The sequence below is a fragment of the Clarias gariepinus genome, chromosome 14 (genome assembly GCF_024256425.1).
Source record: "Clarias gariepinus isolate MV-2021 ecotype Netherlands chromosome 14, CGAR_prim_01v2, whole genome shotgun sequence".
NCBI classification, from domain to species: domain Eukaryota; kingdom Metazoa; phylum Chordata; class Actinopteri; order Siluriformes; family Clariidae; genus Clarias; species Clarias gariepinus.
The window spans coordinates 11464678-11592965 of NC_071113.1; the positions used below are offsets into that span (position 1 = coordinate 11464678).

At 38.4% G+C, this 128288-nt stretch overlaps 1 protein-coding gene across 2 annotated transcripts; it reads left to right on the forward strand.

The window, feature by feature from the left end:
* Positions 1 to 10425: 10425 nt before the first annotated feature.
* Positions 10426 to 113740, forward strand: dnah9 (dynein, axonemal, heavy chain 9). Of its 2 annotated transcripts, none has more exons than XM_053511471.1 (69): positions 10426 to 10776; positions 12275 to 12471; positions 13056 to 13214; positions 13293 to 13423; positions 13538 to 13749; positions 15253 to 15486; positions 15676 to 15843; positions 15925 to 16041; positions 16585 to 16735; positions 17418 to 17532; positions 17674 to 17742; positions 19482 to 19608; positions 21199 to 21454; positions 22168 to 22409; positions 22491 to 22626; positions 22744 to 22943; positions 23918 to 24342; positions 24497 to 24719; positions 24960 to 25126; positions 25287 to 26157; positions 26584 to 26714; positions 26901 to 27027; positions 27269 to 27421; positions 28599 to 28724; positions 28981 to 29220; positions 29800 to 29960; positions 33627 to 33783; positions 34816 to 34920; positions 39101 to 39258; positions 39500 to 39638; positions 45366 to 45653; positions 48195 to 48405; positions 48508 to 48635; positions 48813 to 48921; positions 49276 to 49423; positions 51289 to 51463; positions 51688 to 51861; positions 53270 to 53477; positions 54021 to 54186; positions 54713 to 54815; positions 59327 to 59566; positions 64532 to 64693; positions 65337 to 65533; positions 65785 to 65947; positions 66202 to 66325; positions 66690 to 66832; positions 67902 to 68063; positions 68467 to 68700; positions 73008 to 73268; positions 76822 to 77247; positions 77638 to 77757; positions 78145 to 78333; positions 78539 to 78774; positions 78868 to 78990; positions 80049 to 80253; positions 84403 to 84567; positions 84743 to 84883; positions 85508 to 85678; positions 85817 to 85939; positions 90016 to 90209; positions 91843 to 91991; positions 92447 to 92574; positions 94854 to 95081; positions 99200 to 99391; positions 101777 to 101968; positions 108142 to 108312; positions 109022 to 109204; positions 109775 to 110164; positions 113513 to 113740. In XM_053511471.1, the coding sequence occupies exons 1-69, from the start codon at positions 10426 to 10428 to the stop codon at positions 113738 to 113740; spliced, it is 13398 nt and encodes a 4465-aa protein (XP_053367446.1). The 2 variants fall into 2 exon arrangements, with proteins under 2 accessions (XP_053367446.1, XP_053367447.1); XM_053511472.1 differs by having other exon boundaries at positions 22747 to 22943.
* The last annotated feature ends 14548 nt before the right edge of the window (positions 113741 to 128288 follow it).

The following is a 128288-nucleotide window of genomic DNA, read 5'->3' on the forward strand; positions in this document are numbered from 1 at the left end:
AAGCAAGAATACACACAGCATATACTGTACATACGCAGTCGATTATACATTATATTGGAAATTCTTAACTTCCCATGAAAAGTTTTTTACCCGAGTCTAAAAATAACAAAAAATATAGACTTATATATACTTATCTATAGATTTCCTAGTATTAACTTATAACATTTCCTATTATATTGAACTTTCAACCTCATAGCACACAGATAACAGGGACTAATTTATGGTCATATTAAGATATATCATCCAAATGAGGATAGATAGATAGATAGATAGATAGATAGATAGATAGATAGATAGGTAGATAGATAGATAGATAGATAGATAGATAGATAGATAGATAGATAGATAGATAGATAGGTAGATAGATAGGTATTTAGATAGATAGATAGATAGATAGATAGATAGTTACACATAGTATATACTTTTTTCTCCTAATTTATTTACATATTTTTTATTGCATAAAGCACGCTGTGTGACATTGACCATTGTTAAAAGTTCTATGAATTGAACTGAATATACACACACAGTACATAATATATTATACTTAATACACTTACTGATATACAGTCCACAATATATTTAAGTCACCAATATACTTCAAATATAATAGCTATGAGGAACATATGTTGAGTGAACTTTGTCAGCCGTTGCCAGTAAAGTGAAGTACAGTCAGAAAATCCTTTGATTTCCGATTACTTTGTACACCAATTATTGCACAATGCATTGTGGGACATGAAACACTAAAAGTGCTTGCTGGAAATTGTTTGAAAATGCAATGCAAACTGAGATATGCCTAGGTATAAATACATTTAAATCAGATACTGAGTTTTTTCCTAGTACAAGCTGAGATTGCTGTTATAGATTCAGTATTCATTTAGGAAACCTTAAACTGTGATAGTTCCAAGAACATTTTCTGTGCTGACCTCATGAGCGAATTCCTCTCTTTAATTGAGCTCTAATTGAGTCTGATTACATGGCAGTAAGGAAGAGGTCAGGAAGTAAAAACATTAGGCTCACTGTTTCAAGTCCACTTGATGGGTTAGGTAATACCGACATCAGCTTCTCTCATCTATCACAGGTAAGGTGTCATGGCGAGTCGAAACCCAGCGGGACTGAAACTGGAGTCAGCATAAAGGTCTTTCATAAGTGAAATTCGGCGTTCTCATACTCCTTGACAAAATTGGGAGTTTTCTCACTTTGATATTTTTCAGGACCCTTCAGGGATTGTTTTTAGTGCTATTTATTTATGCATTTCCATTTCAAGGTTATTTTTCACTTCAAAGGAGTGACTGTTTTTCATTGTGTAAAATATCTTTTCATTATATTTGATGTCCTGAATGTGGGATTATGTTAAAATGTTTAACATAAAAGTGTTTATACGGTGCACTAATCATGAACTCTTGCTGGTTGTCCGTATAGACGCCACAGACGCTTTGCTGGCCTCTGGCTTATCAAAAATAATAAAAAAGGAATTGATTAAAATGTTAGACTGTTCATGAACTGTGAGTGCCAACATCTTGTAAAGCATTTCCTTACTGCCAGTTGGCACACACTGGCCATTCTTTCATACAGGACTGGTGCTCGTTTAGAATCGAATAAAGTTGCTACACTGCTTTCTGCATTGACATAACGCTAAGGGAATTTGAAACATGGCTCTATGCACTGGTTCACAGACATTTTTATAAGTCAATTTGTGAAATTGAAGTATCTCTGAATTTAACCTCTATGCAATAACATTAATGTCTCTTGCTCCCCATTTCAATCTGGTCTGTCTGTGTGTCTTTATCTCTTACTGTAACTTAATGTCTTGGATTTCAGACATGACTAGCCCAAATGGAGCACTGACCTCACCCTTTTAAGCTATAATTTTTAAAAAATATATATTTATTAATTTTATGCCTTCTGGTAAAAACTTATTCTGCGCTTTTATATCAAGTAACCGGATACAGGATATTTCCTCGAGTATTTTTCTAAATAGTATATGACAGCTTCTAAAAATAATAAAAAATAAATAAAAATAAAAACTTTGGTTCCTACAACGTAGTATTTACTTAAAGGTATACAGTGAATCAAGGAATTTGAGAATTAAGGGAATTATAATTAACAAAATGTTTTCAGTATGAGTTAAATCTGCAAAGCCTACCATTGGCTGAGCAAATGTGTAAAGCAAATCTGTTATTCATGTCATATTGAGGGTCCCAAGACAGCCATTACTAACCCAATATCCTGTTTGAGAGTGAGCCCCCGCTCTAGCTTGTTGGTCTTGGCCATTCACCAAAGCGTGAAAGTATGAAAATTGTCCAGTCATGGCCTGGAGCGCTCCGAAACCCACAATGTTCTGTGGCCTTGCACATGTGTTTCAAAGAAGCCTGTTAAGATAGCACGCCACAACACTCACAAATATTTGCCATGCTACATATTTCGACGGGCCGAACAGCCATGCCAGGGTGCAGATAAACAGCACTGACTTCCTCCAGGCATTTTATCAGGCATTTCTTTTTCTTTTGCGTATATATACATATATATATGTTTTTTTTTTTTTTTTTGCTCCAATATGTCGAGTCCCTGTGGGGAACGGCGAGGCCCAAAATAGCCCTGACATGTTGCAGTGCGGACGTGAAAACAAAAGCCATGACGGCAGTTCTCACTCAGCAGGGGCCTGTGAGGGGTCCAAGTTGTGTCTCCGCCACACATTTTGACATCACACCGAATACTTCAACGCGAAAAAAATGGCCAGTTCCAATGTTTCAGAAATGAAACACAGTGGGTTTGCAATCAAACAGTACTAATATGTTTGTTCTAGCAATTTTTATATGAAATACAAAACCATAATATTTAATATTAAAGCATTTTGTTATAAAATAATATACACTGCTTAAAAGTAGGTAAAGGAGATTTAAGAGTGAGAGTTTGCTGTTTCTTTAATAATAATAATAATAATAATAATCATAATAATAATAATAATAATAAATATTATAATATAATATAATATAATGATATAATATAATAATATAATAATATATTATATAATATAATATAATAATTATTTTAGCATGAACTGTAACATGAACATACCCTGTTCAATGTGTGTGTGTGTGTGTGTGTGTGTTGTCAGGAGCCAGGATAAAAATTAACAATAACATTTAAACTGGCCACTAAATTATGAAACAATCACCCAATGTTTTTCCCCCAGTATATAATAACTCCTACTTTTCCGCACCATGTGCACATATATTTGTATTTGCAACCTAAAAAAAACAATATTCATTTATTTAAAATAGATTTAATTTGGGTTGAGATGGAATTTAAGGTCCCTAACATTAGCAATCATACTCGAACAGGTTCCTGTGTAAACTGTGTAAAAGATGAAATTCTTTAGAATGCTATATAGAATGCTATATAAATGTGACATGTATGTAGATCAAATCCTCCCAAACGTCTCAATAACCTTAGGAATATATACAGAGCAGACTGTTATTATTTGAATATTTAATTACACAGGTGTTGCTTTAGCCCCCTCCTTTGGTTATAAATGGTAAATGTTTCTATTTCTGTAAAAAGAAAATAATAAAAAAATCCTTATTCCTTAAAGCTTTTCCAGACAAACTAGAAATGCCTGAACAGTACTGAGATTCCTATCATTGCTAATGTGCAGTTTGCATATCTATCCATTCTTGAAGCAAAAAATATCTTGAAGGATACACATGGCACCTTAGGGAATACTGAAACTACTTTACAACCCCTACATAGACACAACAAATCTGGATTGAATTACAGCAGCAAATGAATATGTGAGAAGGGTGTTCAAGTCAAACCAGGACTTTTGAATATACAGAATAACAGAACACAGATGAGTGTTAAAACTGCTATTATTAGTGATGCCTGCGAAGCGAAGCACTAGTATTGTTATCTCTCAGGCTTATTATTCTTTTTTCTGTTTATTCTTCTTCTTTTGTACAAAAGTTTGGCTCGTAACTAGTCCCGTATGGTCTGTCATAGATCCATGATTGAGGTGTCAAATCATGCGGCTTATTCGGGAACGGGGTGTTAGGACCCTTCTTAAGGGCGGGCAGTAAATTGCCCCCACAGGGGGCAATTAACCACCCCAAAAGTCCAATAGATTTAACATTGAGACCAACTTTGACGGGTTGTAGCGCAGAGCAAGAATTTTGTAAAAAGAAAAAATTCCCCACATTTGTATAGGTTTGCAAGCTGTGTCATAACATACTTCACTAACATACTAAGTTGTACCACTGGGGCACAAGAGGCGCCCAAATTTGCCCCATTGACATATAATGGGGAAAAAATCCCATAGACTTAACATCGAGACCAACAAGAAGTTTGTAGAAGTCTTAAATTTACCACATGTAAAGAGGTTTGCAAACTGTGTCAGGACATACCCCCGCATAGGGGTACAGGTTTTACCCCCAGAGCACAAAAGTTGCCCAAATTCCCTTATTGACATATTGGGGATTTTGGTGCATAACTACTCTCGTACTGTTTGTCATAGACCCAAGAAAGAGGTGGCAAATTGTGCGACTCATTCGGGAATGGGGTGGTATGACTTTTGTAAAGAGATACAGTAGGGGGTAAATTGCCCTCGAGGGGGGTAATTGTATCACCCTAAAAATCCCATAGATTTAATAATATTATTAAATTCTGGATTGGGTTACTAAGACAATTTTAAGGAGTAGGCGGTAAATTCCGCCTACAGGGGGCAATTAACCTCTTCAATAAATCCCATGGACTTAACATTGATACTAACTTTGATGGATTTTAGTGCACTTCTTCTACCGCAATTTGTCGTATGAGGTATCAAATCATGCGGCTTATTCGATTATGGGGTGCTATGACTTTTCTAAGGGGTGTGCAGTAATTTGCCTCAACAGGGGGCAATTAACCACCTCAAAAAAATCCCATAGACTTAACATGGAGACCAACTTTGACATTGGAGCAGAGCAATAATTTTGTAGAACTATAAAATTTAACACACTTGGATCCCATTGTCATAGAGATATGGAGGGACCCTGAGTTTTGCCACGGCAAGCATCACTCACATTTTCTTTACATTTTCTTTAGAATATGTACGTCTTTAGTTTCTCTATATAATACCCTGCTACTCTAATGCACTTATCCTCAAGAAATTTTGGGGTTTTTCAGGCAGCATTACATCGACTACAGCTGAATCAAAACTCTGCTGCTCGACTATTAATGTATACACGTAAAAGAGAACATATCTAGTTCCACGGACGATGCAATCTCTCATCTCCTCCATACATCTCTCACTCACCTGGACACTCGGAGGGGGAATTATGTGAAAATGCTCTTCATCGACTACAGTTCTGCATTTAATACCATAATTCCCTCCACACTTACCACCAAGCTGGAGCACCTGGGACTCAGCTCATCAATGTGTCAGTGGATCTCCAATTTTCTGACTGGCAGACCACAGGCAGTAAGGATGGGCGGACATGTCTCAGCCTCCCTCACTCTCAGCACTGGAGCCCCCCAGGGTTGTGTTCTGAGCCCCCTGCTGTACTCTCTGTACACCCACGACTGCGTGGCCACTACCAGCTCCACCACCATCATCAAGTTCGCTGACGACACTGTTGTGGTGGGCCTGATCACGAACAACGATGAGACGGCCTACCTGGAGGAGGTTGGAAATCTGGAGAACTGGTGCCAGAGAAACAATCTCCTCCTGAACATCAGTAAGACAAAGGAGCTGATAGTGGACTTTAGTACAAAGCAGGTGAGGAACTACCAGACCCCCGTCATCAACAGGAGCCCAGTGGAGAGAGTGGACAGCTTCAGATACCTCGGTGTTCACATCACGCAGGACCTGGCATGGTCCTGTCACATCAACACCGTGGTAAAAAAGGCCCGGCAGCGTCTCTACCACCTCAGACGCTTGAGAGACTTTAGACTGCCCTCCAAGGTGCTCAGAAATTTCTACTCCTGCACCATAGAGAGCATCCTGACGGGAAATATCACGACCTGGTTCGGGAACAGCACCATGCAGGACAGACGAGCTCTACAGAGGGTGGTGCGATCAGCTGAGCGCATCATCCGCATCGAGCTCCCTGACCTGCACTCAATCTACAGCAAGCGGTGCTTGACCAAGGCCAGGAAGATGGTGAAGGACCTCAGCCACCCCAATAACGGACTGTTTACTCTGTTGCGGTCTGGGAAGCGATTCCGCTCCTTGAAGGCCAACACAGAGAGACTGAGGAGGAGCTTCTTCCCGCAGGCGATAAGGTCTCTCAACCACAACCACACCACTATGCAGAACTAACAATCTTTTCATCTTTTTCAATCTTTACTTTGTTCTATGCATATTTGCACACACAGCACAGTATATTTCAATTTGTACAGTAGATTTCTATTTTTGCACATCATATTTCTATTTTTATTTTTAGTTCTATTTTTTCCTAGCACATTTCTATTTTTATTTTTAGTTCTATTTTTCCTAGTTTATTTTAATTTTTTATTTAATTTCTATTGTATTTCTTTTATTCATATTTATTTCTTATTTGTAAACTTTAATTCTCTTCTAGGGTCAATGGCAGTCGTATAATGCATTTCACTAAATTTCGTACTATGTATGTTTGTGTATGTGACAAATAAAATTTGAATTTATTTATTTATAATTTATTTATATCTCTCCAGTTCTGGTTTCTCTTCATTGGCTCCTGGTACAGTACCGAAATTAATTTTAAAATCCTCTTGGTCACGTTTAAATGTTTACATGGCCTTGCCCTGCCCTACCTCTAGGATCTGCTTAAGCCCTATGCTCCATTCCGATCTCTCATATCATCAGATAAACTTTTGCTGATGGTACCCAAGACCAAATTCAAGCTCAGGGGTGATTGGGTGTTCTCTGTGGCGGCACCCAAATTGTCGAATGACCTACCATTGACCATTACTGAGGTCACAGGGTGTTTAAGTCCAATCTTAAAACTCACATGTTTTCTCTGGCGTTTAAACCAACATGAGATGTTGATTTTACATATTGTTTTGATTAAATATGTGTGATGTGATTTTAATTATGTTCCTTTTTTATATTATTTTATACAATGTTATTTATTTTTATTATAATTATTTTGTTTTTATTTTATTAGATTACTATATTATTTTATTATTTATGTGGGCATTCTTGTTGTTAAAGTGCTACAAATAAAGATGAGGTAAGAGAGTTATTCCAGCATTTCTCAGTATGCATGTTTCACTTCTTAAACGCTGGCCTCCAAGGAACCTCTTTAATGGCCCATACAGTACATGTGGAAATGGCTTGAAGTGAGTTCAGGACTACAGTATATAACGGATATGTCAATAACTCCAAGGCGAGTTCCTGTAATATTCAAATGATTGCTCTTACAGTTCCAACAGACACATGCACCTCTTCTGCATGTTAGTGACAAGTTATCTCTTGATACTCAAGGATCAGGCGTTCCACAGAAATGACCACAGTGGGCTTGCTTTAAGAGTAGACAAAATGTATCCTAAAGCCTTAAAAATACAAATAGAAATAATTTGGCAATGTGTGACCACTGAATACGTTTAACAAAAACAGAATAAAATCCTTGGCAAGGAGATTATTTGAGAGCATCAGACACCTTGGCTTTACGCTTTCACGGATTTAAATGCTAATGCACTATTGTTCCTAGTCATTTCCATTGTAGGTATGGTGTTTAGCAATACAATAGAACAGAGGAGCAGATGTGTTGAGTCAGAGCTATGGTTTAAGGCTTCAGCTTCCTTTAAAAACATGCAAATTGAAGTTTAAGAGAGGGTAGACTGATGTTTTCATAGCTGTGTGCCCAGAGGCATAATCTGCTAATTAAATGTTGTCATAGGAAATTCATATACTCTTTTACGTGTGAGTTGCTCTCTATATGTTTATACGAAGAGGAAAAAAACTGAATATCTTTGACCCTGCAGACTGAAATGCAGGCAGTAACAGCACCTAAGCCAATGCTTCTGCTACAGTACTATATGTCATGTTAATCTTCAAAGTCTTCTCTGTTCCTGGTTTTGTTTTTTTATTTCAGCTTTCTAGGAAGGAATCACGGTGCTTTCTAAGCTAGAAACAAAAAAAAAAGACATTTCACATTAGGCTACTGATAATATGATTTCTAGGCCAGTTTTAATGTATAAACATCATTCCTGCCGAGTGTGTAATAAACGTTAAATGTGTTTTACCTCAGCTTGATGGAATTCTGAAAACCTGCAACACAGACTGCAAATACCAGGTGAGGCAAAATCAAGATGCGCATTTAAGCAGATTTACATATTGTGTTACTTCATGAAAGCGCTTCAAAAAATGCTCTGTGCACTTCTAGTGCCATCCTCTGCTAAAACATAGTTACTACATATAACATTTGCACTGATCAGGATCCAGATTTACCATGACCCTGCCCAGGATAAAGTGGTTAAATAAAGGTACAGTAGTTGATTCATTTTATTCCTTTAATTGTAATTAAGCTGTACGTTTAGAATTTGATTGGGGGAAAACAATACGTAAAGCTGTATCCTTAAAGAGTCTTTGAGAAATGTCCCAAATAATGCAACCACTGAATGTTGTGCTGGTCCAAGCCCAATTAGGAAGACTTGTGGTAGGGGCATCTGGTGTAAAACCTGCACCAGATTGAGTGGTCTGATGTGGTGCGCCCTAGGATTAAAGGGACAAAGCTAAAAAAAAAAAAAAAAGACAGTAAAAGAGTATAATAAATAAAATCTATTTAAAAGCAAACAGCTGTCAAACGATTAAACTTTTTCAGGAAGGGAATCTTCAATGTTTTTATTGCATCTGGACATCATTAAATGCTTAAATAAGTTAATTTTGTTATAATACTAGCAGATTACTTTCTCACTTTCTGCTCTGTATGTGAAGGGTGCAGATACTTCTTACTTGCACCAGCTGTAGGTTTGTTTATTCATCATGCATATCACAAAATTTATACTAATAATGGCTGAAGACTGACGGAGTCACTAAACGGAATGTCTTAAATACAGTTTGTCTAGGATTATATAGCTTTTCAGTACAGAATAATATTTAAGCACAAGGTTCCAGAGTTGGAACAAGAACAACAAAACGTAAAAACGTAAAAAAAAAAAAGTAAATTACAGTTCATGTAAAATGTGAATGAAAGGAGACACATGAGGAAAATGGAGAAATAGCTGCACAGTGGAGCAATCATAATAGCAAAGTGCAGGACTTAACATTTTTTTTACTCTGAGAAATTGTATTAAAAAGCGTGCCTTTATACTCATATTTAATGTGATTTGTACTGTTAACACCTTAACATACGGTATACCATTTGCCTCTTGTTATAAAGACATACCAATTGCAAAACCTAGCACACTTACTTGATAAAATAAAATTTTTTATGATATATATATATATATATATATATATATATATATATATATATATATATATATATATATCAGTGATATTTTAGTAAAGAAAATGTGATAGGAACCAATTTAGCATTGCTGATTTATCTTGGGACATTAAATCTGAAGAAAGTGTGAACGAAGAAAACAACAACAAATACAGATCTGCTCATGAATCAAATCCCTCACAGTGCCTAGCGAGTCCACAGTCTCAGTTTTCCCAGGATTGTTCCATTATTTCTCAGGACACATAACTTTCCTTTCCTTTGGCCTTTTCAAAGTCACTCAAATCCTTATGTTTGCACATGTTAGCTATGTTTTTCAGCTTCCAGCACATCAACTTCAGGAAAAAAGTTCACTTGTAGCCTAATATACCCCCCACTTCCAGCCACTATTGTAACGAGATATTGATGTAGCCACTGTAAGAAGGGCCAAATTGTAATGGCCAGACAACTGGGTTATAACAACTCCAAAACTGCAGCTCTTGTGGGATGTTCCCAGGCTGCAGTGGTCAGGATATACGAAAAGTGATCCAAAGTAAGAAAACCAGTGAACTGGCGACAGGGTCATTGTGGTGCACATGGAGGTGATGGCTGGCCCCGTGTAGTGCGATCCGAAAGAAACGCTTTTAAAAAGTTAATGCTAATTCTGGTAAAGTTGTCAGAAACCACAGGTCATTACTGTTTTATGTCTTTAAAAGATTGTCTTTTTTTTTGTTGTTGTTGCTCAGAACATTGTCAACTTTTTTTATTTATTTATTTTTATGGCAAGCCAGACAGTTCTCGAGTTTAAGGGCTGATCTGAGTTAAAAATGTGTCAAGAATGCCAAAAGTGAGCCCGGAGATCAACACAGAGAGTAACTAAGTGATGTGTGCATCCACCTGTGAGAAGAATGAGCAGAAAGACCAGAGTGTCCCTGAGCAACCGGCTCATTAATGCAAACACTGGGTTACTATGGAGCCAAAGGGGGCACAATGAGTTGGTATGGACCTTACACTATAGTCACTGATCAACGCCTCAGCAAACATGGACGAGTCGCCAGCTACTGAGAAAAGATTTGAGTTTATAGAAGATTATGTGCTCAAAACCCTGCGACTGAAAAAGGAGCGCTGGCGACAATGCGTGTGTGTGGAGGAGCAGAAACAGATCATCCAGGACTTTCTGGATAAACCCGACCACACAGCGCTGGTGGTGTATCTCAATGCCGCCGGACAACTTGTACCTTCTGATGGATTTGTGTTGACTTCAAAGAATAAAGCTGTTTATTTCATTAAACAAAGCCGAACTGCCTTGTCCTTTGACACCATGAAGGCGGACCTGATGTACGGAGACATGTCCTACTCGCCCCTGGAGCAGTTCTCAGCCTTCGTACAAGAGGTGAGAAAAGTTTTCAAGTGCGTACAGAGCGTCACTTAGTGCTCACGCGCCGCACGCTTTTTCCGCAGAGTACGTAAAGTGACCCATCAACGACGCTTTGGGTTGGCTGAATTACAAATTGCTCCGTGAGGTTAGGTGTACTTCAAAGGGTATAAAATGACGATTTCACGCGCTGTTTAGTGCACTTTGTATCCAGATGTGTGGAATTTGCGACGCAGCCATGTGTAGTAGTAAGGCTGTGGATGATGGAAGCCATTTAAAGATTTAAGGTCTCTCACTTGTGCGTTTTACAGACTCCGAGAGAGTTCATTAACATTTATGTCAGTTTTTCATTGCCGCCTGAGTCATTTAGGTTGTTAACTAAAGTAACTTTGCTTGTTTCCTGTTTGTAATGTGCTATTTGATTACAGTAGACCAATATGCCTAATAATTAGTTATTCATTCCGTGGAAAAATTCATTAATATGCATATGGGTCTTATGCCACGTGATCAGATTTTTCGACCTCACCAGTCCACTTACATTACATGTACATTTTATATTATATATATAGTATGTATCAAGGCATATTTTTTTATATTTCTTACACATAAAGTTGCTATTTATGTGTATGGATTTATTTGGCATTTCCTTTGACTAAAACCAAACCCTGACTCTGGAGGTTTTATATATATATATATATATATATATATATATATATATATGATCTATAATCTATCTAATATTATTTGTATTGAACTTTTAGAGAATTAATATTTATTAATTTATTTATTATTTATTTTATAGTATTTATTTTCTATTTATTAAGTGCTTTGTCTATAAAATGTGCAAACATTTGTCTATAAAAATAGTATTGTATTATATATATATATATATACATATATATTGGTTTTAGTCAAAGTAATGTCAAATAAATCCATACACATAAATAGCAACTTTATGTGTAAGAAATATTTTTAAAAAATATGCCTTGATACATACTTGATTGTCACAAGTGGGTGGGGCTTAGTCCTTCAAATTTGCTAGGTGTATGACAATTCATTGGTTATGAGTGAAAGAAATCATAACATTGAAATTTTTATGCTGGGTTTTGATATTTTTATTACTACATATTATAGGAGGACATGTAACATGCATACATGTCCTCCTAGTTTATCCAAATATTAAAAGAAGAAAAAAAAATGATCAAAAAAGAAATCTCCATGAGGTATCCTGCCTTATCATATTTTGAAGATTACTGGTAGGTGTACACACGGAATGTCACTACGAGCGTCCTTGGAGATTATGAAGTTTATACTAAAGTATAAATATCTAATGGTGCATGGATTAAAATATAAATATCTTATTTCTGTGAGTGAAGTATGTCTACAAACTCTATTCATTGTACATTGGTGCATGCAAATGGAATACCAAGTACTCAAGCAATTTTGTTTACTACTGTATGTGTTAGTCCCACTATTCATATTTTAGTGTTCATTTTTTAACTATTTACCCCTTAAGGTTGTGGTTCCTGTGTTGCTCAACACCGACAACCACTGCCACTGGCCACACGTCATGTCTCAGGACCTAATGCGACACGTTCATGCCCTGAAATCCAGCGTGTTCGTGATGTCTGGGCAAGTCAAAGGCAAAACCCTACTTCCTCTTCCTGCAGGATCAGAAAGAATTGAACAAGCAGCTTTTGAAAGAGAAATAAGGTGCATTTTTTAATATATATTATTTTACATTCATAATATTCATCAATTGAGACTGTCAGTTTTGGAATTGTTTTGACCTAACTGCTCAGTAGAGTTTTATTTTGAACTTTTTAATTAGTTTCCTCGGGGTTGTTCCTGCAGTGCATTGTTAATGGTTCACCTGTGGCCACTGACATTTCTTTATACACACCTCAGTGCAACATGACAGCAAGAAGCATCAACTATGACAGATCTTAGCTCAGCGAGAGACTCCCTTGAGGGCTAGCTGTGTACAATCATCACGAAACAATCTTTCGTTTTGTTTTGCTCTGTGACTTCAATATGGCTTGTTTTGTTTGTATGGAAACTTTAACAGTGTATACTCAATTGAAGCTGTCATATCAACAGCTATGAAAAGTGAAATATATGACTGCATTAAAAAGTTATCTGTCTTGAAGGCCTTTTCAGTTGAGCTACATTCTTTACCTGACTGAAGACATAAAAGTGGATTTCAATATGTCATACAGTAATGCTTGTATCCTGTGCGGAAAGATCTTTGGTCATGAGGCAAACACAAACAGTCCAGTTTTTTCTTAATGCCTTAGGGGAGATCTGGTGGATAAAAGTATCATCCACTCCATTGAATCCATGGTGATTGAGTGGAGTCATCAGATTCACGAGGTTCTCAAGAGAGACTCGTCTGAGCCTCTGCTGGAGGGCAAAAACCCCACGCCACACAAAGAGCTGAACTTTTGGAAGAATAGGTCAGTAATGTTATTTCTTAAACCAATCTAACTTTTAATCATCACATCATCTTATATTTTCTTTGAATTTATTACCAGATATGCCGACCTTGAGTGTATACACAACCAATTTAAGTCACCTAAAGTGACCAAAATGGCACAGCTCCTGGATGCAATGGAGAGTAGTTACTATCCTGCCTTTATAAACATGCTACAGCTAGCAAACGGAGGTAAAAGCTAAATCCTATTATATTGCTAATTTCCAAAATTGCTAAATTTACTTAATTTGTTTCTAAACAAAACAAAACGTATTGATGATTGTGCATTGTGTTCCTGTTTTAAAGCTTTAGAAGAAGCAAGGGACATTAACATCTTCCTGAAGCCTCTAGAGCGACTTACAGAAGATATAGAGAACACAGATTTCAGCGAAGTGAAAGGACGACTTGCTCCCTTTATGCACACAGTGTGTCTGGTGTGGGCCAACTCCAAGTACTACAACACTCCAACCAGAGTGATTGTGCTCCTACAAGAGGTCTGCAACCTGCTCATCCAACAGGTGTGTTTTTCAATTGCTGGGTCACTTTAATTAAAAATAATAAGTGCAGGATGTGATTTTTAAAGGTTTATGCTGGCTGTTGATTTTTGTTCCATTACTTAATTTTAGCACTTGCAATCTCTTATCTCTTTTATATCTAAAGGCCGTTTATTATTCAAAATAACATGTATTTTACATATACAGTATTTCCAGTTTATTATATATATATATATATATATATATATATATATATATATATATATATATATATATATATATATATCTTGGACTACACATACAGGTACCAGGTGGCCAATATTGCTGTATACTCCCAGGGGTTAGGTTTACCCACCTCTGACTAGCATTTATGCACATAAACAGCATTTACACCCCTCCTACTGTAAATTTCTGAAATATAATTCATCCACCTCTGACATGTATCCACATCATTTACTTGCCTCTGACTAGCATATGCTCACCACTGACTATGATTTACTTACCTCTGACTAGCATTTACTTACCTTTGGTCTGCCTTACCTTGATCACATCATTCATAGTTTATCAACCTCTTTCTTTTTTTCTTTTTTCTTTTTTTTTTACCACTACAGCCCCACAGTATCATAGCAAAGCGGGAAACAAGCATGGCTACTAAGCAACTAGTAATTCACATTAAACCATTAGCCTTTGCTAATGTAGTTATGATAGATTGGAAACAGTTCAAAAAGGACCAGATGTTAAAAATAAAACAAAATAAAAAGATGTAACTAATGTTGTCCTATAAACGTAGGCTGCTGCAATATAAGGAACAAATATTGTATGATTTTAACCTCCATTCATTTGCAATTTTATCAGGTACAACTGCCATATTGATGCACTTTGTCTCTTTACAATTGCTGAATATTGTTCAATTTGTCAGGTCTTTTCAACTGTCAATTTAATGCAAATTGACTCTGGTGCATAGGATAGAAGGGAACTAGGAGATAAGCTGAGGACAGCTTAAAAAGACAGTAATTGTACATGTCATAAACTCTCCCTCTCAGAGCAAGCCAGGCTCCCAGAGCAGTGAGCATAACATGCTACTAACTGTTCCTGGTTCTCAGTGCCTTTTTTTTTTTTTTTTTTGAGTTGTTTTGACATATGCCTATGTTCTCGGTCTGGGCTGGTTTCTGTCACTGTCCTGTCATTAGATGATTACTACCCTTCATGATGGTAAGTTCTATGTTGAGCCCCTAATTAATTTCTGTCAATGTGAATTATCCCTTGAGTCACTCCTACTAAAATGCATCACAATAATTCCTGGATTTCCCAATCTAACTACCACCTTTAACCCACACACTTGTGCCTAGGTTATGCCGTACAGCACACCTACAAAGTAACTTATTATATGGAAAGGGTACTTGATAAAATGACCAAAGAGTATAAGGGAAGAGGTACTGCAAATGGCAGCTCAGTTTAATTTAGATGTTGTGTGCAGACTTTATAAAGACGAATCCTCTTTTACACTTCTCGGTACCTTGTGTGAAGGCTCGGAGCCATCTCAATCCAGAGGACATCCTGAAAAGTGATGTGGTGGAGAGTCTTTCACGTGTGGAAAGTACTCTGGATGTGCTTACACACTTCAAAGGGATCTTCCATGACAAACGAAACAGCTTGAATCAGTACCAGAAAAACGGGATGGAAGTAAAGCCCTGGGATTTCTCGCCTTCCATGGTGTTTGCACGACTGGATCGGTTTATAGACCGGCTAAAGTTGATTGAGGTGAGTGTAGAGATAGTTATGCCATTAAAAGCCATAGAGTAAAACCTTGGTTTTTTTTTTGTTTTTTTTTTACTGTTTAGCATCAATGCTATATATAAAAAACAACAACACACAATTTCTCTTATTAATATAAACTATTATTTTTTCTCTTTTCCCCAATACATGCCAATTTTGGAAAATCTCCTCCAGACTTTACTGCTTAATGTGGTTGATATGATGAAACTGGAGAAAGTCGAGTTCGGAGGCATTCGTGGACGAGCTCTGAGTCAGGAGGTTGTCTGGCTGTACGAGGAGTTCCTGGAGACGTACAAAATGTTCACAGAGAAGTCTTATGACTGCCTTGATATTTGCAGTATGGTGTGTAGATCAAATATATTAAACCTATACAGAAAAAATATTTGCCCAGAGTATACTTTACTAAATGAAGGTGTTTTTCAGGAGTTTGAGACAGATATAGCTGAGTTTGATTGGAAGGTGAAAGACACAGATCGACGCCTTGGAGCAATTTTTTGTCAGGCATTTGATGATGCTTCAGGGCTCGAGCATGCCTTTAAGGTGAGTGATGGGTAAATGATGGCATTTTTTTAAATCTTGGATTATACATTAAGTTAGTATGTTTACTGTAGATTCACTGGCTCTTATTGGTTCTCTATGAATTTTGGATATCTGTTTCATGAAACTGTTAGAAATGCAACCTGAAATTTATGACTTAAGTGCAGATTCTTAACAGAGTGCGAAATCTTTCATGAAACTTATTGTTTAACCGTTAAGTGAAAGGAAAGTGATGGAGATCATCTGTAAACAGCAATTTTCAAGTCTTGCCACATATTCTCAATTGGATTTGGGTCTGGACTTTGACTGGGCCATTCTAACACTTACAGTACATATGCTTTGATCTACAGTAAACCATCCCATTGTAGCTCTGGCTGTATGTTTAGGGTTAATGTCTTGCTGGAAGGTAAACATCCGTCTTTCCATCAACTCTGACCAGCTTTTTATGCTGAAGACAAGCTGCCACCACCATGCATATTCATACATCACATTTTATTTTGGTTTCATTGCATTGTCATACATGTATTTGGTGTCTCTGCTTTGCAGATTTTGGACATGTTCGGCAGTCTGCTTGAACGTCCTCTGATAGCAGCTGATGCTCAAAAGAGATACCCTGTGCTCGTCAAAATGTTTGACAAGGAGCTTGACTGTTGCGAGGCACTTTTTAAAAAACACACGCAGACCGAGGAGCAACTGGGTGAGATATGAAGAAAACATAAAAGCGTTTTGTTTTTTTTGGCTAAAATATTAGCAAAAAGCCACATTAATATGTTGCATATTAAAATGTTGGGAACAGCTCCTATGAATCCTATAGGTATAAAATGCATTTCTTTATATTTTATATCATTTAAATTAAAGTAATTCTTTTTTAAAAAATGCGAGCAGTGCAGATGTGTGTTATCCCGGGAATAAACTATGACAAGGTGGGCTCTAACAGGAAAATGATTAACAGTGGGATGGTGTGATGTGTAGCGGTGGCTTTTACCACCCCAGAGTTTTTATTTTCCTATTATTGTGACGTTATTTACCAACTAAAGGTTAGGTACACACATGCACACAAACTATAAAACATTTTTAAAATTTGTATAAGCCTTGGATTCTGGCCATAAATGTATACATATTACTATGAATTTGCATGATAATATAATTCTGTGTTTTGCTTGGCAGCCATCATTATAAGACAAAGTGATTGAGTATAGTCTGACCAATCACATTTGAGAATCAGTACTATGGTGTAAAAAATAGTGCCTATGCTGTTTAAAAGGTTGTTCTTGTAATTAAATCTTCCTAGGAGCAATCAAATGCAGTGTTTGGAGTTGTGTGTTAAGGTGATGCATATATTACAGTTCTTGAAATGTTACGTACATTGTGCATACTAGGCTACACCCCGGTCAATAGGAACATGCCAGTGGTAGCAGGTGGATTAAAATGGGCCCAGCAGTTACAAGAGCGCCTCCTGATCCCATACAACAACTTCCAGGCCATCAGCCACCCGTGAGTGTTTGTGGATTTTTATTTTAATGTTTTTAGATGTTGAGATTATTCAGCTTGGTTTGATGTGTTGCATTGTATGCTTACTATTGATGACATCATAGTTGTGCCTTATCAGCTGACTTATTTTTTTAATATAAATAGATGTATGGAATCAGCAGATGGAGAAAAAGTCATGCAGAAATATGAGGAAATTATGATGCTGCTTAAACGGTGAGTCACCAACGTCCTTTCCTTTAAAATGAAAGGTAATTATAATGCCAGCTGCAGCTTGCCTCCTCCAGCTTATGTTCTATGTTTTTCCCATTATTGCTTGCATTACCATTACTCACTAGACCCCCCACCCCCCAAATTTGCCTTGCTGTTTAGTCTGTTAATGTTTTGTTTTGTCTACAAGCAATGTATTGAGTAGTACATTCTTCATACCTATTTTTATTTTTTATCATTTGCCTGCCTGTATGCAGTGGAGACTTCATCTTAGCATGGAGGCCTTTATAATAGATACTGAACTCCATTTTATTGCAAGGTAGACATATGTTTTTTTGTACAGCCTGTAGCATACGTGCAACAATAAAAATACAGAAAAAACAAACAAACATAGAGTTCCAGAACCTAGCATGATTTATTTGCTCATTTAGAAGGCAAGTAGTTATAGGTTATTACACAGCGGTCTCATTTTCTCAAGCTCCCGCTATTCTCTCAGTTGTGCCGAAAGAACAATAGTTCTGTCAAGAAGTTCTAACAAATATGTCTGGGTAGCACATGGCTGGAGTTGTAGTCCACATTTCTATGAACATGTGTGCACTTTAGTACATACATTTGTTTTCATGCAGTGTGTGTATGTGTGTACATGTCGTTGCATGGATTAAAACCATATGATGAATTACCCTGTGGCACAGACCTGATGGTAATCACTACAATTACGCAAGCAATCTAGTTAGAGCTATTATGGGCATCTCTAGTTATTACTTCTTGACACAGCAGCTTATGATTTATGTGTAGCATAGAGCTATTTGATTTCTCAGGACTCTGTGCTGCAACCGCAATAAGACAATTAAGCCACCATGCACTGTGTAGAATTCCAATGAAGACCAGTGTGCAAAGGCTCTCACAATAAGCTCGTAAAAGAGATTACTTTAGAAGTAGGGACCAAATACATCTTCCTGGTCCTGTTCTGTAATAAATGGATCTTGTTTTATGATGCCTTTTTGGATTTCAACCAACGGAATCATTACTTAAACGTTTGTCACATATAGTACTGAGCTTCTCGCTGGGGAAGAAAATTCTCCGAGAGGATCTCTGGTGGATCTAATAAGTGCACCATGTCGAAATTTCACTGAGGGAATAGTGGTGCAATTTTTTGACTCCTTAGTAAACCAGTAACTCTCTGTATGAATTACAGATGTAGTGCACATACTGTATGTACAATATGTATTGCTGTGTGATATCATATTACGAACATGTTCATTATAGATCATTTTAGTTCATTATAATATAAAAAGAACATAGAGACGGAAAATTATTTTTCTTTTCCAGTTCTCATGCTGCTGTTGGAACTGATTTTAAAACCTTACCCATCAGCGATAACAATGTCCATCTGCCACGTTTTTCTTTAAAAACTACAAACTTTTTACACTTTAAAAATAGAGGAAAATACATAGCTAGAACAATATATATATATATATATATATATATATTAATTTTTATATATTTTATAATATTGTTCCATTATTTTTGCAGGATTAAATAAAATTCATTCTCTGTTTTTTTGACTCCCCATTTGTTTGATGGTATAAGCCTGATGTCAGTCTTGCATAATGACTGGTGCCATTTTCAATATAAAGTATTAAGTTTATAAAATTATTCCTGACGAAATGCACCTAATAGCATCTCATTTACGTCTCATTTATTTTTAACGAGATGGTTTATCCATGTACTGTATCCACTTCTAGGTATTCCTCTAAGCTTTATAACAGATGGACCGAATCAGTGGGTGAAAAATCCCAGTATAATCTCAACCAGCCCCTGATATCCAGAGACCCAGTGTCTAAACTTATGAGTGTCAACTTCAACCCACAGGTAATGACTTCTTACTGTCATGTTTACATGCAGATATCTGTACCGTCAGCGCACCCCAAAACAAATCAAAATTAGTTATAAAACTATTTGTTTTAGATTTTCTTTTGCTTGTTTAAGGGTATTTATTATTTTGCACCTAATTTTAATTTGCTACTGTATATGGCTATAGTATAGGCATCTGTAACACTTACTGTATATGAGCCAGCACTATTCTCTACCTTTGTGTTTTCTTTTATTGCTTTGTATAATCACAATTTCAGCTATTTTTCTTTGCAACACAAAGAATTACTCTGAGTTAGTGGCCTTTCCCACAGATTTGAACTATCCATAAGATTATGGATATGGACAGTTTTGCTATTCGATTATGATCGCTTAACAACACCGGCCATATTGGTTTTATGATTAGTTTGTAGCTGTTGATATCAAGTTGGTGCAGTGGCAATTCTTGAGTAATTGTTGAAGGAGCATTCAAAATAAGTTGGAAAATGATGAAATTTCTCATGAATAAAGACGTAAAAAGGACAGATATTTCCAGAAGACTTCAAGCACAGTGCGGCGATGAGACTCTTAGGCACAGTAAAACATTTGAATGATGCAAATGTTTTAAAAATGGTCGTATGTCAGTGAATGACGATTGCTGCTGAAGTAGTTCTGAGCCCACCACAGTCATTCCAGTAAACACTCAGCAAGTGGATTAAAAAACACCAGTAATTTTAATTGATCCACAAAGTGCCTATGATGACTACTAAAATTCAAAGCCATTATTTCTGTCTGAATATCAGTTCAGTTGTAGAGGTGTAATACAGTGTCACTGTTTGTAACTGCATCTGTTCAGTGCTCTTAATAATAATGTACTGTATGTATTTGGTTTAGTGATTGTGTATTTAGGCATTTCCTAATGCATTTATTTGGTTTTATTTCCCCTAAGTTTAGGCATAAACATTTGGAAGCCCTAATTAAATTCACTAAAACATTGTAAATGCACTATTTATGCTTACTTTTATTAATGTACTGTTTTGTTGTCCCATGAGCTTTATATCTGACTGTTTCTTCACTCCTGCAAGCTTCAAATTCGAATGCTTGCTTACGCCCACAAACTTCATATCTGTCCGCTTGCTTACACCCACATAAAAGAGAAAAAACTCACACTTGCTTGACTTTTCTGTTGCTTCCCATAGGATTCTGTTACTGATGCACACCTCTAGCCTCAACTCGATGGCTTGTGAACCTTTCTGTCAAAAAAAAACCTCCTTCCTAATTGTAACTGTATAGAACACATCCAGGAACCTTTTGAAAATCTTGGCCTACATTCCACTATCAATGTATAACTTATCACACCCTCATGTTACAAGTCCTTACAGTCATTCTTTATTCTTTTTTTACTTATATTTATCTGTAATTTGTATTAACATTTTTTTTTACTGAAATGTCACTTTTTGACAAAATTGGCCTTGTGCCTTCAAATAGACATTATAAAAACCTCCTATAAAAAGTGAAGATGTATGGAACCACATTGTTTTATAATAGACTGAATAATTTTTTCCAGCATTTGTTTATATAGAAATGGTACTTTTTGATTTTATCCTTCAGTTGGTGTCTGTGCTACGAGAGGTAAAGTACCTGGAAGCAAGGCAAGACGAAGATATTCCAGAACTCGCTGCCAATATTTACTCCAACAAGGAGCAGCTCCGGCAGTATATAGCTAACCTGGAGCTCATGACTGGCTGGTACAATAAAGTGATGGGGACGGTTTTGGAGGTGGAGTTCCCTCTGATCCAGAACCAGCTGAAAAACATTGACATCAAACTGATGGATGCTGAAAACACCATCAACTGGACAACCAAAGGTATAGTATTTTAACGCAAAGAATACTGAGCAAATACAATGATAAACAAGACAAATCAGTTATAGCTTATTCCGCTGTAACATTAACACTGTTTATCAACTATATACCAGCAAAGCGGTAACGGGATCATTGGTACCCAAGGCTCACTTTTGCTTGTAGGCACCAAATGGCAGATTGTCAAAAGCCAATACAACACATCTGACAGAAAAAAGTCACTGCTGGCAATCATAGAATCCCAACAGAACACCCACTGCACCAGTACTGTGGTAGTATTAGGGGAGTTTGGATGTTCAGTCGACAACCTTGGGGTTTTAGCCTGCTGTTGACCGAACGTCCAAACTCCCCAGAGCAAAGTTCAACTGAGCACCCATGGAATGTGCCGGACAAATGAGTCTGACTTATGGAGTCTGCACCCTGAGACCCACAGCACGCAAAGGATCTGCTTCCAACATCTTGGTTCTAGAAACCACAGCACACCCTGAGAGGTGTTGAGCAGTCAAACTGCTGAACAAGTGGCACAAGCTGATCGGTGTATACTACTTGAAAAGCTTAAAAGACTTGATTATAAAAACGTGCAGTTTTCTTTAAAGCTTTTTAATTTTGCATACCCTCAGTGACAATTTACAGCAACCATAAAAGTCATTTAAAACCTGGTAACATAATCTGTTATATTAATAACTTTAGTCATGACCATAGCTCATGTGTCACGCTAGGAATCTGGGAGTACATCCAAGATGTGCGTGATGCAGTGCACGATCTTGAAAAACGACTTCAGAGGACAAAAGACAATGTGGAAGAGATCCACAGCATCATGAAGAATTGGATTCATCCCATATTTGAGAGGAAGGATGGAAAGAAAGACACTCTTCTTAATTTGGAGGACAAGCAGGAGTGCTTGGAGAAAATCTATGGCCAGATTCGTACTTCTGGGGCCAAGATTCATTACTTACTAAAGGTGAGTGGTGGAGAAATAAAAAAAATAATAAAATCATAAATGTATTAAATTTATAATAAAACTTTTCTGGGGGCATTTTAGGAAAACTTGACGCTGTTCCAAGCAGATCCTTCATCAGCTGATTGGAGGTCCTATCTGGAGTACATTGATGAGATGGTTATAGATGGCTTCTTCAACAGCATAGAAAGCTCTCTTAAATTCTTTTTGGACAATACTGGTATGCTTTGTTTTCCTCACTAAAATGTATAAATGACTCTAGTAAGTCTGTGATTGTTCTTGTGTTTTGCTCATACGGAGACTAATACTTTCAATTAATTATTTTAATGGCATAAAGCAGATGAGACACCTGGCTTGGCTCCACTATTTGAAGTTCATTTAAATCTAGAAATTCCTGAAATAGTCTTCCATCCCTCGCTTGAGTTTGGGGTGGCTGATGGCTTCTATGATCTAGTAGAGGGTCTCATCAATGACATCTACAGGATCTCCTCTCTAGTACCACGGCTGGCTGAGTTTAACAGCTTTACACATTACCAGGTAATGCATTGTCCATAATAAATTACTTCATGTGTTCTGTAGCACATTTTCTGGTGAATAGTTGACAGAAGGCGTGACACCAGTATATACATCAAAACTATTACTTGAAAAAGTATTTTAGCAGACCAGATAGCAGAGCAAACTTTTTAATAGACCAATGACTTGTACATTCCATATAACAAGGTTTTACCATAGTATATGTACCTATCATGGTATTTGCAAAAAATATGGTGGTATACACTATAGTACTACCACAGTACCTGGAGTGCCATTATGAAGTTCTATGGTCTGAAGTACCACAGGTACTGTAAGGTATGTATAATATGTTTTGCTATATTATGGTATTTACTATAGTTTATCATAGTAAAATTTCTAATGGGATTGTTTTGATGAAGGCAGAGAATCCTTTACTCATTGAAATGATGCCATGGTTTAACAATGAATGTGTAAAGACGACTTAAGATAAGATAAAGATAAGATAAGATAAGATAAGATAAACCTTTATTAGTCCCACAAGTGGGAAATTTGTTTTGCCATGGCAGCAAGTGGACAATACAAAGTTAAAAATTAAGAAACAACAGAATAAAGTAAAATAAGATAAAAATAGGGGAAATCAAATAAAATAACAAATACTAACTGTATAAATGTATACTTACAGAGGAGGATAGCATTTAAAATGTTAAAATGGTGGTCAGAACTGTTTATAATGCTGGTCATATGATTTGGTAACATGCTAATAAGGGGTAAAAGGGCAGTAAAAAAATGTAACCACTATAAAAGGATGTGTAAAATTTACTGCAATCAATTAAGTACTAATGGTTAAAAATTAAAAGGTAACTGTCATGTTATCTTTCATTATCCGAAACGTATTATGAAAGAATTTGGTCTAATGTTTGTTGAAAACCCCAGCTAGAGTTCTAATTCAGGTTCTAAGTAGAGCTTATTTCTGAAACATGGGCAATCGATGTCTGCAGGCTGATATGGAGGACATGGCAGATCTTGCAGACATGCGTCAGCTTCTAATGGACCGGGTACAGAGGGTCATGGTAAAATGTTGCGAGTACAGTAATGCTTTTGAGCGTTACGGCTACCTTTACATCGATGATCGGAAGGAGTTTATGCAGCAGTTCTTGCTTTACGGCCACGCACTGACGAGTGAGGAGATTGAGGCACATGCGGAGGACGGCGTCCCTGAGAACCCCCCGACCCTGGAGCGCTTCCGTGAGCAGGTGGATTCTTACGAGAGTGTGTATGAAGAAGTGCAGAAGCTAGAGGCTGTGTGTGTGTTTGAAGGCTGGATGAGAGTTGATGCACGGGCCTTCAAAAGTGCTCTGCTCAATATCATCAAAAAGTGGAGCCTCATGTTCAAACAGCACCTAATCGACCATGTGACACACAGGTACAGTAGCTTACTGTTTCTGATGTGAAAAATGTAATAATACTGTAAGCTGATATAGGAGTAGACATGGCTCAGTAGACTGCAAAGAAAAAATTATGCGATGATTTAATAACTTTCATTTCTCTCCGATGCTTTTTTTTCTTTCTCTTTCCAGTTTGTCAGATCTTGAAGGGTTTATTAAGGTAACTGAGACAGGCCTTAGCAAGAAGGTGGAAGAAGGAGACTATGCTGGTCTGGTGGAGATTATGGGCCACTTAATGGCAGTGAAGGAGAGACAGAGTGCCACAGATGAAATGTTTGAGCCTCTGCAGCAAACCATTGATCTGCTGAAGACGTATGAGCAGGAACTTCCTGAAGTGGTGTATAAACAGCTAGAGGTAATTGCGTTCATAAAAAGGCTAAACCATCAATACGACCAAATGGCCATAAAGCTGTTACGGCACTGGTATTTCACTTTATAAATATTGAGACAGTACACTCCCAAACCCCATATAAGCATGCACTTGATTAAATACTTCATCAAAGGTGGTCTATTTAAAGCAACATGCAGCTACACACAATAAAATACAACACACTCAGTCTACTGAAATCCAATCCAACTCTCTTTAATTTCACAGGAACTGCCGGAGAAGTGGACTAATATGAAGAAACAAGCTCTAGCGATGAAGCAACATGTGGCTCCACTGCAGGCCAATGAGGTGGCTAACCTGCGCCGAAAGTGCGCTGCATTCGATGTACAGCAACACACTTTCAGGGAGCAGTTCCGCACCAAAGGACCTTTTTGGTAAACCTTACTGATCTTAAATATTATCCTCTTATAATAGCCATCAATTGGTGTTGCATTGACAAAGTCAGTGAAGGTTAGCCTGTTTATGTTGACGATGTTTACTTAGTTTTGAATGAACATGGACAGGCATGACCATCCCGTTTTTATTTACATTTAGGTTTGATAGCACAAACCCCTACCACATGCTAAACTTCGCGCACAAACAGATTCAAGAGAAGGAATCAGTCATGGCCGGACTCATCGAGTCAGCCAGCCTGTTTGAAGTTAACATCCCTGACTACAAACAACTCAAGCAGTGTCGCAAAGAGGTGTCCATCCTAAAAGAGCTATGGGACATGATAATGGCCATGAGGTTCAGTCTTGAGTCTTGGCGGACTACACCATGGAGAGACATCAATGTGGAGGACATGGAAATGGAGTGCAAGCGCGTCTCCAAGGATATGCGGACTCTGGACAAAGAGGCACGAGCATGGGATGCTTTTACTGGTCTGGAGGGCGTTGTAAGAAACACACTGACATCTCTGCGTGCTGTAGCCGAGCTACAGAACCCAGCCATCCGACCCAGACACTGGCAACAGCTAATGATGGCCACGGGGGTCCGATTCACCATGGACCGAGACACCACTCTGGCTGATCTTCTAAACCTGAATTTGCACTGCTTTGAGGATGAGGTGAGAGCCATCGTGGACCGGGCTGTAAAGGAAATGGGCATGGAGAAGGTCCTGAATGAGCTGGATGCCACATGGACGGCAATGGAGTTTGGTTATGAGTCCCACCCTCGCACCAATGTCCCTCTGCTGAAAGCAGATGAGGAACTTGTTGAGACCCTGGAGGACAACCAGGTCCAGCTTCAAAATCTTATGTCCTCCAAGTACATTGCCTTCTTTTTGGATGAGGTGTCATCTTGGCAACGCCGGCTCTCCGCAGCTGACTCTGTGATCTCGATTTGGTTTGAAGTTCAGAGGACTTGGTCACACCTGGAGAGCATTTTCATTGGCTCGGAGGACATCCGCTCACAGTTACCTGAGGTTTGGGATACATTTTGATTTATATTTGTTTCCCGATTTTGTATTCTCGCGTGCGTTGTTTTGGTCACGTACACATCATTAATGCATGAATAATCACACCACAAATAAACACCATCAGTCCAAAAAGGCAATGTAAATGCACCACAGAATGAATCTGTTATCAATGAGTGCACCAGATGCCTGTAATGAGGACTTGGCCTAGCTTAATGAGGTCATTACTGACTGGAGAACCATCTTGTCCTACCCACTGGCAGTGCATTCATTGATTTCAGTTTGAGATGGAAATGTTTGTCTTTTTAAAACCATGCTTTTGGCTGAATACGTCGAGATAATTATCATGGTATTCTAATAACCAGGAACACAGATGTTTGCTAGTAATGTTGGTTATAATTTTACCGCTGCAATTCTCTCATGAATCTCTCATAGGATTCCATGCGCTTTGAAGGCATTGACACAGATTTCAAAGAGTTGGCTTATGATGCTCATAAAACGCCCAATGTTGTGGAGGCCACCAATAAACCTGGGCTTTATAACAGACTGGAGGATATTCAGAGCAGGTTCATCGCTTGTTTTATGTCTTTCTTTTTATCGTTTCTGTTTTTTCACAGTTTCACAGCAGTGCAATATGCGAATGAATGTAGTGTGGCCATTCATATCATGTATAACCCCCAGGCAGTATTTCAGTCATCTATAAAAGTACAAGCTACAAACACATCTTATCGGTACTGTGCTTCTTCCTACAGGCTGGCACTCTGTGAAAAGGCTCTGGCTGAATATCTTGATACCAAGCGGCTGGCTTTCCCCAGGTTCTACTTCATCTCGTCTGCTGATCTGCTTGACATTCTGTCCAACGGCACAAACCCTCAGCAGGTAACACACACACATCCTGCTTTATATAAAGGCGTTTCATGTTCACTGATTTCAGCATGGGTATTTAAACTAGACTTTGCATGCAGCACTTGGCATCACACTCTAGATGGCAGTGTTGATCACTGCTCGTATCATTGGTGCACTCGAAGACATATTCGGTACCATTGTGATATATGATGATATAAATGTTGCTATGCAAACATCATGCTTTTTAGTTGAGCTTTTTGTTCTCCGCCCTCAGGTTCAAAGGCATCTGTCCAAGTTGTTTGATAACATGGCAAAGATGAAGTTTGAAAATGATGGAGAAGGCAACCCCAGTAAATCAGGGCTGGGCATGTATAGCAAGGAGGATGAGTACGTTCCTTTCAATGAGCCCTGCGACTGCACTGGCCAGGTATATTCAGATAATGGAAAACATCATTTCTAATTATTTAAGGTGTTCTGTGCCCCAGGAGCAATGGCTGTTACTTTATATGAAATATTGTTGTAGAATTATGCTACATTTCTTCAAAAATTATGTTCCAGGAGAAACGTCCCTCATAGTATAGTACTCTCTACAGTCTCACACAAATATATATATAAAAAAAAAACAGAATTTTAAATTGTGCATGTCTGTTTATGTTTTCCTGGTTTTCGATTGGGCCACTGCAGCTCTTGGGCTCTTTGTAGCCACCACTGCAAAGCTCACTGCGTCTTTTCCACGAAGACGGCCCTGTCCTTGGCTGATGCAAACAGCTGTTCTCTGAGGACTTGTGACTTCAGTCGCTCAATACTTCAGGACTAGAGTTTCCTACAGTCTACCTGATCCTCCAGGAACAATCTGGACATTTTAACTTTAACAGATGGGTTCCCTGTTGAGTCTGGTTCCTCTTAAGGTTTCTTCCTTTTACCATCTCAGGGAGTGTTTCCTGGCCACTGTCGCCGTCATCCTCGGCTTGCTCATCGGGGACAATTTAATCATTTTGATTCACCCTTTACATTTCATACAAATGTAAATAATTCTTTTGACGGTGTAAAGCTGCTTTGCAACAATGTCAATTGTTAAAAGCGCTATACAAATAAAATTGAATTTAATTAAGCTGGTTTGGTTAAAACCATGGCATTAGATAGATTGACTCGAATGGGTGTGTGAATGTGTCTGATAGACTGGCATCCAATCCAGGGTGTGTTCTATTACATGCCCAGTGTTCCTTACCAGAAACAAGAGACTTACTCCTGACCAGAGCATGCACTTAAGATAATACCTCATTCAATAATACCTTATATTATAAGATATCACTTACTCAGACGGCACGGTACATGAAGTTTGCATGTTGGTGGGTTTCCTCCACGTACTCCGGTTTCCCCCCACACTCCTAAGACATGCAGATTAGGTTAATTTGCATTCCGAAATTGCCGGTAGTGTCTGAAAACCTCACCTCATGCCTAAAGTCTGCTTGGATAGGCTCAAGGCCTCCTGCTACCCTGTGTGGGATAAGCGGTATACATGATGAGTGAGTGCGTGAGTGAACATTTACTCACCATGACTCTCCTTGCATAAGTAATAAACTTATATCACTTTTGCTTTGCAGGTTGAATTATGGCTGAATCGAGTCCTGGATACGATGCGTGCTACTGTGCGCCATGAAATGACAGAGGCTGTTGTAGCTTATGAGGAGAAGCCGAGAGAACAGTGGCTGTTTGACTATCCTGCTCAAGTAAGCACAAGCACCCTTAAACAGATCCTTAACATTCACAAAACAGTTTTCTCAAGAATATTTATGAAGAACAAGAAAACTCATAGCAAGCTTATGGAAAATTAGCAAGATCTTTATGTACAATGACTGTGTTTATTAAAGTGGCTCAGCATCCCTAAGCGTTACACGTTCAGACCGATTAATTCCTGTGCTGAGTTATTAACCTAAGCCTGCTCTCTTTAAATGCTTTTATCTGTTTGGGTGTGCATCCTGTTAGGTCGCACTCACCTGTACTCAGATCTGGTGGACCACAGACGTTGGCATGGCCTTCGCCAGGCTCGAGGAGGGCTATGAGAACGCCATGAAGGAATATTATAAGAAACAAGTGAGCCAGCTGAACACGCTCATCACCATGCTGATTGGGCAGCTCAGCCCCGGAGACAGACAGAAGGTCATGACCATCTGCACTATAGACGTCCACGCCAGAGATGTAGTGGCAAAGATCATTGCCCAGAAGGTACCGCCGTCAGCCTTAACGTCATCCAGTTACCATATATAGCGGAACGGCTGTAGTCTCTGCAGAATCATTGTGTATTCTGTCACAGTCAGCACATAGAGAGTGAAATTACAGAGCCAGCACTGCATTATCTTCTTCAGTAGGAGGACCTGGAATACATTTTCATTAAGAAATGTGCATACGATATTATTTGCTGTGTAATTATATTATTATTCCATATTATTATTTTAGTGAAAAGTCTCACTGTGCTCCCTTATGGTTTCTCATTTTTATGGATTTACTTCAGTAATGACTGCTAAGTCAAATAGAAATCCTAATGCAAGCAAAGTGAAGAGAATGTCTTAGCCTCTGGATAATTTCTCTTCACCGCTCAGGTGTTACATTGTCTCGTCTTTAATCCTCCATAATCGCCGTCCTTGCGTGGTGCCGAGTATTAGCCGAACACGGTCTGGCGGGTGCAAATTGGTTCTAACGCCAACGTGTATGAAAACTTCGAAATTCTTAGCAGATGTAGCTTTTCTCATGACTTGAAGAGACTTTCTACAACTTCTGTATGAAATCTGGTTCCTTCACTCCCAGGTGGAGAACTCGCAGGCGTTCGTATGGCTGTCCCAACTGCGCCACCGATGGGACGAGAAGGAGAGGCACTGCTTCGCCAACATCTGCGATGCCCAGTTTCTCTACTCCTATGAGTACCTGGGCAACACGCCACGTCTCGTCATCACGCCGCTCACAGACAGGTGAATGCAACAGAGCCTCTCTCGGGCGTGATGCGAATCTTTATGTGAAAGTCTAAAGTTTGCTGTCGATAACGGTGTGAAGTTCCTCCTAATCAGAGATGCACTTGAGTGGAGATAAAGTGCACTGCAGTAATCAATCTGGCTCCATAACATACACTAATTAAAAATATTAACCTTGAAAGCCCACTTTATTTGGTTAATGATCGTAAAGCAGATTGTGCAGTAGATACTATGAATTATTCAGTAATAGTAAAAGACGGTGATTGGGGTGTTGGTGGCTCAGTGGTAAATCTTCTCACCTGACATGTGGTTCGATTTTCAGCCAACGCCAGCGAATGGCCCAAAGGATGCAGGACATTCTTAGTGCTGGATAAAAAAAAATAAATAATAATAATCGGAGGGCTGTGTATGAAAGGGCATCTGGCGAAAAAATTTTGCCAAGTTAAATGTGCAAATCAGATGGTGTGCTGCAGCCAAAAGAACAACAACAGTCAAATAATGTAATTATAAGTGTGAGAAATTGAAGTTTGGCCCTGTGCAAAAGTCTCGAGCCAGACCTTCTTGCATTTTTAATACAGTCTTGAGGAATAGGCTTGAGGAAAAGGCCGTTTTTTTGCTCTCGTTCTCAGTACCTGACCAGTTCAGAGGAGTGTTTTTGTTTGTTAAGCCACACCGTGACCTATGAATCAATCAAGCATAAATAAACAACTTAAGGCATAAACCAGAGAGGAACAGGTGCAGATGCTCAGGAAGTGATTAGTGTACTGGTGCAGATGATCAGGAAGTGATTAGTGTACTGGTGCAGATGATCAGGAAGTGATTAGTGTACTGGTGCAGATGATCAGGAAGTGATTAGTGTACTGGTGCAGATGATCAGGAAGTGATTAGTGTACTGGTGCAGATGATCAGGAAGTGATTAGTGTACCGGTGCAGATGATCAGGAAGTGATTAGTGTACCGGTGCAGATGATCAGGAAGTGATTAGTGTACCGGTGCAGATGATCAGGAAGTGATTAGTGTACCGGTGCAGAAGATCAGGAAGTGATTAGTGTACCGGTGCAGATGATCAGGAAGTGATTAGTGTACCGGTGCAGATGATCAGGAAGTGATTAGTGTACCGGTGCAGATGATCAGGAAGTGATTAGTGTACCGGTGCAGAAGATCAGGAAGTGATTAGTGTACCGGTGCAGATGATCAGGAAGTGATTAGTGTACCGGTGCAGATGATCAGGAAGTGATTAGTGTACCGGTGCAGATGATCAGGAAGTGATTAGTGTACCGGTGCAGATGATCAGGAAGTGATTAGTGTACCGGTGCAGATGATCAGGAAGTGATTAGTGTACCGGTGCAGATGATCAGGAAGTGATTAGTGTACTGGTGATGCCGAATGACGAGTGATTGGAACAGATGAGAGGGGAAATGAGGTTGCTGCTGAGGTTGGTACACAAAAAAACAACTTTTTTTCTTTTTTAATTGTATCTTCGTATAATTCGCAAATATTTATTCTTTATTTTAATCCACTTCATTTAAAGTAAAGATAGAAGGGGTGGCTCATGACTTTTGCACAGTACTGTATGTAAGGCGTTTAAATTTCAATTGACTAAAAAAAAGTTTTCCCAAACTTGTCATAGTGTCACAGTGGTGTCATAGTTAGTCAGTGTAGAGTATGTCCTACTGTATGTGGGTTTCTTTCAGGTCCAGCAGTTTCCTCCCACATCTCAGAAACATGCCAGGAGCTGGACTGACTAAGTTAATTCTGAGTTTGCATGGTGCCATGTGATGGACTGGGGTATACTGTATTCCCATATCATGCTCGGTGTTCCTGTGATAGGCTCAGGATCCATCTTGATGCTTGCCAGGATGAAAAAGGAAAGAATGAATAATAATTTTAAAAAATGAACCACTTGATATGCTGTTTAAATTTAACAACCAAAAAAAGATGTAAAAAAAAAAAAATCCATACACTTTCCTCTCTTGAAAATGCATCATGTAAATTAGATATGCCCGAAAACTTAGATTACTTCCGATGTTAAACCAGTCTAATAAAACCAGACATTTGCATATGGCTTCAGTATAAGTTCTGATATTTTCTGATGTAATATCACTTTCCTGTTACAATATTTTCTCCCAGCCACCCACAGCAAAACTTTCGCAGTGACAGTTTTCTCTCTTTTGACCGGCTTGCTCACTCAAATGCATTCCCTCCCAAAAGACTTCATACAACAAAAATTATAATAAAATAACAATAATCCATTTTAAATTCAATTTCATTTCTGTAGCATTTTTAACAATAGACATAGCCACAAATCTGCTTTACAGAAATCCCGATACAGATCTAGATCCATAATGAGCGAGCCAGAAGTGACAACGGCAAGGAAAATGTTCCTGAACTGACACGAGGAGGAAACCTCGAGAGGAACCAGATTCAAAAGGGAATCAGACCGTTGTGGGCGACACCAGATAGTGGGATTATAAATCATTACAGTATACAGCTGGAGAAGAGTGAAGGCTAACATAATAAGCACGTTGAAAGGGTGTTGTGAATAATAAGAATCCTGGGATAACCACAGGACAGTGTTTTTGATTATATCAAACAGTATCGACAGTAAAAATGATCATCTAAGGAAAGTATGAGAGTTGGGCATGGAAGTGTTTCATAAATAAGTGCAAATCATAAAGTTTATGCAAATTATAAAGTTTAGGGTGACTTTACAGTTTAGGTAAATGAGTCACCTAGTGTAAGCACAGCAAGCAGATGTGGACAGGAAGACAGGACTTGAAACTTCCTTTTCAAGCTTTGTGATTTTAGTCTTCCAAACTCACGCATGCACACGCACACACACACACACACACACACTCAGCTCATCACAGTTGTAGCACAAGCTTCAGAGCCCAATAAAGAAAGAAAGTGTCCCATTAAACACTTTCCTGTTAAAAGCAGATAGCAAGTTGCTGAAGCTCTTCAGCAAGCTGTTTATACTAAAAATGTCCCAAAAGGATTCTGGGTGTCTTTGAAACGACAACAAAGCCGAAAAGCATGTCTTTGATGGAGAAATCAATGGCGCTGCGTCTTACCAAGCATATGGTGGTGGGGGTTTCATAGCTACTGAAATACTCCGTTGACCATGTCAGAGCTCTGGCTTTCATCCATGGTGAGATGAATGTGCGGAGGAATGCTGGCGGTGCAGATGGCTCCACAATGCATCGGGGGCTCTAAAGGTGTAAGATAGGTGATTGCTTCCTATAATCATAAACCATCATTAGGGAAAATGTTTCTGGGAACTAATGGGCAGGAGTTACAGGCACTTACTGGTGACTAAACCAGGCTCTGTGTGAACTCATGTTTAGTTACAGAAGGCAAGGATATGGCAATTTTTTCAGTCCCCAAATAATATGAATATCTGATTTTCATATTTGCCAAATTGATATTGCTTAGAGGTCAGCACTAAACCACCGTCGCCTTGCAGCTCCAGGGCCCAGGTTTGATTCCTGGCCATGTGTGTGCCCTGCGATGAATTGGCACCCAGTCCAGTGTGCACCTCGCCTCATGCCTCCTGTGATAGGCTTCAGGCCCCCGTGACACTGTATAGAAGATAAAGCGGTATAGACAATAAGTGAGTGAGTGTTGATATATTGTGTGGATATGCTTGTGTGTGTGACCTTTACAGATGCTACATCACCCTGACCCAGTCTCTCCACCTCACCATGAGCGGAGCCCCAGCAGGTCCGGCAGGCACGGGGAAAACCGAGACCACCAAGGACCTGGGACGAGCGCTCGGTATCATGGTGTACGTCTTCAACTGCTCAGAGCAGATGGACTACAAGGTGAACACACACTGTGTACATGTAATGCATATACAGTATATCTCAAGTCATTTATTTCCTTCTTCTTCTTTCCAAGAAATTGTTTTGCATCTGCATTCACCTCAAGCACAATTCTTGGCATGTTGCTTTAATTAAGAGGAAATTAGGGTCACTGCAGGTTTGCTGATGCATGTGTGTGTGTTTTTTTATTTTTTTAACGCTGCTTATACCCTGCAGCACAGGTCCTTCTCTCTCTCGTTCTCCGTTCCTCTTTTCTCGGTTGTCTATCATCTCCTGAGCTGTGTATTAAAGCAAGGCAAAGCTGTCCTCTGCCAACATGGAGGCCAGAAGATTAGTGAAGCTCTGATGCCTAGGCTTATTTACCTCCTAAGCCGTGTCACCTATCTTCTCAGTATTCTGGCCTTGTCGCTGCTTGTCGCCGTGTTCACTAGTCGGGAGAAAAAACCATATAATATGACAGTCAATAGAGACACAGCACTAATCTCTTTATTCAGCTTGTACCTGCCGAGGCTGCCGCATCATTACTGGACGTGGTAGTGTGCTGCAGTATAACACTGGTCAGAGTAAGAGAGAAAGAGAGAGAGAGAGAAAATATTTAATACAGAGGCTAATAAGAAAAACGCAGCGGGGGACGGGGCTTTAGTATGGCACCTACCTGCAGTCATTCAGCACTCATTTGTGTCAGATTTCTTCCTCCCTTGATATTTAACTTTATTGTGTTCCCTGCTTGTAAAGTGGCTCTGCTGCTCTGCTTAGGGTTATTACGTGATGCTCTTTGAATACAAATTAAACATGGAGTTATTAACAAACACCAGGACAATGATGCTTATTGGCTGTGGAAGGAGTGCAAATTATGCAGCATTTTTATGACTCAGATGATAAAAAGGGAACGTCTGGACGTAACTATGATTTGGCCGTCGCACCGCATCTGCTCCCCGTCATCTGTTCTGAAGTGATTCAGTTGAGACTCTAACCAGAACCTAACTTTCTCACCATGTCTCCTTGTCCTATCTTGTCTCTGTCATCCCACAGTCCTGTGGCAACATCTACAAAGGCCTGGCACAGACAGGTGCCTGGGGCTGCTTCGATGAGTTTAACAGGATCTCCGTGGAGGTGCTGTCTGTGGTCGCGGTGCAGGTGAGTTTGGCATCAGGTTAACCTCGGAATGGATTCGAATGTATACGTACGTGTGCGATGTTGGCTTTCAGTTCTCCTGATTTACCACTGGAAAAATCTCTGACACAAGACAAGCATTTTCACCATTTCAGGTTGGAAAAGGGGAAGACATATTGATATTATCAGCTGTGTAGTTGTAGCTGTTTGTTGGCGGCAGCAATGGCTCGACGGATGTTTGTGTGATACCATGAGATAAATTTTTTTTTTAATAATCATTTTCAAAATCTGTAGTTTGATGTCAACCTGGCTGACATTTTTCCATGGATAATCTGCTGCGCAAAGTTTATAAGCAATTCTAAGGACTAACTGCAATAATAAAAATTTATTATTATTATTATTATTATTATTATTATTATTATTATGATTAACGTTATTTGGCAGGTCTTTGTAACCATATTTATTCTTTAAAGTTAAAACTTTTTTTTACTTTTATATAAAAAAAAATGCTGTTTTCTGACCATTTGTAAAGAAGTTGCATTGAATATAGTCAAATGATGTCAGTTATATAATTATTATATTCTTATTACCTTGACATAAAGCAAGGGTGAAAGGCCAGTGAAGAGCATGCGAGATAGGAGAAGTGGAGAGGGCTTTTTAGTATCAGATGATACATTAAGAGTTCAAAATACCTGTGTAATCATTTGAAATGAAACATTTTTATCTCCTATTCATTTGGAAGAAAACATCTGCTTTTTTTTTTTTTATTATTTTTGTATGACAGTTTGTATTAACATACCCGGATTTTAAATTTCACAGCTCCTGCACGAAAAGCATAAAAGGTTGGCAAGACTTGTAATACAGGATAATCTGAGTAAATGTCACAGGATATTGTGGCAGTGTAAAATTATGTAGAGGTGATTTAACTGTTAAATTACAGTGACTGATGATACTAAGCACTGAAGTAGCTGTGGTACGAAGTATTATTACAGGAAATAAATTCAGGACAGAGTATTAGTATCAGGCAACTTGTTCTTTCTTGCTTTTAGGCTCACAATCTCATCTCATTTTATCTAACATGTTGCATATTATTTAGTCCATTTTAGTATGGAAGTCATTTTTAGTCTTATAAGACTGTTTTACTGGTTACACATTTATCCCAGTAACGTTTAGGAATTTACTAGCCTAAGTACCCGTCGGTAATGTTGACGGGTAAAGAGTTTTTAGAAAGCGCTAAAAGCTTAAAGTTGATCAGCATTAATGTAATCAGTGATATTATTATTGCAGGTTGAAGCACACGTACACGTCTGCCTGTTTTTCTGTATGGCAGAACAACTTATTAATACATGAAATTAGATTTTGTAAGGTTGATTATGCCTAATGCCTTGTTTATGCTGAGGTGTACTTCTTTCGTCGTCAGTCATACATTCTCTGTTCTTTTCCTAATCGTTTTGATTTAAGCGCATAACAATGTGCTCTCAGTTCGGGTATTTTACATGCCCTCACCTCTGACTGATGCGGATACGTTCCATGTTTTAACTCATAGTGGCGTTCCAGATGACTGCTTTTTATTGGTGCCATGGTTTGGAACATTCAAAACAAACTGATTTCAAACTTCCCGCAGGAATAATAAGCATGATCTGTCCATATGTGACGCATTGATCTGTAGCTACATGACACATTAAGTGACGCGTATAGCCACGCCCATTTCGATGGAAAAAGGCTATATACGTGACACATTTATCTGTTCATACTTGACACATTACGTGACGTGTATAACCACGCCCCCCTCGAGGGAAAAAGGCTATATACCTGGTGATCTGTCCATATGTGACGTATTGATCTGTCCATGCGTCACACATTAAGGAATGCATATAGCCACGCCCATCTGGAAGGATAAACGCTGTCCATATGTGATGCATTAAGTGACGCACTGTATTCTTCCAAAAAAGCACAGTGATGTAGTCTACCACAAAACTGCTTATAACATCCTACGCAACATTTTGATTTCTTTTATGGTGCAGATTTTAATTTCAGGCAAATACCGAAGGACTGGCACAGTTTCGTTCAATTCTGCCCAGCCAGTTTTGCGGGATGCTGTGACAAAATTGGCTGGACAGATACACAGACAGACAGACAGACAGACAGACATACAGAGGAAATTTTCTGAGACTGGTTTTAGGTCTTCTAATGTATGAAACTTAAAGATATTGAAAAAGCGAGTTTTGATCTATGTACAGACATAACCTTTCTTTACTTTATATAGATTGCAGACTTTACACTAGATGTCTTATGTTATCTGAACACTTGCCTGATAAGGGTTGTTTATGGCTCAGCATAATGGCCAATCAGTCAAACCATTCAGTGTAATGCTATGCTCGATGAGTGCTGCTAGTGGCCAGGGCCTATGGGAAATGTTTCCAAAAAGCTTGGTTGAAAATCCATCTCTGTGCCTTACAGCCACGGTCCTTGAAAAAAATTGACACAGCACTTGTCACACTCAGTGACTGCGAAGCTCCGAAACCGCTATGCTGCAGGAAAACTAATAAAGTACTAGCTGTTCACGTTTCACCTTCTTTTAATTAGCAGCTACAAAAGCCATTTTGCGTTACATTTGCTTTTAGAGTGTGCCTGTCAGGCTTTTATGTGGCACAATCTTAAGAAATTATACAACAAGGTAAATCTTAATTACACAGATACAAATACCTGCCTGAAGACATAATCTACTTCTAATGATGGATCATTTTTACACCTGTGAATGTATGCTGGCGGATTATTTTTTTTCTTGCCTTTTTTCCAAGTACTTGCTTAAGCAAAACATATTTAATGGCACATTTCAGGGGCTAGTGACTCCGAGACAGCCGAGAATGAAAGCGAAGGTGGACTCACTTTAAGCATCACTGCCACAGTCTGAATCCTGAAAATGTCAGAGAAATGAATGGGGTTATGGAGGGTTTTTTTTCGCTGCTGTGATGAATAATGAATCAACATTCATTTTTTTTAGTGGTGTGCTTAAAAAGAATAATCTCACCAACTTTGGGAACATCAGAGTGACTGTGCCGGGGCGTTAATGTGCCCCCTCTTCCTGCATTTGCAACACAAAGTGGCTGTTTGGTGGAGGAGGAATGTTCGATAATCCATTCTATTTAAGTCGCAACTGCAGACAGGATGAGAGAATGCACAGCGTTTAAGTTTTGCATGTGAGAACTGTTGCTTGGGCATTAAAAAAAAACAACAGAAGGAGGCCGGAAGACATATCAGTATTGAGACAAATTAGGCCAGCTTAGCATTATACTATGGGATGCACAGCACTAGTGGGAAATGGGCTCCTTAATATTGAACACAGTTTATTTTCCTCCTAAATGCTACTCTCAAATAGATTTAATGGATTCGTCTCCATTTTTTTAAAAGTAAATTCAGTTTTCTTTGCAGCAAAGCTTACTTCGATTTGATACATCATTCAGCTGAAATGCTCACCTCAATGTAAACGTATGGATTTGGAATTCACTCAAGGACCAATCCTATAATAGGATACATGACACTAGCATTATAATGGTCTAATGCCTTGGTTTATCTGCCTCTGAAATGCATCATTGAGTGCTGCGAGGGCGTTTAGTCGGAATAATTTGCATTTAGCAAACACCCGACTGCTTCGAGGATTCTGCCGCACAGGTGGAATACATTATGTGATGCGATTTTCTGATGTGGGGTGCAATCGGTGCCATTCCCGGTGAATATTTATCTGATGTACAGCTGAATTTGCTATGGCTTGGCAATCAAGCAGGCATGAAGAGATCTACATTAGGATGAAGAAGCATATGGCATTGTGATGTTTGTCTTGAATGTCTGCCACAATATCTTGAGTTACTGTACACTCAGGGCGATAGGCTGTGATATTTTTTCATTAATTTCTTTGCTATTGAAAAGCATTCCAAGCTCTGTGCTTATTTAACCTCTACTTCTTAACTTAAAGTGGCTTGCATCATAAACAGAGTCAATGCATCCAGCTTATTAATACCAGCTTTGTCTATTGTGAGCATTACAATTACATCAAATAGGCAAGTGTTACTGAGACGTTAAGCCAAGTCATCTTAGGATTTCTTTGGGGGCAAAAATACACCAGAATAGGAGCTATACAGTAGAGCAGTGGAATGATCACACGTTTGAAATGATCCAAATCATCAGTTGTTTATGGTGTTATCAGGTGAAAAGTATCCAGGATGCCATTCGGGACAAGAAAAAACGGTTTAACTTTATGGGTGAAGAAGTGAACCTGGTGCCATCTGTTGGCATCTTTATCACGATGAATCCAGGATACGCCGGCAGGACGGAGCTGCCTGAGAATCTGAAAGCTCTCTTTCGGTAAGTATGGGATGTAAATAATGTAAGGGTAAGAAAATTGCTGTGATATAAGAGGAAAAATGCAGCCCTTGAGCCCATGCTTTTATTGGAATACAAATTGTGTGTGTTTTATTCCTTATTTTATGGCCGCATGCTGTTGCTGTGTATTTTCTCTATAAACCAAAGCCAGATTTAGTTAATTGTCTATTAGAGCGTTCTTTCTCATTTTATTTGTGTGAGTATTTTCATGGCTCCTCTACAGGCCCTGTGCTATGGTGGTGCCGGACTTCGAGCTCATCTGTGAGATCATGTTGGTAGCAGAAGGCTTTATTGAGGCGAGACTGCTAGCGAGGAAGTTCATCACTCTGTACCAGCTCTGCAAGGAACTTCTGTCTAAACAGGTAAAGCACATTTTGGCATTGACACATTGGTGACATTTAAGAATCTATGTTAGGACACAAACTTTTTACACTCACTCTAGTTGTTAAGTGTGAAAATGTTAGAAGAATTGTTTGAACTTTTGATGCGCGCATGATGTGTCTGGATGTTCTCTCTGGTTTATTCACAGAAAACAGGAAAATAAATGAAATCAATATGCATTATTTACATGTTGTATAGAAACAAAAGGGTTCAGAGGACATACAATCTTATGCAAAAGTTTTGGCTGTAATAATTAAAAGATTTTGGTGATTTTTTTTTTATTTAAAAAAATGTTAACACAGTCTCTTGGAAATGGAAAAAAAGCACAATATTTTTAGCAAACATTAATGCATAGTTATTTCTTATGCCATAAATTGAACAAAGATAAAAAAAAAAAAACATTATTATGGCACTGTGCAAAAGTTTGGGCACCCTACATAATCAGTACTTAGTAACACCTCCTTTGGCAGATATCACAGCTTGCAAATGCTTTGTATAGCCAGCTAAAAGTCTTTCAATTCTTTTACTTAGGATTTTCTCCCATTCTTCCTTGCAAAAGGCTTCTAGTTCTGTAATATTCTTTGGTCGTCTTGCATGGACAGCTCTTTTAAGATCTTCCCACAATGATGTTTAAATCAGGGGACTGTGATGGCCATCCCAAAACCTTCAGCTTGCATCTCTTGAGGTATTCCATAGTGGATTTCGAGATATGTTTAGGATTATTGTCCTGTTGTAGAAGCCATCCTCTTTTTAGCTTCAGTTTTTTACAGAGGGTGTGATGTAGGGATGCACCGAAATGAAATTCTTGACTAAAGCCGAATAATAATGAAATGCCTGGCCGAAGGCCGAATACCGAACGCGGTGTTTCGCATTTTTTTCCATTTATTTTGCCAATTTATATTAATTATTTATTAAATGGTAAACAAAAATACAATTTAAAAATATTAATTTAACACAAAACAGATATTATACAAACAAAGCACAATATAACTTAAAATAAATAAATTAGTAAAATAAAAAAATATTTTTATTTGGCCATCTCTGAAGCCCCCCTTCTTGAATAGCCTATGTTAGGGCTATAACTGACTGCTGAAAGAATGTAACTCTGTATGTCTACAACAACAAATGTGCATTGAGAAGTGCAAAAAATGTGGATTTGCTGCTGCTGTTGCTGTACCCGCCGCCGTGTCTTTCTCGTACTCTGCATGATGTTCGGGGTGTCTTGATTCTAAGTGATAAATTAAACTTGAAGTGCTCTATGTTTTTGCAGATGCACCCCCTCTGGACAATTCAGCAGAACAGTGTCTGCAAACGGCCGTTTTTGCCTCTTTCTCTGACACTTTAAAGTGCTTCCACACTGCTGACATGTTTGCTGCATAAAGCGCGCGCCTCTCACTCTACGCAGGTTACTATTTGATCGCGTCATTAAAAACATCATTGTTCTGCAAAATTTATTCGGCCGTTTTACCGAAAGTGCTTTTTTTTGCCTATTTTCGGCCGAATAATTTCGGTTGCCGAACATTCTGTGCATCCCTAGTGTGATGTTTGCTTCCAGAATTTGCTGGTATTTAGTGGACTCCATTCTTCCCTCCACCCGTGCAATGTTCCTTGTGCCACTGGCTGCAACACAACTCCAAAGCATGATAGATCCACCCCTATGCTTAATAGTTAGCAAGATGTTCTTTTCATGAAATGCTGCTCCTTTTTTTCTCCAAACATACCTTTGCTGATTGAGGCCAAAGAGTTTTATTTTAATTTCATCAGTCCACAGCACTTGTTTCCAAAATGCATCAGGATTCTGTAAATGTTCTGTTGCATACATCCAACGTAAGCCATCTCTTAATTACATTTCTCACTGTGGAAACTGCAAGATGACAACGGTTTGCTATCTTCTTGTAAACTTCTCCTGTATTGTGGGCATCAATAACTTTAATGTCTTACACAGCTGCTTAGAGGAACCCAGGGTTGTTGAGTGTCTGCTAGTGTGTGCACAAGATTTGTAAAGTCAAAGTATTTGTAAAGCTTTAAAATTGCCTTTTACTAATGACAGCTGTTGCCATGCTTCAGATCTAACGAGCTGCTTAAGGTCTGAAACCTTGTAAAAAGAATCTGAGACTCTGGAACTCTTACAGTGCCCAAACTTTTGCACAGTGCCATAATAATGTTTTTATTTTTTATTTTTGTTTAATTCATGGTATAAAAGTAACTAGGCATCTACTGTATCTTTGCTGAAAATATTGTGCATTTTTTCCATTTCCAACAGAGACTGTGGTGACATCTTTTTTAATAAAAAAATCACCAAAATCTGTTATTTATCAAGGGGTGCCCAAACTTTTGCATAAGACCATACATTGGTACATTGGCTTACAAATTTAATCTGTTCTGGAGGCGGCTTCTTAAGGCAAATTTTAGTTCTGCAGAATGCATTTTCCCGTAGTATTAATGTAAATGCAGATAATCTGTTCCAGCCACCCAAAAAAAATTACCAATTTCCTCCACTATAATCATATTTTTGCATATATTAACAATTAAAGCATTTAGAAAAGACATTTAGTAGAATATGAAATAAATAGACATTAAAAATCACTTAACCTTATGATTTCTACTGGCACCAGATGCTTAAAAATGTGGCCTTTTTTTTTGGCTACTGTCCTTGCTTCTTGCACAAAATGCAAAAAACGCCACAAAAAAATATGTTAACTTGCTTTGCTTGGTTTTCCACAGAAGCGACCAAGTTTTGAATGGCTCCCAAAAGTGTACTAAACTTATTACGCATTAAGCTGGACGTATGCATACCGTGGGCAGGATCTGGCGCTCGGTACAGTCGCTCGTATGCCAAAAAAATGCTTCATATGCCGAGACAAATTTCTTGCAAGTTTTCAGTTCTTAAGGCGGAAATTAGTGAAGCATTCACAGGTTGAGGTACCACTGTAAAAGAGATCCAGGGAGCCATAGAAAGTTCAACGATGGAGTTGGTTTATAGACAGATGACAAGGATCAAGAGATGAGAGATGTAAGAGATAAATTCATGGGAAAGTTCACACAATGTCAGCAAACCCTAACGCTAGTTTTACCCAAACATATAGTATCTCTATTTATTATATTGATATCTTAGCCATGATTCTGATTTCTGCATGCAAAGCCAAATAGCTCATATGAAGTCAGCCTGTGAAAAATTTTTTGCTCTCAGTGCATTGTACCAAGCACGGAGTAAAGCACTGTTGCCCTCATAGGCATACATAACCTCCAGATGCCCAAGGTTTTCCAATGACACAGTGTTGTGCTACAGTATGACAGTATGCTATCCATCCCAGACAGTGAGCACGGTGCATTTTACTTCCTTGGCTCGTAGCCACAGCTGGCTGTAGCAGTGGCAGGAGCTGACCTAAGAAATATGGGACAATTTCCAGAGGGAATACTTTAAAGGTTGTGTGTTATCATGTTACTCAGCATTGCTAAAAATTGATCTCAGAAACGTCTCAGTTTCTCCCGGTTGCTCAAGAAAAGTGCGAAATAAGCAGAATTATGCTGTACTGTATTGGATTTGAATGGAAGTCAATAAAACATTCCCCCATCCTAACACCTTTCTTTTTAGAGTTTAACAGTTGTCATTTTGAATTTGCATATTTTTAATCTTCATTGACACAAATGAATAACTGCCTATAGGCTGCTATTATTAGTAAGTCACTGGGTTTAGTTTTTTCTTATGCAAGTTTTATTTTATTCTTTTAGTTTTTTCTTTTATTTTATGTTTTTTTTTTCTTTATATAGGGGCTATTGCTTTTATGCTATAATATTCCTTTAAAGCAGTTACAGCCAGCATTGGCATCCCATGTGGCAACCATTAAGTTTAAGTTAAACTGTTAAAATATATATATATATATATATATATATATATATATATATATATATATATATATATATATATATATATATATATGTATATATATATATATATATTTTTTTTTTTCAGAAAGCACTGTTCCGTCTAATTTCATTTTAAACCGCTCTCCATTTTCTCTAAAGGCCAGATTTTGACAGCTGCAGCAAGACCATTTGACTTTTATGGCAGTTATATCCTACTACGTTTGACTTCAGTATTTTAAAACACTCAAATATTTTCCAGGGAATAAGGTCACCACTACTATATAGTATTATAAATAGTTTTAATGATCCTGTATAGGATATAGGAATATCATAATGGCTCATTATGGCTGGTGTTTTGCCTCAATTTGGTCTTAGTGCCTGAACACTGAATAATTAGGCATGTTGTAAAGGATCTGTCACTTTAACTTGTGATTGTCAAGAAAAGAACTTTACACTTATACAAACAGTGGTGGTAAAAAATATTAAGACACCGTATGAGATGTGTTGTAGTTCTTCCTGTGCACAAAATAGGTGATTTCACTAGAGTTGTGCTGATTAACTGAAAAACTAGTGAAAAATATGGAAAACAGTATTCAGTTTCTGGAGCCATGGTCTGCATCATCTCCAGACCTACTTCTTCTTCTTCTTTGTCTTTCGGCTGTTCCCTTTTAGGGGTCGCCACAGTGAATCATCTGCCTCCATCTAATCCTATCCTCTGCATCCTCTTCTCTCACACCAACTAACTTCATGTCCTCTCTCACTGCATCCATAAATCTCCTCTTTGGTCTTCCTCTAGACCTCCTGCCTGGCAGTTCCAACCTCAGCATCCTTCTACCAATATATTCACAATCTCTCCTCTGAACATGTCCAAACCACCTCAATCTGGCCTCTCTGACTTTATCTCCAAAACATCTAACGTGGGTTGTCCCTCTGATGAACTCATTCTTGATCCTATCCATTCTTGTCACTCCCAAGGAGAACCTCAACATCTTCAGCTCTGCTACCTCCAACTCTGCCTCCTGTCTTTTCTTCAGTGCCACTGTCTCTAAGCTTTAAAGCATCGCTAGTCTCACCACTGTCCTGTACACCTTTCCTTTCATTCTCGCTGATACTCTTTTATCGCACAACACACCTGAAACTTTTCTTCACCCATTCCAACCTGTTTGTACCTGCCTCCTCACCTCCTTTCCACACTCTTCGTTGCTCTGGACCGTTGACCCTAAGTACTTAAAGTCCTGCATCTTCTTTACCTCTGCTCCCTGAAGCCTCACCGTTCCTCTCCAGACCTAAATCCAATAGAAAACTGTTGAACAAGTTTGGTGTAAAAGACAGAAGCAGTCAAAAAACAAAAAAAACTAAAAACGTCTTCTGTAAATGATCTCCAGAAAGCTAAAAAGCATGCATGGATTGAGAAAGTGACCCCAAAGTACTACAGACATCTTTTCGACTCTATGCTCAGCCAGATCCAGCAAGTTGTGCTAAATCTAAATATTAGATTGTTGTGTTGCACTTTCATTGCATAAAATAACAAATTATTCTTATAACCTTGATTGTCTTTATTTAAAAAAAATCAGAATGTCATGAAAACACTAAATTTCACTCTTGTCTCAATACTTTTGGCCTCCACTGCATTTATACCTACAGTAGCATGATGGGATATGGCCTCTCTTTTAAGTATTGTTATCATCGTTTTCATTTAGAATTTAAAGTTTAATTTAAAAAACATTTAAATATTTAGATGAAAAATTTTCAAACCCTAAGTATTGATCCAAAAACGTTTGGTGCGTATCAATGTATCGCATACTGTGTACAGTATACAGATTTAGTTTCCTGTATCTCAGGACCACTATGACTGGGGACTGCGAGCCATCAAGTCTGTCCTGGTGGTGGCTGGCTCTCTGAAGAGAGGCGATCCAGAGAGACCTGAGGATCAAGTACTCATGAGGGCTCTGAGAGACTTTAACGTGCCCAAGATAGTAACGGATGACATGCCGGTCTTCATGGGTCTTATCGGAGACCTGTTCCCTGCTCTGGATGTCCCTCGTAAAAGGGACCTGGATTTTGAGAAGTTTGTCAAAGAGTCTGTGCTGGACCTCAAGCTGCAGGCTGAGGATAACTTTGTGCTTAAGGTGAGGAAACCTGTGCGATTTAGATTAGCATTTGGCTGAACATACAGATTGTAATGATAATGTCATTGTCAGATTGTCAATCTTAAATGCAGGTTTCTTGACTTTCATATGTTTTCCCTGTGTACGTATGCATGGCTTTTCTCCAGGTTCTCCATTTACAAAAAAAAATCATGCCTCTACATTGCCTACCCTAGATTTTCCAACACGGCAACATTACCGTAGTGCATCACACACAAACTCTAAACTATAAATACACTTTATTGTTTATCACACACAGCTGTAGCCTCACACACATTACCCATGACTCCTGTCACAAGGTGCTTGACCATACCCGTACTGCCACAAGCTGTTACTGAATATGAATAAAAGAATGGCTTAGACTGGCTTCTGAAAGCACAAGTATCACTGAACTTTATTATTCTCAAGCTGTTTCAGACACAAATTTTGTTCAGAGGAACATCACAAGGACAGATGACAAAACCATTCTCTCTCTCCCTTTCTCTCTCCATTACCCACTGTCAATCTCTCAGCAAGGTCATATATGGATGTTCAAGTGCACCATTTAAAGGGAAGCTATTATTTAAAATGTCTTTTTTTTCCCACCAATTTTTAGACACTTAGATAGGTCTCAAATAGGGATGACTAACACCTGGGATCTTCCGATACAATATTATCACGATACATAGGTGTTGATTCGATTTGGATTGCGATTCTGTAATTATTACAAGTTTATAATTAAAATGCAATTTTAAAACAAACTTAGCAAATTCAGTAATTTGCTCCTATAACACACGATGGTGTGATGTGGGAATAGTTTAGAACACACCACCTGCAGGATTATAGAGGAACAGCAACGTTTCACCACTGATTCAATTTCCCCCCGTATCTAGTCTCCATTGTTCATGTACAAACAAGCAAACCTGAAAACAAACAAACAAAAATCTATTTTTGTATTGCTCATAGTTTAAACAAGCCAATTCGATTACCTTCTTATTGTAACCTCATGTAAGAAGAGCTTAGTGCACAGCTCTGCAGTTCGCTAGCCAGGATGCGTCGGCAGTGGCTCATTTACATAAACACTGAAATGGTGCGTTTGGAAGAGGAGTGAAAGAAAACGACTTTAAAGTACGAACCAATGCCTTATCTGAGGGCTATTTCACCCAGAGCATTAACAGACACTTTGGTGGACCTTTGAGACCTACAGTATGTTAAAGGAATGGTAAAATATAAGACTTCAAAGTCTGACAAATGCTTAATCCAATAGACAGACATTATATTTCAGTAATCCAAATAAATGCTTTCTGGTGCTGTTGCTGACTCCTCCAGCTTGTTCAGGCAGCATAATAAGCTTCTAAATGCAACCATTACTCCTCAAAGAGCTGTCATTTCATATCAGTCCATAGCTGAAAGGTGTTAAAGAGCATATCTCTCTAGTGAGAGGTTCAGAAAAGCTCAAAATGTCAAGGTGTCATCAGCAGAAAGATAGGAGATAGGCCTGATGCTGCTATCATTTTTTTTTCCCTCTATGCTTTTTTTTTTTTTTTTTTTTTTACATCGCCTTCTGTTAAGACCCATAAACCTGCTGGTGTGTTTGTGCCAAATAGACATTAGCGTCAAAGGAGTCTGAAACTGGATATATTGGACAAATATAAGGAAACAGAAATTACAGTGTAATAGTGCCTCAGGTGCTGGGACTGAGTTCTAATTTCCAGCATTAGGGTGAGTCTCGGATATCAGCGCTGCTGCTCTCGCCAGAGCCAGGGGAAATAAGTGCAATCTCGAACAGGTCAAAGAGCCACCCAAACAGGATAACAGCACTCCATCAGTGGAGGCTGAGCTCTGAGTGAGGTGTTTAACCCCTGCCACGGTGCAGACGAAGATGCTCGGGTATCTGACTTTAGCTCAGTTGTGCCCCGTTCATTGTGGCCACTCTTGCTCTATCATTTGCACAAGAAACGGAGAAAAAAAAGGGTGGGTGCGTAGAGTTTCCCCCACTCTTAGGCACTGTCCCTGACCAACCAGCCCGGAGACATTGCTTCAAAGATGCAATCATTCATTCCTTTGAACTGCTGAAACAGCTCTGAGGAGCCCAACAGGGAACAAAGTCAATGCCATTGATTGAACATGCCGTCTTTCAATCACATTCCCTCTGTCTCTCTATTATGTCTATCTCGTTTCTCAGTCTTTCTCTCTGTAGTTTTCATCTCTTCCTCACTGTCTGTCTCTTTTCCATGCATCTCACACCCTGTCTCCCACTCACTCCTCTCTGAGGACTTTTCTCATTTAATGCTTCTTGTTCTTATCACACTCCAGAAATGTCCCAATCGTTCAGCGTTCAGCCAGATGGGTCTAGCTGAGCAGCCTGATCTTCATCAGAGATGTCTCTTGTGAGAGACAAGCCCTGCCAGCACAATCCTACACCAGCTGATCCTGATTTTCAGCGCCTGCGTGCTTCAATTCCAGCTTGTTGTCAGATTTAGGAATGAATCTTGTAAAGCTGCCTGCGCTACACTTTAAAAAACTGAAACTTGTGCTTTGCAGGTGGTTCAGCTAGAGGAGCTCTTAGCCGTTCGACACTCTGTGTTTGTGGTCGGCAACGCCGGCACGGGCAAATCACAGGTTCTCAAGTCTCTCCACAAGACTTACCAGAACATGAAGTGCAGGCCTGTATGGGCTGACCTTAACCCCAAAGCTGTCACAAACGATGAGCTTTTCGGCATCATAAACCCATCAACGAGAGAGTGGAAAGATGGTGAGGGCTGGTCCTGCGTTTCCTGCCTTCCACAGAAAAAGATTTTCTGCCTGTTTGCCAGTTGTTTTGTAACATGACACTGATAACAGGTTTTCATTTCAGGGCTGTTTTCTAATATCATGCGCGAGTTGGCCAACATCAGCCACTCCGGGCCTAAGTGGATTGTGCTGGACGGTGATATTGATCCGATGTGGATTGAGTCTTTGAACACAGTAATGGACGATAATAAGGTACAACTCTGAGCTTTCATGTTTCAGCTCAGCAAATGTTATTTCGGCCGCATGGCTTGCATCTTTGTCCCTACGTAATCATTTAAATGCATATAATTAATCAGCTAGTTAGAATAACAAATCATGTTGCACAATATTTGAGTGCATGTGTGTATGTGTTGCTGTGGAACACTGTAGGTGCTGACTCTGGCCAGTAACGAGCGGATTCCACTGAACCCCACCATGAGGCTGGTCTTCGAAATCAGCCATCTCCGCACTGCGACCCCTGCTACAGTTTCCAGAGCTGGTCCGAGAGCCTTCCATTACACTTAGATTTCGAGAATAATTATAAGTTTTATAGACATTGCAATGATGATGATGTAGAACCTAACACTTAGTAGAGCTGGAATATTTACATTTAGGCATTTGGCAGACGCTCTTATCCAAAGCGACTTACATTTTAACTCATTTTACATCTGAGCAGTTTAGGGTTAAAGGCCTTGCTCAAGGGCCATGGGGTTTGAATATGGGACCTTCCGAACCATAGTGCAATGGTTTAACCACTGAGCTACCCCTGATCATGGGAATATAGACTTTTTATGTTGTTAAATTTCAGTTGTTTTTGAACATTTGAGCATAAGTTTTTTTTTTTTTTATGCAGGTATATTATACATCAACCCGGCAGATTTAGGATGGAATCCGCCAGTCACCAGTTGGATTGACAGGAGAGAGATTCAGTCTGAGAAAGCCAATCTGACCATTTTGTTTGACAAATACCTTCCACCATGCCTCGATGCACTCAGATCAAGGTAATGCAAAAGGATTGCTCTGTCAGATTGTGTACTGTCAGATTGTGTACTGTCAGACTGTGTACTGTCGTATGGCATTTTATTTTGGCTTTTACTTATATCACGCTAGGGTTAGGTCTGTGTATAGGATTGTGTCAGCTGTTTAAGTTTAAAAGATTTATGCGTAAATACTTATATTTATTCATGAATTAACAAGAAATGTTTTTTCTTTAATTAAATCAGTATGGTGGTGTAGTGGTTAGCACCGTGGCCTCTAGGGTCAAGGGTTCGATTGCCGCCTTCTGGTCTGTGTTTGCATGTTCTCCTCATGCTTGGTGGGCTTCCTCCAGGTACTTCCGTTTCCTCCCACTGTCCAATGACATGCAAATCAGTTTAATTGGTATTACCAAATTGCCTGTAGTGAGTAAGAGTGTGTGTGTGTGTGCTTGTTCCCTGTGATGTACACTGTCCAGGCTGTACCCAGGGTGTACCCCGGCCTAGTGCCCCGAGTCCTCTAAGATCCTCTGAGGCTCAAGTTCTCTGGGGAAGTGGTTTAAAGAAAGAGTGAAAGTTTTGTATTAGAGATCTTTTATTCATGCCTCAAAGATTGCCAACTTTCTTGTTAGGGAAGAAGTTTTTAATAGCATCCAGACTATACAGTAAGTGCTTGTCTTTCCCAGGAAAAAGAGAAAAATAACAGCGGATGTGCGAAAAATGTGGAAAATGTGTCAATTGTGATACAACAAAGCAAAAGACAATGAATATACAGTAATAACAAAAGGTATTATACGGTATATACATAAGGACAATGTAAAGCTTGAAATATCTAAATAGTATGTATAGAACCGGGACCCTGGAGGTTTAAGGCGACAGTGCTAACCACTAACCCAGCATGCCACCATATACACACAATTATTAGTAGAGTAACTCTTCCTCCATACAAAAGTCTCCCACTCTGTGGTTTGTCTTCAATACTGGTTTCCCCTTTAAACTGCTTTATCGTTCTGTGCACATTGCTCTTGTCAATGATGTCATCTCCGTGAACATTCTGTCATGCAGTGGGAGACCATCAACTGTTAGAAAAGAGGATTCGAGAGCTCAACGATGGCGCAAACGCATTACTTGTGATGTAGACTACGTTGATACGTACTCTATACTTTCTATAGAGAAAGAGTTACTCCTACCTACTGTACATATGCAATTTGGCCCACGTACTGTATGTCAGTTTAAAAGAAGATTGTGCCCACGTTTGCATTAGTTTTGGTACGGCCATCATATTATATATATATATATATATATATATATATATATATAAATAATATAGATTTGAGCTAATATCTTAGATCGTGCAGGCAGATGAATTATTATGGGTTTAAGATGCAAAACGAATGATTTGCTTTCGACAAACATTATGTTCCATAATCAATTTTCAGTTTTGTATTCATGAATGAATTAACTCTTGCCATGTTTTGGTGCTATATTGCAAAGTAAATATGCCTAGCAGTAAATGAATAAGCTGACTGGGCATTCCGTATCTAGTTTTATTAACATAATGAATTTAAAACGAGGTTCTTGAGAGAAGTTCTGTCTCTTATGGATTTCTTTTTTTACTCGTGTGAACTAGTAATAATCTAATAATAAAAATTCTTTTATGACCTCTTCAAAGCTTTGATGGTTAGTTATTACACACACACACACACACATACTGTAAGATCATATTTATGTTTCATACTGCTCTCAAATGGAATTTTATATCTGAACATAAATTGGAATAGTATGATGTTACAGTTGGTCATAACGGAGCTGATCTACTGTAATAAATTCATTCACTGAGACCATATTCACGGTGGTCCACGTTGTCTTAGCTGTCAGTGCTTTTCTTCCAGATTTAAAAAAATCATCCCCATCCCGGAGCAAAGTATGATCCAGATGCTTTGCCACCTCTTAGAATGTCTGTTGACCCCGGAGCACACTCCTCCAGATTGCCACAAAGAACTCTACGAGCTCTACTTTGTTTTCGCTGCCATCTGGGCCTTTGGTGGAGCTCTATTTCAAGATCAGGTACATAACTTGCTCAAAAATGGAAAAAAAAAACAAAAAAAAACTGAAGCACTATTGAAGACAATGCCGCAGATGGTATTTAATTTAGCTAATTTGTTTATTTTTCCATGCTGGCTGTTAGACTGTGATGAATACCGTGCACGTGTTTTTGTGGATTATCAAGCGTTTATCATTCAGTCGAATGAAATTAAGGGCAGCCTTGAGATTTGTACGTGTCTTCACAGCTGGTTGATTACAGAGTGGAGTTCAGTAAGTGGTGGGTCACTGAGTTCAAAACCATCAAGTTCCCCTCTCAAGGCACCGTGTTTGACTACTACATCGATCCAGAGTCGAAGAAGTTTGAACCCTGGTCTAAGATGGTTCCCAAGTTTGAAATGGATCCAGACATACCTTTACAGGTGGGTAGAAGTGTACCCAAGGGTGAGTCAAAAATGATCCGCACTCCGGTTAGATTAAAACTTCTGTTGCACACTCTGTCTCTTTCTGTTCAAGTCTACTGTCTCCCCAGTCAGTGTTGTGCAGGTTTGAACGTGATACGTCATTCCAGTTGTAACTGCGGTGCGATGTGAATTGCACGAGAAAAGAACAGCATCCAGTATTTCTTTGGTCTAAGGGGGGAAACCTGGTGCTAAAACAATTCACAGAAGAGTATAAACAAAAGTATTTTGATATCTGCAAACAAAATCTGGACTGATACTTTAAGGAAGGAGAAAGTTTCTTAAAGAGAATCATTACTGGTGACAAGACATGAATTCATCACTACGACCCTTAGAATAAACAGCTTTGTCCATACTGTTTCAGGCTGTGTTGCTCCTGTCCGATGCACTGCCTATACAGTCGAGGCTCTGTCTAACTGTGTTCCAGGTCCTGCCCATATTGTCTCAGTCCCTGTCCATACTGTCCCAGGCTCGGTCCATCCTGTCTCAGTCTCTGTCTGTTGTGTTCCAGGCCCTGTCTATACTGGCTCAGACTCTTTTCATTCAGTCCCAGGCCCTGTCCATACTGTCTCAGGCCTTGTCCATTCTGGCTCAGGCCCTGTCCATATAGTCCCTGACCCTAACCATATTGTCCCAGGCCAAGCTCTTACTGACTCTTACTGACTGTCTATACTATCTCAGGCCCTAACCAAGGCCATGTCTGTACTTTTTCACACCTTGTGCATATCTTCTCAGGCACTGTCCATACTGTTTCAGGCCCTGTCCGTACTATATGACCTTATATAGGCCCTAACCATATGACCTTAACCATATTGTCTCATAGTGTAAACAGCAAAGTATGGAATGGAAACATCCTCAATCCCAGACCAAGAAAAAGTTCAAAAGTCAACCACCAGCTGAAAAACATTATGCTTACAGTTTTCTGGGATTTTTAAGACCAGTATTGGAATATTATCAGGAAAAAGGTTAGACAATCAACAGTGCTCGTTACAGTGATCTTGCATTACGATGCACGTGCACACACTTTCGCCCACACTGTCGCAAAAAAAGTGGCCCTACGAGGACGAAGATTCACTTTTTGATGAAGAAGTGAAGACTTCTTCCGCATTTGTGGTTCGCAGCTCAGCATAAAATATTTTTTATAAGGAAATACAAAAGCCTGTTTGAAATGATATATCTGTCTTTTGTAAAAGTTAATTATTTAAAATCCTACAACTAGATACTGGATTATATAAGATATATATATTTTTTTTACATATAACTATATTTTATGCAGTGATCTGTTATAAAATGTTTCCAGTGAAACAGTAGCTAGTTTATGATATAGTTTATTATGCCGTACGTTTTTAATGGCCTTTCTGCTCCATAGGCATGTCTGGTTCACACCACAGAGACCATCCGTGTGAGCTACTTTATGGATCGTCTTTTGGAAAGAAGGCGGCCTGTGATGCTTGTAGGAAATGCTGGCACCGGCAAATCTGTTCTTGTGGGTGGCAAACTTGGCTTCTTAGACCCTGAAAAATACACCATCAAAAATGTCCCTTTCAACTACTACACCACATCAGCCATGCTGCAAGGTACGAGTATGAAACAGAAGAGTGTGTTTATTTCATAGGGATTGCATAAATCTCTATAACGACAACAACAAAGTGGTTTTAGCTCGAGCTTGATGGTAGGTGGGACGCTTTAAACCGTGACACGAGCGGCGATTTCCCCGAGCGTCATCTGCTTTTTTGTGCTCTTGTCCTCCCCTGCCTCGTCAATCTGCTGTGTGGTGTGTGCAATCATGTGTCCCTGCTGCTTCCTCAGCTCATCTCATCCACGCCAGAGATCCCGAAGAACGTTTATCTCTTGATAATGAAAATAACAGAGCATTCCAAGAAAAAAAAAAAGGCATGCATTTCAGAAGTGCGTTGCTGAGTCTGATATGATTTGCTGGGGTAATTGTTTGATATTAATATTTTGCTGCTGAAATCTCCTCCTCGCAAGATTGCAGCAGACGGACGGTTCATTAGCTGTGTTTGTCTTCTTTGCATATGCAATAACGCAAACAGATTTGACAAATGAAAAAAACAAAACAAGGCTAGATTAATTGTTCGCTTTCAATGTGCTTGCACTAGCCGTCTTGGAGAAACCGTTAGAGAAGAAAGCAGGAAGGAACTACGGCCCACCAGGAAGCAAGAGGCTCATCTATTTTATCGACGACTTGAACATGCCAGAGGTGGATGCTTACGGCACGGTGCAACCTCACACACTAATCCGCCAACACATGGACTACAATCATTGGTAATCCAAACTTTTCCACTTTGCTTATTTAGCATTATTAATATTAACAGGCAGCAGGTCTGGATTGCCTGCTCTAAGCCTGGCTTCTGAATTATTAACCAATGTGTTGGAGCCAAATTATAGACGCTCAAATAAACAAATTTATGAGTCAGAGCTGCTAAGAATATCTTTGCCCCCGAGCCTTGCCTACGTGGGTGCGGATGTCAATTAGCGGGTAATTGCTATGATGTACGCAATCAGGGTGTTATTCTGGCTGAGATGGTTGCAGTATGTGGTATTTGCTAAGTAAATTGTAAATTGTATCGGATTGAGTAAATGGCGACAATTATGGCAGGTTTTATTTGCAGAGAAGAGTAAAAGGAGTGCAAACTCTGTGTGTCTGGGGTTTGTTAGATTTCAAATAGAGAAAAATAGCTGAGGTCAGTAAATCCGTCAGTGGATTTGGGCAAATCCATGCTGTGCATGCTGAGAGAGTGAGTAAGATTGTGTCTGTGTGTGTGTGTGTGTGTGTGTCATGTTTCCACAGGTACGATAGAAGCAAACTGCAGTTAAAGGAAATACACAACGTGCAGTACGTGTCCTGCATGAACCCTACAGCGGGAAGCTTCACTATTAATCCACGTCTTCAGGTTGCAAGTTCTCACATACTCATGCGCTCTTATGCACACACACACACACACAAACACACACACACACACACACAAATCATTTTAGTTAGTTCTACTGTATAGCCGTATCCTATTTAAGTATTGCTCCTTGTATTCAATTAGAATGTAATTTTCTCGATCACTAAAAAAAATGTAAGTACTACTTTTGGATCACGTCCCAGTAGTGTTGCCTAAAATTGCTTTTGTGGCATTTGATATTATTTAATGAAAAGAAATGCTTTAGTAATATCCTTAGTGCGATAACATTATCAGGTTACATAAGGACATATCCATGGTTATGTTCTGAATAAAAGTGCTTGAGAGTGTAATTTGTGTTCTACTGTAGTGTTGGAATTTAGGATTAAGCCTGTCCCAGGACCTGTACTGTGCAGTACATTCTGTCCCAGACCCTGTCTAAATTGTCCCAGGCTTTGTTCAATTGTGTTCCACGCCCTGTCCATATTGTCCCAGGCCTTCTTCATACTGCCATGAACTTTTTCTCTGTACTTTTTTATGCCTTGTCCACGCTTTCTCGGGTACTCTTCATTCTGTCTCAGGCCTGGTGCGTATTGTCCCTGGCCCTGTCTATATTGTACCAGGCCCTGCCCATATTGTCCCAGGCCCTGTCTTTATTGTCCCTGGCCTTGTGCATTCTGCCTCAGGCCTGGTATGTACTGTCTCTGACCCTAACCATATTGTCTCAGGCCGTGTTCATATTGTCCCAGGCCCTGTCCATTCTGTCTTAGGCTCTGTTCAACCTGTCTCAGGCTCTTGATGTGTCCCAGGTCCTGTTCATATTGTCCCAGTCTCTGTTTATACTCTCTCAGACTCTTTTTATACTGTCCCAGGCCCTGTCCATACTGGCCCAGGACTTGTCTATACTTGCTCAGGTCCTGCCCATACTGGCTCAGGCTTTGTCAATATTGTCCCTGACCCTAACCAACTCAGGTCCTGTCTATACTGTAACCATACTGTACTTTTTCCGGCCTTGTCCACACTTTCTTAGGCACTGTTCATACTGTCTCAGGCCCTGTCCATACTGTCCTAGACCCTGTCCAAGCTCAACTTTTTTTTATGCCAAACAAAAAAAAAGAAAAAGGGTATAATTAGGTTACAAATTACAAATGCCTTCTAGACTGCACACTTGTGGATGCTGCTCTATGTATACAGTACTGTGCAAAATTCTTAGGCACACTGTATTTTTTTGTACAAACTTTGTTATTGATTTTTTTATGACTTTATTATTGAGTCAGTATAAAAACATATCTGATTTTCAAACATCAGCATTCCATCATAAAATTAAAAGTTACAGAAAAATATTTGTATGCCAAAAAAAGAAAAACAGCATATTACATAAGCGACTACTTTTAAGAAAAAAAGAAAAAGAAAATGGAAGCTGCTGCTTTGTATGCAATAAAGAAGCAGTAGCTAATTTTCTTATAAAACTGCACAAATTGTACCCGACACTAAAGAGTCCTCAACATGTCATCATGTCAGGATTAATTATACAGGTATATGTTTTTTAACTTAAGGCATCATTGCTTTACAGATTTTATTTGCATGTGCCTAAGACTTTTGCACAGTATCGTACATATATTGTCTGAATACAAATACATTATTCAGACTGAACAGGTAATGTGATCTTAATGTTAGAAGTACGAATACAAATAAAAGCAATTTTTGTTTCATTCCGTATTTTAAAAAGCTTGCCACAAATGGAGTTAAAACCAGAGTTGTCCATGAAGACTTGGAAAAAAGTTGTCACATGGAAAATGTTATTGTCCACACAAAAGTCAAAATAAGAGCACGTTCATGAAAACAGCTATTACACAAAGTGATTTCAGGGGGAGGTGAGGAAAATTAGATGAACGTGATATGCGTGATATGCATGATTATTATTGATAAGCCAGACACGTTTAGGCATTGTGAGTGAATACCAGAGAGTAGTAGGTTTAAATGAAAATTGCTGAAATAAGTTGTTGGAAGTAGATGGAAAGTGACAGTTTACTTTAACTTATCACCCGGCTTTTTCACCTCCTCTATTTCGGTACTATAACAGGCTGCCATGCCTCCAAGGCCTGACTGTAGCTAGCTGGTTTTAATCAGAAATAGGGAGAAAAGTGGTGTTTCTGACTGGTGTCTCAACATCGCAGCAGGTAGCCAATAAAATGGCACCATGGCTCACATTAATTTGACATTTGAACTGGTTAAATAAGGTATTGTAATAAAGAATCAGTTGATTTTTGATTGATATTTTATCTGATGCTAATTGAAGCATAATTATGTTCATAAATAGTATGTGTACAATACTCATCTATGCTATATATGTGTTAGATTAACTAGTTAGGAATAAGTACCAGAAAAGAAATAATAATAATAATAATAATAATAATAATAATAATAATAATAATATTGCAAGAAGATGTGAACAAAAATATTACCTGTATGCCTGGGATTATAAAAAGAGCCTTACGTTTATAGATATACAGTAGATCACGTCAACACTCGCTATAATCAGCTGTAATTAGGAAATATAAGCAGCGTAATATTCTTTATAATATGTCAGTAAGTAATCCTCTTACTTTTGGCTGTCCTAGTGGATACATTTAATTCAGAAAAAGATGGCATAGATCACACTTGCTTATGATTTCAAACTAAGTATAAATGTGAATTTTAGGATCTGTTTCAAGAGGTACAGATACAATTACAGAAACTTTTAACGCTCCAACACACCCATTCTTCAAACACCCCTACTCTCCAACATACTGCGATGTTTGCTTTTTGCCAAACACTGATAAATTAGGCTTTCTGTCGGGGTGTGCTAGCCACGAGGACAATAAATCCCACTAAACTGAGAGAAAATAGTAAAAAATTTATGCCAGTGTTTTGAAGTCCAAATCCAATATATGAATCTGTTCAGTAGAAACTGCTTTCAGCATGCATGTTTTACAATTCACCGCGGCGGCGAACTTAATTTAATATCTGCGCTGTAATCTACTTTCTCACACTTTTTCAGACAAACAGTCAATTTTGGCCAATAATGTACAATGAATGCTTGACTTTTTGTTTTATATTTTATAACAAGCAAAGTGAACTATTTTAAGCCTTTTTTTGATGATTGCGGCTTACATGAGAATAAAAAAAAAAAAGCCAGTATTTTACTAGTTCATTTACTATAATAGATTATTTTTCCTAAGTAGGCAATTTCTATATTGTAAATTCTTCTTTGATCTTATATGTAATATATATATATATTTATATATATATATATTTATATATATATACAGTATATGTACTATACATACATACATAGATTATCTCAGGAAAGCAAGACCAAAACTTACCATTCATTTAGAGTTACCAGTGCAAACATACAGTATATTAAATGCATTTAAATATATATATGATAAGGGAAAAGTTAATATATAATCACAATAAGTTAGGGATATTGTAAGAGACTTAGTGGATGTCATACATACAGTGTTTGTTTCACTTCACACCTCATTTTGTGTTTTCCATGTAATGGTCTCATTGTGTACAGGTGTGCCTTATATTGTGGCCAAACCCAATAGACAGCCTTTTTCAATATGGCATCAATTTTAACATTCTGTGGGTTTAAAAAGCTGGTATTGTCAGTAAGTCATTCCAAGTTCATCATTCAAACAGTCATGAACACACGACGTCACTTAACGGGCGAGCAGCGCCACCTGGCCATGGCGCGCCTTCGGGTCGGTGGCAGGCAGTCAGATGTTGCTCGTGAACTTGGTTATTGTACATGACTCAGTCACTGCACATTCTTACCTCAGAGACATCATAAAACCCATCCTTATCCCCAAATTCCGCGATCCCACCTCCAACTTTCTGTTCATGGATGATAATGCTCCACCATGGCAGAATTGTCACTGCTTGACTTTAGGATATTGTAGTGCCTCATATGGTATGGCCATCAATGTCTCCTGACCTGAGCCCCTTAGAGCATGTCTGGGACCAGTTGAAGCAGAGACTGGATGATCGTACCCCACCCCCACGTGACCTGGCAGAAGAGCGTGTAGGAACGCAATTGCCTTAGAACAACATCATGAGGCTAGTAAGGAGCATGAGACGTCGCTGTCAAGCTGTCATTGCAGCAAATGGTGGAAACACCCGCTACTGACATTGTCAATTTTTGTTATTTGGGGCTATCCCTCCTATTGTCTAAATTTTTGGGGTAATAAATATTAAACTAATAAACATGGTGTTTCTTTTTATACACTATTAGTAATATCGAAGGAAACTTACTTATTTTATTCAAATTCAGAGCAGATAGGAAAAGCACTTATGACAATATATCCCTAACTTATTGTGAGTAGTGTGTGTGTGTGTGTGTGTATTTATATATATATATTTTTTTTTCTTTTATATAATCAATGCAATTGTTTGCACCTTAACTTATGACAGTTAAGAAAGTTCGTTTGCATCTGCTTAACAGAAATGCTTGATTTGTTCTTTCTCAGCGCCACTTCTCTGTGTTCGCGCTCTCGTTCCCTGGAGCAGACGCGCTCAACACCATCTACTGCAGCATACTGAGCCAGCACCTGAGTGGCGAAGGATTCAGCGGTGTGCTTCAAAAAAGCTGTGCCCAGCTTGTGCAGCTGGCTCTGGCATTTCATCAGCGTGTGAGTGCCACCTTCCTGCCCACCGCCATCAAATTCCACTACATCTTTAACCTGCGTGACCTCTCCAACATATTCCAGGTATATAAATATATATGTTTTTTTTCTACAAAGCTTGAATTATTCATTGTTACCCGACTTCACCTCACAGATGCCCTTGCCCAGCCCTAAAGGTTACTCCAGAGTGTCTGAGATGTATTTAAAGTTCATTAGGCCCTGATTATGCCCAGGAGTAGATGGATGGCGTTGCTTTTATGAGCCTTTCATCTTTGAGAAGTAATTTCTCTTTTAAATTGCTATTGATTTAAAGGCAGACTTAATCGAAGAGCGGAGTTAAAGAAAAGGGGAATAGATCACATCTCATAGGTATTACGATTTTAATGTATTTAAATGAACCAACTCAAATGAAAATTTGGCTGAGGGCAATCCCTTGGCAAATATCTCTGTTGCTTCTTACTGACTTAAAGAGTCTTAAATGAATAATTAATTCTTCCTGTTTTTTTTTTTCATTCATAATCCAATGGAAATTGTTTCATTAAAGACAAAAGCCAGAGAAAATTGGCACTTTTGTTCTACAATGAAAATACGTTTGACGTTTCTTACAGCAGTTTCTTGGGTCAACCCTTGGTTACGGTTTCTTTTGTATTCAGTTTTATTGAACTTCAAAAATACATTTGTACTTTTAACAAAGTTGGATAAGCATAGCCTACTGGAAACTCCATGCTATTAACTACAGCTTTATGTGCAAAGAATTAAGTGTCCCTTCCTTTTAAGTGTGCCTTTTTTCTCCTCAACGTGCCACTGTGCCACTTTCAACAAGCTTGCACTGATGTCAGGTATTAAAAAGAAAACAAAAAAAAAGAGAGAGATTTATTGGGACTCATCCTCAGCATGGAGAAGATGAAAGAAAAAAAGGAAGAGGCTGGCCTCTAAACCCCTGTGCATTGTTTTTGGTGCAGTCAGAATAATGAAGCGAAATGAGAGACAGGCACAGATGAGACACAGTTGAGAGAGCATTTGAAGAGCCGACCTTAGTTTTTGCTTTACTAATTCAGCCACCGGTTCAGGCGAGCATTCTGTCAGAATAAACTCTAAGTAATATCCATTTTTTGACAATTTCTCTGCACATGCAAAAGCTTTAACTTAACAATTTTTATCATTTATTTTAAATAAATTATATATTTGTGTTATTTATTATTAAATTTAAAAATGAACACTATCAGGATATAAAGGATATAAACACAGTTAATTTATTCACTGTTAACATATTTACCCAAGATCAACAAATTCACTGTAATATTAACATAGTCACTGTTAGCATATAAACCCACTATTTACAAAATCACTGTTAGCATATGAATGCACTATATATTAATTTTCAACACACAGAATTGCTATTAAAATATTCACTGTTAACATATAAATAAACTATTAAGGTTTTTACTCTTTACACATTAATACACTATTACCTGTCACTATCACAGTTAACACACTTTTAAAATATTTGCTATGACAATATTAACATAATATCAATGAATTTGCACTTAACATATTAAGACTTATAACAAACAGTGTGTTAATAGAAAATATTTTATATCACTGCACTTTTAACCCATTTATTTATAACTATAATAACCTACTAATAACTTATTTACTTTAACTTAAAGATTTTAACTTATTAACATATTTACTTTTAATACATTAAAATATTATAAACAGTTGCTATTAACATATTAACACATTATTAAAATATTTATTAAGAAAATATTGGCATATTTTGAACAAACTCTTGACATGATAACACAGTATTACATTTTCACAATTAAAAAAATAATATTGACAGAATAATATATATGCAAAAATGACATATTAACATATTAAGCCATTATTAACATATTTACCATTAATATATTAAGCCATTATTAACTTATTTATTTGTAATATATTAAGCCATTATTGATATAGTTGCTATTGACATATGAACACTTTTACTGTTAACATATTAACACACTTTACATATTCACCATTAACATATTAATAACATTACCAATTCACTATTAACACATTTACCATTACCATATTAATGCACTATTAAAATATTTATTCTTAACACCTTATTAATATATTCTCCTTAACACACTGAATGTGCACACATTAACACGTTCACTGTTAATATATTTACAGTTGTTATTTAGAGATTATCATCATAGAATATTAAAACATTAACATGTTAATTGTTAACAATTTGAGATGATAATAAGAATGATAAGGCAAGAAAGAAATACAGGAGTGTTTTCCTCTGTTGCAGGATACGTTTGCTTTTAACACTGTAAAAAAATATCTTAATTTAAGTATTGCTATAAGGTTCGGTGTGTTTCTGGACTTCTCTGACAGAGCTAAAGTAATTAATTTATAGCCTGTGAATGTGAACGCTCAGATAACAAGGCTCCATTGAGAGCAAAATCCATCAGCAAGCATTGTGTCGGCTCTGCTGCGTCCTGACAGCCTCATGTTTTCTGTAGGGTCTGCCATAACAGAGAGGCAGAGCTCTAGGCAGTTTGCTGTGTGTCTGTGTGCGTGCATGTCATCTTAACTGACTTCTCCAAACGCGTGCTTGCCAAGGGAACGCCGGGGACTGCAGAGCTCATCCAGATTGAACGGGCAATCAGTTTGATTTATTTGTTTATCAAACGAGGGCACCTCACGAAACATTGTTATGCCGCCTTTAAAAAAAAAAAAAGTGTTGTTTGATAGACAGGGCATTGCTTTAAGTTTGCATTAAGAATTTTTTAAATATTAAAGGATCTTCTTTTCCACAATACCATTCAGAGGCTAGCGAACTGGGTATTTATGGCGTTTAGTAAGGACCAATAAACTCCTGGTCAATTTGAACTGTATTTGCACAGATGGTGCCGCTGTGTGTCCTGCAGAGTTGTAGTGTTATTAACAGTCTGCCTCCGTCCAGAGTTCTTCCCAACGCCCCATCCTCTATGTTCACTTTACATCATTTGCTCACCCGGACATTGAGGACAATTGTCACGTTATCATTTACACCAGAGTTAATTCGATTGCTTCCAAGACCAACGCCAGGCAGCCGTGTGCAGGAAATATAGCAGAGGGAGAAACGTGGCCGCAATGCACAATGCTGTAAATGCGAAATCCCATCTGCATACCTGACCACAGTGGATTCTACACATTGTCTCTTAATCAAGCAATTAAGAGACAGAAAGATCAGTTCAAACAGAACGCTCATGGTTGATAAGTTGATTTAAAGACTGGCATATCATTACAATGCATAATGTTTATTTACATTCAACAGCTTGTGGTGAAAGTAAGCATCATTTAATAACAATCAATTAGGAGTTAATGGGGCTTAGTGCGAGTTGTGGAAACAACAGGAAGCTGTCTTAATGATCGAAGAGTCAGAATCCAGAAGGTCTGAAGGTTGAGGGTAAGTAGAAAGTTGGCTTATGTGCAGCTGTTTATGTTCCTTCTGAGTAATCAGTGCCTTGTTGAAATATTTAAGGCCAGCAGGTTCAGGGTGCTGACGGAGGTGTTTTCAGAGAAAAGGTCTGCAATGCAAACTAGCTTGTTAAACCCATTATAGGAACGTTCCTTGAGTTAAAGTGTATCTCTTGACGTTTTTTTTTTTTTTTTTTTACAAAAATCCTCAATCATTAAATTTATAGATTACCAGTCTTTGATAGTCGCATAATGTTTTTGCCATTGTTGTCCATATTGGCGTTAATGGTATTGGTGTGACGGTGTTGGTGTTTTGGTTGGTGTGTTGGTGTTGGTAAAGTTTTTGGTGTTGTTGGTGTTTTGGCGGTTAAAAGTATTGGTGTTTTTGGTCTTGTTGAAATTGGTGTTATTGGAGGTAAAGTTTTTGGGTGGTGTTGCTGTTTTTGGGGTCAAACATTTTAGTGTTGTTGATGTTGTTATTTTTGGTGTTGTTGTGATTGGTGGTATTGTAGGTAAAGTTTTTGGTGTTGTTGGTCTTTTTGGTATTGTTGTGGATGGTGTTATGGTGGTGAGGTTATTGGTGTTGTCAGTAGTTTGTGTTGTTGATCTACACTTACATGTTTATATGGACACATTTACACACATCTACACGCACATCTACACTTACAGTACATGTTTATGTTTACATTCTGGACCATTGCACAAAGACACTTTAATAACGCACCTTAATAAGTCACTTTTTATGCACATTTGCACACCATCTTTCTTCACCAAATTTCAATAAAAAAAAAAAAATTCTATGTGCAGTATATTTCTATTTTTATTTTTATGTACAGTATATTTCTATTTTAATTTCTATTTTTATCCTAGTTAAATTTAATTTTCTATTTTCTATCGTATTTCTTTTATTTCTTTTATTCCTGTTTATTTCTTATTATATGTTTTAATTCTCTTTTTAAGGTCACTGGCGGTCGTATAAGCATTTCACTTATTGGTTATTGTTATTGATGTTGTCAGTGTTTGTGGTGTTATTAGTGGTTATGTTTTTGGTGTTGTACTGTATGATGTTTTTCATGGTGGTGGTGTTTTTGTTTGTGTTATTGCTTATCTACTAGGATTCATTGTTATCAGAAAATGCCCATTTCATATCAAATACTTTTCTGTTTCTATTCTATTCATTTTATTTCTAAGAGAGTGGAAACAGTCAATTTCCTCAGGTAATTAAGACATTGTGTGCCATGGCATTTAATAATTTGCCTGCTATAATACATTCCAGTATCAGATTTAATCTTCTGTGGAAGTCAATTCTTCTATGAACTTGTTTTGACACGCAGTAAATGGTTTATCCCTCTCTCTGTTCAACCTGTCAGACCTTGGTAAGCATGATGATTTCCGTTCTCTCTGCATTTGGCCTGAATACAGAATGACCGTCCTTCACGACGGCGCAGCTTGTCGTTATGAACGCTTCATTATTCCTTTTGTACTTTTAGGCTGCAGCATCTAACGCACAAATGCCAATTAAAAAACCTGTCCTGCGGGTTGTACGAGGTGATAATATATATCTATATATCTTCTCCATTTCAGGGTATTCTCTTCTGTAAAAGTGAGTGCATCAAGACACCTCAGGACCTGGTGAAGATTTACCTCCATGAGTCTAACCGAGTTTATCGGGACAAGATGGTGGAAGACAAGGACTTTGCCACTTTTGATAAGCTGCAGGCTGAAGTGGTGGGAAAGTTTTATGAGGTGAGAGGCTTCGGCTTCAGTTTGACAAAGCGGGTTGTGGTCATTAGGGCATGTATGTCCGGTTCAGCGAGGCTGGTCTGGTTCGGTCAGTCAGTACTGCCTGAGACAGACAAAGTTAATCAGAGCTAAAGCCTGTCAGCCTGCACTGCCATCAGTCCAGCAAATTAGAGGGAAATACGGAGAATAAAAACGAAATGATGTAATGGCTGTTCTTTCTGCTGCCCACTGACTCCCTTGGTTTATCACAGAGTGGGTATTCTAGTAGAAAGAGGAAGAAAACTGACAAGCCTATCCTGCTATTCTTCTGTAAAGCAGCATTCTGTCAACTTCATGACACAAACACACACACACACACACACATTCTCAACTCTCCCCAGTCAAATCCGCCTAGTCCTGCTGTGTCACTCTATCATGTCAGCCAAGAAAGGAAGCTGTCCAGCTCCATCGTAGCTTTGTGAAAAAAGTCATTATGGACTGGGTTAATAGCACCAATTAAACCGAAACAATGGTCTATTTTAGGTGAATATTATTTACATACTGTAGATATGGACTATTGTCCTCTCCTAAGACAGCATAATTCCTAAGTTGGTATTTACTGTTTAATATTTGATAAGATGCTAAAGTGAGTTTGTGTTCCCTCCAGGACATGGAGGAGGCTCTGGCAGAGGCCAGGGTGATGAATATGTACTGCCATTTTGCCTTGGGCATTGGTGAGCCAAAATACATGCCTGTGCAGTCATGGGAAAGCCTGAACAAAACTCTTCTGGAGGCCCTCGATGGCTACAACGAGGTCAATGCTGCACTCAATCTCGTTCTCTTCGAGGATGCCATGTGTCATATGTAAGTAAAAAAAGATGAGGATTTAGCTTCATATGTACTGTATAACTATACCTGCTGCATATGAGAAATAGTGCGAGGGATGTGCTGGCCCTGATTATGATGGTGGTGGTGGTGCTGGTGCGGCGGATGAGGAGGAAAATCATGACAGCGATGATGATAATAAAGCTGATAACGAACTGACAGCGACGAGTTCCGCAATAACAACTCTAATTCCCTTCCTCTTGCATTTCCACCCTTCTCATCTGCTTCAGCTGTCGCATCAACCGCATCCTGGAGTCTCCCAGGGGAAATGCCTTGCTGGTCGGGGTGGGCGGGAGCGGCAAGCAGAGCCTGACAAGACTGGCAGCCTTCATCAGCTCCCTCGAGGTCTTTCAGATTACTCTGAAGAAAGGATACGGCATCACCGATCTCAAGGTGCAGCACAAACACGTACAACACGGCTTCCCGAGCACCCTATTTATTTTCTAAGCGACACACTGGTGGAGACGAGATATCATACTTTTGTTTACTTTCTTGGAAAGTATATCAATCCTGTATGTGAATAAAGCTGGTCCCTGTAAAACCTCTCACTTATAATGTTTGAACATTAACATAGACCCTTTTGATGAGTCTGTGATATTATGCAGAGTGGCAAAATGGCGATCTGACGGGAGTGTGTGTGTGTTTAGAGCGATTTGGCAACACTGTACATCAAAGCCGGGGTGAAGAATGTTGGCACGGTGTTACTCATGACAGATGCCCAGGTTGCAGATGAGAAGTTCCTTGTGTTAGTCAATGATCTTTTGGCATCAGGTAAGCACTGAAACGTACTAACTCCCGGCCGGCTTTGAAGTCGGCTTTATTTCTCTGCCATCTACTACAGTATTTATACATATATATACCACAGGTTAAAAAATTCATTCCACTAATGATCTATTAATGCGATGTTAGTTTAAAGTAACATTATTGCAAGTAATTTCAGAGCTGAACTTTTTTGTTATTGGCTCAGAGAGGAAATACTAAACAACAGTAAGCTGTGCTCCCTTATGCTACCTGGAAATATTTAATCCTAATATTTACAACTCTTGACAGAATAGTAATTTCAAGCCCCTGAGTCACTTAGCTGTCATCACCCTTAGCATTTCACCGTGTATATATTTGTTTCTCTTGCTCACAGGTGAGATCCCGGACCTGTTCCCTGATGACGAGGTGGAGAACATCATTAGCAGTGTGAGGAATGAGGTGCGTGGCCTGGGCCTCCTTGACACCAGGGAGAACTGCTGGAAATTCTTTATCGACCGCGTCCGTCGCCAGCTGAAGGTGTGTGTGTGTATGTGAATGAGTGACTCATGGAAACATCAACTTTCTACCATGATTGCTGTTAGGTTTTTCTGACAACCTCCACCGTCTTCCTCCTCGTTCCTTGCGATGGTCGGGATCAGGATGGATATCTTTAGCATGCAACTTTTTCAGTGTTTGTCCCCTCCCTTGGACATGTTAATGACTTCATTTGATGTAACATATGTGATGAAGACACTGCCATCATGTGTACTGTCTGTCTTTACAAAGACATTAAGGCATTCGGCAGACGCTCTTATCCAGAGTGATTTACATAAGTGTTTGTCATTGGATAGATCCTTACTCTGGTTACTAGGTTACTAAGTACAGTAAGTACCATCAGTCAAACACTGTCGGGAAGGGTTTTTGTGTGTGTGTGTGTGTGTGTGTGTGGGAGGGGGGATTAGACCAAATATCTAAGAAACAGTTAGGTCTTTAGTCATTATTTGAAGATTGCCCATGACTCGGCTGTACGAACAAACAGTCTAGATTTATGTCTTCCTCGATCCCTGAGAGATGGTCGGACCAGTCGAGCAGTGCTGAAGGTTTTAGCATTTGGTGTCTCTGCCGGCTGGCAAGTGTGTCTGTGTGTATCGAGGCGGGGCGGACCCATCAAGCAAATCTTTCCTCAATGTTAAACCTAACAATCTGGTGGCTCAGTCCATTTCCATGACTTAAACAAATTCAAAATATTCAATGATGGACTGACATCTGTTCTCAATATTGTATAATTATACAGTATATAATGAGAGCTGAGTCACAGTTTCGCCTTAAGGTTGCAGAATTGTTTATACATTTCAATCTCTTTAGTGTTCTGAAATATTCAGACTTTTTGCACTGCAGTCAGGATGATTAATGCCACCAATGTCTTAGGTAAGTCATAAAACCTGCGAGTGCTTGTACTGTGTACAGGACAATAATCAATAAAATGCTGGCGTGATGATGTTACCAGAACAAAGTGACAGCATGTCCCAAAGGTTTTAATTGAGGATTATGTATTAAAGAATTGTTCTTTAACAAGTCTTGGGATTTTGTATATTTCTATATGTAGGTGGCGCTGTGTTTCTCCCCAGTTGGTAACAAGCTGAGGGTGCGCAGCAGGAAGTTCCCGGCTGTGGTCAATTGCACTGCTATTGACTGGTTCCATGAGTGGCCACAGGAGGCGCTAGAGTCAGTCAGTATGAGGTTTCTACAGGAGGTGGAGCACATTGAGGTAAAAAAAAAAAAAAAAAAAACACTCTCAGTATGGGTCAGGGGACAAACCCCTTGTGACACAGTGTTCCTTGACACAGAAATGTCTTTTAATAGATGGTAATTACAACATAAACCTTTTTTTACTACATGAATCTAGATAGTATCCAAGTGCAAGCAACTCTCAGGGTGAGCTGTTAATGTAATTTAATGCAGAGTCCATTTTTTTTTTGCAAGTCAAGACGCCTGGAGTCATGAAAGAAATAATTAGCCTCCACCGGGTGGTGTAAAGTCATTCTCGGTGTCATGTTTGGGAGGAAATGAAATGATGATCAGAAGTGAATGCATTGACACCTCTGGCAAGGTGGTGTTGTTTTACACTCAAATGAAAATGAGATTTTCTCCCTTTTTCCCCACATGCCTAGCCACAAGTGAAGGACTCGGTGAGTAAGTTTATGGCTTACGTCCATGTCAGCGTCAACAAAATCTCGAAAGACTACTTGGTCAATGACAGGCGATACAACTACACTACACCCAAGTCCTTCCTGGAGCAAATCAAGCTGTACAGGAACCTGCTGTCCCTCAAGAGGAAGGACCTCAGCATGAAAATGGAGCGATTGGAAAATGGCCTGCAGAAGCTCAACAGCACCTCGGCTCAGGTATGTCTCTCATCCTGACTGTCTAAAATACATCCTCAGGCAAAAAAAACATTGAACGTGCTAAATGATTATCCAGTGTTAAAATGGGTACGATGTCCAAAATATAGCATGGTAAAGAAATCTGAGGAAATGCACTACGCAGAAACATGCATGACATTACGGTTCAGTGGAGTTCATCCCCAGCTTAGGTCCACTGCTTTCTGTTTTGATATTCCGCAGCAGTAAGTGCGCCTTTACTTAAATGAGCCATCATGAAAATTAACATCAGCAGGCTCTTCCCGGCAGAAGCCGTTTCATTTTCAGATTACTGCCCCCATAGATGTCTCTTTAAAAAGACACACTGGAATGAGCTTTAATTGGTTCTATTTGGGGTCGCCTATTATGGCTCCGTTTTTCTTTCCAGCCATCAGTTCCTCCCTGTAGATTTCGAGGAAAAGATCGGGTCAGTCGGTGTCAATACTATGCACTCCACACACTGCAAAAAAAAGACAGAAAGGTCTGTGGAGTACATTAGTGACAGAACATCGCCTGTGTCAAACCAACATGTAATTTTGCATAATCCCAAGGTTAATAATGCTTAATTATGGGCTGCTGGAATTTTAAACATTGTTAGCACCTAATATGCTTATCCTCCTTACGTCGCCATGCTTTGCCCTGTAATCTCACCGACCGCTTCTTATAAGGTGCACTGTGGCTTCTCCGAGCCGTTTCGTGTCAGGTTAGAAGCAGGTGGGTGTGAATCCCCGAGGTGCAGAGCTGCTAAAACTCTCTTTTCAATCACACCTAATGGCTTCAGGGCAGCATATCTGGACCTCGCTACGCTTTCATCGCAGAAGCAATCGGAGATCTCATTTGCACGCATAAGTCACACTTCTCGAGAGGAAGGTAGGAAAACTGATTTGAAACACTCTATTGTAAGGAGAAAGATTGACGCCCACCGGATAGGCTTGTTTAGATTGGTGTCATGGGGATTGATGATGATGAAGAAGAGGAAGAAAAAGAGGGTTGGGTCAGGAGTGATAGCTGGCTGGCTATCAAAATAAGAAGTGGGTGTTAATGAGGGAGAAAGTTTATTGGTGTTGTAGCGCTCGCCTTTATTGAAGTGGGACCGCTGTAACATGTAATTAGCGAATATTGATGCAAACTAGCTGGTCCCCACTCGCATTGCCGGAGACTTCATATGGATTTTTGACAGGTTATCTTTTATTAGATCCATTTATTAGGTCCATTATTAGATTGTGTAATATTTGCCCATTGCTTTAGGCACATGCTGAGACCACATTACTTCAAATTAGTGTTATTTTCTTCCTTTTCATCGAGAAAACAAGCAATATTTGGTTTCAACTTTGCTATAAAACTAGATAAGGCTGCTTTATTAGCAATAAAGTCCCTTTTTTTCCGACAAAACTCTTTATAATAATGTTAGCTGATTCATTTTCGCATAAACGTGGTTATCTTTAATCTTTTCCAGTCTCGTCGTTGAAAGTAGCTTTTTAGCAGAGGACATACTGGTCTGATACGCTTTTGATGGAATCTTCAGCCTCTACATGGTGCAGTCTCTGTGCCAAAGTTGCATGTAGCTCTCTGAGTACCTTTTCTTCTGCAGAAGTGGGGATCATTATAGCTGTTTCATGCAGTCTGGAGAGCGAAGAGGGAGAAACTCGGATGAAGTGGGGATTTAAGTGTGCTTTCTGACTGTGCTTTGCGAGCAATTAGTACTCCATCATCTCTACCTCCTATTCACCTGTTTAATTACCCACACGATAGCAACTTGATTTTTGTGTGTTTCGCCATTCCGCTACCTCGAAGGTGGTTTGTCCCAGACGCCTCATTTTCTTCTGACTAATCAGCTCATTTGGAAGTAAAAAAAATCTGCTTTTGATTTTTTTTTTCAGTACCTTGAGAAGAGTTGAGATTGCAGAGGAACTTTTTTCTTTGTATATACTTTACTCATCTAACAATTTGCGCAGTCTAGTTCATACATCATGCTGTTTTAGATTGTTACTGATGGCAGTTGTATAGCTAATTACTTCACTGCAATTCTCTTCTCTGATTGACTTTTCCCTCTCTGACAGTGTGCGGTGGAAAATGGCCGTATCAAGCATGTTGTAATTAGGAAAGACTTTGACTATTATACACATCAATTATACCTACAGCAGCCGGCGTTCCTGGTATTGTTTTCGCCCATTATCAATTAAAAAATGAAGGCGCACTCATTTCTCCGATAAAATCATAAATACAATTTTAATCCAACTCCACAACAAAAACAAATAATCTGTTATTCATAAGCTCTGGAGATGCAATTAGATGATAATGACAAGTTCATTAGTCTTCATACTTAATGGTTGTGATGCTCATGACAAATATAGCTTACAACATATGCAGTATTCCAATTAGCATTTGAATTTAAATTATTATTCTTGTTGTTTATTACTTGACTGTAAAAAATTACTAGAAGTTCGTAACTTAAAATGTATTCACTACAGTACATTCACTCTAAAAAAAGCAGGACTACAGTATGTATTGTTTTTGGTCTTGCTCAAAAACATGCAGTAGCAGATCAATAATGCTAAGCATATCATAATTTGAAAGAACACCATTGTTTTACATTGCAAGTTACAATAACCCTCACAAAAATAAAAGTTTAGTGAGTACAAGTTATTTCTGTAGGGAATTTACACTGATCAGGCATAACATCACAGCATAAAATATTACTAAATGATGTTGGTTACGGGTTGGGACCTTCATAGATTAGGCTTATTTGTCTATGAATCTTATTTATGGGAAGATCTGGGAGTCGAAGACCTTGGGCATCTCTATTGTAACAAGCATTGCCTTTTTTTCTGCAATTTTTGCTGTGTTCGCTTTTATTAGACTTTTTATTAGGCTTTTATTTGGGATCGGACCAGACGGGCTGGCTTTAGGTCTCCATGGGCATGGTTGAGTCCTGGTTGTCCATGATCCTTTCACTGGTTTGCTGGTAAATAATTGTTAGTCAGTGCTAATGTTTTAATGTTATGCCTAATCAGTGAAAAATAAAAACCAAAATTCTGAATACGATGACTTGCTACAGTAGTTGTAATTAACCCCTGTTGCCCTGTTGGCACTTAAGAAACACTATAAAAATTTGTTTATGTGTACGGTTTAGACAATAATATAAATTTTAATCGGTTTCAGAAATAATTTTATTCACCAAGGAAGAAAGGCTGTTGTATTGTGAACATATGATAAGCATTGGTGTAACTATGGAAATGATGAAATTGTTTTCTCTTTGCTGTAGTTGTCGGGGCAAATAATCAGAGTTACATGAGCAACTTGTTACATTGCATGATTGTAAATAACACAAAATAGTGGTTTTCTCAGTTGCAAGGCACTGATGCAGTAATGTCAATTAAACATTTTAGTTTTTAACGTTTCATACATTTCATTATACCTGCTTACCAACACTTTTTACTACTTTCACATTGTCTTCACCTTTTTTTTCCTCCTTGCTTCTATCTAACTTGTGGCCTGATTCGGTAATAACATTCAACATCACTTGACACTTTTCCTAAAAAGTTCAACTTTTATAACTTTTGAAAGCTCTCCTCCGTGAGCAAAATATGCTAGTGGCAGCGTTTTTTTTTTTCCATTTTTCCGATTTTCAAATCCAGCTTGCTGTGTGCCTGCTTCCCATAGGATTACATGTAAAACATGTGCTGGCGTTTAAGGAAAAAAAATAATTGAAAGCAACCTTAGCATTCACTTACAAGAACCTGGACCTGACAATCGTTCCCTGAACGCAGAGCTGGAAACGAGTTCATTTCAAACCAGGAAATTAATCAAGTGCAGGGAAAAAATAAATCATAAAAAGAGGTCTAATTGAAGTGCATAAGGCATGACAGGATGAATAACGAAAGCAGCAAGGAAAAGAAAAGTGCCTAAAAATTACAAATGTCTATGCAGGAAAGATCTGAATGTGCTGGATGTGCAAGTTTTATCTCCCTCAAGCATTTTGAATCATCCCCATGCCCCGTTAAAGATTATTGAAGATTCATATTGAAGATTAACAACTGGATAATCTGGATGGAAGAATCATAATAGAGCAGGTTTGGTCAATTAGTATTAGTATCACGTCCTAGGGAGTGTCAGCGTGCAGGACCACAGATCACTGGTGTGCAGTAATACTTAAAAGAAACCTCAGCAGCTCTTTTCTCACTGTTCTAGCAACCAAGACCTAAGTAAGACACCCTACACAACAGACACTACCTTTCTAAAGCTTTTTTTGTGTGTGTGTGTCTGGTTTTTTGTCATGCATCCTTTGGTAGGTGGATGACCTGAAGGCCAAGCTGGCTGCTCAGGAGGTTGACCTGAAGCAGAAGAATGAGGATGCAGACAAGCTTATTCAGGTGGTGGGCGTGGAGACGGAGAAGGTGAGTCGGGAAAAGGCTGTGGCTGATGAAGAGGAGCAGAAAGTGGCCAGCATCGCTGAGGTTGTGGGAAGAAAGCAGAGGGACTGCGAGACGGATTTGGCCAAGGCTGAGCCTGCTCTCATAGCAGCCCAGGAAGCCCTCAACACACTCAACAAGGTCAGACACACAACATAGACTTACAACATCTTCTTACAAATTGGCTCTCTGTGTTACTGCTATACAGTATATGCTATTATTGGATTGTCCTAATGTCAGAAAATGAAAAGCAGTGCTGCCAGGTTAATTATTTTTCTCTGTATAATAGGATGTACCTAAGGATTGTTTTCCTCTTTTACCACAGCAATTTTTATGTTGTATTTTATGTTAATTGGTTATAATCATCAAATTCTTGCTAGTTTGACCCCACTGACACACAAAGCTCTGACACTGGAGACTCCTTCCATAAATGTAAAAAAAAAAATAAAAATCAAATAAAAACTCTCCTTACAGAGAGGTTAAAGGGGTAGTAAAGTCAGTGCTTACTTTAAATTGATGTGCATTTAAATATATTACCATAGGTCTTGGTTGTTATAAATTTATCTGCTTTGTACACTGAATTGTTACCTGGAACATGAGGACCCTGTAAGTAATCAGGGCCGAAATCCACAATTCCCTGGTTATATGCAAAATTGCATTTTAAAATTTATCTGAGACTCACATGAAGCTTTTGCAGTCCCACTGAACTAGTTGCTATCCTTCAAAATTACAGGGTATTCAGTAAAATTTTTACTCGGTATTAATTTAATAATTAATTAATTTAATTAATTTCTATAGAATTATAAGAGTTAAATTTGTGCTTTTTGAAACAGATTGAAATAAAAAAATCCAAACTATCCCATTAACCCTATTAATGTTATAATGGTTTTGTCTAAAAAAAATTTTTTTTTGTTTTTTTTGTTATACAGCAACTGAATTATTGTAATTTTTGTGTTTATTCATGCCTTAGATGTGTGTGCATGGAGTTTGCTTGTGCTTGTTCCCATGCTTGTTTTATTTATGTACAAATCAAATGTTAAATAAGTACAAATAGTCACAGCCTAAAAATCGAAATCTTCTTCTGTTTCTTATTTATTCCATCAGACCTTTATACTAGCTTTTCTACAATACCAACTGTGGCCACAAGGTGAAAAAACAAATTGTACAGAAATGATGGGCCACATGACGAGCGGTGCTTGTGTCACTATGTAATTTTCTTTAGCATGAGCAGCAGTATTCAGTTGTACAAAAGTCAGTAGCGATAGTTTGCAGATTTCAGACCACAGAAATGTCCTTTGGTTAATATATGCGAATGCTCATGTCTAATTGACTCTATATAAAAATAAGAGCAGATCTGATTGTGACTTTATGAGCATACTTATGTCTTTAATTATGACCATGAAGTTCCATATGGGAACTACTGGAGATAATACTCCAGTGCTGGAGATAATTTCCTCATGCTTGTGTATTTCTTCAGTTAATATAGAGTGCCTTGAAAAAGTATTCATACTCCTTGAACTTTTCCACATTTTCTCATGTTACAACCACAAACGTAAATGTATTTTATTGGGATTTTATTGTGACAGACCAACACCATAACTGTGAAGTGGAAGGAAAATTATTTTAAAATATATATATATTTAATTTTTTTATTATTATTTCTTTTTTTTTTTTTTTTTTTTTTTTTACAAATGTATGTAGACATACATTTGTATTCAGCTGCCTTTACTCTGATACCCCTAAATAAAATCCAGTGAAACCCACTGCCTTCAGAGGTCACCTTAAATAAAGTAAATAGTGTACAGTGTGTAGTTTACAGTAATCTTATTATTAATACAGCTGTTCTGTGAAGCCCTCAGAGGTTTGTTAGAGAACATTAGTAAACAGACAGCATCATTGAAGTCCAAGGAACACACCAGATAGGTCGTGGATAAAGCTGTGGAGAAGTTTAAAGCTAAAGTTTAAAAGGTTAGGTTATAAAAATATAATATAAAAAGTCTTTGTGAGACTTTAACTGTCTCACAGAGCACTATTCAATCCATCATCCGGAAATGGAAAGAATACGGCAGAACTGCAAAGCTACCAAGACATGGCCGTCCACCTAAACTGACAGGCCGGGCAAGGAGAGCATTAATCAGAGAAGCAGCCAAGAGACCCATGGGAACTCTGGAGGAGCTGCAGAAATCCACAGCTGAGGTGGGAGAATCTATCCACAGGACAACTATTAGTTGTGCCCTCCACAAACCTGGCCTTTATGGAAGAGTAGCAAGACATAAAATCCCAATAATGTGTCACAATTTGGAAAAGTTCACAGGGTATGAATACTTTTGCAAAGCTAGTCACAGATGGATAAAATAGACTGAGTTATTAAAATAAAATAACTTCTGAGAATTTCTAGAAAGGGGTTTTAATAATTGTTAAATTGTAATAATCATCAAATTCTTGCTACTTTGCTAATGTAAGCTAATGCTGACAGGATTTTTCTGAACAGCTAAAAAAAATCCACCTGAAAATCCACCTACTTAGAAATGTTTAAAAAATGTCTCTTTTCAGTTTTGGAGTATTTACTCTCTCTCTCTCTCTCTCTCTCTCTCTCTCTCTTTCTCTCTCTCTCTCTCTCTCTCTCTTTCTCTCTCATGTAGCTCATTTGCTAATTGGCAAAACACCAACGCAATGTCATTTTTCCTCACTGTTGCTTTTTGCAGCTTCAGAGAAAAATGCTCAGTCAGTGGCTGACTCTTATCAGTGGCTTAGAATCTGTGAAACCTGTTTATATCATTTAATCTTGAAGGATTGCAAAAAGATAACTTTTAAATGTAATTAAATATAATCTGATTATCACATAGTGAGAGATTAAACAAATCATCTGTCAAATAACAGTAAAATGTGCACATTGTGCTCAAAAGTAACTGAGGGAGGAGATGGTGAAAAAGCAGCATCAGGCTCGCAAACCAGATATATGAGGCATTATGGAGCTTTATATGAGGCATTATTATTATTATTATCTGAGCTACATCTGGTGATACAATTCTTATAACTGAAACTGATCTACAGATAGCCCTTCTCATCAAAATTGCTGGTAAAGTTATTCACCAAAGTGAGAGTGATTTAAAAAAAAATACTGTTTAGTATGAGGTGACATTTGATTAGCATTCAGTTTGCAATTAAGCATTGCCACACGAGAGGAAATACTGTTGTACGGTTGTACAGCACGACTGCGATGCGATTTACATTCATTCCGATTTATAATATCAGCTGACATCCGGGGTTTCAGGGTTAAATCCCCAATAGCATTAAATGGAAAGCTAGGGCTCGATATAGTGTATAAGCTACAATCGCTTGTTCCGCACACTAAATAGTGCCCTTGATCAGGGGTTAGAAAGGGATTTGGGTTAGAAGCCAGTTAGGTTTTTAAGTCATGTTAAACAAAATATTGTTTAAAATGGCATAACATTTTCCGATGTGTTTTGAATTCGAATTTGCGACTTGAGTTTGAATGTCTGGTTTTAAATGTGGGTTTTGTCAGGTAGATGGTCTCCCCTCTTCCAGACCATACAGACCTGCTTTCAAATGAGATTTATTGTAAATAACAATTGTTAGAAAACCTGTGACGCTCTATTATCACCACGAGTGGAATTGCTCAGAACATGGTCAGAACTAATTGTTGTATAATGTTGTATTTACTGTCTTTTAGAACAATCTAACAGAGTTGAAGTCCTTCGGCTCTCCTGTGGCTGCCGTCACCAACGTGACTGCTGCCGTCATGGTCCTAATGGCTCCTGCGGGCAAAGTTCCGAAAGACAGAAGTTGGAAAGCAGCTAAAGTCATGATGGCTAAAGTCGATGCCTTCCTGGACTCACTAATCAACTTCAACAAGGAGAACATCCATGAGAACTGCCTGAAAGCCATCCAGCCCTACCTGCAGGACCCAGAGTTCAAACCAGAGCTGGTGGCAGCAAAGTCTTATGCTGCAGCAGGCCTCTGCTCTTGGGTCATTAACATTGTAAAGTTTTATGAGGTTTACTGTGAAGTGGAGCCCAAGAGACAAGCCCTGAACAAGGCTAATGCAGAGCTAGCTTCTGCTCAGGAGAAACTCTCCGTCATTAAAGCAAAAATCAATGTAAGTCAGCTGCACCTGAGGCTTTTTTGTCTCTGTTTCTCTTTCCAACAACATGAAAATGTTCAGAAGCATTGTTATGTGCGCTTAGTATCTCTTTGCAGAAATGGTACAGGCTTCATTGAAAACACTCCTAGAGAACGTTTTCAGTTTTATATTTCAAAGTGATAAAGCTGCGTTTTCAGCTGCTAATTGTGTTTGTCCCTCTGGATATTATCACCGCAGCGAGGATTCATTGTTGAAGCAGCTAACTCTTCGTTAACTTTCCAAGGCTACAAAGAGTATAAACAAATACCTTGTTTATAGTCTTATGTGAATAGCGTTTAGAAGTGTTCATTTCTGTTTTTTGTGTCTCTCTTTTAACAACCTCTATTCCTCCTCTCCCCCTGACAGCTCCTTAATGAGAACTTGGCAAAGCTGACGGCAAAATTTGAGAAAGCCACAGCAGAAAAGCTGAAGTGCCAACACGAGGCCGAGACCACAGCACGCACAATCTCTCTTGCCAACCGCCTGGTGAGAACACCCCCTTCTTCCCCATACATATACACGCGTACCCATACACACAAACACACACAAGTATATGGTTTTTGGCTGTATTGCGTTGCTCTCCTCTGGAAACCAGTGGATTCCTGTGAAGTTGATGATGATGTGAAAAAAATCCATTCAGGTAATTTTTGGCAGCTGAGGTCTTAATTACACAATAAACACAGCAGACGGGCGGACAGATCTGCCAATCAAAGCACCATGGGCAAAATCTGTAATCATTACTCTTTCCTAATGTGAGCCAATTATGGAAGTAGTTAAAACGTTCTTTCCAAAACAATCTGTGGGAACTGTTATCAGTTGATCTTAACGACATGATTCATATTCATATATTAGTGAACCATTCCTTTTCCTCAGGTTGGAGGTTTGGCGTCTGAGAACGTGCGCTGGGCCGAGGCTGTGGCTACCTTCAAAGATCAGGAGAGGACACTCTGTGGGGATGTTCTTCTCATCACTGCTTTTGTTTCTTATCTCGGCTACTTCACCAAGCGCTACCGCCATGAACTAATGGACAATACCTGGAGGCCTTATCTTAGCCAGCTTACAGTGGGTTTATTTCCATGTCTATTAAACTTTCGACTGTTTACTCTGCCCTTATACAATGTTAGACGACATCAGCTTTCCTGTAATCTCTCTAGCTTTATAACAACATCTCACTGTTTGTTCATTCAATTTAGTTTTATAACATTGTTTACTCTTAGAAATGAAACCCGGTGCAGTGACTCATGTATCTTTTCTTTTTCTCCTTCAGGTGCCTATCCCAGTCACACCAGATCTGGATCCTCTCACAATGCTGATGGATGATGCAGATCTCGCGGCCTGGCAGAACGAAGGGCTTCCAGCTGATCGAATGTCTACAGAGAATGCCACCATCTTAACCAGCTGTGAGCGCTGGCCACTCATGGTGGATCCTCAACTCCAGGGCATAAAATGGATTAAGAACAAATACGGAGATAATCTTCAGGTTATTAGGATTGGACAGAGAGGGTATGCAATTACTTGTTTGTTCTTTAAAAGGAAGTATGTTTTCTTCATTTTTAATGATGTGATTTTCTTTTGCTATGTGTTCTCTATTTGTAGATATTTAGACTCGATTGAGAGAGCCTTATCTGCAGGTGAGGTTGTCCTCATTGAAAATCTGGAGGAGACTGTTGATCCAGTGCTTGGGCCCCTTCTTGGTCGAGAAACGATAAAGAAAGGACGGTATGTGTTGTGAAAACTTAAGTAGAATCATTTCAAGATAAAAACCGCCTCTTAAACAACCATTTATAAGATTGAATATAGGAGCAAAATCTCTGCTAGTAAATTCCCTGTGCATTTTACATGTACAGAATATTTATTATAAGACATCAGTCCTGTATATTATTTTACCCTGGCTAACATTGAGAAAGTACATTTAGAAATGACTTTAGTTGTTCAGACTAAAAGTATACCTACAATACCAGTCAAACGTTTGGACACACATCATTCAGGGTTTTTTTTTTTTCCTGTTTTTTATTTCTTTTTACCTTGTAACACAATGCTGAAGACGTCCACAATAAGCAATAATTGAGATGTGTCTGCTACTTATGCTCTGTAAAGCGTCATAAGGGCTCTAATCTAAAGTGATGTTAATTGGTGATTTTTGAGGCTGGTAACTCTAAGTGAAATGTCTGCAGCAAACGCAAGTTTTGGTATTGCTTTCCTGAGATGTTAGCCATGAGAGCCAGGTTCATCATGGTGCTTGATGGGTTTTGCAAATGCACTTTAAAAATACTGTTCTTGCTAGAGCTATTCCTGAACAGCAGACAATGATGTTGTTATGAGTGATTTAATTATGTTTGGGGAAAAAAAAGTTTTTTATACAGTGGAACCTTGGAGTACGATCATAATTCATTCTCGAAGCATACTTTTGTATTTCAAAACACTCGTAAATCAAATCGAATTGTCCCATAATAAATAATGGAAACTTAAATTTTCCATTTTGCTCAAACCGCGTTACTCTCAATCTGAGGTTTCACTGTATATAGTTTTGAAGTCTCCAATATTGTTCTAGAATGTAGAAAATAAGTCACTACACGCCCCCCCTGCGACCTTGTATACAGGATAAAGCGGTATAGACGATAAGATTATGGCGACGGTTTAGAGGGTGTGTTCAAACTTTTGACTGGTATTGTACGTTGAACTGTTATAAGCACTGTGTAAATCTTTCCTATGAATGATTACCTGAAAAGCTTTGTTGTGAATAAAACAGTGAAAAAATTTTTTGCCCTCTCCCCCAGCTACATAAAAATCGGTGACAAGGAGTGCGAGTACAACCCTAGTTTCCAGCTTATCCTCCACACTAAGCTGGCTAACCCGCACTATCAGCCGGAGTTGCAGGCCCAGTGTACGCTGGTCAACTTCACAGTGACGCGGGACGGCTTGGAAGACCAGCTCCTGGCTGCTGTTGTCAGTATGGAGAGACCTGACCTAGAAGAGCTCAAGGTGAGAGCTGCCTCACTTAATTATTTTCAATTGCCGCTCATCTCAGGCATCTCACTATTACGCTGATGGGATAATATACTGTTGCGCACCAAAGTCTCCCCTGAAGATCATCACTGTGGCTTTCATTAAAAGCAGAAAGATGGCTCTTTGATATGAGCTTATCCTCTTACTGCTTTGTGTGGAGGAATTAAGCACATGGCAACTAATTGGATGTGAACATTTTTAGAAGGTTTTTTTAACCTAATTGGCTTCATCAGTTGTGTTTTGTAGTTGGGGTAAAATCAGAGATAATTGGTCATGTTATAATAATAGCCAGCAGCTTTTCAATCATCATTTTGTAATAACAAACACATTCAGTTTTTGCACGACCTTCAGTTTCTCCAACATGTTTCATGATCTTAATTCAGTTGAGGTTTCTGGGTGGGCGGTTGTGTTTGATGTACACTTCAGAATGCCCATGCTGTTTGACTCCTCTAAAAGCGTCACGTAAATCAAAGCAATCGTACAAACTCAAAACCACAGCCAGAAATGGGGCCTGCTCTCGAGATTACACCTTCTTTACTGCCACACTATCAGAGCTGACGCTGTCTAGACTTCCCCTCTCCTCTCATTCCCTTAGACAGTACACTGATTCGTATGCAAGACTTCAGCGTTAACTTGAGGGTTTTTCAGAATTAAAAGTTGTAATACTCGCTAGATCATTGAGACAGGGAAAAGCTTCTGTATCTCTTTTATGCCTTTTTTCCTTTCTTTCTTCTTTCCTACATACATTATTTCCCCAAAGTGTGTACTTAATCCGAACCGGAAGGTCGTCAACTGTAAACAAATTAGTACTTTTTGAAAGTAACTAAAAAAAAACAAAGAACTGTGATTTGCCATAAAGGCATATCCCTTAAGTGAAAGCTGCTATAAAATTTAATGAAGATCAGTTCATCAAAAATGAACAAGGATACTACAGACAAACTATATTATTAGCTCAATAAATTCTCCATGCTGTAAAAATTCACATAATTACTTCATGTTTCCAAATGCATGGGAGAGAGCAGAGTGAACTGATTGCCTGTCATGCTTTATTTTCCTGGGCTTTTTATGAAAAGCTCCATCTCACAAAGCTTTTTTTATATAGGTTAAGTTTTGTTTCACTGAAACAATCTGAAAGCTTCTTTAGATTTTCTTTATTTAAAAACATTCAAGGGAAAAAATGCGCATTTGTGAGCTGATCTTGGACGAGAAGCCCTGGCTCGGAATCTCTGCTCTAATTCATCCCAAAGGTGTTCTATCAGGTTGAGGTCAGGACTCTGTGCTAGACAGTTCTTCCACACCAAACTCCCTCATCCATGTCTTTATGGACCTGTATTGGAGAGGAGACTGCGAGCCAGGCCTTCTCGTCCAACATCAGTGTCTGTCCAACTAAACATTGTGGAAAGCCTTCCCAGAAGATTTGAAGCTGTTATAGCTGCAGAGGGTGGGCCAACATCATATTAAACCCTATGGATTAAGAATTGGATGTTACTTAAGTTCATGTGCTTGTAAAGGCAGGCAAGTGAATACTTTCGGCAATAAAGTGTATATTAACCCAAAAATCCTAACACTGCCATCACTGCCTTGTACAGTGGCCACTATGCATAATAGGTGCATCACTTCCCTTCTTACCCTGACACACCCATTGCTCTGAAATTGAGTCAATCTGGACTCATCAGACCACATGACATTTTTCCATTTTTCTATATGTTCCGTATCAAAATGAAGCCTTTTTTCTGATTAGTCTCACAATAAAACAAAGTTTTCAGAAACATTTAAATTTTCACACTTAAAATGGACTCAAATCTTTTTTTTTCTCCACCGCCTATAGACAGTACAGTGGATTAGTGGTTAGTACTGTGGCCATGTGGCTATCTCCAGGGTCCGGGTTTGATTCCTGCCTTCTGCGTTCTGCATGTCTTCTCTGTGCTTGGCGTTTTTCCTCCGGGTGCTCCGGGTTTCTCCCTCAGTCCAAAGACATGCAAATTAGGCTAATTAAGGTTCCCAAATTAGCCATACTGTGTGAATGAGTGTGTGTGCCCTGCAATGGATTGGCACCCCATTTAGGGTGTACCCCGCCTTGTGACCCTGTATACAGGATGAAGCAGTATAGACGATGAGTGATTAATATTTTTTTAAATATAAACTGGTGACAGGTCACCCAGGGAAAACAATGCAGAACAAATTGCCCAAAAAAGTCAGTGCTATCCTCGATTGTAAGACACCAGAATGCTCAATGCATTGCATACTGTACCACCATACTCAGTGTCTGGAGGCAGACTGATGACCAGGCCCCCAAACTCCCCAGATCCCAATCCAATCCAATCCAGCATTCATTGGATAAACTGGGCAAAAATGTCTGCAGGCCACAGCACCTCAAGCATGTGCTGCCAACATATACATGCACACACACACATCATTATTAGGTACACCTGGCTGGTATTGGATTAAACCCCCTTATGCCTAGAAGAGATTTAACAATGTGCTTGGAAACATTCCTTAGAGATGTTGGTCTGTTTTGCCATGATTTGTCTGTTGCACATCCATAATGAGAATCTCTGTGTATATATACAGTACATACATGTATCACTCAATGGACCGTAACCTGCATTCATGCTGATCATGAGGAAAGGATTGTGAGCTGTGTAAATGTCAGCTGAGTGTGCATAGGCACCTGGTTCCTTCTTTAGCGAAGAAAAAAACAAAGATCCTTTTTTTTTTTTTTTTTTTAAATGAACTTAACCGACTACCTCATTATTTGGAATTATGAATGCATTGGCTCACTTTAATTTTACTTTTAATTAAACATGCTGACTGGTTAATTGTTTATTTTTCTCATGTCTGGGGAAATTGAATATAATTTTTAAGAGTCCTTACTGACTCATTAAGGAAGATAAGTGCTTCTTTCACCTTTTTAGTTCAAAGTTGCTGATTTTGTAAGGTCAAGGTCAGTGATGTGTAAATGTAAATGATGTCCAATAGAAAGCTTATATATTCCGTAATGGTTAGGTGGCATGTGCATTATTAATGGTGTTATACAAATCTCCATAATAGGAATGTGTAGTATGTTCACAGACAAAATAATAAACAAGATATGTTTTTTTATTATTATTTATAAGAATTACTGTTAACCATCAATCCATCCATCCATCAAGTATACTGCTTGTCCTGTGTAGCATCATGGGGGCCTGGAGTCTTGGAGCATGGAGCTGGGTACTCCTTGAATCCAATGCCAACCTATTGCAGCAAAAACTGTTTGACTTTTCTTTTCTATCTAAATCCATACACATGCTAGAGATTTAAATGAATATGTCTTCATGCAAAAGACTTTTTTATGCAAAGATACGAACAAGAAGAGCACTTATCACAAAGCATCCGCTTGAGAGTATAAATATGCATCAAGACTGTGATCCTTTGAGAAGCAAATAAAAAAAGTTATGCAAGAAGGAGGTTTTTACTTAAGCAGCGACATATAAAGCTAACAAGACAAAAAAAGATGCACTACTTTTAGCATATTAATTCACAGTGTGTTAGAGTGTTTCTGGTCAGGATGGTGGTGATTTAAATGAATCTTTTTGTTAGTTTGTTTTTTGGGGAGACGGAATCAAGTCAGCTAGTTAGAAAATATTGCCGGCAGGTGCAAACAAAGACCAAAGATCAATTACGCAATCCAGTGTTGGAGATGATGTTAGAGCCAGAATTTTCACACCATGCTGATAGTGTTGGTATGTATACTTCTGGGATTTCTTCCAGAGTTTTCCAGTGTTACATATTTAATTAAAAATAAAACCCTTCTGATTTTACCCTCTTGTAATATGGGCATCTATGTTCGTTTTCATATTTGTAAAAACTTATCTACTTGACAATAAAGAAAAATGTCCTGTCGCAGAAAAGTTTACAAAGTCCTCATTGCATGTGGTGCCCACAGGGAAGCCGAGTTAATCCACTCAAACCCTTTTTTTTCTCCAATATATCTGCTGTTTGCAGATACAGTTTGTATTGATTACTGTCATCTTTAAGGTGTCTGACCACTCAGTTGGTCTAACCTGCGGCTCTTGGCCTCACTTACTTTTCTCACAATTCAGTGGTTTAATCGCGGCCCTTTGTTGTTGTTGTTGTTGTTTTCAGTCGAACCTTACGAAGCAGCAGAACGGCTTCAAAATCACTTTGAAAACCCTGGAAGACAACCTCCTCTCACGCCTGTCTTCGGCTTCGGGAAACTTCCTGGGAGACACAGAACTTGTTGAGAACTTGGAGATAACCAAGCGCACGGCTGCTGATATAGAAGAGAAGGTTGTCCGGTTCAGTCTGTATAAATCTAATCATATTGTGGAGGATGTTGTGAATAACATCACATATTATAGTAGAGTGTTTTATTCAATGATTAGTTCTAAATGTGAATTATGGGATTAATCATTGCCAATGGTATGTGGGCATGAGGAGAATAAGTGTGTGTGTGTGATTTCAGGTGAAAGAGGCGAAGGTGACTGAACTGAAAATCAACGAGGCGAGAGAGCACTACCGTCCGGCAGCTGCCCGAGCCTCACTCCTCTACTTCATCATGAATGACCTCAATAAAATCCATCCTATGTACCAGTTTGCTCTCAAGGTATCCCTCAGTACTGACCCTGAACTTCAAGCACAAGTCACTGTCACTGTGCTTCCTCTGTCTTACCCTTTGCCTCCTCTCTCTCTCTCTCTCTCTCTCTCTCTCATTCTCTCTTTCACTCTTTTAACTTCTAAAATAGGGCATTTAATACACTGCACTGTCAGCATCTGCAAAACAATCACAGGCTCTCTGTAATGAAATGGGAAGTTTGATTCTGACAAGGTGTCAGCTTTCAGAAGAGGAGTTTCGCGAGCATTAGTGGAGGATAGATTAAAAACACTTAATTAAGCCGCTCGTCGTCTTTGTTTCGGTGGCGTTCTCATATTTTGAGACAGTCACCATGCTGTGACAAAATGCAATCTTCAGCTATCACAAAATAATTGCTTTGTTCTTTCATACAAATTTATGCAGGGGAATGAGCATGAGCATAAGCGTGTACAAACTTCTATAAAAAGCTGCCTTTTAAAACATCTCGCTTAACGCAGAGGTAAAACGGCTCGGTGATTAATTGCTCAGCAATGCAAATATTTGGAGCTGGTTTATGATCTAGATTTTTGTCTTCTTGCTTGTGTGTGTGTGTGTGTGTGTGTGTGTGTGTGTGTGTGTTTGGGTGTTTACTGTCAGGCCTTCAGTGTGGTTTTCCAGAAAGCTGTAACGAAGGCAGCACCAGACGCGGTGTTGAAGCAGAGGGTTTTAAACCTGATCGACAGCATCACGTTCTCCGTGTTTCAGTACACCACCCGCGGCCTTTTCGAGTGTGACAAACTCACATACACGGCTCAGCTCGCATTTCAGGTAGGGTATTTCCCCTCATTAGATCTGTCACTGTCTTCATAAGCATCTTTTGCCTCAAATTTTCTCTTTCTCTCGGTCTCTCTCCCTCTCTCTCTCTCTCTCTCTCTCTCTCTCTCTATCTTCGTCTTGTCTCTGCAGATTCTGGTGATGAATAAGGAAGTCAACACTAATGAGCTGGATTTTCTGCTGAGGTATCCCGTCCAGCCTGGTGTAACATCCCCCGTCGACTTCCTGTCTCATCATTCATGGGGAGGAATCAAGGTAAAACCAGATGTGTGCACTGAGCCACTCCTTGCATTTACTTCTGATTTGTTTAACAAGCAATCGGTAAAATGTGTACTTATGCGTCTTAGATGATGACTTGCATTACAGTTACATCACCCACTCAAGTATGCACAGGAACTTGACAAAATATCTATTCAACCAACCAACCATCCATCCATTCATTCATCCATCCATATTGTATGACTCAACCCAGCTGCTGGACGTTTTCCTTTTTTTTTTTTTTTTTGGAGTCACAGATGCACAACACACAGAAAAACATTAGTGCTGAACATCTCCAAGGGCAATGTTGAGCAAAAGTTTACCTACTTGTCAGATCTGATAAGCGCTAAGCTGAATCGTAATGGCAAGTACATCCCTGGTGCTTTCAAAGCATGTTAATGTTTAAGTTAAAGGCTTAATATAAAGACACATCATTTCAGAAGTTGTTCTAAAGTGACTGTTTTTGTTTGCTTAAGCGTCTAGTCCTGCAGCTGTAATACATATCTGCCATAATGCCTGTCGGAGTCATTATGCTTTGTGGATTATATACAGTACTGTGCAAGTATTTATTCCAAAGATACAAACTTTCTTGTATTTTAAATGTAGTCTTAAGAGACAGTTCTCCAGGCTTCGGTCTAGTCCCAGTACCTGACTAGTTTCAGAGGAATTATTTTTTTTTTGTTAGTTAAGCGACACAGTGATCTATGAATCACACTAACATAAAAATAAAATAACAATAATATAACTTAAGGTTAAAGCCAGTGAGAAACAGGTGTTAAATAATTGCAATAGAAGAGGGAGGAAATGAGGTTGCTGCTGAGGTTTTTACATAAACAACCTAGTTTTAATAATAATAGTTTAAATAATTTATAATAATGCATTTCAGCCTGTCACATTAAAACATTTGTTCCCATTTTTTTTTTATTTTGTCTACATCATTTAATTTATTGTAAAAAAAATGAGGGGTGGCTCAAAACTTTTTACAGACTGCATAAATCAACACTCTGTCTACGTATGTAAGGCAATACGATACATGTAAAACTAGTCGATGTACAATATTAGAGGCCAAAACCACAATGCAAGGAAAATTTTGTATTCGTAAAGCTTGAAATAAAATACAAATCAAGCTACATATTATAATTAACAGGATCCAGGAATGGTCAATATCACTACTATCTGCTTTGAGACAATGACCATTGTTAAAAGCGCTATATAAATAAAATACTTTAACTTTGCTAGCATAAAATACTTTATAATATATGAAAAGCCTTTTGGTTTTACCCTTTTTGTTTTTCTAATTTAAATAAATAAATCAATAAATAAAAAAAGATCATACTTTATGTGTGTTTGCTGTTTCCACCTGCACATTCATACAGTTCAGCCAATCAACCTCAGCGACACACACATAAAAAAATCATGCATACAGGTCAAGAGATTTAGTTAATGTTCACATCAAACATCAGAATGAATAACAAAAGTGCGATCCCTGTGACTCTGACTGTGGCATGGTTGTGGGTGCCAGATGGGCCGGTTTGAGTATTTCATAAACTGCTGATCTCCTGGGATTTTTAGACACAACAGTCTCGAGAGGTCACACAGGATATGTGTGTGATTATATATAGAAACCTCAGGTCATAACACTGTCTCCAGAGACTTGTACTTCTGTGCTTCTCTTCGTACCCTGACATGCCCATCACTCTGGAATAGGGTAAATCATGACTCATCATGACGTTTCTCCATTGCTCCAAAGTCAATGCTCCACGAGCATAAACACAAGACACTGATTATCTTGTCTCTCAGTCATGGTTTAGTTATAATTCTGGGCCAATGCCAGATGGAAAACAATGGATGCGTGCTGACTTTTGGTTTGCATGGCTCACAGATCAGGCAGGAGGACCCCTTGGCAGAATTTTGGTTGGGGCCCCAGGGAGGTCTGGACTAGCTTTGTTTTGCACAGTTTAAGTCACATCATTTTTATGTCACTTTCAAATAGCTTGTTTTTTAATGAAAACAGAATTCATTTTAAAACTTGAAAAGTTAACTGTGCAGTTTAAGACTGTGATCAGTGCTTTGTTCTTAGCCACACTCAACATTACTGTTTTCAACATAAAAATATTTGTTATGGCCATAATTGTGCTTAAAAGGTTTACTGCGTATGATTTTAATGAGCATTTTCTGATATGAAATACTTTTTTTCACATGGTAATGGATGATGACGAGTGGATTTTGCGTGTGCAACCTGTGTGTGGATTTGGTTTGTATAACATGGGGATGGGGAGCAATTATCAAGATTATCAATTATCAAATATCAAGAATAGCAATTTGTTTTTGATCATTGAACCAATTATTTTGGAAAGTACAGTTCTATATAGTGCTGTGGAGAAGTCTCGAGCCACCCCTCATTTCTTAGTGTGCTTTCAAAGAGACAGACTTTTCTGTTCTTTTCCCAAATAAAATGAAATATACATCATTTAATCTAATGTAATTGAATTTAATATGAACATTTAAGGTGTGGCTCAGTCAAGACCTGTTGCACAGTACTGTGTTTCTGCTGTGGCGTTAGTGGGAAACTGTATTATTGTGTGTAATGTTTCTCTACAATAGTTGTTTTTTCCTCATTTTTCATGAATGTTGCTCAGAATTCTGGGGCTCAATGTGAATAAGAAAGAAAGTCTTTTACAATACGAACTGTTTCTTTTTGCACCATCAGCACTTTAGAACTCTTCATTGTGAAGAAACTCTCTAATGTTTACTCAGCAATTTAAACAGTATAAAGACAATTTGCTTTGCCATTATATTAAATTAACATCTAAACACCCACCTCAAACCTCCCTGGGACTTTTTTTAGTTGCCAGCCCTTTTTTTTTCTCTTTAGCAGTTCGACATGGCTCATTCAGCAATTACAGCACCTGCGTGCATGCAATATACAATGCACGCCAAGTATTACAGGGTTATTACAGTGTATAATGTGCTTTAATCTCTTACTAAGACCTGTAAAATTTAAATTGAATTGTAGGTGGCCCGTAATGCAATACTCTGTTAATCTATTTATCAATGTATGGGCATAAAAATAATAACTCAGAAAGAAGGACATGCTTGATAAATCTGATTAATGCCAGTGATGTAGCTTACCATTGCTCTTTGTTTCTTTTCCTTAGGAGTTATTTTAGATTAAGTGTTTTTTATTACAGTAGATGGGACAGGTAGCTCAAGCACTTGAGGCTACAGTTGCTGTACAGAGGGTTGGGGTATCGAAGCCCCGCCACCACAGGTTTGCCAATGTTGGGTGCCTGGGCTAGACCTTTAACACATACAATAATCAATCACTAGAGATGCAGGGCATCCTCAGTCCTCCACCCAAGCCTGATGGAATTGGTGGAATGATCCAAAAAGGGCATCTGGTGAGAAACCTGTGCAAATGTTTTATTAGAAACTAAATTGATATTAAATAACCGCTTGAGATTTTTTATGTATGTAAATATGCACTATTGCTATTCACGTATATGTCTTTAAGTACAGTGATCAAAATGCTTTTTTTTTTAACTTATCCACGGATAAGCTTTGACAAAGTTTTTTTGCAGACAACTTTCTGATCTGTCATGTGCACAAAATTAGTATAAAATAAAGAGGCAACAAGACGTTTCATGTGATAAATATATTATACAGCCCTCATATTATATACCCTTCATATTTTGTTTCCAACGAGACAAACATTCTTTTTTATTACTTTTTTTTTAATGTCATCTTGTGCAATAATTCTCCAGACTTTCTGAAGGGATTGCTCCTATATTATTTAATCTACACATTTAAATTTATACAAATGCATTTTGTGTTTACGAAGGCATGGGCACATTCCAGGACACAAATTGTGTGTAGTTTTGGAAGCATGAGGAAACATATTTTTCTTCTGTGCTATAATTGCAGGCAAAGGCAATTAAATTAAATATAAGTCAAATAAAGACAAATAATTGTGGCATACAAGGAATAAACCACTTCAGGACTAGTTATAGGTAAATAAATAACTGCTGTGAAACTTTAAATCCTCTAGCCAAGTGATTTATGTTTTCTCTCAGGCACTTTGTACAATGGATGAATTCCGTAACCTGGACCGGGATATTGAGGGCTCAGCAAAGCGCTGGAAGAAATTTGTGGAGTCAGAGTGTCCAGAGAAAGAGAAATTTCCCCAAGAATGGAAGAACAAGACATCGCTGCAGAGGCTGTGCATGATGCGAGCACTACGACCTGACAGAATGACGTATGCCATCAGGTCAGTAATCAAATAAAAATCAGTCAAAGTAATTAAATAACAAGGTGGTAATTAGTAAGCAGGTTTATTATAAACATGTCATCACTATACAGGCTGTAAAACCTTCATTGTTAACTTAGTTTTGGTCAGGTTTGTGTTTTTTATATTCCAGCTCTTCACATGCATGACTCAGATTGTCAGTGGCTAAAAAATTCGGATTAGCTGGCTTAAGGCTGTAGTACAATATGTGGCTGTCTGTAAGCATGGACGAGTGGGCAGATAATACCTTTTACAGTAAACAAACAAACAAAAAAAAGCATTCTGTGTATACACCAATCATCCACAACACTAAAATCTAGCTGTCTTATACTGTACTTGTGCTGCCAAAACGTGACCAATCAAAGCATGGACTTTACAAGACTTCTGAAAATGTTCTTTGGAGTCTGGCACCAAGCTAGCAGAAGATCTTTTAATCCTGTAAGTTGGTGCAGACTCGATGGATCAGACTTGTTTGTCCGGCACATTCCACAGATGCTCAATAAGACTGACGTCAGAAGAGTTTAGAGACAAAGTCAACACCTTGGAAACTGTAATTTTCCTCTAACTATCCCTGACATATTTTTTTTGCAGTGTGGCAGGCCTGTGGCAGTGTAAAGTACTTGGTCTGAAACAATGTTTCGGTAGGCACGTGTCAAAGTAACAGTGCCAGGATCCAAGATCAACAGATCATAGCCCAGGCCATACCTTTACCTCTGCTGGCTTGCCTTTCTTCAGTGGTGGATCTTCATGCCATATCTTGTCCAAGTAATGCCAATGCACCCAGCTGTCCACATGATTAAAAAAAGTAGTAATTCATCAGATCAGGCCACCTTCCTCCAATGTGCTAAGATTGAGTTTTGATGCCCATATGACTATTGTAGGTGCTTTGGCGGTAGACACGGGTCAGCATGGGAACCCTGAGCTGTAGCTACGCAGCCATTAGTTCACTAATGTTGCCACTTTTGGTACTGTAGGTACTAACCGCTGCATACAGTAACAGAAACACCCACTCTGTTTCATTTGGCTAGATATTTACATTTACCTCTTGCTCAAAGGCCCAACAGATGCAGTGCTTGGGCTGGTCTTTGAACCTGGGACCTTCATCAGATCAGTAGTCCAGTACCTTAACCTTTGAGCTACCCCTGACCCTTATAACAATTTGGCACTTGTCAAAGTTACTCGGGTATTTCTACTTGCCCATTGCTTCTAACACAATACCTTCAAAACTGTGTTTACTGTGTTTTTTTTAACTGTTTGTTGACTTATATATCTCAACTTGACAGGGGCCACTGTAACGACATAATTACTGTTATTCATATGACCTGTCACTGGTTTAATTGTTATGCCCGATTGGTGTATATACACAAGCATGTCATTTGGCTTATGAAGGGATTATATTATACTAACAATTCTTGTTTAAATGTGCTGTATGCAACTGACAGTGGACACAAATGGCTTGGAAATTGTACTCCTGAAGATGTTGCATGAGCACATTTTTTTACCCATGCACATTTAATCTAAATTGTCTTAGTGACATGTATCACCATTTTAAACAGACAGATAGTATTATATTTTAAATGCATGTTAAGTAAAAGTCATCCGTTTCTCTGGACAGAGATTTTGTGGAGGAAAAGCTGGGCAGTAAGTACGTGATGAGTCGATCGGTTGATTTCGCCATCTCCTTCGAAGAATCAGGAGCTGCCACGCCCATATTCTTTATCCTTTCTCCTGGAGTCGATCCACTAAAGGATGTGGAGAAACATGGTACAGTTGCTTAGATTTTTTTTTTTTTTTATCTGTTTAAAGATGAAACTTTTTAATGGCCTCCTGTTCAAATCCATGGTGGCTCATGGACTGTTGTTTTGGAAGATGTTTCTGAAACAGAAAATACAAGTGTTTCATTTAAAAAAAAAGATAAAATAGACGTCTTGTATCAGGAGGCCAGCTCTGGCTGTCCATGCATTGTGTGATTTGAAAGGGCACATCTTAAAGGCTCCTGGAGGAGTGTGGAGATCGATTAGGCATGGCTGTGTGTGTGAGTGTGACTAATCGAATCATAGCCAAAGTGCACCACAATCAATTAGTAAATGCTTGCCTAAAGAGAGATCCTCTGACAATTGCAATTATATTGAGTGTCTGTATACTGTATATACATGTTTCACGTGTAAATAAAAGGTATAAATTACGTAGTTGCTGCTAAACAATATTGTATCTTGCAGGTCGAAAGCTGGGCTTCACGTTCGACAATAGAAATTTCCACAACGTGTCTCTCGGCCAGGGCCAGGAGGTGGTGGCTGAAAGGACTTTGGATCTAGCTGCACAAGAAGGCCACTGGGTAATATTACAGGTAAAGACAAACGGCTTGCTGTTTAAGCTCACTTTGAAATACACTCCTGACTTCACGACAAAGATCATTCGCTTCCCGATGCCCTTTTTAATAGCAGTTAACCTGCATTTAGCTGATCAGCAGCAGCCTCGCCATGGGAATTCAGTTATGAGTTGTAAGTATGCTAATGTCTTGGTCAGCAATGTGTGTTTCACCCAGTCGCCCAGGCTTCCTCTCTAGTGATTAATGACTCATTTGGTCTGCCAGAATAGTGGGAGAGAGGAATGTGTCCTTACTCTAAGCCAGCATGATGGCCCAACCCCAGGGAGAGATGCGCACTCCACTAATGAGTCTATTAGGTTGCTTCTACTCCATCCAAATGTCAGTGTGAAAACACTCTCCGCTCTCCTGCCCAGCTGCTTATTATGGGTATTAGTTTGGAATGGTTCCAGCTGCTATTGAAAAATGACATATTCGCCAAATGCGTATGGATTGACAGACAAAGAATCAGTACAGTAAGAAAATGGTGTTTTTAATACGGATTATCTACTGGGTTTGGATAAATACTGAGGTTATGGCAACAAAAGCAGAACTTACCACACAGATGGATGACACTGCCATATCTCTTTGCAACAGGACTGCATTTTTAACTTTCTAAAGAAGCACCAGTACTGAATCCTAATGGCCCTTATTGGCAGCTGGAAATGGCAGCAGTGGACAGAATGTGAGCGTTCTTCCTTTAAATCCCCGAGCTTTTCTACAGCATATCACATACCTCAGGAACTCCAGGCGAGGAGACGAGTGGTTGTTTAATTACTTTTGCATAGCAGTGCAGATCGGTTTGTTTAGAGTAAATTCTTTCCCCTCCCGTAAGAAAGCTTCCACTATATGCCTCTCCCTCCACTAATCACCCACCCCACCACCCATTTGTTCCTCAAAAGTTCATGGAAGCTCAGCGGGTCAATGGAAAGTTCCCCTCCAGTGAAGGTTAATTATATTGCAGCACACAGAGCCCAGTCGACCAAAATGCAGAAAAGCACTTGCTGTGGAGAGGCAATCAATTGCAGAGATTGGAAGAGAAAATCCACAGTCTTGGGAATCAAGTGGCCTAAACTGGATGGACTTCCCCTCACCCCCCTCCCTCCCTTGCCTCATGTTCCGAAATGTCCTCTTAAAGGCCTACAATGAGCTGTGAATTGGAGAGCATCAAAAAGGAACAAGGTGAGATACCTCAGGGCAGGAGAAAAAAAGCATTATTGGAGAAAAGGCTGCCATGGCAGCATTCAACTTTTAATGAGTTTTTCCAAGAAAAGAAGCAATGCCGCACATTATGGTTTATTCTCAGACTGTGTCACTGCTTAGCACCTACAGCTCACGCTCACATTCTGGTGCCATTTTGATGCCAGTGTATACGTCAGTGTTGTACCAGCATAATGTACCATGAATTGTGCTCTTAGTGGAGGCTGTTATTTTTACTTAGATGCTCAAGTTCTGTTCTGACGGCACTTTTTTTTTTCTTCCCCTCCTGATTATTTAATTATGTTGTTAACAGGTTATGCTAATGAATCAGACACAGTAATTGTATAATCACTTCATACAGCTCCAAAGCCGCTGATTGCAAACTCCGACACATCTCCTCTTCCATGAATGCAGACACCACAGATGTGGCGTCTCCCTGCTGGGCGAGCGCTTGATAAGCCAACGTGTTTAGCCAGGGGAAGGCGAAAAAAAGGACACACTCTGCATGCTGGCAAGCCGCAATAAAGTGCAATAACAGCAAGTACGCGTTGTTAGCAGCAATCAAAACACCTCTTCTCCGACAGCGTGGATAACTTTCTCTCATCTCTGAGTGCTGAGAACATCGAGGGTCGGCGCTTTTCTTTCACAAAGAATTCATTTCCACTTGCTCTCTGTCACTCTGTGCCCTTTAGAAACAATGCGGAAAAATTTGCGCTGACGAGTTAGAAATTGTTTTGTGCTCTAAAGTGGTGTGGTGGGATCCCATCATCCCAATCAACTCCGATTTAACGTTTTTCTAGGAAAATCATCTGACCAAGTCTTTTGATCACAACATGTATCGCCCTTCATGTAACAAGAGAAATCTTTTCAGGGTCACTATCGTTGAATCCATATTTAATTCACACTTCAGTGTAAATGAGTCATGCAAATTTTTATGCCAAGCACAAAAATGAAAATTTAACAATCTGCAGGTCATAGAACTACCACCATTAAGATCCGGATGACAACACGCCCTCTTCGTAATCTAATCACATATTAATTTCTTTTTTTCTTCCACCCAGAACATCCACTTGGTGGCCAAGTGGCTGGGCACTCTGGAGAAGAAGCTGGAGCAGCACGCCAATGCCAGCCACCAAGATTTTCGAGTCTTCATCAGCGCCGAGCCTTCGTCTTCCCCTGAGGGTCACATCATTCCGCAGGGTATTCTTGAGAACTCTATCAAAATCACCAACGAGCCACCGCTGGGCATGCATGCTAACCTGCACAAAGCTTTGGACAACTTTAACCAGGTACACCAAGACAAGTAACATATGGTGCATGTAAAACATATGGCGCGGCAATCTTTTATCTGTCATCTTACAAGCGAGGATTTTCAGACACACTCAGACAAAATCCAATTACAGATGTTTGTTTAAAGCACATCTTAGACAGAATTAAAAAACTCGAGTGCTTTCGGAATAGCTCCGTTTTTACCCTCAATCTGGGCTTGCGCATATCACCCTGGTAGTCGTCTAAAAGATTTGGGTTATTGTCATGGCTAATGATGATTAAAATTCGGCATGTCTTGTCAGTGAAACCCAACCGATGCCATTAGCCTTGAGTTTGCTCTGAGCTCTTTTCGTGCTTTGCCAAGCTGATGGATATCTATCAGATAAATGCTATACTGTGCGACGTGCCGACGTTGTAACTTTCCTCTGTTAAATGGTTTCCGCTCCAGTCATGTACGAGCCTTGAAAGCAAATCAGTGCTGTAGAAAATAAACGCGACCTAATTGTCTCACCAGCTCTAGGAGGCTGCAACATTCTAAAAACAAAAACTGCTTTTCTATATTGACATTTTCAGCAGCCAGAGCAACTTGGTGGTTGAACCAATTTCTTCCTGTCGAAGGACTGATATATGCGATTGATATCGGCGGTATACACTGCTCACACCACCTGATCTAAAAAGCAATAAACATTACTACCAGGATATTTTGTGCAGTTTATATTGCATTCTAATGGTCCAGTAAAGGTACATTAAGATTCTAACTATTGGTAATGCGAAAACTACTGGTAGTATATTTTTATTAGTTTCTCCCTCTGTACCTGGAACCATATCTGCTTCACACTTTACATATTTTATGTGCGAGGGTAAAAAAAAAAAACAAGAGTGAAGTGAAAAAGTGAGAAAACACTGTTCTATGCAAAAGTACATTAACAGTTTTACAGACGATATAGAAGCTAATATGGATTTTATTTAACATTTTACAATTAACAGAAATCAGAAAACATTTTTAAAACAAAAGTAAAAAATAAATAATGGGGAGGGACAGAAATTAAGATAGACATACACACAACCACACATACACACACAAAGTGAGTCAAACATTATTTTTGGCTGTAAAATTTATTTTAATTAACCTTTAGAAAAATACATATACATACGTTTTTCGGCATAATCTTCGTGCTTTTCAATTTTATACTTAAAATACTTTGTTCATCTGTCAACAAGCTTTTGTATTTCGTCATAAAAAAATTTTAAATCTGAGCTGTGAGCCACAAAATGTCTTTGTCCTTGTAGAGCTGCTTTCAGGGGACCAAACAGGACTATGTCTGATAGAACACAATCAGGACTATAGTGAGGATGCTTTAACACCTCAAAACAAAGTTTTTGCAGAATGTCGACAGTGAGTGCGGACGTGCATCGTCACATTACCCTTGGATAGCAGTCCTCTGCATTTAATAAGAGGTTTAAGCTTTAGCTTTTAAATAAGCATCTCACTGTAACAATCACTCTTGAGTGTTGAATCTTTTTCCTGATATTGTTTCAATACTGACCCTTAAAAATCCCAGAAAACGATAAGACACAATTTTGGCTCACATTGCAATTAAAAATGAAAACAAAATCCCGTTGATGTAAAACAATCCCACTTGCACATCAGTGACTGTGGAAAGAGTAGCCTTGAACGAAAAGCGCTGATAAGACATTGAAGGTGACATATGTTTTAAAACCAGAGTGCGGATAATTTTTGACTCACCCTCATATGGGTATATACAGTATGTGTGTGTGTGGGTGTGTGTGTATCTGTGTGTGTGTGTGTGTGTGTGTGTGTGTGTGCGTATGTGTGTGTTTGTGTGTGTGAGTGTTTGTGTGTGTGTGTGCATGTGTGTGTGTTTTGTGTGTGTGTGTGTGTGTGTGTGTGTGTGTGCTTCCCCAACGCCTTTGCATTTGTGGCTAATAATGCCCAAATGGTATCTCTTTCCTTTTGCACTATACAATGCTACATGACAGTTTATTTTAATCCAAGCCCTCATTTTTAATGCTTTTTCGCCTTGACACACCCACGAGAAACAGTATTTTAATCACAAGGACGTTATTCTCTTTGGATATTCATATTCAATTAACATTTTTAAAATAACCAGACCCCCCCACCCCAGGTAAAACGTGATGCTGCTCGTTTTCTTTGAGCCTCTCAGCTGTGCGCTAGAGGAGGAATGCAGTGCTTTCAGTCGTATTCACCCCAGTGAAGCTGTGTTTGGAATCTTAATGCGTCCTGTGTCTGAATGAGAGGCTCTATAACTCCACCTTTAGCTCAGCTCTCGCGTCGAACATACTAAGTGTTCTACAGCCTTCGTTGCATGATACGTATAGGAGATGTCTTCGCAATTTATGTGGTGTTACTGGTGTGTCTGGCGAAGAAACTTTCCTGTGAGACCAGTTGCCATTTATTTCTTTTACGCCCACCTGATCCCTGTCGTTAGAGTCATCTTTAATAATGAGCCGGGGGAGGGCAGGATTGTTAAGCACAGCGATAAGTGATAACAATTAAGAACATCTCAGACGTTACTGAATCTGGTCCAATCATTTGTCTTCCCTAATGAACTATGTAGCTCTGCTGGGAGCTGTAAAGGAAAATGGACACTGGCAGGTGGTTAGTGATAATAGCAATAATAATAAAAACAATTGTAATAATATAAAAAAAATAATAATAATAATGATGCTAATAATAATAATGATAATAATAATAATAATAATAATAGTATTTATATGAAGGCATTCATATATCTTTCATCCAAAAAAATACATAAGTAAATTGTCGGGAATTTGAAGAGGTGAGGATGCAGATGTTGCATTCTTTTTGCTAAACATCATGCTGGACAAATGTGAGAAATGGACACATTTGTGTCAAAATAGACTAACCAATTCATAAGAATCAGATCTCAACTGCAGACATAATCCTGGTCCTGTGACCAGCAGCTGATGGGAGCTTTAATTCAGCGCCTCTGTGCTGCTCAGCATTAATTAATGAAGTAACAAAGTAGTGAGTGAAGGAAGGAAGGAAAGAAGAAAGGAAGGAAGTAGCAAAATTTAAACAACTTGCAGCTAAATTAAATACAAATTCTAAAGATTAAAGACAAATATTAAAATAAATCTACTGCTTGGCCAAAAAAAATTTACCAGTTAAAATTAAAAAGGGAAATACTTAAGAGGCTTTGTTTGCATAATTACTGCAGTGATTCATATGTTTAAATTGGCAACAATTCTTTTAACCCTAACTGATGCCATGAGTGATATTTCTTTCACAAGCATATTGGGAGATCCTGTTCAGGGAAAACGATTTCAGTGTTTCAGGGGGGAAAATATTGGCTTTCATTATAGAAAGAAAACAACTAGGGTGAAATTACTGGGATTATGTTAAGACTAGAACTAGAAGAAATGTTTTTTTTTAGTAAAAGCATTCCTACATGCTCGGTGTAACGAGAGCTCAAAGGATTGGGACTAAACAGCTGTGTGTCAAATCAGAAAACATATGGCAATAAAATGAAGTCTCACTGCCTGATTGCGCTAAATGTAATCAAAGCTCTCTTCGACATTGCTAATTGAAGATGCTGCATGCATGTCATGTGAGATAATATACAGTATACTCATCTAAATATACAGTATTAGTCAAGGGTTATTTTAAGACACGAAGTTCAGCAGTTCTGGAACAGTTAGACAATACTAAAGTTGCACAATACTGTTAAGTGCTTTAAAAAGTAAAACAAAACATCAAGCACCATAATGAAACCGGCTCTTATGAAAACCTTGCCAGAAAAACAGGACCAAGCCTTCAAAAATCCTGAAAAAATAACCAAATGAACAACAGATCAGATTAGTGCCATTGTGAAGATATATCATCTCAATATAACCTGTTCAAAAGATGTTAAGCATTGTTTTACAGTGGAGAAAGAAATAAAAATCAGGAAAGACTATGGAATTAAAAGGTGTGTCCAGACTTTTTTAAATGGTACTGTATATATGATTTCTAATATTGACCTGCATCAAACAACCAATAATAACAATACAGTACATTCACTTTTATAAGTGTATACTTAATGCTTGATTTTCTTTTCCTGACTTTTTCCCATAAATTATTTCTTTTTGACAGGACACGTTGGAGATGTGCGCACGTGAAAATGAGTTTAAAGGCATCCTGTTTGCCCTGTGCTACTTCCATGCCGTGGTAGCTGAACGGCGAAAGTTTGGCCCTCAAGGCTGGAACAGGAGCTATCCGTTCAACACCGGTGACCTCACCATCTCAGTCAATGTCCTCTATAACTATCTGGAGGCCAACAGTAAGGTGAGGACCAAATGCCACAATTACAGCTGGAAAGAAACAGATTTGAGGATGAAATAAAGAGTGAAAAAGCGAAAGGAAGAATAAAAGTGAGAGAGGGTAAAAACAAGGCTTGTTGACATATGCCCTGCCTGCAGAAAAGCGAGTTAGGCTTTTGCTGAAGCTGGTGAAATTACCCTTCTCTACCCACGCACCATCCTACTCCAAATCGAAAAGCTTTGCCCTTTACTACACGAAGCCATTCCACATTTCAGAGGTTGCTTATATGTGATAAAACTACAATAGAAATAAGTCTTGCATTTCCCATGAACCACATATAAAAAGATATAGTTTTCAGGAAGCATTATATATTTATTTAGTTGGATTCAAGAAAATGTAATATTATTATTTTTTTTTTGTATTTTTAATTTTGCCCTCATGCTACAATTAAATTATTGGTATGTCTGCAAATGGTAATACTGAGATATTAAGCTCTTGTATCTAATAAAGACTTTCAAGCAAGATTGGCATGCAGCCTAAGAGTTCCCCACCGACTTTATCTTCCGTGGTCACAGAGCTCATATTATACACCTCTTACCTGGAAGAGCACTTTATCTGTCAGCTGTATGCCGGACAGTATATATTAGCCTAATCACATTACACTCAACAACGGCCCATGCAGGAGCTCCAGAGACACAGTGGGGTTGCTATGCCACTGTGCCACTCTCTGGTAAGTTTTTGGTGTTGTTCAAACTGGAAAATAATAGCTAATAAGTGTTAAAAACGATGACTTAAATTACTGCAATGCAGAAATAAGAAAATATGGCAGAGGAGATGATCAGTAGGATGTTCACCTTAATTCAATTTGGAGACGTAGAAGAAGCTGGACATGCGATTCTACCAGGTGTAGACATCTCCAGGCCATTTAGTAACCTGGGGAGATGCAAATCAGGCTACACATCTACTGTATACCTACCAATTTCTGTATGAACAACCTACTGTACAGCGTAGGCTTAAAGCAAAAGCATAAATCAGCTGTTAGAGATTAGCACTGTTCCACCTTCAGTTTTGGGTGTTTGAATCTTGCATGTTCTTCCTGTGCTTATGAGTCTCCTCGGGGTACTCTGTTTCCTTCCATAGTCGAAATACATTTAATCATATTGTATTTTAAATTGTTTTTTGTTGTTTTTGGGTGTGTGCGTATGGTGGGGGTGTTGTGCCCAGAAATTGGTTGGCATCCCATCCAGAATGTACCATTCCACCTTGTGCCTAATTTCCCTGGGATAGGCTCCAGTTCCCCATGACCCAACACAGAATAAACAGTGCACTGTAATTACCAGATGGATGAAATCTATTTGAACTGAAATTTTCTTTGTCTTATTTTTTTTTTGTAATGTCTCCTTCAATACCTATCCAAAACCTTTCGAGCTTAATTAGAGTTGCTATATTTCCCTCTCCAAAAGGTATGTCAATATTAAAAAATCAAGGTTACTCATTTTCAAAGTCGGCTTATGCAGAGCTGCTTAAGTTAATCACCTGTTTGTAGTTCAACCCTGAGGTTGCCGAACCTTTTTTCGAGAAGACACTGTAAGTGTTGCCTTTACTCTTGCAAAATGATGGGATAGAAAATGCAGACTCAAGAAGCCTACATATAGATTTTTTCGCTCTTACTTTCTTTTTCAACTTTTAGCAATATGGCTTCCATAATTGTTCTTCTGGAGCAAATAACTTGATCCAGCACCTTATATCTTTTTGCATATCATTTTTAATCATATCATCTGACAGTTTACTGAATGCAGAACTTACGCTAACTTAGAGCATAAGATAATAGATAAGGGTTATACAATATAAAAGTGTTTGCAGGACATGTTGCAGGCTATTTAATCTTACTTTTAATAATGCTAATTTTTTTGTTAACACAACACACTCTTCTGTAAAAATAAAAAAGGCATCTAACTTGACCAACATTTTTGGCATGGTAACAGATAACTTCGATTTTATTTGTAAAAAAAAAAAAAAAAAGAAAAGAAAAGAAGAATTCTACAATATTAATTGCTTCGTCATATTTATGTTTTAATGTATATATTAATTGTGCCTTAAATGGCTTTCCACATACTTTATAGTACAGTATCTGCTTTCAGTAAAAGAAAAAAAAATCACCCCACATTTTCACCACTGTTAGTAAAGTATGATGTAATCATGTTGGGAAAACGTGTCATTTGATAAAATGCATTTTTTGTAACAGATGGTAGTGGAAATATTTGCCGTTTAAGCCTTATTGTATGCAGGTTGTGTTGTGCAATATAGCACTGTTTACTGCATAGAACATTAGAAATGAGCTCAGAGATGTAATGCAGTCTCCAGAGTGGAAATCTCGAATGTGTTTTCTGTTTTTTGTGTTTTGTTCAGGTTCCATATGATGACCTTCGTTACCTCTTCGGAGAGATAATGTATGGTGGCCACATCACAGATGACTGGGACCGAAGGCTGTGCCGCACCTACCTGGAGGAGTTCATCAAGCCTGAGATGATGGAGGGGGAGCTGTACCTGGCCCCAGGCTTCCTACTGCCTGGGAACATGGATTACAACGGCTATCACAAGGTAAATGCACCTCCTGCCACCTCTTTCCCACAGAAACAGAATGAAAGTGAGAAATCCCTCAAGGGCTGTGTACCCGGTGTTATTTTTGCAGAAAGAAATGAATGTAGGGAAAATGCCATCAAGCCTGGTTATTGTATCATCATGCACAGTGGGTTGGGATAAAATAGTATTGAAATAACTGAACTATCCCAGAAGTTCTAATTATAGGTGTTTTCAAAAAAATCAAAGAAATGATAATGCTTTAAAACACATCTTCATTTCAATTATGTTCTACCATTTGTTTTTCTGTATATACTGTATAATTATGCTGTTTATTTCAGTTATGGATAATATGGGTAGTTTTGGTTCTAGAATTTTGTGACATCGCAAATTAACTACCATATACAAGATCAAGATAAAAAAAAGGTTATAACTGCTGAATACAGCTAAGGTGGGAAATTAAAAGGCATACCATTCCACACAGTAAAATCCCCAATGTTGATTTGTTGATTTAACACTTTCAGGGATTTGAGTATGCTGGAGCATTTTAAACATTGTAAAGTGTTATTTCAACATTCTACTGTAGGTGTTAATTAAACACTGGAGATTTTGGAGATTTTACTGTGAGGAAGCCAGAAAAAAAGATGTAACTGGCTTCTGGATGAAATATTAAATAAAGCCAAGCAAAGAGAATCTGCCAAAGTGGCAGGTAAACAGAAAGAAGTAAGAAGATTAAACATGGATTTTCAGAGGGAAGCGAGGAAAGACAACAAAATGTACTGGGACCAGTAAAACAAGGAGCTTGAAGACGACAGCACGAAGAATTGTATTTGCGCAACTCAACAGGATTTAAATGACATTTAACGCCTGCAAAAGCATTATCAAATACAAGAAAGGAAAAGCCACCCTTGAGGAAGACGTGGCAGGGGTGATGACCCAACTGCCAAATAAAAAAACCCAGGTTGATCATTACAAGAGTGCAGTGAATACCAAAAGAACATCCACAAGTGCTTCATCAACTACGATTTTTGACTGTATGGATCATGATAAACTGCGGAATGTCCAGCAAGACCACTGGGAGCCAAAACATTTGGTCAAAATGGTGCAGTTGTTGAAAAAGAAGTCAGTGTGTGATCTATTCCCCTTACTTATTCAGCCTGTATGCTGAAATGTTTATGAGGAAGTTGGAGATTGAAGAGTCAAGAATCGGAATAAAGACCGGAGAAAGAAACATCAATAATCTTCAAAATGCTGATGAAAAGATCCTTCTCTCAGAAAGCGAAGAAGGCCTGAAACATCTGATCAAAAGAAACAAACAAGAAAGCAAGAAGGTTAGCCTCCCCCTGAACATCAAAAAGACCAAGATCATGTCCACTGCAAGGAAAGGAAATGTCAAAAGCAATTGCCTGTTAGCAGATCGATAGAGGCGGTGAAAGCAGTATAGCAATAAAGCACTGAGTCACATTGGTATTCACAGCACTGATGAGCTTAAACCAAACATGTAAAAGCAAGGACGTCAGGCTAGTAATGAAATGCTGATTAGTTCATGCCATCATGTTGCCCGTAGCTACATGTGGCTGTGATAATCAGACCATGATAAAGCTAGACTGGAGGAAAAATGACTCATTTGAGCTGTGGTGTCGGAGGAGACTCCTGCGCTCTCCGTGGTCAGCAAAGCTAACGAACAAGGAAGGACTGCAACCTATAAAACCACACTAGCCATATTCACTGAAGGGTAAAATGAAAAAACTCAGGATCTTTTTTTTTCTGCAATGTCATGTGATGATCATGTGTGGTCAAGTTCAAATTGGTGAAAACAGTTATGTTTCGATTCTTTATGAGGAAAAGAAAACCGGACTGCCAAAAAATATGGTGTTTAAAGGGAATCAAATAATAATAATAATAATAATAATCATTTGCAATTCACAGCCATTTACAATTAGAACCTCAAAATCTTTGTTAATTAAACTGATGATGTCCTGAAAAAACTTAAATATATACTGTAGACCTCTTAGTCTTTCTTGCAAAAGAATATTTCCTGCTTGAACATTTTTGAAAAACTAAAGTATATTTTTAGAAGTTTAGCTGTATATTTTATTATACCAGACGACTGTCTGAGTTTTTTTTTTTTTTTTTTTTTTTTTTGATGCATTCACTAAGATATTGTAAATAGTATAGGAAGCCTTCTATGCGTTTATAAAGCCTATTTTTTTCTAAAATGATGAATGTTTGTCACATCTTAATTCGGTTATGCTTAGTGAGATTTTAAGCCTAACTGTATTATGCTGAAGTTGTGCTAAGATAAAGTGCTAAAGCATGTGGCATTTTTCCAAAATCGCAGAAATACCTGAGGCATATTATAAACTGTATTATAATGTTTATGTATTTGAAGCCTACATTCCTACAGCTGGTTTATAAGTCCTATGAAGGGAAAATCAGTTAAAATGTTTTGACAGACTGGGGCGATTTTTACTCATTCCACTTTAAATGAATAACAACAAAAAAAAAACTTTACTTAATATGGACAAATGCTGAGATCGAAAAATATGTACATATTTACAAAAAGCTACAATATGCATATCACGCCTAATTGATTTTTTTGACTGGATTTCAGGTTTCTTTTTATACAGCTGATAATTATAACAATTGTAAGAGGTCGTTTTTTGCAGACTTCTTCTGTAGAGTAACTACCGATACTACTATGTTTGAAGTATTCTGATTTATTAGTCAATACAGCTTACAGACCAGACTGTGCACTTTTTTATGTACATCTGTAACATCTGCAACTCAAGGTCAAATATGCCCGCAGGGAAAGTTACAAATTTTCAGAGTTGGGTTATATATCTGTATGAAAGTGCAAGTGATTTGCAAGTGCAGTTCATGCCTTCAAAATTCAAGCCAGTTTTTATTAAGCAGAAATATACAAGAAGAATTTCCAGTAGTGTCTAGACCATCAACTTAAAATGTTAAGCACTTGCAATTTAACCCACTAAAATATCTATCCATTAACCCACCCAGAAACCTATGTAGTCTAACTAGGGAGGATGGAGGCCAATGGTGACCATTGTAACTATTCCTATTCGCACAACCGTGGTAGAGCAACATTCACACAGTATGGGCAATTTGGAAACACCTAATCTGCATGTCTATGGACTGTGGGAAAAAACAGGAGTATTCGGAGGAAACCCACCAAGCACAGGGAGAACACGCAATTTCCATGCACACAGACCGATTCAGGAATCGAACCTGGGACCCGGAGGTGCAATGCAACAGTGCTAACCTCTAAGACACTGTGTCACCACTGAAATATCAGGGATAGTATATGGGTCAATGACATGACGCCCCCTTTTCCTGTCCGGGTTAATTTTATTTTGCAGAAAAAACTAAAAAATAAATACATAAAAATTTCTTATCTACTTGTTATACCTTCTTTACCTACTAAACCACTCTAACTTCTTCAAATTTTTTAGTTTTTCATCATTTTTCTGCTATCCGAAGTGCCAAAACACCATATGGGGCGACCGTCCTACCTTGACTTTAGTTAGGACAACTGGTTTAAAAACACTTTAAATCAACTTAAATATATCTCTTTTCCTAGTTGGCATAATTTTAAACATGTTTTACATCCATTGACAAAACTATAAAGCATTTGCTCATATATTTTTATCATGATATACAAACGAATGTTGTCCGAATTATGTTGATTCTATCCATTTTATCCGGGGCGACCATCAACAAACCACAATTTTGGGACCTTTATTTTAAAAAACATCTCAAGGATGGGATACTGCATCAGCCAGACACAAGTGAAGACCCCCTGGAAACAACTGTATAGTAAATCAGTCTCTCTCATTTAGTAAGAAAAAGCTGTTTTTTAACGGCTGTGATGTCGTAGTCACTTTTGGTCATCATGTGGGGCGACCACCCCAAAACTGTGAATTATAATTTTTTTCCACAAATCTATATTTTGATGATAAATTTGATAGTGCTTTGTCACTAGAAGAAGCTAGTTTGGTTTCTGAGGCTAACTGTTAGCCTGTTATACTTGAGTAAACTTGAAAACATCATATGGGGCGACCGAGTATCATGTGGGGCGACCACTGCTAAATGTTTTAAATGATAGATATATGTCCTATATTTGTTTTCATATTCTATACATCAATTATATACATAGAGTTAATTGTTTAAGTATAATTATTTGTATATTTTATCTTTTTTTTTTTTATTCAGCCATTTTCCATTCCTTTTATAGGGATAAACATTTATTTTAACTGGATAATGAAGGAGACTCTGATATTATAGAATAAACTTGTGAAATAATGGTTTTCATAAAATGAAAGGGCACTAAAGTTTATCTTTCTTCATCAGTTACTTACTGATATGAGTTCAACTAGTCTTAATGATACATAAAAATGTAAATTCTGAGATATATTATGGTCGCTCCAGATGACTTTTAAGGCTTTTTTTTTTTTTAAAGTCTTATCCGTCAATGACCCATATGCAAAATGTCATGTTAGTTACTAATAAAAGTAATAAAAGGTAAAATTATTAGTTACTTTTTTAGTAAAAGTAATGCTGTACAGTATATTACTACTGTATTATTTATTACCATTCTATAACAGTAATATATAACTATTACTGAGAAGTGCAAAACAAAATAACTAAATCAAAAAACAAGATAAGAAATTCCAAAACAAAACAGCAAAATCGAAAACAAAATAAAAAAAATTCAAAAACTAAAAAATATAACTGAAAACAAAATGACAAATTCAAAAAACAAACAAAAAAAATTTAACCAGGAAAAAGAAAAAAAATTAAAATATAAATAACAGACCTGAAAACAAAATAAAACCTAAAACAACATAACAAATCAGAAAAAAAAACTCAAAATGAGAAAACACAACAATTTAGTCAAACCACAAGAGGTAGGTATAGTTCATTAAATTCTTTATCGCTAATTAGAAGAAACATCTGTCTTAAGACATACTGTACTAGAAGTACTCTCAAGTCAAGTAAAAAAAAAGAAATTTTAAAGCACATTTAACATAACTTAGTTAACCAAGATGTACAATCCTAAAATACTGAAATGAATCCTTAAATGAAAATACATTTAAATGTCCATTAGGCTGCAGTACGTCCTGTTTTTGTGTAAAAGATTTGTCTCGTCCAATCAGTGGTAAGAATAAACATGCCCATGTGTGGTTTGCAAATGAAATTCTTACCGCTGTCTTGAGTGGCAGATGTGTTGTCCAATCAGCGGTATAAATTTCATTCGCAACTAAGCACATAAAATTAAATCACAGTTTTAGACGCCAAATGTACCGTTTGCCCAAGTTCTTTAGGTCTTCTCTGTTAGTGGGTCTTCTCTGAGTTCTTTAGGTCTTCTCTGTTTTACTCAGACATTTAGAACCACACCAATAAATATTTAACAAATTATCATAATTATTCTTCAAAAATTAAAATGCTGTTTCTAATGTTATTTAGGCCAGCAACACAACAAAAAAACATAATATATTACAAGGATGCTCCCTCCACCAAAACTAAAATAAAATAAATAACTAATTGGGAACATTGAATGGTAAAATATTTATTAATAAATAATATAATTTATTAATAATGCCCAATATATACATTTTAGGGTATTGTTACATCAGAAAAAGTGTGTATACACTTCAGTTTGAATCACACAGCTAGACATGTGCAGCTCTAAAATAACCTCTGAGCAACTGTTAAGTTTTGGTTACTGGTATTGACAGTATTGGCAGAATAACAGAACACGGTTATGAGACCGTATAAAAAACCTTTATTTCTCCATATAATCCCCTGTTCCTCTAATGCACTTATTCCAGCCAGCATTCTATGATCAGACATTCCATTCACTGGATTTTCATGCACAACAAAATTTCATCAGAAGTCCTGGTTTGACTTGAACACCCCTTATACAGTATGTGTTTCTTATAGTTGCTGTGTTAAGGCTACATTCACTTAAATTAACTTCAAAGTGTTCATTCACTTAAGCTATTGTTTGTGTGCTGACTTTCTGTGGTGTCTTTTTTGTGTTGCATTCCTTACTTTAATTTTATTTTCTGTATATTTATAATAGCAATCTTGCTGAGCAATTTAACCCATGCTTCCATGACACATAAATACTTTGCTGTTTTGATCTCTCTTGTTTTTTTGTTTTTTTTTCCCAGTACATCGATGAAGCACTGCCCGCAGAGTCGCCCTATCTGTACGGCCTACATCCTAACGCTGAAATTGGTTTCTTGACTCAGACATCTGAGAAGCTCTTCCGCACTGTTCTTGAGATGCAACCCAGAGACGGAGGCTCTGGGGAAGGCAGCGGCACCTCCCGGGATGAGAAGGTGCGCACATATTAAAGTGTTCCCAACAAAACAGCAAGAAGCAAAACTTTTTGTGTCATAAAATGACGAAACATGAACAGATGAAATGTTGTTGCTGTGCTGTTTTTTCCCCTAGCAGTCTACTGTCGTTTGCTGTTATGTACATTACGAGTGCAAGCTGTTCCCATTATTAGCCATTATTCACAGTATATTCTCAACTCTGTATTTCATGGCCTCTTTTTTTTCCACCCCAATTACCATCATCATTGGGGTGAAAAAAAAAAACCCTGACTAGGGTCATCTACCTTTAAAGGGGGTCATCTTCATTACACTGCCGTTTTTAATCCAGAGACAGAAGGCTCTCCTGTCTGAAGAGGCTAAGTGAAGCTAATTCCCCAGAAGTGGGCCCGGTTCAGTTAGCTTTGACATTTAAGAGATTAGATATGGGTGCTGTGGAAGTGTGTCTTGATGCATTATGACAGATGACCTTTTTAAGCTAATATTGGGATTTGTAAGCAATCACCATTTTGCATTAAACAGGTCAGAGACAAACACTTCTTTTTTTTTCCTCCTCGAAATATTGACCATTTTATACGTTTCCTCTCTTGAGTCCATAATAGCCTGATGTTCAAGGAACAATTAGGGAAAGACGAAATATACACATAAATGTTACAGATTTGGACATCTAAACTGGCCCTCCATGGCTCACTGAAATGTTTCCATGTTAAAGGTGAAAACCGTCCTGGATGAGATCCTTGAAAAACTTCCAGAGGAGTTTAACATGACGGAGCTGATGGGGAAATTGGAGGAGAGGAGCCCGTACGTGGTTGTGGCCCTTCAAGAGTGTGAGAGGATGAACATCCTGACCCAGGAGATCAAACGTTCAGTCAAAGAACTGAACCTTGGACTGAAGGTACTGTTCAGAAGAGATACACTCATGTATGTACAACTATAATGTATGAATATTGATTTTCCTGGTGTGTGGGCTATTAGGATGTATTTGTCTCATTGCTCTCTTGGTCAATCTGATAGCGTGACATTTCAAATGTTCTGTGAGTGCTCCATTACAGGTCGTTCAGGATAAATGAAATTTAAGCACCAGGGTGCTACAAATCGATTGCGCTGCTCATTCGAAAGCTATTTTAAGTGCATTATATCACTGAATGCCATTACACTCTTGATTAAGGAGAAGTGTGGGCCGTTTAAACCTTGCCAAAATGAAATCTGATTTACTAGGGATTGCTACTATTGCGATTTAATTCTTATCAGATGTAAAACAGTTCAAGTGTTACAATGCTCATGATGATGATCGTCTCTGTCTTTGGTAAATACTTCTATAGCATTTCATACGCGAGGCCAAATCCACATTGTAAAAATTGTAGTAATAAATTTGTTCACTACTACTGCTACTGAGTAGGAATTATTATTATTAATATTATTATTATTATTAATGAACCTCCAACTCGCCATGCTTCTCTTTCAGGGTGAGCTCACAATGACCAGCGACATGGAGACCCTCCAGAACTCCATCTACCTGGAGCAAGTTCCAGACTCCTGGAGCAAACGCGCGTACGCATCCACATGTGGCCTGGCGCTCTGGTTCACTGACCTGCTGTGTCGAATCCGTGAGCTGGAGAACTGGACCTCAGACTTCAATTTGCCCTCTGCTGTTTGGCTTGCTGGCTTCTTCAACCCGCAGTCCTTCCTTACAGCTATCATGCAGTCGACGGCCCGGCGCAACGAGTGGCCTCTTGACAAGATGAGCCTGCAGTGCGATGTCACCAAGAAGACTCGAGAAGAGTTCAGCTCCGCGCCGCGTGAGGGAGCATATGTACATGGCCTCTTCATGGAGGGAGCACGATGGGATACACAGGTAAAGTAATGGTTTGGAAAAAAAATATTTGCAGAAATTTTATAGATTAGAAAAGATTAGCTCACATAAGTTGGTTAAGTTAATTTTAGCCTTTATTTGTCACATATACATTACTGTGCAGTGAAATATATATATATAGCATAGCTGGGGTCATAGCGTAGGGTCAGCCATGATACAGCACCCCTGGAGCAGATAGGGTTAAGGGCCTTGCTCAAGGGCCCAACAGTGGCAACCTGGATGAGTTTGGGCTCGAACCGCCAACCTTCCGATCAGTAACTCAGGGCCTTAACACACTGAGCCACCACTGCCCCATAGATTGAAAATATGAATTGTGGGAAGATGAGAAGTGGTTCAGATTGAAAGTGATTAAGTCATAAATGTTTAAGTGATTAAGTTTTAACTGGTACTGTAGATCAATGTGTGAAAAGAAAAAAGAAATTAAATAGTAAAAAAAAATACACTAAAGCTGGTCAGGTACTTGCACTGGACTGAAAATGAGAGTCGAAAAAAGTTGATTCCTCAAGACTATGTTCAAACATCCAAAAAATCAGGCTCTTTGAAAGCTCTTAGCTCAAGTCTTTTGCACAGTACTGTATGTGACAGCAGCGTGATACTGTACCTACAATCACACAGAAACCAGAGTTTCAGTTAATATTCACATCAGCCACCAGAATGGGGGAGAAAATATGACTCAGTGACTTTCACTGTGGCATGGTTGTTGGTGCCAGATGGGCTGGTTTGAGTCTTTCAGAAACTGCTAATCCCCTGGGATTTTCACTCAGAAGAGTCTCTCGAGTCAGACACAGTATGATGCGAAGAGAGAAAACATCCAGCGTGTGGCAGAAACTGATGAGAGAGGTCAGAGTAGGATGGCAGAATGACCGGACTGGCTCGAGCTGATGGGAAATTGACAGCAACTCAAATGAAACACTCGTTGTAACCGTAGTGAGCGGAAAAGCATCTCGGAATGCACGACACATCAAACTTTAAAGCGAACAAGCTACACAAGAGTACACCGCGTTCCTCTCCTGTCAGCCAGGAACGGGAAACTGGGGAGACAGTAGGCACAGGACTGCTGCTTATGGTATGTTTTTGCTATTCTGTATACGCTTTACAGACTGTTGTGCATAAAAATCTGAAGATTAGGTCTGTTTTACAGCAACAACCAAGTCACTGAGATTACATTTTATTCCCTCTTCAGTTCAATCTGTTTCAAGCTCTTGACTTCCATGATTTTATTCCTTGTACTGCTGGTACATGATTAGCTGATTGGATAATTGCACGAATGAGAAGAGGAAGCTGTACTTCTAATACAGAGTCTGGTGAGTGTAGACAGGCTTAAAATGGCCTACATTACAAACAGTTATACTGTATCATATCATAAGCCAGACATCAATGTGTGCTAGTAGGAGAGGCTGAGGTGTGGCATCTGCTACTGATTTAATTGAGATTTATACAAGAATTAATATCTCAAACAAATGTATTTCTGCGAAAATTATTTTAAATTGTTAAGTGCAGTTGACCATAAATGCATGGCATGGTGTGTATGCATCATTACATAATATATTTAAATGAAAAATAAAGTGTTCGACATTCACATCCATACCTGTTGTCGTGGAAAGATTAGAATACGAGTAGGAGACGTTTAGTTTTAATCTATAAAAAAGGCAACATCTGTCAAGGGCTAGAGCAGACACCCGTCAATATGTGTGTGCGAACACACACACAAACACACACACACACACACACACACACACACACACACCTACCCCTCGAGAGCCATGTATAGGTCTTACATTCCTCAACGATTCTCAATTCACTAATTTCACTGAGTTCAGGTCCAATAGAGTCTCTTAATGACACCAGCTGGATATTAAATGGTAATCTAAAGCTAATCAACCAGTTGATTTAGACACAATAGATACAGATTTTTAATAAATAATAAAAAAAAATGAATGCAGGTTAATAAAAAAAGGAATAGTCTGGTCACAGCTATAAGGTACATAGATAACTGGGGGAACAGCTTGCACTGTGGTCTTTACAGGAGTGTGTAAATGTGTGCTGCTTTCTCGGGTCTCTAAAGGCAGGTTTTAATTACAGCATGTGAAAACCGTGCATGGATTCATTTTTAATTGGTACCCCAGCTCGGCTGTTTTCCCCTATACCTTAAATCGACTTAGACAGAGAGCCAGGTTTGCCTCTGCGCCACATGGGAAAACCCACACTGCAGCTCGCCAGCTGTAAAAGCATAAATCAACACAGACGCTTCTGAAACAGCATGACTGGAGAGATTCAAAGTTTTGTCATGATGCTAGAATTTAAACGACAGATTTTTCTGAAAGATTAAACTGACATACTGTTTTACATCATTTACTTGCACTGTTTTAGATCTTCGGAAAGTGCAAGTGCAGAACACAGCATCGACTGAATGGTACAGAGAGTGGAAATCTAAAAAGGAGAGAAATTCAGTTTTGTTTTGTTTTTTTTGCATTATAAAACCAGGTCCTCTTAAGTATGAAAAGAGTCTCAAGTAGGAGTCGTTAAATAGTATGGCGGGGAAGGAGAGGTGGTGGGCGCAGAGCCTCCATCTCGAATAGAGAAAAAGAGAGATGGGAATTTAAAGAAAGAAAGTTAACCAGGAAGTAGGTGGAGCTTCATGCGTGGTCTTTCTTCAGTTATTTCATAACTCCATATTCTGTATTTGATCTGTGGTTTTAATAGCTGTGAGTGGGTTACCAGGTAAAAAGGCAGCTTTCAGTGCAGAGGTGATTGAGCACAAAGTACCAGACCACGCAGGTCTCAGGAATGTAAAGAAATTTGATTTATGTGACTGTCTTGGAGTAGAAAATAAAGCGTATGCCTCAGAAGTTGTGCTGCTTTTTATTCATGCAGAAAGATGTTGGAATTTGTTCATGATGCTATTAGTGGACTAATTGAAGCAGAGATCATGAACTCATCCTCATTATCAACACTGCGTCTTTGTTAACACTGAAAGGAGTCCAGCTTCGGCTTGATATCCATGATTTAAGCATTACAAAATAAATCTTCTCGTGATGTTTGTCCAGCGTAATGGGAAACTGTTTTAATTTCAAACACATTAACTTCCTCTTGTTCAAAGGGACCCTGGGACTAATGCTGAAATTTTAGCGAAATAATGAAAAACGCTCTTCACCAAGATTAATTGGATGTGCTGTTAAAAGACTTGTCAAATTAAGTTCAAGTTAAGTAAATGGATTAGCAAGGTCAGATGTCTCAGCAGTGTTCTGCAGAACAAAATACAATCAGCTGCATAACAATCTTCATAAACTTTTCACAGCAGAAGGTTTTGTATGTGTCACTGTCTTGTAGGCCGGCGTGATCGTGGACGCACGTCTGAAAGAGCTCACCCCAGCCATGCCAGTCATCTTCATCAAGGCTGTCCCTGTAGACAAACAAGAGACACGGAACGTCTACCAGTGTCCCGTGTACAAGACCAAGCAGAGAGGACCTACCTATGTGTGGACGTTTAACCTGAAAACCAAAGAGAATCCGTCCAAATGGACTTTGGCAGGAGTGGCACTGCTTCTCCAGATATAAAGCATAACCACATATGCATATATATATATGAGAAAACTTCTTACTATAATTAACTGCATATATGCACTTTTAACAGGAGTCTGATACCTTCTGTAGATTGCTTGTGTTTTAGGTGTGTTTTCTTTATTCTTTTTTCCTTCTTGGGGTTTGAGGGAGTGATCGGGGAGTAGTTACTGATGTATGTTGCCATAGCTCTATGCCAAATATTTAAATAAGATAAGTAGAAACTGTGATTTTATTTTTAAATATCAGCTTTGATACCAAGCAAGCATCAAATGCTTAATTCTGATTGATCCAAAATGATTGTTAAATGTTTTTCAATAAAAACATAGCTTGGGGAGTAGTCTCATGGTAATGCAATCATTTTAATATGATATATATACATCATTTTTGGAGTAACATCTCATTTACACAGACTTTGTTTTTGTGGGGAGCGCCGCAGTGGTAGCAATGTGGCAAAGTGATTAGCTACTTAAAGGTTAGGGTTCGATTCCCGCCTTGGTTCTGTGTGTATGGAGTTTGCATGTTCTTCCCATGATCGGTGGGTTTCCTCCGGCTACTCTGGTTTTCTCCCACAGTCCAGAAACATGCAGGTTAGACTGATTGGCGGTCCCAAATTGCCTGTAGTGCATCAATGAATCTAAGTGTATGTGTGTGTCTTGTCATGGATTGGCACCCCGTCCAAGGTGTACCCCACCTCGTGCCCTATACAGTATAAAGCAATAAAGATGATGAGTGAAATGAAGTGAATGTGAGTGACTATGAGCGGGTATGTGTTTATCATTTCTGAAAGGAGTCTCTAGTGACAGCATTTTCTAAACATCAAAGGTAAAAAGCTGAATCAAAAGTTTTTTCAAATGAGAAAGTGTTCAGGACAGACTATTCTTAGTAACAGTCTATTCGTAGCGCAGTCATATAGCGTGCATGCAAATGATTAAGGTTGGGGCTCGTTTAAGTCTTAGCAAGTGAAAATATATTATCTATTATCTGATATATTATATTATTATGCTAGTCACATTTATATAATGTCATCGGGGTGAAAGTCGTTTTAAATTCTTGCCAGTACTTTGTAGCCGAAAGCGAGCAGAATAAACCATGAAGGTTGTGGACAGGCCTATAACTCTTATAAAGTTATCTTTATGGTTCCACTTATTTTACTTTAGTATGGCCGCAGCTAACTACAGTAATCGCTCAGAGAAGAAACATTTTATTAGTTGAATCCCAAAAAGCATATAATGGGAAGCGTTTCGTATGTAGGGTACACAATCCTTTGTTCTACACATGACGTATTACCCCTCAACAGGGGTTATAGAGGGATTTGGGATTCGGCCTTGTGTTAGAAGTTGGTTAGCTTTGTGGTTTGCAAGCGGCGACATGAGTCATGAACCTGTTGTAATGAAAGATTAAAACACAACATGGATGGTTCTTGGGCAGTTTGCAATGACTTAGTGCTGTTTAAGAGGACAACATTTGTCTACACACAAATTGTACTGTCAGATAATGTTGCATCTTTCTAGAAATGAACGGCTAAAATTAGGTTAACCTATCAGCAATAGGTGTCATGATTTTATATTTGAATTTCCTTATAATCTTATGTTTGATTAAATTTCCATTTGAAGTCTAATTAAAATATTTTCATATTCTTATCATTAAAGAATAAGCTAAGTTTGACTATACATTAATTAAAAAAAAAACTGGCATGCTAGCATTTTGTTGGATCGCCTTTAGTTTTATTTATCACACACATTCCTTGTGGTGTTATTTTGACAATCTTATGCATTTCCATCAAGAGTCGCTGAGATCCAAATGACAAAGAGGCTCAACCACTCCGGACAGTCTTCTCCAGCACATCCCAAAGAATTTCAATGAGGTTATGGTCAACACTTTGTGGTGGACAATTCATGATTCAAAATGTTTGGCATTGTTGTGCTGAAATATGCCTGTGACACCAGGGAAGGAAAAACTCCATTGATGTGATAACCTGGTCATTCAGCTGCATTTCATTGCCATATAATGTTGCTGAGACTAGACCTGACCCATTGAAACCACCCCAGATGATATCTCTGCCTCCAGAGGCTGTAGAGTGGGTATTATGCAAAATGGGTGCATCGCTTCCCCTCATACCCTGACACACCCATCACTCTGGAATAGCCTCAATCTGGAATCATCAGACCACAAAACACTTTTTCGTTGTTTCAAAAACCCATATTTATGCCCCCTAGCAAACTGAGGGTTTTCCATCGATTAACATCACTAACAAGTTTAGTCCTAATCCTGTGAGCTCTTGCTACATTTACTTTTAAATATAGCTGGAAATCTTATGATGCAATTACACAAAGCATTTAAGTGATATCCGATCACAGTCATTCATGATTTTTTTTTCCCCCAACCACATTCCTTCCACATAGTCAACAGTTTAGCAGAAAGTTGCATTTTAAACCTCCATTTTTAGGAAAATCTGCCATGCAGGAAGAGGTCATGCTTGTGTAATAGGCCTGGCTATGAGAACATAAGAAGAACATTGCAGGACATGCTTCAGGGTGGCAACATTGGGACTTATTGCATCATCCTGTTACTGATTTTATTGTAAAAGCATGCTCCATTGTGTTTCATTTTTCTTAGCTTACTGAAAATCATGCTGTAGTACTTTTACACACCTCATATTGCTTTATTCTGTTCAAAGAATCCCCTTTTTATATTGAAGTCATCTGTCTGTTCTCTCTTTGTGAGTCTTTATCCTCTGAGTCTTTCTGCTTGGACTCTCAATATCAGCTGTCCCACTGAGCCAGAACCATAACAGTCCCTCTAACCTTTCCCCATGAAAAGTCTCGACTCCACATTCACAAAGAGCTGCTTCTTCAGATCCTACCATGTCCCTGAAATGGAGGAAAAACAGAAACTGCTCCCCTGAAGATATTGCAATCGTTGCGCAGTATTTTTCTGTGAATCGTCTCGCACAGAGATGGCCCTCGAGGGAACTTTATATCTGTTATTGAGCAAACCTAACAGCACATTCAGACACCGAGGTATGATACAGAGCCATGCGGAAAGGGAATACAGGAAATGCAATAAATATACTGTAGCTGGAATCCAATTATAATGATCTAGCAAGAGTAGTTTTAGATAACATAAAGAATTTCTCCTTCTGTACCTACAAAATCCCATTCCAATGAGTATAGTTCAATACACTCTGCATATGCTGCTTTTAGTTTAAGAAAAAAAAAGATCAAGATTTCCTGTTGGATACTGAGATTAGGTTAAGTTTAGATTTAGGTGTATGAGCAGAATTAATTAGCTGCATAAACATTCATGTCAGCTGAAGGCCGTAACAGGAAAAGCGTTTTCATGCACTTGCTCTATTGGTACAGAAAATCTGCTAATATCTGCTGAAGAAGAGGCTTTCCTTTAAACATTATAAATCTCTTACATGAACCATTATTTATAAATATAAATCTAACAATCATGTAATGTAATCCTGTTTGCTTATTAAATTGTATTACATTGATTTTTTTTTATGCTCGGCAGAATGAATTACTGAATCAAAAAAGTTTTTAATAAGAGTTTAGCAATATGCAAAACTGTATTGAAGCTCATGCTTTGCCACCAAAGCTCCTCCACAAATGATGTTGTGCTGGCATCTGTCCATGATTAAATGTATGGTGCACTGATTAAGGCAATTAATCAGATAATGAATGCAGATTATAGAGAATGAATGGGAGCAGATAGAGAGAGAGAGAGAGAGAGAGTCCGGCTTCCAAGGACAGGAAGAGAGTCCCACTGTTTTTGTTGTAAAGTAATTTTTGAGATGTAGAAAATTTCATGTTGGATAGAAGAAATCAATTCCCATCTGCCTTTAAAAAACTTTGCTAGATTGCCTTAGAGGAAAGTCTTGTCTATAAAAAGATGCAATGCATTGTGATGTACTGTACACCAATGGACCACAACATTACAATGAAAATCATTCTGTCCAGTATTGTTTAAGTTCTCCTTGTCCTGCCAGGGCAGCTCTGGCTCCTTAGGGCATGCTTCCACAATACATCTGGGGGTATGCCATGATATCTGGCACCATGACATTGGCAGCACATCCTTTGGCTGCTGTGAGTGCTGTCTTCGTCTATCAGATTTGATTGTCCAATGTTTGGATCTGCAGACAAGGAACATCCCACAAGACCTGTAGGTTTGGAGTTGCTTTGACCCAGTGGGATGTTTCCAGGGTTTAGTGGTCAGTGTAAAGCTAAAATAAGTGAAATGATGGAGCTGAAGTCATTCGACAGGAAACAACTGTGACATGATTAGAGTATGACATAATACATGTAACAGTAAGATGTGAGACATGGAAGCGCAGCGGCTGCTGGTCATCTCCGGGACAATGAGGGTATGATAATACTGCTCTTTACTTATACAGTACAAAGGACTGATCATTTAAATCTGAGTTACTTATTATTTGATTTAATTGCTTGGTGCTCATTACAAGAAAAAAGCAGTAATTTATGTTATGCTACTGTATAATTGTTGTTTAAGTGTTTGCATTTTATCACAAAAAATGTAATATGATGTTGTCTATTACATGTTTCCTAAAGGGTTAATGGGATAGTATGTGTTAAGCTTAGTTAAATAATTTAGCTAAATTGAAAAAAATATGTATTTAACTAACATTTATTAGAAGTAGTGATTTAACTATTATTTATCAGAAATAGTGATGTACCCTTTTTCTGTTTTTTTTTTTTATTTAAGGTTATCAACCACTTAATTGAATCTACTTTGAACAATTCAAACCTGCAAAGCTGCCAGACACAAGAATTAAAAGTGATTTTGATCCAGACTTGATCCTCATGTCCCCTGTAGTTGGTTATGGCTTTTTCCGAGTTTGAAGCAGAAGCTGATCAGGACAGGACCTACCAAAAGTGGTCCAAGGGAGGAAAACCAATGAACTGGCAACAGGGTTATGGCTGGCCAAAGCTACTGTAGATACCATTGGTTCCAATGGTAAGGTGTCAGAACACGTAGGTCATTACTGTTATGGTGCCAAAGGTGGGGACCTACTTAATATTAGGAGTGTGGTCATAATGTTATGGCTTAGATCATTTAAAAATCGAATTAACAAAAAATGTAAAGTAATTTAAAATCAGCATTTGTATGTCCACCCTTAGCCTGCAAAATCAGAATTGCCATTAATTCTACTAAGGGGTACTCGCACACAGTTTTTGAAGGAACTCGGCAGTTTGGTTGTTTCAAACATCTTTGAGAACTAACCAAAGATTTTCTGTGGATATACAGTAGGCTGCCTCCACCATGCTTCACTGTTGCCTGCAGACACTCATTCTCGTACCGCTCTCCTGCCCTTTGGCAAACAAACTGCCTCCTGCTACAGCCAAATATTTCACATTTTGACTCATCAGCCCAAAGCACCTGCTGACATTTTTCTGCACCACAGTTTCTATGTTTTTGTGCATAGTTGAGTAACTTGTTTTGGCTTTTGAAGAGTGCAATTCTTCTATGAAGACCACTTCTGGCCAGAATTCTCCAGGCAGTAGATGGGTGTACCTGAGTCCTGCTTGCTCATCTACTGCATTTAGATTCTTTGGCTGGCCCCTGTGTCTACCATCCTTAACACTACACATGTGTTATGATTCTTTAAAATGGCTTGGGCAGTACATCCTAAAGCACCAGTCTGCTTTGAAATCTTTGCCTGGGAGAGACCTTGCTGATGCAGTATAACTACCTTGAATCTTGTTGCTGTGCTCAGTCTTGCCGTGGTATATGACTTGTGACATGAAACTGTCTACCACAACTTCACCTTTGGCTAAACGATGAGTTTGGCTGCTTCTCATCTTTAAGTTTAAGCCTCTTACACAGCTGTTTCTGTTTCAGTTAATGGCTGTATTTCAATACAGATATGAAATGAATGATCCTTAACACATTGCTTGGTGTAAATGGGTAATCATACACCTGACTCTGAACCTACAGTACAAACCCCCCTGACTTTATGCTAGTTTGCAAGTGTACGAATTGATGCTGGTGTGAAGCCAAAGTATAGTCACACCAAATATTGATTTGATTAGCACTTTGTAAATTAATTAAAATAAACAATTCAAATATGTTTAAATATTTCTAAATATTTTTATTTTTTTTAAAAGCATTCTTAATTTACAGCATTTTTCTCTGTGTTGCTAAGGATGGCCTGGACTGTCTAAAGATCAACATGAGGTTGCTTGGAATGGTACATGTCAATATAAATACCGACCGGTTTATTTAAAAAAAAAAAAAATTATATATATATATATATATATATATATATATATATATATATATATATATATATACAGTAAATTTATATATAGCTGCGTTGTTAAAATGTGCATTGTTAAAAGTGCTATAATTTCAAAAATTTTAATGGAATTATGACTTATGAGGATTTCTTATGAAAAATTAAATAACCTAATTAATGCTATAACATAAAAGCTGTAAGATTTTTGTTAAAAAGTATGACATCGCTAGCTTTATTTTATCTTAACATCTAAATCCAGCAGTAATGACTTGGCATTGGAAAGTCAACGATAAAATTTTCATATGCAATGGTAAAGAAATTGACAGTTTTTTTTTATTGTTAATTTATCTATTTACAGCTAAATATAATCCAAATATAAATGTATTCTGTAGATTTCTTTAAAAAGCAACTTTGGCCCAAAGCTTTCCTCTTAATGAAGAGCCTTGTCATATTTTACAACATTATACAATAAAAAGATGATAAAGGGAAGTTATTCCAGATAAGGTGATATAGTGAGAGAGAAATAAAACAGTGAGAAGCTCTTAGTGCTGTTGCTTTGAGGTAAATACAGTAGAGAAAAGACGAAAGCCCATCTGCCATCACACTCCCTGCTCTATTTTTTTTTTTTTTTTGTAACCTGAAGAAATGCTTTACGCCTCCACCAGGACTGAGCTGGCATTTTAGAGCTAACAGATGAAATGTGTATTTTAATATTTTATGGTCAAACCAACAAAATCATTAATTCACCTTTAGTAACCTCTCTATCCTGATCAGGGTTGCATAAATACAGTACAAGGACCACTGGGCACAACACATACATTTACATATTTGTTCACATCTTGGTTTAATGTAGAGTTGCTTTTTGCCATAAATAGGATGAAGTTGTTGGACATCTACCCATCACACCTATATCTGTTCCTGTTGCCAAAAAGTACAAAATTGTATAGAATGTTGTATAGTGTGGCAATACAAGTTCCCAAAATTGTTCCAGCATAAAAATGCACAAAGCAAGTCCCATTAAGACATGGTTTACAAAGGTTGGAGTGGAAGAACCCAAATAGCCTGCACAGAGCCATAACCTTAATCCCACTGAACTCCTTTAGGAAAAACTAAAATGGCAATAGTGCCCCAGGCTTCCAGAGCCGGACCTTCTGTGGCTGAATGTCCAACTCCCCACAGCTACATTTTAAAATCTAGAGAAATGCATTTCTAGAACTGTGGAGGTGAACTGCAAAGGGAAGATCAGATCTGGAATCAGGTATTTAAAATGCAAATGTGGTGGCATGGGTAGGTGTGCACAAACATTTGGCCATACCTTCAGCATGTTTTGAAACAAAGTTAAGAACTTGGAGTAAACCCTCATAGAAACTGAACAAAGAGAGTTCCCCAAGTTTAGGATCAAACCAGGAACCCTGGAGCTGTGATGCAGCAACACATCTCACATCTGCAGCAGCTAAAAGCAACATTAAACTAACTGCTAGAAAGAAACTTTTTAATGTGATGCTTTGTCCTTTATCCCTTAATGAGTCTGGGAAGCTCTTTTCTTTTTTTTTTATGTACAGTGCCGACAGAAAGTTTTTAGACCCTTTCAAGTTTTCCCACATTTTGTTATTTTCACATTTATCTCAAGATTGATTCAAATATCATTCTACAAACAATGCTCCATAATGAGAAACTAAAATCAGGTTTTTAAAGTGTTATTCATAACATTTTTAAAATAAAATAAAGACTGAAATTTCCCGTTCACTTAAGTATTTAAACCCATCACCCAGTACTTGGTTAAATCACCTTTGGCAGCAATGACAGCCTCATGTCAGCTTGTGAATGATGCTACAAACTTGATAAACCTTTATTTTAAACCTTTCGTCCATTCTTCTTGGCAGAATTGCTCAAGCTTATCTAAGTTGGATGGGCACAGCCATTTTCTGGACTCTTCAGAGATGCTCTGTTGGGTTCAGGTCCAGGCTCTGACTGGGTCGGTCCAGGACTTTCACATAGTCACATTTTCACACAGTTCTTCTAAAGCCACTCCTATGTTTCACCCGGAGCTCAATTACAAGTGACAACAGTCTAAGGACTTTCTGTATATAGTATGTCTGTAAAAATACATACTTTTACATTCATGATCGGCTCAAGTTCGAAAGAACAGAAAGACACAGCCTTGGTCTTGATATAAAATCATGCAATATAATTTCATCTAAACAAATACTTTTTTTTCCTATGATTTTGTCCATGGCACACATTTATAGAGTCTACCAAATATTTCTGAAGAATTTCTAACTCCTCTCCACTAGCTATTCCCAAGCCATACTCGCTAGGTTTTAGCTGCGTGCCTTCATGACTTATTACAGTGACATTCCTTTTATTCACCATGACTGCCATTCAAGTTTTTTAAAAGGCCACATAAGGCTGACAATTAATTTTTCATATTGCATGGGGTATGTTTGCACTGCAGGGAACATACACTGGGGGAGAAAGTGTCAGTCCTCTTAGAGAAAGGTACCAAAGCTTGTGGCTCAGAATGGGAAAGAAGGTGGCTTTAATCATTTTCTGTGGGAAATGGTAGTTGCTAGGTTACAGGTCAGTGTTGAGAAATGGGCTAATGCAAAAAAGCCAGTGAAAGCACGGCATATGTAATTATGCCTATACTTCAGCATATTGGCATTCTAACTAGGACGCATATCCAATGTATAGATTCCCAACTTCCAATGCTAATGTGCCTGAAAGTGTTGTGCCATGACACCGAATGCACTACAATTGAATATGTGTGCTTAAAGCAACACTTTAGAGTTTACACTCCTAAGTTATTGTCAGATAGATACAGTAAGATTGAAATGATCCATGATGTTACAGTCTCCAAATGATTTGCCTGAAAATTGTCTGTATTAGACAACCAACAGCTTCACTTACTGTATATTCACATGTGGAATTGCATTGTGCAAAGACTATTACGACTACTGATACTATTTCTGTCCATTTTGTTTTTCACTTTAGTTATGTCACCTGACTGGGTGAAGGTTAAGAGACAAGCTCACTCTGCCTTGGAATAATATGAATTATAGAAAATTCCATAGGAAATACTTAAAAAACATTTTGCATGTTAAAAGATGGTGATATTTCTTTAAAACAAACTTTAAGTGTTTTAGAGCATTGGTGGCTCAGTGGTAGGTTTCTCGCCTGCCATGCGGAATGTCCAGGTTCAATCGGCACTTAATCCCAAAGCCCAGCTCCTGGATGCATTGCCAGTCCCAAGCACGGATAAAGTAGGAGGGTTGCATCAGGAAGTGCATCCGGTGGAAAACATGTGCCAAGTTGGATGGTCTGCTGTGGCGATCCCTCCAACATTATTGATATTTTATAATACTATAATGCTAACTTGATTAATCAGACAGAGGTTTTAATAAGGTATTTTAGAAGTGTACTGTATAATGTATTGCAACTGTGATAACAAAGGCTTTTTTTTTTTTCTTTTTTTTTTTTGCCCATTTCCTTCAGGTACCTTCCACCTTTGTTACATCTGGTCTTCGGGTTATATTTCTATTTTGTACAATGACATTATATCCTGACACTGACATCATTATTTTTAGTGGAACAGCAACTCTGGAAGTTGAGTGAGTAGCCCTACTTGTTACTGTCTTGTTACTGTCTACTTGTCTAGACCAAGCACTTTATAATAGCTAACAAAATGTCCGCCCTCTTATGGCAGACTGTGTTAGCTCACAAGAGCCCTTAGAGTGAACATGTGGACTAGATATAAAAGTACAATTGGTATTCAGATGTACTGCTTTTAAAAGTGATGATTTCACACTAAGGAATTCATATTTTCATATTTGTTATTTATGTCTCTTACTCTTCATAGCTTTAATAGTGTCTATGCTTTTAAGAAAACTTTGCATGCACTCTTTATCCTACAACTTCCTAATGCAACTGACCACTTTGTTATTTTTATCAAAAATATTTACATATTTAGAAAAGTCCTCATAATGTATGTTCTGTGATTTTGTTGATTTGTGTTTGCATACATCCAAAGACAGGGCACTTACTGTTCTTAGATATTCTTCGTAAATAAACATGGTAGTGATTTTGCTGGCACAAAACTAGTTCTAATCTCTAACAGATGTGAATTTGCAGGGAACGTACTGTAATTTTTCATCTGCTAAAAGCTTTGCTAAATAGAAGTACATTTACACTTAAAAGTTGCAGCAGACTGACAAATGTTCACAGTTCTGTAAAAGCACTTATAAGTCCTGTATTCTAAATTAGGAATTCAGATGCAAGAAGGATGTATTTTAAGCGAACAAGACATTGCTTTCAACGTCGGAGCTAGTGAAAGCTTTTTTTATTATTTTATAGAGGTTCTGTCCTAGCCAACAGCCATTTGCACTGTGTCAAAGCTGGAATATGACCCTTCAACCCTATTTCAAGCACATCTTTAGTCCGCCTGCTTTACAATTATAGTTTCATTCAAGTGTCATATTTTCATCTGCATGCTGATGGGCCAGAACATGAAAATGGCCTGAAATGTAATGTTTGCCATCACCCCTGCATGTGTGGAGGGTAGTGCTGCATCTATCTGGGTCTTTGCCCACTGTAATAAATGCATTTAATTCCCTGGAGTTGAATGAATTTAAAAGATTTCATGTTGTTTGGTATGCAAGTGGCAGGTATTACTTCTAATGTAAAAAGTGTGATTCCTCGTTGCCCTTTTTCCATCGTTAAGTTATTGGTGATGGAATGAGATGGTTTAAACATTTCATTGATTTGGAACACCGATGTATGATACCACCTTCCCAGCTAATCTTATATCCTACATGTAATAATGTGTAAATCTGTGACTGTAGTTCTGTGAGTAAGTGAAAGTATTTCTAAGTGGGAAAATTAATCCTGATCAAGTCGTCAATCAAGGGCCGTTTAAGTCAACCTAGGCCTTGTGATGAAATTTCTTATGAATTAAGAAATAAAACAAAACATTTGATTCATGTAAAAGGATGTACTGTAAGTAGTGAGTGACAGTCCTGGCCGAGGTGGCTCAGAGCCCACTGCAGTCAGGGTTCTCATGAGCATTCAACGAGTGCTACACCACATCCTTGAAAGCTGATGGATTACTTAGTTATTAACCTAGTTAACCCAGTGTAAGTATGTATCCAATGTTGTAAACATTAAAGCACTTTTTGTAAGTCGCTCTGGATAAGAGCGTCTGCCAAATGCCTAAATGTAAATGTAAATGTACTTGATGTCAACTTGCAGAAGAGATGCATCTACCTGTGAGATCTGTACACACAATCATTCACAAACAGCATTTGCACATTAAAGGAACTCAGCTAGGAGTAGAGTCCTGACGTGACAACATGGTTGGCCCCGTTAATGGAGTTCCTGGAAGACCAGCGTATCAGACATGAGGCAGGCAATCGTATATTAATGGTAATAGTGCATAAGGGCATGGAATAAGTTCAATAGTGTATCATGAGTTTACTTAAATCAATAAAGGTAGATTTTTTTTATTTATTTTTTTTTTTTTGGGGGGGGGGGGCTTACAGTATAACAGTTTTCTGTTATTCTGCACAATCAAAAGTCCTGGTTTGACTTGAACACCCTCACAGGAAAGGTCCCAAAGGTTCATAACATGCTGTACTCTGCTCAGGATGAAAATCATTCAAACTTACCACCGAGTACACGGGTTACAATGAAGCAATATTCTGTCTATAAAATCGGGTTGAGGCAGATTGTGAGCTTCATGTTCCAGGTTCCCAAATGTCCATGACAACCCTATTATTACACCCCAGGACATAGCCATAGTATGTGTGGAGTGGTAAATTGAAGAAAGTGTCCTTCCCATTTTCTTAACCAAAAGAGCTATCCTGTCTTTAAAGAGTATCAAAGATGTTCCACAGCTAAACAGCCCAGGCATTCATCATGTCCATCCAGCTCCATCTGGGCCTGAGAGAACAAACAGCATGTTATCCATTCTAACATCAAGTACAATGACCTTGTACAAACTCCCCACATGGGTGCATGGTCGCAAAGTGATGATCTTAGTAACAGTACTCAGCAAGCAAATGAGAAAACCCATTTAGTTCAGTGGGAGACTGCCCCTGAACCGTACGAACTGCCCACTGGTGGTCTGGAGTGTAATGAAGTAGAACAAGAAGGGACAATATTTCTACACCAAAGTAGATCAACACACCCACTCAGAGAACAGGACCACAGGCTTCTGACGGATGCAGAGTGTATAAATCACCCAATGCTGGTTTAAAATGACTGCTGTTAACCATCCAGATTCCTTAAGCCATATTAGATTATTGATTCTAAGCATCAATCTTGGCAATTATCACTAAGGTGACTGTAATATTTTCCCCCAGTGAGTATATTTCACCTTGTGTTTATGTCGCAACAACACAACATAAATTAAGTGCATGTTCATCAGTCAAGGCAGTGATGCAATGCAATGCAGATGTAAGCAGCTGATCTGTCCTGGAGTAATAACATGCAGTTATTGCACTTACATAATTCTTAACTGCCAAATTGTGTCAATTAAATATTTATAGTAAAACATTTGATAGCCAAATCATTTTAAATGCTATTACCCTTTAATGAAGCTTTTACTATAAGGCAACCATGTGACCATAATGGCACATACACACTATATGGCCATACTGTAGGTTTGTGGACATGTGACCGTCACACCCACGAGTGAACCATCTCCAAATTTTTTCCACAATGCTCGACAAAAAAAATTAGATATAGTATTGCAATTTTCATTCACTGGAATTTAACAGGCTCGCCCCAAACATTGTTCCAGCAAAACAATGGACATGTGCACAAACACAAAAGGTCAATGGAGACATTGTTTGCCAAGGTTGTAATGGAAAAAGATAATTAGAAAAGAAACATGAGGGCTAAATCTGGTAAGGAGCATTCAAAAAGCACATATGGCTATAATGGGCATGTGTCCAGTAACATCTTGCTCATATAGCGTAATTATAATTATCATTATACGTATGAGAATTTGTGAGTGGCTACAATTTCATGGTTATGTCGGATCAAGTCAGTAAATAATGATTTGCAATAATTAGCATAAAAATAAGGATAACTAGTTTAGGACTTGCTATGGTGTAAAGACATTTTAAGAATATATTAATAATGCATTACCGTCTTGGAGTTGAAAAGACGTGTCTGGGTTTGGTGGAGCACGTACTGTAGAAAGTGTAGTGGGGTAGGGTAGGGGTACAGGCGCTCAGTGGTTAGGATTTTGGACTACTGGCCACCAGGTTACAATTCCACTGCTCAGATGTATAATTAGATCACTCTGGAAAATGATTTCTGCCAAATGCCTTCATACTGTAGTAATAGTGGTGGAGGACTTAATAGTGGTTCACACACAAATGAATTCCAATAAGCCTTAATATGAAGGCAATTTGATGGCTGGGTCAGCTATTTTGCTGAGAGTCAGTTGCAGAAGGGTCTGCTTATGTAGGGACTCAAGACACTTCAATATCCTTTTTCCAAATTATCTTGTTTATAGATTTGCATTGGCATTAAATCTCATCCTATTAGAATACAAAGCAAGTTGACTTGTGATAGCTAGCTGGTTGATGAAGTAAGTTGGTAAAGAATGTTATAAATTAAGTGATATGTGGACAGGTAACAAATGAGAATGGTAACTTTTGAATTTGTTACAGCTTTCTTCAGCTAACATGTACACCAATGGGGTGGGGGTGGGGGGTTGATATGGTGCCAATCCATTGCAGGGCACACACGAATACACACCCACTCATTCAGGCCATTGGGAAATTCCATTTAATCTGCATGTCTTCGGACTGTGGGAGGGAATGGGAGTACCCGAAGGAAACCCACCAAGCACAGGGAGAACCTGCAAACTCCATGCACACGGATCCGAGGTAGAAGTGAACCTGGACAACTTCAGGGAGGCGCAAGGTGACAGAGCTTACCACTAACCCACCATGCCAACTATGGTGAACAAATAACCATTATCTTCTAGTAGAGGACAGAAACAACAGTAAGGAAATTTACGATTTACCTGAAAATCCTACCAGGTAAAATAAAATTACCCAAACAGGAAGACACCTACCAAAAGTGGGTAATGCAGTAATCCCATAGCATCTACCCAGGGATCTTAACTGAAAATGGATGGAGGGTTTTTTTGTTTAGATATTGCATGGTCATGTAACTGTAAAAACTGCCAATAAATTGTTTTGATAAAACATTCTGAAATACACTTATCAGCCATAACATTAAAACGCAAAGCATGTGGTGTAAGTC

Coding starts and splice junctions, on each gene's coding strand:
- dnah9 (XM_053511471.1), top strand. CDS start 10,426: ATGGACGAGTCGCCAGCTACTGAGAAAAGATTTGAGTTTATAGAAGAT. Junction 13,750..15,252: donor GCAACCTGCTCATCCAACAG/GTGTGTTTTTCA, acceptor CCTTGTGTGAAG/GCTCGGAGCCATCTCAATCC. Junction 68,064..68,466: donor AGGAGGTGGAGCACATTGAG/GTAAAAAAAAAA, acceptor CCACATGCCTAG/CCACAAGTGAAGGACTCGGT.